The sequence below is a fragment of the Loxodonta africana genome, chromosome 2, assembly GCF_030014295.1.
Source record: "Loxodonta africana isolate mLoxAfr1 chromosome 2, mLoxAfr1.hap2, whole genome shotgun sequence".
Taxonomy (NCBI): Eukaryota; Metazoa; Chordata; class Mammalia; order Proboscidea; family Elephantidae; genus Loxodonta; species Loxodonta africana.
The window spans coordinates 163304782-163448960 of record NC_087343.1 but is presented as its reverse complement, the minus strand read 5'-3'; the positions used below and the strand labels follow the sequence as shown (position 1 = coordinate 163448960).

At 42.8% G+C, this 144179-nt stretch overlaps 1 protein-coding gene across 6 annotated transcripts; it reads right to left on the bottom strand.

Moving 5' to 3' along the window:
- Positions 1–52565: 52565 nt before the first annotated feature.
- On the bottom strand, positions 52566–137905 carry ADRB2 (adrenoceptor beta 2). 6 transcript variants are annotated; one of them, XM_064277987.1, is made up of 3 exons: positions 133674–137905; positions 81859–83935; positions 52566–73329 (listed from the first exon to the last, which is right to left on the bottom strand). In XM_064277987.1, the coding sequence occupies exon 1, from the start codon at positions 137679–137681 to the stop codon at positions 136425–136427; it is 1257 nt and encodes a 418-aa protein (XP_064134057.1). In that variant the 5' UTR covers positions 137682–137905; the 3' UTR covers positions 52566–73329; positions 81859–83935; positions 133674–136424. The 6 variants fall into 6 exon arrangements, with proteins under 6 accessions (XP_064134057.1, XP_064134070.1, XP_064134055.1 ...); XM_064278000.1 differs by having other exon boundaries at positions 52566–83935; positions 133674–133758; positions 135812–137905; XM_064277985.1 differs by having other exon boundaries at positions 52566–83935.
- Positions 137906–144179: the final 6274 nt, after the last annotated feature.

Below are 144179 nucleotides of genomic sequence, written 5' to 3'. Positions count from 1 at the left end.
AAAGAACAACTTAAAATGGTTGGAATCAATCTTTCCCCCCTTTTAGCAAAGAAGGACAATACATTTATCTTCTCCCAGTCCCTAGGGATTTTGGGCCTCTTCTAGTTCCAAAAATAATGGCTAGTTGCTGTACAGATGCATATTCAAGTCCTAGAAGTACCCTAAAGTCAAGTCCCAGGTTGGCTCCTTTTGGCAAACCCTGGGCCTGGCAGCAGTTGAGTCCTGCCCTGGGCCTACGTCTGCCTTTGCAGTCTGCCAACGGGAGCTTTTGGGAGCCAGCGTAGAGTGAACTCCCATGACTCATGCCTGGGAGCTGTCAGGGTGAGGGGAGGTAGGGGCCAAGGCAGATGAGGGCAAGGGCAGAGAAAGAGTTGAAGGCAGAAGGAAAGGGGGAATGAGAGAGAAGGAGGAGAGGAAGTTTAGTGAGAGAATAGATAAGAAGGAAACAAGAGAGGGAGGGAATGGAAAGGAAAGAAGAAAGAAAGGGAGGGAGGGAGGAACGAAAGAAGGCAGGCAGGAAGGAAGGAAGGAAGAAGGAACAAAGAAAGGAAGGAAGGAAAGAAGGATGCAAGAAAGGAAATATGGGGTAATGGTAACAATACTGAATACTTTCTGAGCATTTACAAGTGCCTCAAATTGTACAAAGTTCTTAAAATGCATTATTGTTGCTAGTTGCCGTCAAGTTGATTCCAGCTCGGGGAGACCCCACGTGTGCAGAGTAGAATTGCACTCCATAGGGTTTTCAATGCTGTGACTTTTCAGAAGCAGAATACCAGGCCTATCTTCCAAGGCACCTTTGGGTGGATTCGAACCACCAGCCTTTCAGCTAATAGTCGAGTGCTTAACTCTTTGCACCACCCAGGGACTTCTTAAAAACACAGAATTACCTTTAATCCTGAAAACAATCCTATGGGATAGGGACTTTTATTATGGCCCTTTTTATCGATGAAACTGAGGCACAGAAATCTTAACCAACCTGAGGATACACAGGAAATAAGTGATAGACCCAGATGTGAAAAAAGGGAGAAAAGAGCTGGCATGGTACGTATGTGTGGTAGGGGAAAGTGAAGAAGGAGGGAACAATGGGCAGAAAGACAGAGCCGGGGTCTAAAGGAATAAATCCAAAAATACCCAGGTTTGTGGGGACAGACAGTAGGGTCCTGGAGGCTGGACTCTGCCTCAGAGTGACTCTCTTTAAGAAGGGGCATTTTGAGAAGGCTCTTTGTTTAAATGGACTTCACTGACAGATTGTATTGGGGATTCGCTGCTGACCACTGAGAGCCCCAAGAGAACTGTAAAGACGTTGTTAGGTATCTATCCTTCCTTCTTAAAACAAAACAAACAATAATAATAATAAAAAAGCCTATCATTTCATTATGCTTTTGGGGCAAGGAAAACAAAGAAACAAAGAGGGAAGTTGTTAAATACAAATGGCTTCTGTATGCTTCAATGTCACTTTCATATCCATTATCTCATGAGATAGTCCCGTTTTGTGATAGATGACACTCTCTGCATTTTACCAGAGAGGAAACGGGTTCACAGAGAGGAAGCTCACGCATTCAGTACGCACCTAGGATTAAACTCAAGACTTCTGATTGCAAAATGTCTAGCTCTTTGCTGTACATCATTGAAGGTCATGCTCAACCTCCCCTAAATGAAATTAATTTTCTTTAAATAACTTGCCAGAATGGAAAGTTCTGTGAAACAAGACTCAGACCTATTAATCATGAAGAGAAGATTAATGCCAGGATCAGTTTAAAATCATATTGCTTATGTCATATGTCCCTTCAATAATTGTTTATAAAAGAGCTTATTAAAAAAAAAAAAAAGTTGGTTCCCTAAAAAGTAGTATGTGTCCTCCTAGGAGCAAATTAATAGAAGCAAACAGCAGTGTCCTTGGAAATCCCTTGGATAAATAATTTTGTACACACTGTTCCCTTTAGAGCCTCCTCACCTGGGGTTACACCTTTGTTCTCTTGAATCCAATTCTGCGGAAGTCTTATATTCTCTGTGCTGTGGTCATCCTTCCTTCCCACACTCCTAGCTCCCATGGATTTTTCTTTCCGCGTAATTCCAGTAGCCCTTCCTATTAACATCCCTTAGAAGGCAAACACCATAGGACTAACCCATTGCCGTAGATTCTATTCCAACACATAAAACACAAAAAACCAAACCTGTTGCTGGTGAGTCAATTCCAACTCATAGTGACGCTACACGACAGAGTAGAACTGCCCCATTGGGTTTCCTAGGAGCACCTGGTAGATTCAAACTGCTGAACCTTTTAGTTAGCAGCTGTAGCTCTTAACCACTACACCACCAGGGTTTCTTCTGACTCATAGGGCCTAGTTTTTCTTGATTGCTGCTGCATCCTCAGCATACTGCCTGGCTCATAGTAGGTGCACATTCAGTGTCTGTTAGATAATGACAATATAGGTCGTCAGCCAGTAAACATAGACCAGCTGGCATTGCTACTGTGAGTGCTCTCTTCCTACTTGTGAATCTTCATTTTCTTTGTATGCCCAGCACCAACCCTGGCACACAGAATGGAAACTCTGTAAATGTTTGTCAAATGAAGCAAGGAATGAAAGAAATATCAAAATACTATTTTTTACAAAACATGTGTTTTCAGTAGAAACAGAACTTACCCATCTTGTGAAATAGCATCTCATCTCTGACTGTGTCCACCAAGACAAGGAGGTGGGATGGTGGGCGGTAGAGGTAATTTACAATCTCTACACATCTGCTCATTTTTACCCTGCCTCTGCCATGGCTGTGGATTCATAATGCTTCCGGTACGGTGATGACAGTAATGTCCAACAGTTACTGAGCACGTACTTCAGGCCAGACACTGTGACGTTGCTGTTGTTGTTAGGTGCTGTAGAGTAGATTTCAACTCACAGCCACCCCATGTGATAAAGTAGAACTGCCACAAAGGGTTTTCTAGGCTATAGTCTTTATGGGAGCAGATCATCAGGTCTTCTTCCTCAGAGCCTCTAAAAAAACTAGGTGGGCTCAAACTGTCAACCTTTTGGTTAACAGCTGAGTGCTTAAACATTAACTCATTTGATTCTTGTAACCAATCTTGTGAGGTAGGAATAGCTATTATCCTCACTCAACAGATGAAGAAACTGAAGCAGAGATAGATTAAGTAAGCAGAATTCTGCAAAGCCTTATGGGTATGTGTGGTGCTTCTCGATTGCTCTGGGGGTGAGGGGAAGGTGGAGGGCCAAATGAAGGTGAGGAAGGCTGAGCAGGCAAGAGTCTGTCCTCCCTCTCCAATATACGGACTAGTTATTCTGTTAAATATTTTATATATTGGGCTTCTGCAAAAGATTTCTTAGAGGGAAAAGGTTTTATTTAGTTATAAGAAAAACTTGCAAATAAAATATAGATGTTTTTGTTTTATAGCTAGAAAGACCAAGATTTCAGGAATGTTAAATCCTTTGGCAATTGTTATCATCAGCAAAAACGGGCCTAAAAATCCAGACTCCAAATAGCCCCAGCATCTATTTTTTATGCCACACTGCCCAGATGCCCGGGTGTCTGCACAATGGCCTTTGGATTCGGTGCACTCATTGACTAAGGAACTTCTTGGCCCAGAACTCTTGTTTCCAGAGGTATGATCTGAACAAGACAAAATAAGGTATAAGATAAATTTAGAAATATTGTCTCACAGAGTGTTAAGAGAGGGAGAAACATGAAGAATCAGGCAAAGGTTAGAAAAGATAGGAAGTGGAAAGAACTCAGAGAATTTGGAGAGGACCAGTGTGTGTGTGTGTGTGTGTGGTGTGTGTGGTGTGTGTGTGTGGTGTGTATGTGTGTGTGTGTGTGTGTGTTGGAGAAGGGGCTATGCCAAGGTAGGCAGGCTTCTGGTCCTGGAATAATAATGACAATAACAACACACTATCGTTTATAGAATGCTTAGCATGTGATACGTACATAATGCTTCATGTGCATCATCACTTTTAACATCGAGGTCGGTCATGCACTCCTGTTTTCTAGAAGAGGAAACAGGCTTACAGAGCTAGTAAATGGAAATGGCAGAAAGAAGCTCAGCTGAAGCCTGTCTGCCATCGAAGTGCATGCTCTGTACCCCTTAGCAACACTAGAACTTGAAAGTCCCAGGGCCCACAGGGAGCCAGGCTTGCTTTCACCCAGTAGCAGCTCTTGGACAAGGTCTGGCTGAGATCCGTCTTTACTGAAGCTGAGCCAGTCAAGGCGATTTAACCGCCTGCTTCTCTGATGCCTGAGATTCCTTTATTTGCATATCAAGCCTTCCATTCCTCAGTTACACATAAAATGCTGATTCTCTAGGTGGCTACCTGAGTAACCCTTGTTGTTGCGTCGAGTTGGTTCTGACTTATAGCAACCCTACAGAACAGAGTGGAACTACCCTATGGGGTTTCCATGGAGCAGTTGGTGAATTTGAACTGCCGAGCTCTTAACCACTATACCACCAGGGCTCCGTGAGGGGTGAGTTTTAGTCAGTGAACAAGTCAGAAACAATGGCCAAAAATAATTCTTACATTTGTATGGTCCTTTATAGTCTTCAAAATGTTTCTCCCTCTGGGTCTTAAAAACCTGTGAGCGGCTATCTAGGATACTCCACTGGTCTCACCCCTTCGGGAGCAAGAAGAATAAAGAAAACTAAAGATACAAGGGAAAGATTAGTCTAAAGGACTAAAGGACCACATCTACCACAGTCTCCACCAGACTGAGCCCAGTACAACCAGATAGTGCCCAGCTACCACCACTGACTACTCTGACAGAGGTCACAATAGAGGGTCCCAGAAAGAGCTGGAGAAAAATATAGGACAAAATTCTAACTCAAAAAGAAAGACCAGACTTGCTGGTCTCACAGAGTCTGGAGAAACTCTGAGAGTATGGCCCCCAGACACCCTTTCAGCTCAGTAATGAAGTCACTCCTGAGGCTCAACCTTCAGCCCAAGAGTGGACAGGCCCATAAAACTAAACCAGACTAAGGGGGCACACCAGCCCTGGGACAAGGACTAGAAGGCAGGAGGGGACAGGAAAGCTGGTAATAGGGAACCCAAGGTTGAGAATGGAGAGTTTTGACATGTTGTGGGTTGTTAACCAATGTCATAAAACAATACGTGTACTAACTGTTTAGTGAGAAATTAGTTTGTTCTATAAACCTTCATCTAAAGTACAATTAAAAAAAGAAAAAAAATGTTTCCCCTTCTGTGTTTTTTTAAAGAGTATTAAACCATTTGTTGTGGAGTTGATTCCAACTCATGGAGACCCTGTGTGTACAGAGTAGAACTGTACACCATAGAGTTTTCGTGGCTGTGACCTTTCGGAAGTAGATTGACAGGCTTTTCTTCCTAGGCACCTCTGGGTGGGTTTGAACCACCAACCTTTTGGTTAGTAGCTGAGTGCTTAACAATTTGTGCCATCTAGGGACTCTCAAAGACATTAGAGCAGATATCATAAGCTTAATGTGATGTAGTCAAAAACTCAGGCTCAGAAGGAAGGACAAATTAGTGAAGGGTTATACATATCTCAGGAGTGGCTATTTAGCACAAGTGGTTAAGTGCTTGACAATAAGCTGACAAATTGGTGGTTTAAATCCATCCAGAGTTGCTTCAGGCAGGCCTAACAAACAATTTGCTTCTAAAAGGTCTCAGCCTTGAAAACCCTACGGAGCAGTTCTACTCTGCACACATGGGGTCACCACGAGTCAGAATCAATTCGACGGCACCAGTCTTAGTCACCTAATACTGCCATAACAGAATACCACAATTAGATGGCTTTAACATGGAGAAGTTTATTCTCTCACAGTCCAGCAGGCTAGAAGTTCTAATTCAGGGTGCCAGCTCCAGAGGAACACTTTCTCTCTGTGTCAGCTCTGGAGGAATGTCCTTGTGATGCATCAGTCTTCCCTTGGTCTGGGAGCATCTCAGCACAGGAACCTCAGGTCCAAAGGACACGCTCTGCTCCCGGCACTGCTTTCTTGGTGATATGAGGTCCCCCATCTCTCTGCTCGCTTCTCTCTTTTATATCTTAAAAGAGATTAGTTTAAGGCACTATCTAATTTCTAGACCTCATCAATATAACTGCTGCTGATCATGTCGTTAACATCATAATGATAGGATTTACCACACAGCGAAATCACATCAGATGACAAAATGGTAGACAATCATACGATACTGGGAATCAGGACCTAGCCAAGCTGACATATTTTTGGGGGACACAATTCAATCCATGACAGCAACTAACACCACCACACACAACTCAAAAGTAGCTGAACTAGAACTCAATCTTTTGTCTTTTCAGGTGATTTCTTCTGTTTAAGGCACTAGATTGAGTTCTAGATTAGCCCTGGTGGTGCGGTGGTTAAGTGCTCGGATGCTAACTGAAAGGTCGGTGGTTTGAACGCAACAGCTCCTCCATGGGAGAAAGGTGTGGCAGTCTGCTTCTGTAAAGATTTACAGCTTTGAAACCCTGTGGGGCAGTTATACTCTGTTCTACAGGGTTGCTTTGAGTTGCAATCCACTCGATAGCAATGAGAGGGCACTAGATTATAGCCTAGGGGCAGAACCCAGGGGCCGTTCTACTCCATCACATTGGGTCGCTAAGAGTTGGAATCTACTCGATGACACTAACAACAACAACAGACACTAGAAAACTAGAAGGGACTAGTTGTTGTTGAACGCGTCAGGTCAATTTTGACTGACAGAGAACTCACATAACAGAGTAGAAACTGCCCTATAGGCTTTTTTTTTTTTTGGTCTGTGATCTTTATGGAAACAGATCTCCAGGTCTTTCTCCTGTGAAACTTCTGGGTGGGTTGGAGCTGCCAACCCAAGAGAAATTTGGCAACTGACTCCTCCGAGGTCACCGTGTGCTCAGCTGGGTGCTGGCTGGCCCTGGTTCTCTAAGGTTGGGTAAGGGCCCAGATGAGCTGTGCCTGGGGATATTTTTGTCTTGTTGCTTCAACCCAGGTGGCTCCACTCAGAATGATTTATGATGATTTCTTGGGTTTGTTTGTAAGCATAGCTCATATCATGGGAGAGAGTTACATTCCCAGGGTCTTCCTTAATGGAGGTATTGCACTTCAGGCTGAAGCTACAGACCAAGTTTTTCAAGATGTTGAACCTAGAACATTAAAAATGGTGAGAGACCTGGATGGTTATTCAGCTGTTCTGGTTTATTTTATAGTTGGTGAAATTGAGGTCTAGAGTTTGGGAGGGAGTTGCCTGAGACCCACAGCTAACGAGAGACGGAACCTAGGCTAGACCACCTACATCATCCTCAGAGATTTCTTCCATCATTACTCTAGCTCTGGGTAGAGAATGGTAAGGATGGCTGACGCTCTCTTCCTGGAGCTTAGACTCTGGCAGAGAAGATTGACTTTAGACAAATAATTAAAATTGTGCAATGAAGGAGTAGAGGTGCTTTGACAGCTTGTAACAAGGGGGTGTAACTGGGCGAAGACTGAGGGATGGCTTCCTTGGGAGTGTGAGGTTTAGGCAGAGGCTTGATGGAGGAGTAAGAGTTGGACCATGGGATAGTAAGAGAGAGTGTGTTCTAGTCAGAGGGACCAGCTGCACCTGAGGCAGCCTTGGGGGCCGAGGGGGTTGAGGCTCTGAAATTTGGTCAGTATAGGGACCAGGGGACAAGAGAGGCTGGACAAAAAGGTGAGCAGGAACCAGGTCTGCAGGGCGTGGTGGAAGTTTAGGTGTATTCTAAACACAGGAAAGAGCCCGGAGAGTTTCAAGCAGACTTGGATAGTGGTGACATTCTACTTGCTTTTTAAATAAGATGGCTCCTGCTGCACTGAAGAGAGTCTGGAAAACACAGGTGTCCTGAATATAGAGACTGCCTCTTTACCCTAGCGAATGTGACCTCCATGACTGAGTGTCCCCTGTTAGCATATAACACTTGAAATATTGGATTCTAGCTTTGATTTCTTTTAGGGTAGGGGTCAAACAGAAAGCTGGGCACAAGACACATACCCTGTAAAGCCCTTGTGGCCAGAATTGGAGCATAAGCTAGACAATGGTGTCCTTGCTAGTGTTTAAGGGACACAGTGGTAGCTGACAGGGCCTGGAAAAGATGTCTGGGTTGGAGGTCGAGATGCCAAGGAGCCAGGATACCACCTGATGGACTTTGTGACTGGGTCTCTTGACTTGGATGGGGCAAAACTGGGCTTGCCAAACTGAAGTAGAGAAAGAGGTGAGTATCTTCATGTGCCTGTGAAGGCACAGAGCATCCACGTTATGAAAACTCAACCCCAAATCAGTCTCTGCACACCAAGTGACACCAAGTGACATCAGCATCTGGACTTTTACCCCGAGTCCTGGTTTAGAAGGCCTGGGCATGGCTGGTCTGGAGAGGGCCCTTCTTCCCCACGGGGCACAATACTCCTTTAACAGAAGGCCTTACAGTTCACAGAGTTATTTTACATGCTCTCTTTCCTGTCTTCTTGTCTGTCTTTTGCTCTGCCTCCCTGTCTGTCTTTTCTTTTTTTTCCTTGGGAGGTAGTATGACACAGTTAAAAGCATGGGGCTTTAGAGATAGGCAGGTCTGGGTTTGAATCATGGCTATTCCACTTTGGGCACATTTCCTAACTTTGGATTCTCAGCTTTCTCATCTGTAAAATGGGCATATTAATACTTTAATCATGGAGTTGTAAGGATTGAATAATATGTGTAATGCACTTAGCTTCCTGAGTGGTGCAAACAGTTACATGGTTGGCTGTAAACTGAAAGGTTGGTGGATGAAGTTGACCCAGAGCTGCCTCCGAAGAAAGGCCTGAGCATCTACTTTAAAAAAAAAAACAAATCAGCCACGGAAACTCTATAGAACATAGTCCTACTTGGACACACAAGGGGCCTCCGTTAGTCAGAATCCACCTGATAGCAACCAATTTGGTATTACGGTTTTGGCAATGCGCTTAAGAAGCTGGGACATAGTAGGTACACAATGAGCTACTATTGTTCATTTATTTATTCAATGTTTATCTTGTAACTACAGTGGGCCAGGCCCTGGACGAGGCACTGTGTCATAATGGTGATCCCAAGACATTCATTTCAAGACTTGGGTAGAGATCAGAGTTCCCACACCCCAGCTGTAGTATGTGGGGACAATGGGTCTTCCCAACAGATCCAAAGCCTCATCTAAGCCATGCCGTCAAGGGCCAAGGCTCTCACCTTTTGCCATATTTTCCTCTTGCAATTTCCTTATTCAGTTTAATTCAAATAATCATGCTATGCCAACACTGTACTGGAAGTGATGTGTCAGGCCGAGGGTGAGTAACTTGGGGGACTTGCCCAGTCTGATAATGCTGATAGGACAGTGACCAAGATGGCATTGGGACAAAACCTGCCCTGTGAGCAATGTCTGCAGGAGCCAGTCTATTCAGCTTGGAGGTAACACATTCAGTGAGTCTTCTAATTTCTGGAGGCTTGGCATAGTGGTTAAGAGCTTGGCTGCTAACCAAAAGGTCGGCAGTTTGAATCTACCAGCTGCTCCTTAGAAACTCACTGGGGCAGTTCTAGCCTGTCCTATAGGGTTGCAATGAGTCGGAATCAAATCAGTGGGTTACAGGTCATAGGGAAGAAGCTGGAATCAGAACCAGGATTTACGGTAGAAATCACCCCAAGGCATATTTTGTCTTCTTAAAGGAACAAAGCTTTCTAATCTGCTTGGGTGTCCAGCAATAGAACAGTATGTCTGAGAAGCAAAGGAAGCTTCTTCTTTGGGCATGCTCAGGCCAAGGCTGGATAAACACCCACCAGGGTGTTATAGAGGGAGTGCCTGCTTTTGGTGGTAAACTTGATGGGATGACCTCTAGATTTTCTAGTAACTTGGAGTCTCTAGGATTCTAAGTTTCCATTGTTCGGCTCACACCACCTTTCCCTGGATGCCTGCCAGCTTCCTCCCTCTGGGGCTCACCCTGCAGCTTACCTCACTCCTTCCTGAACCCAGCTCTGGATCCTTGACGTGGCAGCTTACCAGCCCTGGACCAGCATGTCAGGTGGCTAGGGCATGCGTGAAATAGATTCCAGTTCTCCTCCTGGCTGGACAATTTAGTTTTCTTATTGCATCAGCCCCTTTTAGAAATCTTCCCTCTTTAGGGATTTGTATTTTCTGTCTTAGATTTGTATTTCATGTACATTTCATATCTTCAAATGGTGCACATGCCAGCATCTGGTACTAAACTTTTAAGGTTGGTATTTTGGAAAACTAACAGCATAGTGGCTTTGGAGTCAGACTACAGGATGCAAATCCCAGTCCCACCACTTACTATAAATGTTGCCCTGGACAAGCCACTTAATCTCTCTAAACTGCAGTATCTTTATTTATAAAACAAGATAATAATAACTACCTCATAGGGCTGTTGTTAAGACTAAATGAGATAATGCATGTAAAGAGCATAGAACAATGGCACATTATTATGTTTCTAATAAATGTTAATAATTATTTTGTCCACAATCCTTCATTTAATTTTTGTATTATTAATTTTTATTTAGAACTATTTCTTGCATTCTTTTGAAATCAGAAAAATATTGGCATCGAAAGCGTTCTAGAAACAAACCCTTTGACATCAAGTCAATTCTGACTCATGGTGAACCCATGTGTTACAGGGTAGAATTGCTCCCTAGGGTTCTCTTGGCTATAATCTTTACAGAAGTAGATCACCAGGTCTTTCTTCTGTGGTGTCATCGGGTAGGTTCAAACTACCAACCTTTGGGTTAGTAGTTGAGTGCAAACCATTTGCGTCACGCAGGGACCTCAAAGATTCTGTCATTGTTAGGTGCTGTTGAGTTGATGTTGACTCATAGCAACGCCGTGTTTGCAGAGTAGAACCGCCCCATAGGGTTGTCTAGGCTGAAGTCTTTACAGGTGCAGGTTGCCAAGTCTTTCTCCCATGGAACTGCTGGGTGGGTTCCAGCAGTTAGCAGCTGAAAATTTAACCATTGCACCATTGGGGTTCTAAACCAAAAACCAAACCTGTTGCCATCAAGTCAATTCTAAGTCTTAGAGATCCTATAGGACAGAACAGAACTGCTCTGTAGGGTTTCCAAGGCTGTAAATCTTTATGGAGGCAGACTGCTGCATCTTTCTCCTGAGGAGCAGCTGGCGGGTTTGAACTGTCAGCCTTTCAGTTAGCAGCCAAGCAATTAACCACTGTGCCACCAGGGATCCTTACTAGGGCTCTAAAAAATCACACCAAACTCGTTGCCATCAAGTTGATTTCAACTCATAGCATCTGCCCCGTAGAGTTTCCAAGGAGCAGTTCATGGATTCGAACTGTTGACCTTTTGGTTAGCAGCCTTAGCTCTTAACCACTGTGCCACCAGGGATCCTTACCAGGGTTCTAGAGGTTACCAAACCCAACTCATATTTCTACTGCTAAGGAAAGTGAGGCTCAGAGAGGTGAGGTGCCTTAGTCATCTATTAGTAGAGCTGAGAGGAAGATCCAGGAGCCTTTTTTCTTGCCTCATGCCCTTCCATTCATCAAGATTTTCCTGATGAGTATTAAGAGTTACCTTATTTTTCCTGGTAAGTTGCTTTAAAAAAAAAAAAAACAACAACAGATTATAAGCATTCAATTAAATACAATTTATCCTCTTTCAATGACATTTATTGTTAAAATAATGGAAAACTGGAAAACGGGATTTTCTAATCTCTGTGTTGTGGAGGACTTTGGTTATTGGATCTAGGGGTCCAGTAGCTCCATATCCCTCCCCACTCGGACCTCTATCCTTCTTGAGAATCAAGGGTGATTCTGAGATGATCTCATAGTAATACCTCTTCTCAACTGGCCTCCTAGTTGACTTCCTGAAGTACCAATTCCAGGGCCAGTGCTCTCAACCTGTGTGGTTTAAATCATTTACAGATGTGCTGCCAATGGGTGAAAAATTTATTTTTGCTTCCACTGCAGATAACACAATTGCAATCAATGATGCCTACTGGACAGAACTCTGACCTGAGTGGATTGTATGACATTGTGCAGGGTGGGATCAACTTACAGCAAGAAGAGCTGTGTAACATTGAGGCATGATCAAGGGAGAGGAGATTTTTTCTGAAATATGTGGCTACTTGGTTTGGGGAGTTTATAAAAATGTATGTTCAGGGCAGAGCTAAGTTCAATTCAACATTCAACTCAGGACTGCAGGGCACTGAGTAAATTCTGCAGTTCTGATTGTCCCATTGAGTGACCTGGTTAAAAAGCAGTAGACCCAAGTGCACTGTATGTACTGCTGGATCTAATCACACTGCACATAGTGCTGATTTCAAGTGTGCTGCCCAGATTCCAGAATTTTAAAGTATACTGTGAACCAAAACATCTGAGAGCCATTGTGCTAAATGTTACATGGAACAAAGTGTTCCTTGGTGACATAATTTTGTGAAATACTGAGTTAAACAAAGTTCAACCTGTCTCCTCACTGCAGAATTTCTCAGGGCCTTTAAGATGCTAACATATGTGGTGACTCCCCCACAAGGGGTTTAGAATGTACACTTACCTATCTTTCTTGACCACAAAGCTCTTTTTTTTATTCCAAAAACATACCTGGGGGCTAGTGTTCTGAAGAAATGCTTTGGCGAATACTATTCTACAGGAATTTTGCCACATCTTTCTTTGTCTGAGGAAAGTTCTGAGGCTGTTAGAAAAAAAAAAAAAAAATTTTTTTTTTTTTTTTTAATTAATCCAAGGCTCACCATTCCTTGTCCCTGATACACAGCTCAGCTATTCAGTCTGACACCTAACCGTATTTAAAGTGCTTTCTGAACAGGTCTGAGAAGACTCAAAGGGCCATTTACTCCCCTTGGGGAAACAATGAAAGCACTTTTCAGTGCAAAAAGGAAAGATAGTAATCATATATTCTACTTTGGGATTAGAGCATCTTTTGGGGACTTGGCTTCCTTAGCTTACAAGAGTAGAGTATTTCCCAATGTAGCTGGCAGGCTGCCCCTGCACAGGAAACGCCGCATATTAGAACTGATTTCTCACCTTTTCACAGTGAACTATGGAAAGTCTTCATGTTTTGGCCTGAAGACTGCAGGCTTGAGCTAAACCTTTGGGCAGTGTATTGTAAGCCTCAACAGTTTAGTAGCTTGGGATGTCTCTTCCCATCTTTGGACTCATTTTTTTCTCTTTGGTGAAATGAGGGGTCAAACTTGACTCAACAAACATAAAAAATTTTACTGAACCTTCCCTGCGGTAGATGCTGTGCTCAGCATTGGCAATTCAACAATGGATAAAATGTGTTTTTTTTGTGATAGATGCCTGACAATAAATTATAACACAGCATGCTAAGTACAAAAGGTACTACATAGACAGGGAGGAGGGAGTGATGAATTCCACCCAGACCATCTGTAAGATTCTTCCAGCTATGTCATTCTTAAATATTAAGCTCTCAATGCTTTCTTCTTGTTGTGGTTGTCCAGAGCCCTCTGATTCTCAGACCAGCAATAGACAGAGTCCAGCATTGCTGTCATTGGGTGCTAGATGACTGTCAGCTAATGTCCTCTTGACTGGCCTTCATCTGTCGTAGGCCTCCTCTTTGTCCAGCCCAGCAGGGTTATCCTGTCCTAACCCCCCAATAGGAGTAGATGCTCCTCCTAAATACAAATCTACCTTAGAAGTTTCAACTAGAGTGGCATAGAAGTGTGTATATGTCAGTCAGCTTCCTGAGCCATGCCCCAAGGATGAAAGAAAGCAAATAGGTGCCTCCAGCAATAGAAGTCTTGGACTCCTACCACTTCTCATAGCCCTTCAGAGTCTAAAGAAAATAATTGAAGTTCTTCATTTAGTGTCCCAAGTTTTCCACTTTGGCTCCAGGGAGCACATTCTGCTTCCTCACCTACTCCCTTCACCTCCTAAGATTCAGACACTAGTACCGTCTCCTTTCCTGTTCTCATTTACTCTCCCCCTCTTCTTCCTCCTCCTTCTTCCTTCCAAGTACCATTTGTTGAGGATGATTTCAGTAGCAATGAAATCATCATTACTAATGAGTTGCTGGAGCCCTGGTGGCACAGTGGTTAAGAGCTCAGCTGCTAACCAAAAGTTCAGGAGTTGGAATCCAGCAGCTGTACCTTGAAAACTCTATGGGGCAGTTCTACTCTGTCCTGTAGGGTTGCTGTGAGTTGGCAGCAACTGGACAGTAATTTTTTTTTTTTAAATGAGTTGCTGGTTATAATTTCAGACAGAAAAATCAAGACACATGGTCTGATAATCTCCAGCCAACCCAGGATGTGAGGAAAGACTTTGGCTCTAAGGACAGTCAGGTTCTCCAGAGAACCTTGCCCATTGTCCCACCCTTAAAAAAAAAAAAAAAAATCCTATTCCACCAGGGACAAAATGCACGGAAGTAGCATTGTGAGTAGCTGCAACAACAGACCATCCACCCTCACACCCTTCCTCACCTTCACATCCCCAGGGGTGCTATAGAAAACAAAGGATTATGGTTGGAGACAGCCAAGTGTGGGCTGGTACAAGGAAGCCTGGAAACCTGGAGTGGGAAGTATAGGAATGGGAGGGCCTGCTTACTCTGCAAGCTGGAAGAGCCTTAGCTGGGGGTTAATAAATTGGAGGAACTCCTCCCAGCCTTTCTGAGTACAATCAGAAATCAGGCTTTCTAATCTCCTCTAGCCTCCAACCCAAGCTCACCACCACCCACTCCACCTTACCTAATCTCAGGAATCCACCTCCTGCCTACTTTCCTAAGTCTGAGGCCACCCACCGTTTTCTCAGAGCTCTCAGGATTGTCAGCCACGCACGATCTTCCCTCCCTCCCTCCTTCCTTCCTTCCTTATTTCCTCCTTCCCTCCCTCCCTCTCTCCTTCCTTCCTTATTTCCTTCCTCCTTCCCTCCTTCATTATTTCCTTCCCTGCTTCATTATTTCCTTTCTTCCTTCCCCCTTCCCCCTCCCTCCCTCCCTCCCTCCCTCCCTCCCTCCCTCCCTCCCTCCCTTCCTTCCTTCCTTCCTTCCTTCCTTCCTTCCTTCCTTCCTTCCTTCCTTCCTTCCTTCCTTCATTTTCCTTCTTTTCCCCACCAAATGTGTCTCTTCTACTGGACCAATCCTATTGTTCCCTTATCCCTACCTGGATCTTCCTTTAGGGTATCCCTGGAACCCCCAGTCTTCTCTGGCTCCTTCTCCTCCAAGGAACAAGCAGGCAAAGGAAAGCTTCCCCTTGCTGACTGCTCTTTTCACTTCACCCCTTTGCTTATTTTCTCTGAGCCATCCAAACCGCTTTCATATAGGTAACCAAGGCCTCCTAATAGCCTCCTCGTTTTTCATCCTATTCAACTTCTTCAGGGCATTAACATTTAATAAAAATGTTACTATAAAAATAATACCAAAAATACTTCTTCTTATAAATAAGGAAACCCTGGTGGAGTAGAGGTTAAGAGTTTTACATCTACTAGCCAAAAGGTCAGCAGTTTGAATCTACCAGGTGCTCGTTGGAAACCCTGTGAGGCAGTTCTACTCTGTCCTATAGAATCACTATGAGTTGGAATTGACTTGATGCAATGGGTTTTTTTTCTTTTTTTTAATTATAAGTAATTCATACCTCAAGGAAGTATATAGAGTAAAAAGTGAAACATGCCCCTGTCCCAAATCCACTCCCTAGAGTAACTTTTATAAACATTTTGGTGAAAATTCCTCTATACTGTTGCTTATGAATTTACAAATCTAGAATAATTTTAACATACCCTTTTGCAATTGGCTTTTTTATTGTTGCAGATGTCTTTTCATGTAAGTGCATATAGATCTGCTTCGTTATTTAAAAAATGTTCAAACCCTATTCCATAGTTTATTTAGCCAGTCTCCTTTGGATAAATACTGAGGTTGTTTCTATTATTTATTTATTTACGCAATTGTTCGTTGGTTCTTTTGTTAATTTATTCATTCATTTCCACTACAAACAATGCTGCAGTGAATTCATTGTATGTATGTTTTTGCATACTTCTGCTCAGGACTACTAGACTCTATTAATCACTCTTCTCTTTGACACTTCTTTCATCTCCAGCTTCTGCAATCCGGCCTGTCTTGGTTCTTCTCTGCCATAGCAATGCACACTTGTTACTGACCACAGATGCAATGAACTTTCACCCCTTCTTGCTTCTGTCCAAAGTCTCTCCTCCTGAAATGCCCTCTCAGCCTCCCCACGCAAGTCTTGTGTAAAGCCATCCCTGACTCCCCAGACAGGTCTTCCCTAATGGTTTCCATTTGCTATGTTCTAGATCAGGAACCCTGGTGACGTAACAGTTAAGTGCCTGGCTATTAACCAAAAAGTTAGTAGTTCGAACATACCCAGTGGCTCCGCAGAAGAAAGAACTGTCAATCTGCTCCTATAAAGATTACAACCTAGAAAACTCTATGGGGCAGTTCTACTCTATCACATGAGGTCACTATGAGTCAGAATTGACTTGGTGGCACCATGTGCTAGTCCAGGTACTGCAGCTCCCCTGGAAATATCCTTCTGAGAGTGGAGTGGGGTGTGGACTATATTGCTATCAGCACTGATAAAAACTGAAGCTCAGAAAGTTACCCATCTAGTTAAATGGAGGAGCCAGGATTCAGTCTCAGGCCTCTCTTACCATATAATAATGAACATAAATAACCACCCTGTAACACTGTCCCTTCTGCTTCAGTTCTCATAGGACCTTGAACATGCCTCTACTGTGGCACCTGTTAAGTAGAACATTGTGTTCTTGTTGCTGTGTGCTGTCCAGTCAATTCAGACTCAGCAGAAAGTCCCTGCAGGACAGAGTAGAACTGCCCTATAAGGTTCTAAGCTGTAATCGCTGCTGGAGCTGATTGCCACGTCTTTTCTCCTGTGGAGCACTGGTGGGTTTGAACCAACAACCTTTCAGTTAGCTGCTGAACACTTAACCACTGCGCCACCACGGCTATAGTGGTGACATGTTAACAAGTCTGTTTCCCTCTGCTATGGACAGACCCTGTGTCTTTTCTTTCCACATCCCCTATATTTAGCCAAGATTCTGGCATATTGTAGGTGCCAATATGGATTTGAATAAATGAATCTATGTTAAATGAAGAATCCAACACTCCCTGAACTAGATCAAGAGCCAGACCTCTCATCACTCAGTAACACATGCTGGGCTCATAGTTTATTTCCTGCTAATTCTTGAAAAAACAAAACAAAAACAAAAAACCTTCTCCCAGGGTCCTAATTAACTAAATTACAAGAGACTCTTTAGATTGCCAGGCAGTAGAACAAACATAATGGCTGAAGAAACACAGGCTCACAAGTCAGATGGCCTAAATTCTGATCCCAGCTCTGCCACTTATTGGGCAAGTCATTCAATTTCCATAATCCTTAGTTACCCCACCAGTAAAAAGATGCTAATGACAGTTACTAGCTCGTAGGGTTATTGTGAGCATTCAACGAGGTAGTCATTATGAAGTACCTAGCACAGTGCCTGGCACAAAGAAGGCACTCCGTCAATAACTGTTAGTTGAATCATTATCAATAGGGTCAGTATTAGCCACTTTGTTCCAAGCAAATTTAGATTAGGCATTCATTTCCCTTACTGCTCTCCAAAACTTTGACTAGAATGATTTTTTAGTTCCAATGTCCACAAAAAGTTCTCTTTAACGGTCTTATTTATAAGACAAACATTTATTGAATGCCTTCTGTGTACCAGGCCCTTTCCTGTCAGTACCCGGCTGGTCTCTCACCTGTGAGGAAGAGTCTACAAGAGGGAGAACAGCATTGCCAGGCTAGCAGCCCAGGGGAGGATAAAATTTTCTTACCTTTTGCAATTTAGAACATTACTTGATTCTTTGGGAAAATGTACCTCTCTTTTTCTTTTTAAACTTCAAGGATTTCTTTTAAAACATTTTCCCATGAGAGTCTGGAGGTTTTGCCTGAAGGAACAGCTGGGTAGATTCTAGAGTCTGATTCATAGAAGTGCCTGTCAGATTGCACTATCTTTGTCCTTTGAGACAAAAAGCTTTCCTCTATCAGTAGCTCCTGGAGGTTATGGGAGGAAATAACATTTGTTTTGTTATTCGGTGCACGGGTCTTACCCACATCTAACTTGGTGGTGTTTCTTGTTGTCTTGTGGAGTCCCCGGATGGTGCAAGTGGTTAAGTGCTTGGCTGCTAACCAAAAGGTTGGAGGTTCAAGTCCACCCAGAGGCACCTTGGAGGAAAGGCTTGGAGATCTACTTCCAAAAAATCAATCATTGAAAACCCTGTGGAGCACAGCTCTACCCTGACACATGCGGGGTTGCCTTGAGTCAGAATTGATTGGAAGGCAACTGGTTTTATTGTTGCTATTATTTTGTTTTTGCTGAACAGGTTCCTTCCAAGGACTATAGTAGGGTAGGACCCTACCCCTGAGAGCCAAAAGCAAAACAAACAAGTAAAAAAAAATCCCCCAACCCCAAACTCAAATCCTCACAAAAGTAAATCACTTAGTACAAGCAAGCTTTCAGGACTGAATCTATAGATTATTCAATTCCTGCTCTCAGAGAAGGAGCCCTGGTGGCACAGCAGTAAAGCACTCAGCTTCCAACTGAAAGGTTGGAGGTTTGAACCCACCTAGCAGTTCCACAGGAGGAAGACCTGGTGATCTTCTTCCATAAAGATTTTAGCCTAGAAAACCCTTTGGAGCACTTCAACTCTGTCATACAAGGTCGCTATGAATCATAATCAACTTGACAGAACCCAACAACAAAACAACAACATGTTCTCAGAAAGAACTATGCTTACCTCAGAGAACTGTGTCTACCATTTTTATTGTTGTTGTTGTTAGGTAACCGCCCAGTTGGTCCAGACTCATAGAGACCCTATGTACAAGAGATCGAAACACTGCCCAGTCTTGTACCGTCCTCACAATTGTTGTTATGCTTAAGCCCATTGTTGCAGCCACTGTGTCAATCCATCTCGTTGAGATTCTTCCCATTTTTCGCTGACCCTCTACTTTACCAAGCATGATGTCCTTCTCCAGGGACTGATCCATCCTGATAACACATCCAAACTTTGTGAGACCAAGTCTCGCCGTTCTTGCTTCTAAGGAGCATTCTGGCTATACTTCTTCCAAGACAGACTTGTTTGTTCTTCTGGAGTCCATGGTATATTCGATATTCTTTGCCAACGCCATAATTTAAAGGCATCAATTCTTTTTCAGTCTTCCTTATTCATCGCCTAGCTTTCACATGCATATGAGGCGATTGAAAACACCATGGCTTGGGTCAGGTGTTTTTATTAAATTACCTCAAAAGAGGAAGTTCTTTAGTATGCCTCTCAGCTGTAAACTTTGGGATTGTCTTTTCTTGCATCTGACTTATGTCTGTTATTGCAGTTTAAGCTGTTCTTTCTTCAGCTGTCATACTTGTTCAGGAAATCTAGCTTCAGGGATGTTGGGCGATATGAGGGAGAGAAAGGCTCGTGTTTCCTTTTGTTAAGTGTGCCTCTGAAATAGGCATGGCTTCATGTTGTACAAATACCTGGGTACATGCTCTAGGGTTGTTGATATTAGCTGCTGTTGAGTTAGCCTCCGATTCTTGGTGAACCCAAGAATCAAATCAAATAAAATGCTGCCCAGCCCTGTGCCATATTCTGATTGGTTGTGGAATGGACTGTAGTGATCCATAGGGTTTTCACTGGCTGATTTTTGGAAGTAGACGTTCAGGTATTTCTTCCTAGTCTCTCTTAGTCTGGACACACTGCTGAAACCTGCTCAGCACCAAAGCAACATGAAAACCTCCGCTGACAGATGGGTGGTGGCTATGTATGAGGTCATTGACTAGAAATTGAACCTGGGTCTCCTGCATGGAAGACAAGAATTCTACCACTGAATCACCATTGCATATGCACCAACATGAGGCAATGGAGGCTTCTGGGTTGCCAAGTGCTCCTAGAAGCTCGGTCACGAGGTGTCTGCTGAGTGCTGCTACTTCTCTCTCCTAGCTGCCCTAGAACCCTGGCTTCTTTGTTAGATGCTCTGTTGTCTGAACTGTTCAGGCCATAGCTCTAAAATCAAAGGAAGTTGAGAGCAAAACAGTCAAAAGTCTCGCCCTGAGCCTACACTATGATGCTGGACAAGTCCCTTCCCTTCCCGGGACTCAGGCTCCTCCGCAGAGAAATGAGAAGTTTCACAAGAGCATTCCTGAGCCACCACCCAGTTCTCACATCTTGGGGTTACAGAATCCGTTGCTCAGCCAGGTCAGTGACCCAGTTGTGAAGGACAGTGAGAACAGAGTCATTTGGAACCCATGGGTGGGATACCACCTAATAAGCTTGATTGAGAATTGGAGCAACCTGTTTCTCCAAACCTCTGCTGAGGGCTGATTGAGGCCTGCCACCCCCTTGGCATTACTGAAGAGGCATTTGAAATGCACTTATCAGGGAGAATCAGGCTCATAAGCTTGACATTTCCACCATCTGAATACCAAAAAAGATAAAAGTTGCACAAGAGGTGGAGCCTGGTTTATCAGCTCATCAAGTCAGGCTTTCAACTCTGTTGCTCTTAGAAGCTCCTGTTTGAGGGAACACACTCCTCTGCCATTTCAAAAGACTTTTTAATACATTTTTTCTCCGTGAGTGATATTTGTCCTCAAGAGGAACTGTGGGAGGGACACAGGCAGATTATAAAAGCTTAGTGCTGGACTAATTCTGTCAAAATCACCTTGACTGCAGTGGGTTTGGTTTGGTTTTAATGATTTTGAAAGCCTGTAATTAGTGAGGTGGTGGCAGAGAGCCTGGCCTAGAAGCCTGGAGACTTGGGTTCCAGTCCTGGCTTGGCCACTGTCTAGCTGTGCTGCCTTGAGCATGTTGCTTCATCTCTCTGGGCCTCAGTGTTCTCATAAGGCAGCATTTCTCTAAGGTCTCTTCCTGCCCTGGCACTCCATGACTTCAAGCCCTGAAGATAGAAATGTTCCATCTAGTTGTAGAATGGGTCAGATCCACCCACATTTTTTTTTTTTGTTGTTAGTCCACTTCCTTCCTCATGTGGAGGCATGACTCTGGTATGGTGGTTACGTTCCTTTCCTGAGTTCCTCCTCTTTGAAGGCCTTTGTGGTATATCCAAGAAAGAAGGTGAGTACATTGCCATGGGTTGAATTATGTCCCCCCAAAAGATACGTTGAAGTCCTAACCCCAATATCTGTGACCGTGACCTTGTTTGGAAACATAGTTTTTCTCTCATCAGTTAAGTTAAAAAAGGTCATACCAGTGTAGGCTGGGTCCTAATCCTAATCCCTTCTGAGTGGCAGTTTTGTAAAGGGGAGGACAGACATGGAAACAGTCACACACAGGGGTTAAAAAACAACAACAACAAAAAACCCAAACCAGTTGCCATCTAGTCAATTCCAACTCATAGTAACCCTATCGGACAGAGTAGAACTGCCCCATAGAGTTTCCAAGGAGTGCCTGGTGGATTTGAACAGCTGACCTTTAGGTTAGCAGGTGTAGCACTTAACCATTACGCCACCAGGGTTTCCCACGGGGGTAAGGTGCCATGTAAAAATGTATCTACAAGCAACAATGGAATGCCAAGGAGTGCCGGCAACCAGTAGAAGTCAGGAGAAAGCATGGAGTAGTTCCTCCCTCGGAACCCTTAGAAGGAATTGACATGGACAATACCCTTACTCGGACTTCTAGGCTCCAGGCCTGGGAAACAATAAATGCATTTCTGGTCTTTAAAGCCACCTACTTTGGGTATTTTGCAATGGCAGCCCTCGGAGACTAAGACAGGCATAAATACTTGGGGCTTGGAATGAACTCTGAGGAGAGCCATCCAGGTATTTCAAGAGCCTCTTATCTCATTCATCTAATGGGAGTGTTAGGCATGTCTGGGAGCCAATATTTTACAAATAGGTAAGAGCTCTGGCTTTGGAGTTAGTCAGATATTCATTTATATTCCAGCACCAACAGTCATTTCATTGATTTATTCAGCAAATATTTATCAAGTGTCTATTTCGTACCAGGCCCTGAAGTAAGCCTTTACATACATTGTCATATTGGATCCTTACAGTCCTATGAAGCGGGTACTAATTTTGTCCCCATTTCACAGATGAGAAATCTGAAACTCAAGGAGGTGATGTGACTTATCCAAGACCACATAACCACATAAGTGACAAACCTGGGGCTTGAATTCAGGTCTACCTGACTCCAAAGCTTCTGTTCTCAGCTACTACATTCTACCACCTCCTGTCTCCTCATTCAAATACCGGCAATGCAGGCATTAGTATCCTTATTTTATAAGTAGACACTGAGGCTCTGAGAGTTTATGCAGTATCTGTTGATGAAGGTCATCGATGGTAAAGCTAGATTTCAAACCGTTTGCCCAGCCTGGACGTCTGTGTCACTGACAACTCTATCGCAATGCCTCCATCTTGGCTTCTCAGAAAATCTGAGTATTTGTCAGGCCATGCTATGAGTGAACGAGCATATCCACTTCTGAAGGAGAAATGGAATAGACAGACATTGTATGGTATCGTGGGAAAAGCACTGAAGTATGATTCCAACAATTTGGCATCTAGTCCTCCCTGTCCCTCACCAGTCACATGACCTCGGGTATTTCTACTCTGAATATTATTAGCCTTGCTTTCCTCAAAAGGATTTTGTAAGAATCAGTTGAGAGTATGGCCATAAAAGGACTTTATATATTACAAAGTGGTGAAAGGAGGATGATTATTACTGGGTTCTTGTACTAGTTGCCGTCAACTCCATTCTGAGTCATGGTGACTCCATATGTGTCTGAGAAGCACTATGCTTCTTTGGGTTTTCCTTGGCTGATTTTTTCACACGCAGATCTCCAGGCCTTTCTTCTGAGGTGCCTCTGGGTGGACTGGAACTTCCAAACTTTGGTTAGCAAACCAGCACTTAAATATTTGCAGCACCCAGGGACTCCATTGCAGTCCTACTTCTCTGTTTTTGTCATTGACTAAACTGGGCATTAAATTGCATGTTGCTTTCAAGGATCTTGAAATACACCACCTAATGTTCCGAGTCCTATGATCCAATGATGAAGCAGTATGAGGCTGGTTTGGCTATTTAATACCCAGCTCTCCTACCTGACTTGTCCTGAGATGTCACCTTCCTAGATGTGCGATATTACAACGGCTGCCACCCTGACATGTGGTGGTCCCATAGAGGCTGGAACGTGACATTCCTAAACAGATTCAGACATGAGAAGAGAAAAACAGAACATGTGCAAACAGCTAACCTAGGCCTTAGGAGAGACGGGAAAAGGTGTTGCTCATTTTCTGTAAGGAGATGTAGCTATCTGTTTATCACCCCTATCTTATCGTCCCTCAGGAGGCTCACATTTCCACATGCGTGCAGACTACCTCACCCACTTGGTCCTCTAAGGAATAAGAAGAGATAAAAAGCTAAGGTGCCAACTTCAGGGGGATGGAGGCGCTCTGTACGATTTGTCACTGAATTTCCCCACTTGAGCATTTGTCCTCTCCCCTCTTGCCCAGTCCTTCTAAGGGTACACAGGAAGGCGATTTATTCCTCATGTGACTTTGTTTGGAGTCATTGAGTGGTGTAAACAGTTGGCTGCTAACTGAAAACCTGGAGGGTTGAGTCCATCCAGAGGCATCTCAGAAGAAAGGCCTGGAAATTTGTTTCTGAAAAATCAGTCATTGAAAATTCCATGGAGTACAGTTCTACTCTGACATGCATGGGGTCACCATGAGTTGGAGTTGACTTGATGGCAACTGGTGGTGGATGATGGTGATGATGGAACTTTTTTGGGGCTCAATGGGAAGAGAAAGGAGTAAACCCATAGGCCCAGGTTTGGGATGGGAGTACACCCACTCCTCACTTATCAACTGTCTTGTTATCCATCATTTTGGATTTATGACAATAGTAAAAAATCTACTATCCGACTATTTTGCTCATTGACAATGTATGTCTGGCAGTAACGAATGCGAGGTATGAGGTGAGAGTAATATTGGTTGTGATAGTTAAGTTTATGTGTCAACTTGGCTGGACCATGATTCTTAGCTGTTTGGAAGTCATGTAATAATGTAATTTGGCAGTTATGTAATGACGTAGTCACCCTCCATTTTGCAATCTGATGTAAGCAGCCAGTCAATTGAAAAGGGAGTTTCCTCAGGGGTGTGGCTTGCACCTTAATTTTCATGTAACTCTGATTTTTGCATAATGACCTTGTCTTTGGAACCTAACCATGTCGGTAAGTGAGGACTGGGTGTATTTCTTTACCTAAACAGACCACAAAGGCTGCTAAAGAGCAAATCAAAATGAGTTTCCAGAGGCACTGGAGGCACTGAGTCTTGGGCTGGGCAGAAGGGACCGTTGTGCAAATTAAGGCTCCCTTAGTGGTCTCCTCACCTTGACTCTTCTCCCGCCCATGCAAACCCAACTGTGTGGACATTGACATCTTACATGTCTAACAACTAGCAGTTAATTAACTGTTGGAGAATACCCTGTTTAGAGTGGTACCAAATAAGTAGCCATAGTCATAGAAAGGAGCCCCTGGGTGGTACAAACAATTAATGCACTCTATTGCTAACTTCACAAAAGATTGGAGGTTTGAATTCACCCAGAGCTACCTTGGAAGACAGGTCTGATGATCTACTTATGAAAAATCAGCCATTGAAAACCCTATGGAGGACAGTTCTACTCAGACACACCTGGGGTTGCCATGAGTCGGGTCAACGTGATGGCAACAGGTACTGGTACTAGTAGTCATAGAAACAAGGGCGGCACAGGTCCAGCGGACATGGAAAGAAAAGGCCATCAGGAGAAGCTCCACTCTGCAACACATGGGGCTGTGTCTTGGCCATCTAGTGCTGCTATAACAGAAATACCACAAGTGGATGGCTTTAACAAAGAGAAGTTTATTCTCTCACAGTCAAGTAGGCTACAAGTCGGAATTCAGGCACCAGCTCCAGGGGAAGGCTTTCTCTGTAGGCTCTGGAGGAAGGTCCTTGTCATCAGTCTTCCCTTGGTCTGGGAGCACCTCACACAGGAACCTCAGGTCCAAAAGACATATTCTGCTTCCAGCGCTGCTTTCTTGGTGGTGTGAAGTTCCCAACTCTCTGCTTACTTCCCTTTCCTTTTATCTCTTGAGAGATAAAAAGTGGTGCAGGCCACACACCAGGGAAACTCCCTTTATATCGGATTAGGGATATGACCTGGTAAGGGTATTACAATCCTACCCTAATCCTCTTCAACATAAAATTACAATTGCAAAATGGAGGACAACCACGGAATACTGGAAATCATGGCCTGACCAAGTTAATATACGCATTTTTTGGGGGGATATAATTCAATCCATGACAGGCTGCCATGAGTCAGAATTATTTTATTTTAGTATGGCAAGGGACCAACCCGTCAGAACAGACAGGACCATACACCTAAGACTGGGCAGGCTGACTACCCCCCATCCCAGGTGTGCAGAACCCCATATCAGAACTGGGCTTTTAGTCTCCAGGTGTCTGATTGTTCCACTTCTCTCTGTAGTAAGGCCAGTGACTTAATAAGCACCAGTAGATCTGAAGGATTATCTAGTATTATGGGTTGAATTGAGTCCCCCCAAAAGTTTTATGAAACTCCTAACCCCTATACCTGTGAACGTGACCCTATTTGGAAATAGGAGTTTTCTTTTATACAAGGCCATACCAGTGTAGGGTGGGTGCTAAACCTAATCACTCCTGAGTGGTGTCTTGTGAAAAGAGCAAAATAGACACAGACTCACACATCACATGAGGATCCATCTACAAGCAAAAGAATGCCAAGAATTGTCGGCAAACATCAGAATTTAGGAGAGAGGCCCACAAAAGGAATTGGCATGGCCTAAACCCTTAATGGGGCCCCGGTGTTGCAGTGGTTAAGTATTGCTTGCTAACCAAAAGGTTGGCGGTTTGAATCCACTAGCGTCTCCTTGGAAACCCTATGGGCCAGATCTACTCTGTCCTGTAGGGTTGCTATGAGTCAGAATCGACTCGACAGCAGCTAAAGACTCTTACTGGAGTCCTGGTGGTGCAGTGGTTAAGAGCTATGGCTGCTAACCAAAAGGTCAGCAGTTCTGATTTGTACTTTTAGCCTCCAAAACAGTAAGAAAATAAATTTCTATTCTTTAAGGACACCCACTTGTGGTATTTTTTTGTTACATCTGTACTAGGTTACTAAGACATCCAGCTTTTCCTCTGATTCGTGTTCTCACACCAAAGATGGTAACTCCTCAGTTCACTGGTCAGATCCAGCCTCCATCCAGCTTCCTACAGCCTTTAAGGTGTGACTGCTCTGCGCCCTGGTGATTAAACTGGGAGAATAATTTCTGCCATATGGGCTACCAATTATTATTATTATTTTGCATTCAGAGATAGAAAGAAAAATAGATAGATAGCTGCTGTTGAGTTGATTCTGACTCATGGCAACCATATGTACAACAGAACAAAATGTTGCCCAGTCCTGTATCATCTTCATGATCACCAGCATTTTCCAGTCCATCATTGTGCATATTGTAGCAATCCATCTCACCGAGGGTCTCCATTGTCCTCACTGGCCCACTACTTTACCACACATGCTCTCCTCTACCAACTGATCCCTCCTGATGACTGCAAAAGCAAGCTAGATGGATGATGTTCTGTTGAGATCTGTAAGGTTTTCATTCTCTAATTTTCAGCAGAAGATCACCAGACCTTTCTTCTCAGTCTGTGTTAGTCTGGAAGCTCCGATGAAACCTGTCCACCTTGGGTGATACTGCAGACATTTGAAATATTCACAGAAGGGCCCCTAAAATGCTTGGAATTGAAGGTATTTAAAAGTTTCAAATAATGATTAACCAATACATGTATCAAAGGGCAGAGGAAAGCAAAGCTCCTATGACCTCTGGGTCTCCTTTACTTCAACACCTGTCAAGCCCATTTCACATGAATTCTCTGCCTATCTCTGTTCCTCCAGCATGCTCTCTCCTAGTTTGTTTATGTTGCTTCCTGAGCACGGTGACCTGCATCAGGTTGGTGAAATAGAAATTGGGTACACCCGTACAGGACTCTGCAGTGTGGCAGGGCAGACCAACAAAAGCACGGCTGTCCTAGGATGGGCCTTGTGTGCTGTGACACATTTGGAGTGCCATGGCTGCATAAAGCAGTGGTGAATCATTCTGCCTGGGGTGACTTCTGGGCTGGGCTAGAAGGTGAGGAGAAGCTGCAGGTGGAGTATAGGTGGGAGGAAGCAAGTGTGCCAGGCACGGGAAATGGCACATACAAAGGCATGTGCTTTCTCCCGCCCCCTCTCTTTGTCTCCCTCCGTCACCTACTATGGGAGGTGCTGTGGGTGGCAGTGGGTCAGAGATTGCTGGGCAAGATCCAGGGCAGGTACAGTCAGCCCTCAGGAGGCTGCCAGGTGGAGGTACACGGACACACCCAAGAGCCTGCTTCCTACCTCCCAGAGCAGTTGGAGGCCCCAGACAGGAGCTTCCTCCCCATTCCTCCTGTTGCTCAGGCTACCTGTACCTCCCATCTCAAAGGATCAACTCTCACCTGTCCTCCTCCTTCAGTCCTCCCCTCCAATCCGTCAGCAGTCATTGTTGAGCCTTCCCTTTCTGTCCTCTGGCCTCCACTGCCTCTTTTCCATTTCCACAGCTACTGCCATTGTTCAAATCCCTGTTATCTCTCCCACCTGTTTGGTTGCAACAGCCTCCTCACCCATCTGCGTGATACGGGTCTCTTCGTTCCTCACCATCCTGTGCATGCTGCCAGGTGAATCTTTCCAAAACAGTGTCCTGATGACTTTGTGCAACTGTTCAGAAATCTTTATGAGCGCATTTCCTCAGACCTTACTGTTCACTGTATACAAACGGGGCCACATTTGTAGTCATAACCACATGTCTTTGCCTCTATCTGCTTACACAAGACAGGACCTCAGTTTCTTCCAAAGTGCAACCCCGAGTAGTTCCGGGAATCCTTTAGGTCAGTGCTGCTCAAAGTGTGCTATGTGCACCAGTGCCAACCCATAAGCATTTGCAAACAGTCTGCAATGAGGCAGTCTCCATCAGTTGTGTTTGAGTTGACCCCGTGTATGTCAGAATAAAAATGTGCTCCATAGAGTTTTCAATGTCTGATTTTTTTTGAAAATAGATCTCCAGGTCTTTCTTCCAAGGCTCCTCTGTGTGGACTCAAACCTCCAACCTTTTGGTTAGCAGCGGACTGTGTTAACCCTTTGCACCACCCAGGGACCCCCCCTGTGACTTCTAGCATGTGTGATTTTTTTTTTTAAAGAAAACAATCACAGCCACAACAGCAAGCACCCGGTCCTTCACCAATATCATTTGAGAACCACTGCCCTGGGGGATCTCTCATGCAAAGTCACAACTAAGTCTGGCCCCTCCATGCACAGCCTACTGGCTTCCTGGTCTCTACTGGCTGCCCTTGGGTTGGTTTTCCAGGAAATCAAGCCCTGCTGCTTCTCATCCTGGAGCACAGCTACCTAGAGTGCCCTTGTGAGAAGCCGCTATCTTTAAAAACTTTCCTGAAGTTCATAACACCTGCCCTTTGACATCAAATTTGGCACTTATTATTTGAAATTACTATTTGTGTTCTTTCTCTAAATTATTTTTTACTTCCTGTTTTGCATGGTAATTTCTTTTAACTCTTAAAATCCACTTTATTGAAGTGTAAATGAGATTTTTTTTTAAATGAGATTTTTTTTTTTTTAAATGAGATAACACATAAATGCACTCATTTTCAGTGTATAGGTCGATGAATTTGAGCATTTGCTAAATCACGACCACAGCTAAGATATAGAACAACTCTATCACCCTAGAGTGTTTCTTTGTGCCCCTTTGTAGTCAATCCCCACCTCTACCTGCAGCCTCAGGCAAAAACTGCTCTGTGTTCTGTTACCATACATTAGTTGGTAACAGATATAAATATGATATAAACGGGATCATCCAATATGTAGTATGTACTCTTTTGTGCCTGGCTACTTTTACTCACCATAATGTTTTTGAGATTCATCAATGATGTATGTATTAATAGTTGAATCTTTTTAATTGCTAAGAAGCACTCCACTGTATTGTTAAAAAAAAAAAAAAAAAGACATCTTACATTAATTTCAAAGGTTTCCTTTTACCCACAGGCCTAAAATTAAGAGTAAAAGCCTGACCCAAACCGCAAAACTATTGGCTTGTTTCCTTTTTAACCAGGAAATGATAACTACTCAAGCAACATTATCAATTTGCCTTTTTCAGTTCAAAAAGGGTAGTCAATAACAAACCTATTACTTCGTGATTTAATGAGAAAGACTGTGTTTTCATAATTTTAATTTCTAGAGGGCTCATAGCTTCAAATATTTAAAAGGCCAAATTTTCAAAAAAAGTCTTTTTTAATGCTAACTCAATAACCATGAAATACTTTGTCACCATGGAAACTTAAATACTATTCTTTAAGCTTCTGTGAAATCTCCAATCCTCAAGAGTACTTTTTCTTCTTTCAGGGAAACACGCAACCCCCAAACTGCAAATTATTTAGTCAATCATAGAGCAATAAAATACTGTTATTGTTTTGAGCTAATACAAAGGTTTTTTTTTTTTTTTTTTTGAACAATTGTAACTAGCCTACTCCGAGCCACTTGTTTTTAGAAACAAAAGGATCTTGCTTATAGATTAACTGATCAATATAAACCCTAGGTTTTAATTTCTTTGTGTTTTAATTAATTTTAACAGCATGTACCACGATTTAGTTATCTGTTCTCCTGTTGGTAGGCCTCTAGGCTGTTTCTAGTTTGGGGGGCTGCTTGATTAAAGCTTCTCTGCATGTTCAGGTACAAGTCTGCACAAACATTCTCATTTTCTGTGAGCAGATATCTAGGAGTGGAATTGCTGGGTCATATGGTGAAGATTATGCTTAACTTTATAAGAATCTGACATTAATCCACAGACCTTGTCTCATTTTGATGGGAATCACATGATTTCTAACTGGACCCCACTTCTGGCTGCTCTGGAGAATGACAGTTTGCCCCAGCTCCAGGGACGGACCAAACTGAACTTCATGTGGAGAGAGGTGTAGTGAGGGGGGTATTAGAGGGGAGCATTTACCTCTGGATGAGAGTCCAAGGGGGTTTCAGATGAGGCTGGCCGGTGAATAACACACTCCTCCTCATCTACAAGCCAGTGGGGGAGGAACAAACTTAGAGACAGCCTCTGGGTGCTCGCTACCCTTCCCACACCTCTCATGTGAAGTTTTCTACCTTAATGTCATAACACAAATAATGTGTTATGTTCTGTTGTGAGTTGTGTTATAAGTAACCTGTGATAATTAATATTTAAAAGTACTGATGTTTGTGAATAGAACATTTATTTTTGCCTTAACTTTTATATGTATAGTCTCTGGGTGATACAAATTGTTCATGCGCTTGGCTGCTAACTGAAAGATCGGGGGGTTGAGTCCATCTAGAGGCACCTCAGAAGAAAGTCCTAGTGACCTACTTTTGATAACTCAGCCATTGAAAAATGACTAAACAGCAACTCTCACCTGCATACAAATGGGTTCAAGGTTATCTTTATAATATGCACATTCTCCTTCGCTTGCGTTTTGATAGGCTTATCTTATCTATTGCCACAACGTGTAGTAAATGTCTGTATTAGTTAGCATCTAGCTTTTACTGAACTGACCAAGGGGACCTAAGTAAAAGTAGTAAATACTGAACGATGCAGGAAGCATCAAAGGGAGATGGAAAGAATACACAAAGTCACTATACCAAAAAGAATTGGTTAATGTTCAATCATTTCAGGAGGTAGCATACGATCAAGAACCGATGGTGTTGAAGGAAGAAGTCCAAGCTGTGCTGAAGGGAATGGTGAAAAACAAGATTCCAGGAATCGATGGAATACCAGTTGAGATACTTCAACAAACAGATTCAGTGCTGGAAGTACTCAGTCGTCTATGTCAAGAAATTTGAAAGCTACCTGGGCAACTGACTAGGAGAAATCTATATTTAGGCCTATTCCAAAGACAGGTGATTCAACCGAATGTGGAAATTATCCAACAATATCATTAGTATCACAGACAAGTAAAATTTTGCTGAAGATCATTCAAAAGAACTACCAGAAATTTAAGCCGAATTCAAAAGAGGACATGGAACAAGGGATATTACGGTGTCAGATGGATCGTGGCTGAAAGCAGAGAATAACAGAAAGATGTTTACCTGTGTTTTATTGACTATGTAAAGGCATTTGACTGTGTGGATCATGACAAATTATAGAAAATATTGTGAAGAATGAGAACTCCAGAACACTTAATTGTGCTCACGAAGAACCTGTACATAGATCAAAAGGCAGTTGTTCAAACAGAACAAGCAGATACTGCATGGTTTAAGACAGGAAGGGTGTGCATCAGGGTTGTATCCTTTCACCATACTTATTCAATCTGTATACTGAGCAAATAATCCGAGATCCTGGACTATAGAAGAACATGGCATCATTATTGGAGGAAGACTCATTAACAACCTGCGTTATGCAGATGACACAACCTGAAAGTGAAGAGGACTTGGAACACTTACTGAAGAAGATAAAGACTATAGCTCTCAGTATAGATCACACCTCATAGTAAAGAAAAGGGAAATCCTTACAATTGAACCAATAAGTAACAGCATGATAAATGAAAAAAAGATTGAGGTTGTCAAGGATTTTATCTCACTTGGATCCACAATCAATGCCCGTGGAAGCAGCAGTCAAGAAATCAAAAGACACATTCCATTGGGCAAATGTGCTGTAAGACCTCTTCAAAGTGTTAAAAAGCAAAGATGTCACTTTAAGGACTAAGGTGCACCTGACCCATGCCATGGTATTCCCAGTTACCTCATATGCATGCGAAAGCTGGACAATGAATAAGGAAGACTGAAGAATTGATGCCTTTGAATTACAGTCTTGGCAAAGAATGTTGAGTATACCATGAATTATCAGAAGAATGAACAAATTCATCTTGGAAGAAGTACAGCCAGGGTGCCCCTTAGAAGCCAGGTTGGTGAGACTTCATCTCACATACTTTGTACATGTTATCAGGTGGGATCAGTCCCTGAAGAACATCGTGCTTGGCAAAGTACAGGGTCAGAGAAAAAGAGGAAGACCCTCAATGAGATGGATTGACACAATGACTGCGACAATGGGTTCAAGCATAACAAGGATCATGAGGATGGCACAGGACTGGGCAGCGTTTCGTTCTGTTGTACGTAGGGTTGCTGAGTTGGAACTGACTTGACCTAACAACAACAACTTTACTGTGTATAACAAAGACTCAAAAAAAGAGTGGTTTAAACAAGAGAGAAGTCTATTTCTCCATCATAGGGGCAGTTTATGGTTGGTGTAGAGCCTTCATGGTCATCTGGGACCCAGGCTTCTTCCAGGATTTTGCCCATCATCCCTAAGAGTTGTCCCTATCTTCACAATCCCAGATGATCGACCATCATATCCAAAATCTAGACAGCGTGGTGGAGGGAGAGGGGAAGAAAGGACACACTCTCTCCCTTTAAGGACCCATCCCAGAACTTGACTTTACTACTTTTACTTAGATCCCATTGGCCCGTATCTAGCTATAAGGAATCCTGGAAAAAGATGTCATGTTCCTACCTAAAATGTAGCAATCTGATTACAGAGAAAGAAGTGGAGAATGGGTCTTGGGGAACAGAAGTGATTTCTGTCATATTAGCTATGATTGAATTGCTATCAATAGTTGTCTTGTTCACAATTATTGTAGTTTCTTACCCCTTACAACATTTTGGTGAGTAATAGTGAAAGCCTGGGTGTGCCAGGAGGAGTGTGTCGTGCATGGACAGAGTCTTACATGTAGCAGTGAAAATATGTTGGAAAATAGTCTCAACTCCTTACTCTGACATTCACGGTCCTCTACAATGTGGCCACAGCCTAAGTTTTCGAACATTTCACCCTCTGCTTCCATACTTGAGGAGTCTATTTAGGCCAAAGGATGCCTTAAACAAATCTGGACTTTCTCCCCTCCACATCTTGCTTATGTTTCTCTTCTCCCTTAGGATACTTTTGTTAGGCTCCTTGGACATGCAGCTTCCTCTCTCTGGGACGCACTTTTACCAGGCAACTTTTCATGCAGCCCTGTCCTTTCTATCATTCAGATCTCAGAGAGGCCTTCCCTGATCTTTTCCAGTACTCCCTCTTCCTCACCTCCCTACGCCTTTTTCTATTCCATTACCTTGTTTTATTTTCTTTGTAGCATTGCTTACTACCTGAAGTTACCTCATGCCTTGTTTATGTGTCTTCCATGCCTTCCCAGTATAACGTTCTAGGGAAGCTGAGATGCTGTTGGTTCGCTGTTGCAGCCCTAACTCCATAGCTCGTGGTTAAATGCTCAGTACCGTCCTGATTAAATTAGTGACTGACCACCCTTCTCTCTGTCTCTAAACACCTGCTCATACTTTAACGCCCAACCCAGACTTGCCACTTGGAGTATGTCTGACCCTTTCCCTCTATTCACACCATTCTGCCCTCTTATCTTTCAAGTTGAAGCTTAAGTGCCCCTTCCCTGGAAAAGCCTCCCTGCTCACTCCAGCTCTAGCAGTTGCCCCAATACTTTAGAGAAAATCCAGTTCATTCCCTTCAGGGTGCTTCTCACACCTTATAATTCTGTGTGTACTTATATGCACACTTACTTGTTGTCTTTCTCTTCCTACTAGAAGTTAAGCTCTGGGACTGTAGGGGTTATGCCTGGCTTGCTTACCAATTTGCCCCCAGGGCCCAGCATGGTGTCTGGCATGCTGTGTGCACTTAGAAACTTGTGGATAAACAGTGAGCATCCTACACGTTCTGTCTCTACCACTTACCTGGAGAGTAATGATCCTCTTCCATTACCTTCCAACTGTTTTTAAATCTTGTATCTAAGATTTATTCTTAAATGCTTACTTAAGAATAAATTTATTTATTCTTCTATCTTTATTAAGCAAAAATACTGCATGTAGGCAAGGTTTACCCCCCTAGTTTGTAAGCTCCTTGACAATAGGGACCACTTACCCCTTTATGCTCTCCACCCAACAGGGTGTGTTTCTTTAAGTCAGTTTTTCTCTAACTCTCTAACGAACCTCGTGGAGCCCTGGTGGCACAGTGGTTAAGAACTGAGATGCTAACCAAAATGTCAGCCATTCGAATCCACCAGCCACTCCTTGGAAACCATATAGGGCAGTTCTACACTGTCCTACAGGGTCACTACGAGTTGAAATTGTCTTGATGGCAGCATGTCTGTTTTTTAATGCACCTCCTATGCAGCCACTGCCCACCTGTCAGTAGAGGCTTGTGACTTTACTTAGATCCCGTTGGTCAGTATGTAATCACATGACGAAGCCTAGCTATAAGGAATCCTGGAAAATGATGTCATGTTCCTACCTAAAATGTAGCAATCTGATTATAGAGAAAGAAGTGGAGAATGGGTCTTGGGGAACAGAAGTGATTTCTGTCATATTAGCTATGAGTGAATTGCTATCAATAGTTGTCTTGTTCACAATTATTGTAGTTTCTTACCTCCTACAACATTTTGGTGAGTAATAGTGAAAGTCTGGGTGTGCCAAATAGGCTTCAGCAGAGCTTCGAGACTAAGGCAGACTAGGAAGAAAGGTCTGGCAATCTACCTCTGAAAATCAGCCCACGAAAACCCTATGGATCACAAGGATCTGATCTGCACCCAATCATGGGGATGGCATGGAACTGGGAAGTATTTTGTTCCATTGTGCACATGATCACCATGAGTCAGGGGCTGACTCAACAGCAGCTAACAAGAAGAAGTGTATTCTATGGATGTTAATAAATATCGTGAGAAAACTGGATTACATGATCAAAAAGTTTGGATAGGACTAGGTTAAACGAATAGTTTTTTAAATTACAAAACTTTACAAGGAATTTACTATGTTATTGTAGACTATAAATCTCCCAGAGGAAAGATGAAGTAGTCAACGTTGCTCAAATTTGTTTGGGCATCAAACCTTCTATTCTTCCTATTCAAGGACTCATTTTGTGTAGTCAGCATTCCATGGTGCACGCTCTCTTGCCCTTTAGTTTTTCCTTTCTCACTCTTCTACCTCCATACTTCCTTGCCTCCATTTTCTCCATCAGTCTCCCTTCTTTACAATTCCCCTGTAAGTGGCCTGGATGCTGCACCCTCATTTGCAGAGCTCAGAGCTCAGAAGCCATCACTCAGCCTCACTTGTCAGGAGTGTGCGGCTCAGGCCTGTGAACTTCAGACTCTGGCGGGCTCAACCTCACAGAAGCCCACCTGCCTCTGGGGTCTACTCGTATGGTTTAGGAAGCTGAACAATAAACAGTGATCTTCCTGATGAGGATTTGAGGGAATGCCATTGAAATCTCAGACTATCTGAGGTAGATGGAAGGAAGCATCTTGTTTGGAAGATGAAACTCACAACTAGTCAGGAGGCCCAAGCAGAATGTTAAACCTGCTCTCTGACCTCAGGGTAGAACGATGGGCTCATATCACTCTGTGAGCCTTCCTCAGCATTGGGCTTATGGTGGCTTATTGTCTGCATGTAGTATTGAGTGCAATGGTGGTCGCAGGATAAGCAAACAAAACAAAACAAACAAACAAGCAAACAAAAACCCCTCAAATCTACCAGCGAAAGCCCCACACAGCTTTGGGAAGACCTGCTCTACATAACAGAATTGCAGAATAGCACAGCCCGTAAGAACTTAGAGACTCCATTGTGCAGATGGCAAAACTGAGGTCACGTTGAGGAGCGGCCTACCCAAGGCCACGTGATTGAGACTGTGACAGAGCAGGGACCAGGGTCAGGCTTCCTGATTTTTAAATTGGTGCCCTTTGCAAGTCACCAAGCTGCCTCAATAAAGGATATTTTTAGTACGTTATAGTTATTAAATAAAGCTTTATGTTCTCTGACCATGTTTCAAAAGCTTGCCAGCCGAATATTTTATATTCCTGTAAAAAAAACCCATTGCTGTAGAGTCTATTCCGACTCACAGTGACACGTTAGGACACAGTAGAACTGCTCCGTAGGGTTTCCAAGAAGCAGCTGGTGAATTCAAACTGCCAACCCTCAGGCTTTGTTTTGAGCCTATAGCAGGGACCACCTTCAAAGCTCTCAGAGAATCCTAGAATGTTAGAGTCGGAGGGTTAATGGAGAACAACCTCATTTCATAGATAAGGAAACTGAGGCCCAGAGACGGGCAGGACATTCTCAGGTCTCATTATGAGTTAGTTGCAGAGGCAGGTATAAAACTAGGGTTTTGTGTCTTCCAGAGGGTTGCCCTACCCAAAACCAAAAAACCAAACCCATTGCCATCGAGTCGACTCCAACTCATAGCGACCCTACATCCACCATTTTAAAGTTTTGGGCCTGGAGGCATGGAGTTTATTCTAAATTTCTTTTGGCCACTATGGGACCAAACACAGATGAAATAAAATCCTGTAGTGGTTAAGGAATGTCGTGCTTGGAGCCAGTGGTTGTGCTTTGAAGTCATTAGGCCTCTCCTTAGCAAAGACGGGGTCCATAGGCCCAGAGAACTGAGGCCTTATTTATTTGGGACTTGGCTCCAGGCATCACCCCAAACCTCCTTCTCGCAAGCTCCCTGTGGCTGGAGAGTGAAGTTTGCATTTCTTCAGAATATTCTTGCAAGTTACCAGCAAGTCTTATAGCTGTTGCTGACAGCAGACCCACAGAGAGAGGCTGGCAACCGGCAGCTGGGTTTGCCCATGCTGCCAACACAGCATAGTGGCACAGGGTACTGGGTTTTCTCATCCTTGCTTCAAGGGCCTAGCTGATACCTGTGCAGGAGTACAGAAAGGAAAGCTGCAAGGGCCTTTCAGCAGCTAGCCCAATGCCCTCTCTTTACAGACACGAGAAACTGACCCAGGAAAGGGAGGTGACACTCTTGTTGGCGGTTATCCCAGGGGTGATGACAGAACTGGGAGTAGTCCCAGAGCTCTGTACTCCTAGTTCTGTGCTCAAATAAAAAAAAAAATAATCTATGAGTGCCTACTCTGCACCACCAGTCTGTAGGTGGAGGCTTGCATGTTGCTCTGATGCTGAACAGGTTTCAGCAGAGCTTGCAGACTAAGACAGACTAGGAAGAAAGGCCTGGCAATCTACTTCCAAAAATCAGCCAATGAAAGCCCTATGGATCACAATGATCTGATCTGCAACTGGTCATGGGAGTGATGCAGGACTGAACAGCACTTCATTCCCTTGTGCAAGGTATCACCATGAGTTGGGGCTGGTTTGACAGCAGCTAACAGCAACAATGACGTGACAAATGCTGTGCTAAGTGCTTCAAATTTCATTCATTCACGTTTATTAAGGACCCTGTCAGGCTCTATGCCTATGATGAACAATACAGGCAGTGATTCCTGCCTACACATATAGACCAACAGGCGATTGGACAGTTACAACCCAGAGTGGTAATTGTCAGGATGGGGGAGATAAAGGGTGCTGTTGAAAACATAGGAGAAGCATTTAATCTAAATTGGGGTCAAGGGAATCACAAAAAGCTTGCCCCCAAAAATAGCATTCAAGCCAGGACCAAAGATGAAACAGGAATTATGAGAGGCAGCGATGCGTGGGAAAGCAGAGTTCTGGATGGAAACATGGCATGCACAAGGACTTGGAGACAAGAAAGAACCTGGCACAACAAGGACCTGGATGAGATTTTGTTTTAGCTGGAATGAGGAGTCTGAGGAGTCTAAGGAGTGAGGAGAGATGAGGCTGGAGAGATAGGCAGGACCAGATGAGGAACAGCCACAGGAGCTGTGGAAGGGGTTTGGACACTCGAGGACAAGTCTTCTGGAAAGGTGTTAAGCAAGGGCATCTCCTCTAATTTAGGAGGCACTTACTTGCCCTAGAAGCCCTGGTGTCACAGTGGTTAAGAGCTCAGGCTGTTAATCCAATGGTGAGTAGTTTGAATCCACCAGCCACTCAGAGATTCTATGGGGCAGTTCTACTCTGCCCTATAGGGCTGCTATGAGTCGGAATCTACCGGCAGCAAAGGGTTTGGTTTTGGTACTTGCCCTATAATCCCTGGGTGGTGCAAACAGATAAGAGCTGGGCTGCTAACTGAAAGGCTGGCAGTTCGAGTCTACCCAGAGGTGCCTCAGAAGAAATGCCTGGTGATCTACTTCCAAAAAATCAGCCATTGAAAACCCTATGGAGCACAGTTCTATTCTGACACACATGGGGTCGCTATGAGTGAGAATTGACTCCATGACAACTAGTTTTTGGTTTTACTTGTCTTCTAACTAGTAGGTGGCATCTAGGAAAAAGAAAAATGGGCTGCCTCATATATTGGTGAGCTGTCTAGCCCAAGGGTACTCCAGGCAAGGCTGTATGATCACTTCTTGAATGAGTTATAAAGATTTGAATGTCGGATGTAAATGAACTAGAAGAAATTACGGCAGGGCAGCTCATGTCAGCCAGGTAGGAGGAAGTAAGCCCTCAAAGCTCTTGTCTCCCTCAGTGGCTCCTGGTTCCTGTCCATGAAGTCCTAAGATTCTCTTTTTGAACACTAATTTGAGAACCACTGCTCAAGGTAACTCATGGCCTGATGACCAGGGCTCCAATCCAATACTGGAGGGCAGAGGAGAAAACTGGGATTTGGAGCCTTTTGGGAACCTGGGCTAAGTTTTCTTTTTCTCCTACCAGGAGCGGATATCCTTGCCAAAGCAGAGATATTGATGGGATGTATTTACGGGACAGAGAGAGTCCTTTCTGTTATTGAACTTTTCAATTCTAGAATATACTTTTGATTTCATTTTGTAGATCCCATTTCACCAGTGAAATTTATCTTGTCTTCTATTTTTTTGAGCATATTAATTACAGATATGTGAATGTCTGTGTCTGATAACTCCAAATATCTGGCTCACCTGTGGGTTGGTTTCTGTTTTGTGTGTATATATATATATATATTTTTTTAGTAATATTTTACTATGTTTTTGGTGAAAGCTTACAGAGAAAATTAGGTTCCTGTTTAACAATTGCTACACAAATTGAAGAGGAATGGCAGTGCATTCATTGTCAAAAAGAACATTTCAAGATCTGTCCTGAAGCATGCCACTGTCAGTGATAGATAATATCCATACACCTATGAGGAAGACCAGTTAATATAAATATTATTCAAATTTACACACCAACCACTGATGTCGAAGATGAAGAAACTGCAGATTTTTACCAAGTTCTGCAGTCTGAAATCGATCAAACATGCAATCAAGATGCATTGATAATTAATGACGATTGGAATGCAAAAGCTGGAAACAAAGAAGGATCAGTAGTTGGAAAATATGACTTTGGTGATAGAAATGGCGCCAGAGATCGTATGACAGAATTTTGCAAGATCGATGACCTATTCATTGGAAATACCTTTTTTAAACAGCATAAATGGCAACTACACACATGAACCTTGCCAGATGGAACACACAGGAATAAAATCGACTACATTTGTGGAAAGTTACAATGGAGAAGCTTAATATCATCAATCAGAAAAAGGCCAGTGGCTGACTTCGGAAAAGACCATCAATTACTCATATGCAAGTTCAAATTGAAGCAGAAGAAAATTAAACTGAGCCAAAGTACCACCTTGAGTATATGCTAGCTAAATTTAGAGACCACCTGAAGAATAGATTTGACACAATGAACACTAATGACTGAAGACCAGAGGAGTTGTGGGATGACATCAAGGGCATTATACATGAAGAAAGAAAAAGATCATTAAAAAGACAGGAAAGAAAGAAAACACCAAAATGGATGTGAGAAGAGACTGTGAAACTTTCTCTTGAACATAGAGTAGCTAAAGAAAACAGGAGAAATGATGAAGTAAAAGAACTGAATGCAAGATTTCAAAGAGCAGCTCAAGAAGACAAAATTAAGTATTATAATGAAATGTGTAAATAACTGGAATTAGAAAACCAAAAAGGGAGACCACACTTGGCATTTTTCAAGCTGAAAGAACTGAAGGAAAAATTCAAGCTTCAAGTTGCAATATTGAAGCATTCTACAGGGAAAATATTGAACGAGTTAAGGAGCATCAAAAGAAGATGGAAGGAATGCACAGAGTCACTGTACCAAAAATAATTGGTCAATATTCAGCCATTTAAGGAGGTCACATATGGTCAGGAACCAATGGTACTGATGGAAGAGGTCCAAACAGCACTGAAGGCATTGATGGAAAAACAAGGCTACAGGAGTTGATGGAATACCAACATAGATGTTTCAATAAATGGATCCAATGCTGGAAGTGCTCACTCATTTATGCCAAGAAATTTGGAAAAGTGGTACGTGACGAACTGACTGGAAGAGATCCATATTTGTGCCCATTCCAAAGAAAGGTGATCCAACAGAGTGCAGAAATTGTTGAACAGTATCATTAATATCATACACAAGTAAAATTTTGCTGAAGATCATTCAAAAGCAGCTGCAGCAGTACATCAACTGGGAACTGCCAGAAATTTAAGCCAGATTCAGAAGAGGAACCAGGAATATGGTTGCTGATATCAGATGGATCTTGGCCGAAAGCAGAGAATACCAGAAAGATGTTTACCTGTGTTTTATTGACTATGAAAAGGCATTCGACTGTGTGGATCATAACAAACTATGGATAACATTGTGAAGAATGGGAATTCCAGTACACTTAATTGTGCTCATGGGGAACCTGTACTTAGACCAAGAAGCAGTTGTTTGAACAGCATAAGGGGATACTGCATGGTTTACAGTCAGGAAAGGTGTGTGTCAGGGTTGTATCTTTTCACCATACATAATCAATCTGTATGCTGAGCAAATAATCTGAGATGCTGGTCTATATGAAGAAGAACATGGCATCAGGACTGGAGGAAGGCTCATTAACAACCTCCGATATGCAGGTGACACAACCTTGTTTGCTGAAAGTGAAGAGGATTTGAAGCACTTACTGATGAAGATCAAAGACCACACAGCCTTCAGTATGGATTACACCTCAGCATAAAGAAAATAAAAATCCTCACAACTAGACCAGTAAGCAGCATCATGATAAATGGAGACAATATTAAAGTTGTCAAAGATTTTGTTTTTCTTGAATCCACAATCAATGCCCATGGAAGCAGCAATCAAGAAATCAAATGATGTATCACATTGAACAAATCTGCTGCAAAAGACCTCTTTAAGGTGTTGAGAAGCAAAGAGGTCACTTTGAGCACTAAGGTGCACCTGACCCAAACCATGGTATTTTCAGTCACCTCATATGCATGCGAAAGCTGGACAATGAATAAGGAAGTCCAGAGTAGAATTGATGCCTTTGAATGATGGTGTTGGCAAAGAACACTGAATATACCATGGACTGCCAGAAGAATGAACAAATTTATCTTGGAAGAGGTACAGCCAGAGGTCTTGGGGAACATCCAGTTCAGTTGCCATAACATAGTTTATAAAGAAAATGTTTTACCTCATACTTTGGTGAGTAGCATCTGGCGTCTTAAAAGCTTGTGAGTGGCCATCTAAGATACTCCACTGATCCCATCCCTTTGGGGGCAAGGGAGATTGGAGAAAACCAAAGACACAAGGAAAAGATTAGTCCAAAGGACTAATGGACCACAAGCACCACAGCCTTCACCATGCTGAGTCCAGCACACCTAGATGGTGCCTGGCTACTATCACAGACTGCTCTGACAGGGATCAAAATAGAGGGTCCCAGACAGAGCTAGAGAAAAACATAGAACAAAATTCAAACTCAGGAAAAAAAAAAAACAGACTTACCGGTCTGATAGGGGCTTGGGAAACCCCAAGAATATGGGCCCCAGATGCCCTTTTAACTCAGTACTAAGTCACTCCTGAGGTTCACCCTTCAGCCAAAGATTAGACAGGCCTATAAACAAAACGAGACTAAATGGGCATACCAGCCTTGGGGCAAGGACAAAGACAGGAAGGCAGGAGGAGACAGGAAAGATGTTAATAGGCAGCCCAAGGTTTAGAAAGGGGGAGTGTTGACATGTTGTGGGGTTGGCAACCAATGTCACAAAACAATATGTGTATTAATTGTTTAATGAGAAGATAATTTGCTCTGTAAACCTTCATCTAAGAGTACAATTAAAAAAAAAAAAAGAGATACAGCCAGAAAGCACCTTAGAAAAAAGCAACAACAGTACTCACGGGTGATACTCTTTATTTTATGAGCCAGTTTCTTATTTAGCTAAAAGGTGACCTCAGGGGATAGTTTTGGTGGATTTATTTCTTTTGTTTGTTTTTCCTCTTGATCCCGTTTCTTTATATACAGGTCACTGTGCATGAAATATTATAGATTCACTCTATATTCTGGCAGTCAGCGTGAGGAAGAGTAGATGAACTCAATCCAGTTAGGGACTCAGCTGACTCGAGTCTGGATTTCAGCCCTTGTTAGGTCTGCTTTACCTCTGCCTCACCTCTGTTCCTGGGATATGGCCTTCCAGGTGGTCTACCTGAGGGCTCGAGATGTTCATCAGGACCCTTTCTGTCTTGGCTGCTCCTGGACTCCAATTTTTGTTTTCCTAGCACCTTGAAACTGCTGAAGTTTATCTGTTCAGCTTTTCAAACACTTCCTGTTTGGCTTTTTATCCTATTTCTCTAACAATTTAAGACTCAGCAAATGTCTTAAGGCATAAAAAAGAAGGTGGTTATCTGTTCTTTCTAGGATCTTGGCTTCTCAATTCCTAGGTGTCTATTAACTCTTTGATGCCTTCAGACAGATTTTTTTTTTTTGTATTTTTTTTTTTTTAGATCTGTAGTTGTTCTCGTAGAAGCTATGAGCTACTCCATCATAGACAGAAGCAGAGCAATGGCCCTTAAAATCGTAAAAACTGGTGGCAGTGGGAGAAGGCTGTGGCTACTCCAACTGGAAAGTTCTAACAGTTCTCAGGTAGCCTTCAGAGTAGTTTAACTACCGAGCTTTGCTGGCTGCTGGTTCTAATGCTAAGTTCCCCAAGCCTTGCTGCATCACCCTCCCCCAGACTCCTTGGTTCCTTCCTCAGTTTAAGAGCCTTATATTTTACCCTGAGACTTGGATCCTTAGTGTCAGGGATGAGCAGGGAAGAGACATCAGGCCGGAAATCGTTAGTTGGTTCTCAATGGAGAGTTATTGTGACCCACCACAGGGTGTTTGAAAATGTGGAACGATTTTTTAATTTTTTTTAATTGCCACAATGACTAGGGAAACTACCAGGGCCATGGATGCTTGGGACAGTCTGGTGTAATGTAAAGTTTTCTTACCCAAAACTTTATTTTTCCATTGAGGAAAACTGAGCCCCTTCTACTTTCACTCTGGATTCCAAGGAGGTGGTTCTCAAAATTATCCTCTCTCCCTTCTGCATCTCCATTTTTTTCTGCTTAAGTGGCTCAATCTCATAAGTATAAAAGGAAGCTCAAGTGTCTCCAATTAAAAACAATACAAAACAGAAATACAAACTTCCTTGATTTTACGTCTTCCTCTAGCTAAACACCTGATTGCTCTCTTCCAAAGAAAAATCTCTTGAAAGGGTCATCTGTAGTCTCTCTGTAATTTCCCATCTCACATTCTTTCTTCCACCCATGCAGTAAAGCTTCTGTCCCCACGTTCCACTGACCGTGCTCTTGCCAAGGTCACCAATGCCTTCCAAATCACTTCTCTCTTCTCATCTTACTGGACTCGGTATTTCTTATGGTTCATTAAGCCCATCTTCTGGAGAACCTTTCTTCTCTTAGTTGCTATGAAATCATGCTCTACTTGTTCCCTTCTCTTTCTCAGGCCATTCCTTCTTAGGCTCCTCTCCTGGCTCCTTACCTATTTTTTTTCTCTCCATGTTTGAATGCCACACATCTCTGCCCAGCCCCCCTTCTCTTTTCTATCGCCTCCCTTAGTCCAGGTGGCCTCATCTGTTCCCATAACTTTAATGCTCATCCATATGTTGACAATTCCTAAAATTAATCCCAGCCTAACCTCTCCCCTGAATGCCAGACACTTATATTAAATTGAACCCTTGGGACTTCTCCTCCTAGATGTTCAATGGTCATCATACATTGGACCTGCTATTTCCCCACCCCAAACGTGCTTCTTCCTAGTGTTCCAAATACCCTAGTTGTTCAGGTCAAAATCTTGGAATCATCATGGGATTCCCTTTCTCTTATCCTTCCATATCTGATCTACAAGAAAATCCTGTCAATTCTTGCTCCTTCCAAGTTATATTTTGAGTATGCCCAGTTTTTCCACATCTACCACTGCTACCATGGTTTGCGCCACTGTTATCTCTTGCCTGAATTTAGGCAATAGTTTTTTAACAGGTCTTTTTGCTTCGATGCTTGCTCTGCTATCTGGGATGGATTACCCAATAAGCAAGATGTGCACAGGCTTACTTGTGCTTATTTACTAATCTGCAGTGCACTATTTCACCTGTTTTTCACCACTGTCAAAGATGTGATGAAACCCATGTGAAATTGTTCACTACAGATGCACATATTTACAGTAAGTAAGTACAATTTAAGCTTGTGTGTGCCTTGCTTACAGGTTAATCCACCCCTGTCTGCTATAATCCATTCTCTTCAATAGCCACCAGGGTGATCTCAAAACATAATCAGGTCATGTCACCATTTGTCTTAGTCCTCTAGTGCTGCTATAACAGAAATACCACAAGTGGATGGCTTTAACAAAGAGAAATTTATTTCTTCACAGTAAAGTAGGCTAAAAGTGCAAATTCAGGGTGTCAGCTCCAGAGGAAGGCTTTCTCTCTCTGTTGGTCTTCTCATCAGTCTTCCCCTGGGACCAGGAGTATCTCTAAGCAGGGACCCTGGGTCCAAAGGATGCACTCTGCTCCCAGCACTGCTTTCTTGGTGGTATGAGGTCCCCATGTTTCTCTGCTAGCTTCTCTCTTTTATATCTCAAAAAAGATTGGCTTAAGACACTATCTAATCTTGTAGACCTCATCAATATAACTGCCACTAATCCATCTTATTAAACCATAGTGATAGGATTTACAACACACAGGGAAATCACAATCATACAAGGGAATCATGACCTAGCCACTTGACAGATATTTTTGGGGACACAATTCAATCCATGACACCATTCCACCTGCTTAAAATCCTCTAATGGCTTTCCTACTCATATTAGAAGAAAAAATCCATGCTTCTTCCCCCAGCTTAGAAAGCTGTACATGTTCTGACTCATGTCTACCACTATGACTTCAATACATACCAATCTGCCGCCTAGCCCACTCTGCTCCACTCCATTGACCACATGCTGTTCCTCAAACGTAACAAGTTCTTCTCACCTTAGGACCTTGGAGCTTCTTTCCTTCTGCCTGGAATACCTCCTATATTTTACATGGCTGGCCACTTCTTGTGTCAGCTTAAAGGTCATCTGTACAGAGAAGCCTTTTCTGACTACCCAACCTGAAATAGCCACCCAGTCATGCATTATCCATCAACCTATCTAAATTCTCTACATATCTCTTATCACTGATACTTTTTTCATCCATTCATTCATGAATGAATGTTTGTCCATTTAATGTCAGTGTCTTCTAATTAGAATATAGGCATAGGACTTATCTGTGTGGCCTGCTGTTGTATCCTTAGTGTCTAGAAGAGCGCCTGGCAATAGTAGGTTTTCAATAAATACTTCTTGAGTAAATTAGATATTTGTAAAAATGCTCTAAGAGATGAAAGTTTTGAATTCCACTTGGCTATAAATCAGATGCCAAGTCATTTCCTTTATCTAGACCTTGACTTTCTTACTTTTAAAATGAGTAGTGGTCCCAAAGCTAATCTCTCTTGTGTCCTCTATCACCATAGATTGATTTTGTCTGTTTCTGATTGCTGTAAATGAAAACAAATGTTAGCTACTCTTCTATATTTAGCTTTTTTACTCAATGTTACGTCTGTGAAGTTTATATCATTTCGTGTAGCAATAGTACATTTTATTTTTTTATGTACTACTATTGTTGGAATCTGTCAAAATAATCAGAGAAATTGGACTATATGAAGAAGAATGGGGAATCAGGGTTGGAGGAAGACTCATTAACAACACTTGATATGCATGTGTCGCAACCTTGCTTGCCAAAAGTGAAGAGGACTTGAAGCATTTACTGATGAAGATCAAAGACTACAGCCTTCAGTATGGGTTACACCTCAACATAAAGAAGACAAAAATCCTTACAACTGAACCAATAAGTAACATCACGATAAGTGGAGAAAAGATTGATGTAAAAGATTTCATTTTACTTGGATCCACAATCAATGCCCATAGAAGGCAGCAGTCAAGAGATCAAACAATACATTGCATTGGGCAAATCTGCTGCAAAAGATCTCTTTAAAGTGTTAAAAAGCAAATATATCACTTTAAGGACTAAGGTGCACCTGACCCAAGCCATGGTGTCTTCAGTTGCCTCATATGCATGTAAAACCTGGACAATGACTAAGGAAGACTGAAGGATAATTGATGCCTTTGAATAATGATGTTGGCAAAAAATATTGAATATGCCATAGACTGCCAGAAGAATGAACAAATCTGTCTTGGAAGAAGTACAGCCAGAATGCTCCTTAGAAGCAAGGATGATGAGACTACATCTCATATACCTTGGACATGTTACCAGGAGGGAACAGTCCCTGGGGAAGGACATCGTGCTTGGTAAAATAGAGGGTCGGTGAAAAAGAGGAAGACCCTAATGAGATGGATTGACACAGTGACTGCAACAATGGGCTGAAGCACAGCAATGGTTGTCAGGATGGCCCAGGATGGGACAGTTTTTCGTTCTGTTATACATAGGGTCACTATGAGTCGGAACCAACTCAATAGCACCTAACAACAATAACGACATTTTCAAAGAAATAAATAGATCATGAGGGGTGGTAGTGGTGATAGGCCAGTGGCTTACAAAGTATGTTCCGTAGAAGCATCCCCTGACCAGAGGGTAGCCTGGATGAGGGGCCAGGAGAGTGAGGCTTTAGTCACCTTTCCTCTTGCCATCCCCCTCCACCCAGACTAGATTCTGGTTTTGTCTGTTTTCATAGGCTGGCATCTAGGCATCCAGGTACTGGGTCAGATCGCAATTGGAAAAAATGTTTCTGCTGTTTAAAAAAATATTCTTAAACCCAATTTTGATTTCAGATGTCAGTTTTGAGCTCCACTATCTTTCAGCTATGTGACTTAGGTTAAGTGATTAATCATCTGTCCCTCTATTTCCTCAGGTATATAAATGTGATAAAAATAATATTAGGTTAGGTTATGTGAGCTAATGAATGTAAATAGTTATCACAGCGCCTAGCACGCAGTCAAGATTCCATAAGCGTTGTCGCTACTGCTACTATTATTTTCTTTGTCATCATCTTAACTTCATCGTCCTTGCTGAGAGTTCATTCAGCTCTGATGACCTATGTTTGCTCTAGGCTCTGTTCCAGTCACTCCGCCTGAGCTCAGTGGGAGCCTGAACACTTCCTAATTCTACTCTTAGCAGCAGGATATGGCATCCTCCTAGTTGGGTGTTCTGCTCTGTCCCATCCTCAGCACCAGAAATAAATCAGCCCAAGCCTGAATGCCTGGTGCTCCAACCCTAGCCAGGCCACATTCCTCAAAGACAGGAGTGAAGGAAAAGTGAAGACTCTGTCTCTGCTAAACTCCTCAAGCACTTCATGAATCTGATGCCCCTGAGGCTTCCAAGTCATGTTCTGAACTCACTGGGGTCCTCCCGACATGCCAGTAGACAGACAGCAAGCTTGAGTTCCATTTTGAGTTCTATCACTGGGTGACCTTGGCCAAGCTCCTGTTCCATCATCACAGGAACTCTGGACTCACTAAAGTCCTCTTCCCTTCTTAAGAATTTCCTGGGTAGAGTAATGCATATTTGCCAATAGGCATTTGGGACATGGGGAAGCTGTGTCTTGTTTTGTGTAGCTCCTGGGGGACTGGGAGCCCAGCGGGTCTAAGGGCACAGGAAAAAAAAAAAAAAAAAGTGCGTTAGGACATGGAGAGTGATGACCCAGGACCTGCTGCGGGGCCACTGGAGAAGCAGGTTGACAGAGCCCACTTTCAGCTGCCCTGGTGCTTGGTTGGCTGCCAGCCTTGGAAGATCTCTTCCCCTTCCCTGTCTTCTTTCATTTGCTGGCTTCAAATAAACAGTTCGGTGAGGAGGTGCCATCAGAAGGCAAGGCTCCCTGGTTTCCTGTGCTTTTCGTTTGAGACTTTTAAACAGTGATGTGCTGGCTGTCTGATGACTTTGGGCCCCTTGCCATGATGGAAGTGGTGGCGGGGGCAGCGGCGGTGAAGCATTGTGCTTTGTTTATAAGAACACTTTCTCGTTGGTACTGGGAGGCATGAACATCCTTCAGAAATGCAGGATCCCAGAGGCATCATGTTTCATTTGCCCCAGGCTGGGAGGGCTATTACAGGGTTTGGACTAGACAGTAGAACAATGTGTCACTTGTCTCTAAGTGGAGAACAATACTGTTGTATAGCCCTCCTAATAAACTACAAAGTTTACATTGAATTCAGACCTACCTTTGACTTCACCCTGCTTATTCTGGGAGACCGTGCATGGGTTACGATTGAATCCCAGCTCCATCACTTGGAGCTCTGTGACTGTGAGGAAATTGTTTCACCTTAGTTTCCTTATTATAAATCAGGGATAATAGTACCTATCTCCTAGAGTTGTTATGAGTACTAAGTGAGATAACGCAGTAAAATGCTTAGCACAGTGCCTGACACAGAGCATGCACTCAGTGAGGGTGAACTATTACTGCTGCCTCTACTAGTAATTGGGAAACAGGAATAGGAAAAATGGGGAGGGGGGAATTGACTGTGGCATGAAATCCAGTCAGAGAAATGTCACTAAACTATAAAACACGCACCCTGCCATTTGGCTGGCAGACCACACTGCCTTCCTTGCTCAAGTGCTGGAATACACACACACATATAGACATATGTTTATATATCATTTTGGAGTCCTGGTGGTGCAGTGGTTAAAAGCTTGGCTGCTAACCAAAAGGTCAGCATTTCGAATCTACCAGCCACTCCTTGGAAACCCTGTGGGGCAGTTCTATTCTCTCCTATAGGATCATGAGTTATGAGTTGAAATTGACTCAATGGCAACGAGTTTGTTTTATATATATAGGTATACACACACACACACACACACACACAGTAGTATACTATTAAACCTGTTGGTATTGAGTCAGTTCCCACTCGTGGCAACCCCATGTATTACAGAGTAGAACTGCTTTATGGGGTTTTCTTGGCTATAATCTTTACAGATGTAGATTGCCAGGCCTTTCTTCTGTGGTAGAGCTGGATGGGTTCAAACTGCCAACCTTTACGTTATTAGTCGAGTGCAAACTCTTAGTGCCGTCCAGTGACCTGTTGTTATTAGTTGCTGTTGAGTTGATTCTGACGCCTGGTGACCTCATATTGTCAGAGCTGAACAGTACTCCAGAGGGTTTTCAAGGCTATGGTCTTTTGGATGCAGCTCACCAGACCTGTCTTTCAAGGAGCCTTTGTGTGGCTTTGAACTGCCAACCTTTTGGCTAGTAGTTGAGCGCTTAACCGTTTGTGCCACCCGGGGACTCCTACTATACTGTATAAAACATAAAATACAAATTTTAAAAAGCTGAGACAAGAATAAGAGTACTCTAATAAAGACTTCTATGCTGCTTTGTGGATAGGGCTGGGGCTTGACAGAGTCCATTTTACCAGGATCCATGGTTGCAAGGATTAAATGAGATAGCAACCTTCATAGACCAGTTATAGGATTTGAGCCATACTTATCATTGCTGTTGGTTTTATCATGTATACACATAAAGGATAATAATGATAAGAAAGTCTCCTGAAAGTTATGGTTCAATGATAATACATGGGGCTCTATTTTGAAGGTTCTATTCATCAAAACTTTATTGAGAACCTACCAAATGCCATGGTTAAAAATTGGGGATAGAGGTGAATAAGGTACAATCGCAGTTCATTGAACAACAGAACTTTTAATTGGGAAGGCACAAATATGTGAAAAAGTTTAGAACCATGCAACATACACAATGAAAGAAAGTACAAAATCAGAACAAAAAGAAGGAATGTGGGGCTCTCAGGGAAGGCTTCCCAGGAGAAGTGATGCCTGGGTAAGGTTTTAGAAGAGAAATAGGCATTCAACAGCTGGACAAGGAAGGAAGGGTGTTTGGGTAAAAAGGCACAGAGGGTGAACAGGCATCGACGTGCAGCCCCTACAAGTTGTCAGGGATGTTTGGCATGGCTGGTATGGCTGAAATGTGAGGAGGGCTAGGAGACTAGAGATAAGATTGGACAAGGTGGTCAGGTGCCAGGGGCACTGCGGCCTCATGCTCCTTAATGATGTTTGGACTAAAACTCAAGACAGGGACCAATGTACAGGAATGTTCATAGCAGCTCTATTTGTAATAGCCACCATCTGGAGATTACCGAAATTCCCTTTAACCATAGTCAAGGTAATAAGCAGGTGAGAAAGTCCTTAGATGGCACAAATGGTTTACGGTCAGCTAGTAACTGAAAGATTGGCAGTTCAAACCCACCCAGCAGTACCATGGAAGAAAAGGCCTGATGGTCTGCTTCTATAAAGATTGCAGCCAAGAAAATGCTATGGAACCGTTTTACTCTGTAACACATGGGGTTGCCATGAATCAGATCGACTCGATGGCAGAAGACAACAACAGGCAGGAGAATGACATGGTCAGGTTTACACATTAGAAAGATCCCTCTGACTGCTCTGTGGAAAGAAAGGTGTTATGCATGAGGCTGGGAGGCTGGTTGGGAACTATCGTGGGACTGTAGGAGAGAGCTGAAGTGAGCTTGAACTGACACTAGAAGGGCTGAAAAGGATCCTAAGAAATTGGATCTTTGAAATCCATCCTTGGAATATGAATGGCCCTCTCAGTTTACCTCAGTCTATTCAATTCTATGGGAGATTAAGGGAATTTCCTTGCTCTTGAGAGGCACTGGGTTTTTTCTGGGACAGGCAGTGAGAACATGACTCGAAAGCTTCCAACCCCCAGGTCTGAAGGCTGTAATGCCTCTCTGTCTTTTTCCCAGTAAGACTCTTCTAAGTTCACTGAAGAAATCAGCAAAAGGCAATCTCAAATCCTAACAGGGTTCCTAGCCTATCAGATCATCAAGGATGAAGTGACATCACAGGTGCTCCTAAATTTCCCAACTATACGATAAAGTTCTGACCTCAGAGATGGCAGAGGGCAGCTCCTTTGGATTGGTCTTGCTTTACCTAATCAAGGAAAACTCAGCTTTGAGCTCCCAACTCCCAGGACTGGTAGCTCTTGATAAGTGAAGGCCATCCCTTTGTAGGTCAGTTTGGACCTTCCACTTTCTGGATTCTAAGATTTGGCTTGGGTCAGGCGCACCTTAGTCCTTAAAGTGACATCTTTGCTTTTTGACACTTTAAAGAGGTCTTTTGCAGCAGGTTTGCCCAAGGCAGTGCGTCATTTGATTTCTTGACTGCTGCTTCCATGGGTGTTGATTGTGGATCCAAGTTAAAAGGAATCCTTGACAACTTCAATCTTTTCTCTATTTATCATGATATTGCTTATTGGTCCAGTTGTGAGGATTTTTGTTTTCTTTATGTTGAGGTGTAATCCATACTGAAGGCTGTGGTCTTTGATCTTCATCAGTAAGTGCTTCAAGCCCTCTTTGCTTTCAGCAAGCAAAGTTGTGTCATTTGCATATGGCAGGTTGTTAATGAGTCTTCCTCCAATCCTGATGCCACATTCTTCTTCATATAGTCCAGCTTCTTGGATTATTTGCTCAGCATACAGATTAAATAAGTGTGGTGAAGGGATACAACCCTGAGGCATACCTTTCTTGACTTTAAACCACACAGTATCCACTTGTTCCATTGGAATCACTGACTCTTGGTCTATGTATAGGTTTCTCATTAGCACAACTAAGTGTTCTGGAATTCTTATTCTTTGCAGTTTCATCCGTAATTTATTATGATCCACACAGTCGAATGCCTTTGCATAGTCAATAAAACACAGGTAAACATCCTTCTGGTGTTCTCTGCTTTCAGCTAGGATCCATCTGGCATCAGCAATGATATCCCTTGTTCCATGTCCTCTTCTGAATCTGCCTTGAATTTCTGGAAATTCCCTGTCAACGTACTGCTGCTACCACTTTTGAATGATCTTTGGCAAAATTTTACTTGCATGATATTAATGATTTTTGTTCAATAATTTCCACATTCTGTTGGATTGCCTTTCTTAGGAATGGGTACAAATATGGATCTCTTCTAGTTGGTTTACCAGGCTGCTGTCTTCCAAATTTCTTGGCATAGATGAGTGAGCACTTCCAACATTGCATCCATTTGTTGAAACAGCTCAACTGGTTTTCTGTAAATTCCTGGAGCATTATTTTTCGCCAAAGCCTTCAATGCAGCTTGCAGTTCTTCCTTCATTTCCACTGGTTCTTGATCATATGCTACCTCCTGAAATGGTTGAATGTCGACCACTTCTTTTTGGAATAATGACTCTATGTATTCCTTCCGTTTTCTTTTGATGCTTCCTGCTTCATTCAGTATTTTGCCCATGAAATCCTTCAATATTGCAACTCGAGTCACGAATTTTCTGTTCAGCTCTTTCAGCTTAAGAAATGCCAAGCATGTTCTTCACTTTAGTTTTTTTTTTTTTTTTTTATTGTGTCATTTTTTTTTTCCACCAATGCCTTCAGTGCAGCTTGGGCCTCTTCATGTCTGTCAGTTTGTTGTACTGTGGTGGCTTGAGTGTTGCTGTGATACTGGAAACTTTGCCACAGGTATTTCAAATACCAACAGGGTCCCCCTTGGTGGACAGATTTCAGTGGATCTTTCAGATTAAGACAGTTTACTTCTGAAAAAACTGGCCAGTGAAAACCTTATGAATAGCAGTGGAATTTCTTCTATTACCCAGTTTTTTTTTTCAGCAAAGTATTATTCAGCTTCCATGTATTTGATTTTTTCACTGCTGTTCTTCCTCTTATTGATTTCTAGTTTTATAGCATTGTGATCAGAGAAGATGGTTTTTATTATTTTGATCTTTTTGGATTTATTGAGGCTTGCTTTGTGGCCTAAAATATGGTCTGTTCTGGAGAATGATCCATGTACGTTGGAGAAGAATGTGTACTGTGCTACTGTTGGGTGGAATGTTTGGTATATGTCTACGTGGTCAAGTTTGTTTATTGTGTTATTTAGGTCTTCTATGTCTTTGTTTAGTTTCTTTCTACTTGTTCTGTCCTTCACCAAAAGTGGTGGTTACAATCTCCTACTATTATTATGGAACTGTGAATTTCTCTTTTTAATACCGTTAGAGTTTATTTTAGGTATTTTGGAGCTCTGTCATTGTATGCATAGGTATTTGTTATGGTTATGTCTTCTTGGTGAATTGTCCCTTTAATCATTGTACAGTGCCCCTCCTTGTCCCTTAAGATGGACTTTGATTTAAAGTCTGTTTTATCAGAGATTAATATTGCCACTCCTGCTCTTTTTTGTTACTGTTTGCATGATATGTATTTTTTCCATCCTTTTGTGTTTAACCTATTTATGTCTTTGTGTCTAAGGTGTGTCTTTTGTAGGCAACATATTGATGGATCATGTTTTTTTAATCCATTGTGCCACTTTCTGTCTCTTGACTGGTACATTGAAACCATTTACGTTCAGTGTGATTATTGATAGGTATGATTTACTGTTGTCATTTTATTATGCTTTTTGTTGTGATATTGCTCTTTTCTTCATTCCACTTAACTTTCTGTGCTGAGTTCCTTTTGTTTATGTATTTTCTTTACTGTAGTTGATTTTGTGTTCACTGAGTCTTCATGGTTTCCTTCTTCTTTATTTTGGTGAGTAGGTTTAACTTTCTTTGTAGTTAGTCCAACATTTACCTTCATTTTCCTAAGTCTTGATATCACAATGACTTCTTCTCCAAATGAAAATTCTATGTCTATACCGTTTATTCTTCAAGACTTTTTGTTTTAAAGTTGTCATTGCTTACAGATTAACAACTGGTTCCCTGTTTTCTATTCTGTAGCTGTATTTTACTTTTGAGATTTCTCTATCTGGGTTGGCATTGTGGTGATGCCATTGTGTGACTTACTTTCAGGTTGTTGTCTGATATCATTGGTTCTCTACCAGAAGGACTCCGTTTAATATTTCTTGTAAGGATGATCTGGTTTTTAAAATTCCCTTGATTTCTGTTTATCTGAAAATGTCTTAATTTTGCCATTATACTTGAGAGATAGTTTTTCTTGGTATATGATTCTTGGTTGGCAATTCTTTACTTCCAGGGTTTTGTATATGTCATACCATTGCCTTCTCTCTTGCATGGTTTCTGTTGATAAATTAGAGCTTAGTCTTATTGGAGTCACTTTGTAGGTTATGGAAACTCTGGTGGCGTAGTGGTTAAGTGCTATGGCTGCTAACCAAAGGGTCGGCAGTTCAAATCTGCCAGGCGCTCCTTGGAAACTCTATGGAGCAGTTCTACTCTGTCTTATAGGGTCGCTATGAGTCGGAATTGACTCAATGACACTGGGTTTGGTTTGGTTTTTTGGTTGTAGGTTATATTTAGTTTTTTTTCTGAGCTGCTCTCAGAATTCTCACTTTATCTTTGGGTTTGGAAAGTTTGATTATGATATGTGTTGGTAACTTTCTTTTGGGGTCTATCCTGTATGGGTTCACTGAACTTCTTGGGTGGAAATCTTGTTTTTCATGATATTGGGTTTTTTTTTTTTTTTTCCAGCAGATCTTAAAAAAATTGTCCATTTGCTTTTTTTTGTCTCCTCCTGTTCTGGGATTCCAATCACACATAAGTTATTCCTCTTCATACTGTCCCACATAACTTTTAAGCTTTTTTCATTATTATTATTTTTTTAATTCTTTTCTCTGATTGTTCCTCGAATAAATCGGTATCAAGGGATTCGTCCTTTATTTCGCTAACTCTTTCTTTCTTTGTTTCAATTCTACTTTTAGGCCTTTGATTGAGTTATCTATTTCTGATATTTTATCGTTAATCTTCTGAATTTCTAGTTGCTGTTTTTTGTACGACTTCTAATTGTCTATTTAATTTGTCGTTTCGTTTTTGTATTCTTTTTCTGAATTCTTCTAGGGTGTTGTCTTTGTTTTCCCTGATCTCTTTGAGGACCGTGTATATAAGCTTTTTGAACTCCTTATCAGGCAGTTCCATTATCATATCTTCCTCAGGAAAGTTTTCTGCCCCTTTATTTTGGTCGCTTTGTTGAACCATCTTGTCTTGTTTCTTTACATGATTTGATATTGTCTGCTGTCTCTGAGGCACGAGGTAGTCATTTAATTAATTAATTATGTTATTTTGTTTTGTTTTCATGTATTAGAGTAGGCCCTCCCTCCAGCAGGGCAGGGGCCAGGTGGGAGGCTGGGAGGCACACAGATGCTCTCTCCAGTGAGGTAGGGGTGGTGCAGGTGGCCGGGGAGGTGGGGAGAGAAAAAAAAGAAAGAAAAGGGTGGGCTCGTCTATAGCTTCATGTTTACCACCTGCCCTACCAATCAGGTACTGCCACGGAAAGTCTTCATGTCTCTGGGTTCTGATTTCTTCTCTGCCCTGTGTACCCTGGGATCCCTGAAGCTCTAGTCCTATTTCCTGTACTTTCCCTCCTTAGCTCCAGTTCATGTCCTGCTCACATTGCTTCACCCCAGGTATGTCTTTGCAGTTTCTCTGTCTCCTATTGGGAGTTCCATCTTAACTTGTCCACAAATATTGCTTTCTCTAAAGTCACCCATGTTCCAGTTACCTGCGGTACAACACTTGTCCTCTTCCAGTGTTCTTTAGCATCAATAATACAACAGTTTGGGCACCTTCAGATAAAACTGTCTATAAACCCAAATCAAAATGACTTCTGTGAAGCAAACAAGCAAACAAACAAAAACGATTTTATGGCTCACATAACTGAAAGGTTTTGTGGTATGTCACAGGTATAACTTGACTCAGAGCTCAAACATTGCTTTCTGGTTTCTCTCTTTCCAGTTCCTGGCTCTGCCACACCCTGTGTTAGCTCCATGTTCAGATGCAAGATGGCTGCAATGGTTCCAGTCCTATATACTTATAGGTTCAGTTTCCAAAGTAAAGAGAAAGACCCCTTTTACAAACTCAAACTCAAATGCTGGGCCTAAAATTGAGTCTTCTTGGCTCTGGTTGGCCTGTGTGGGTTATGAATCAATCCTGGAACTACTCACCTGGGAAATGGCAGTGATTGGCTTAGGCCTAGGTAATATGTCTAACCTGGAGCAGGAGGTGGGATGGGCCAGCCCTGTTCAAACCAAATAAATTAAGAATGGAGGTAGCTGACAGACCGAATTGCTGGGCTGTGGGAACCATGGTCTTGGGGAACATCTAGCTCAATTGGCATAACATCGTTTATAAAGAAAATGTTCTACATTCTACTTTGGTGAGTGGCATCTGGGGTTTTAAAAGCCTGAGAGCAGCCATCTGAGATACTCCACTGGTCTCACCCCTTTAGGAGCAAGAAAGAATGAAGAAAACTAAAAATACAAGGGAAAGATTAGTCCAGAAGACTAATGGACCATATCTACCATGGCCTCCACTAGACTGAGTCCAGTGCAGCTAGATGGTGCCTGCCTACCACCACTGATTGCTCTGACAAAGATAGCAATAGAGGGTCCTGAATGGAAGTGGAGAAAAATGTAGAACAAAATTCTAATTTACAAAAAAGACCAGACTTCCTGCCCTGACAGAGACTGAAGAAACCCTGAGAGTATGGCCCCGGACACCCTTTCAGCTCAATAACGGAGTCACTCTTGATGTTTACCCCTCAGCCAAAGACTAGACAGGCTAATAAAACAAAACGAGACTAAAGGGGCACACCAGCCCAGGGGTAAGAACTAGACGGCAGGAGGGGACAGGAAAGCTGGTAAAAGGGAACCCAAGTTTGAGAAGGGAGAATGTTGACATCTCATGGGGTTGTTAGCCAGTGTCATAAAATAATATGTGTACTAACTGTTTAAGGAGAAACTACTTTGTTCTGTGAACCTTCATCTAAAGTACAACTGAAAAAAACAAACAAACAAACAAACAAAATGGCTGTAGGTTGATTCCTGAAAGAGAAATTGGAGTAAAATTATCTGGGTAGTGAAAAGATGCTGGAAAAAAAATTCCACACTTGTCTGCCACACTGTTGACTTAGTTTCCCAGGCCAGAAACCTTGGAGTTGTTCTTGACTTTTTCTTCCCCCTCATCCTCCATCCATCAATCTTGACTACCCATAAATTCTATATCCTAAATAGCTCCCCAATTTATCTATTTGATGACTACTGCACCATTCTAGTCCAAGTGATCGTTAACTCATCCTTTTGACTCCTGAAATAGTTTTCTTACATTCTCTTCCTCCTCTCTAAACTCTAAAAACAATAACAATAACTAATATTTTGAAGGGTTTATTAAATACCCAACGCTGTGCAAAGTACTTTACTGTCATGATCTCATTCAGTTCTCAGATATTCCCCATTATATAGATAACTATGATTAGAAGCAAAACTTCTTAATACTCAAAATTCTTCAACAACTTTCCATTTACCTGCATTCCTGATAGCTGCTTCTGTATAACAAACCACTCCAAATTGTATTGGCTTGAAAAAAAAAATAACAATAATTTATTTGCATTGCTAATCTTCAATTTGGGCACGGTTCAGCTTGAAAGGCTCATCTCTGCTCCTTGAAGTGACTCAACTAGGAGATGAGAAGCCCACTTCCCAAATGGCTCACTCATGTGGTTGACAAGTTAATGTTAGCTATTAGTCCTTTTTTTTTTTTTTTCTTTTTATTAGTCTGCAAGCTCAGCTGGAACTGAGAGCCAGGGACCTGAATTCCTATCCATGTGGTCCTATCCATGGTCTGCTTGGGCTTCCTCACAGTATGGTGGCTGTGGTTCAAAAGTATCTCAAAAGACAAGAAGTAGAAACTGCCATTTCTTAAGACCTGGGTATAGAATCTGGCACAGCATCACAGAACTGAGATTCAAGGGGAGTGACATAGAGTTCTTAATGGGAGGTTTGTCAAAGAAATTTTGGGTTATATTTTAAAACGGGAATGCCCTAACTATATAAATTTTAAAGATTTAAAACCTAAAAGGCTTTCCGTAATTTAGCACCTGTTAATTAATCCAGTGTCATTTCATGATTAAACCTTCCTATTACAATGGCCTTCTTTCAGTTCCTCCATTGTACTCTGCTTTTTCTCGCCTCAGAGCCTTTGCAACTACTATTTGCATCTGTCTGGAATGTTCTCCCTGTCTTTACTCAATCTCCTAGCTTCATATCTCAGTAGAAAAGTCCTTTCCCAACACCAGTTTAAGTTAAGCTCTTTCATTTTAGCTCTCAAGCAATGCCTGGCTCACAGTTGTTGTGCCATACATATGTTTTAAAAGAAGAAGTGATTGAATGAATAATAAAATTCACTGCCTCTTCAGTCTGAAATCCCCTTCCTAACTTCATGTCTTCTCATGCCCCAACCAGCTTCCAGTTTCTGTGTGGATGGGCTTCATCTATTGCAGCATTTAAGTTTCTCTTGAAATTTCATCTCCTCTAGGAAGGTGATAATTCTCCCTAGAATCCAAAGAAGATACACATGCAGCTTTCAGGACTAGGTGGCTCCACTGTGTGTATGAATGGAAAGTCTTCAGTGCTTGTTTTCACAGAATCTTTGTCTAGCAGTCAGTTTTGTCCTGGAAGGTAGGCATGATGTCTCTCTGACTCACTTTTCTCTATATTCTTAGAAAACAGGAAACAGATGGTTTCAGGAGCAGGAGAATGAAGTTGAATTTTAATAGGCAGAGAGTACAGTATTAGCAAAGACTGAGTGAGCGGGAGTGCTCCCTGATACCTAGTGGGGGTGCTTGGCTGTCACACCAAGGTCTAGGATCAATTTATGGTCAAGGAAAGAGACAGATCTTAAAATGGAAAGCACAATAAATAGCAAGCAAGAGTCCTGAGTTACCACCACCACCGGAGGCTGTCACTTTGCCTCCCTGAGCATTGCTTTCTTTGTCCATTAAATGAAGGCACTAATGAGATGTAAATAGTTCCAGCAATTGGTGATTCTGACTAGCATAGTGATTACTTGCTCCAGCACTGGAGGCAGACAGATCAGGGTTAGGGTCCCAGTTTTGCATCTTTTTAACTGTGTGACCTAGAGTGGGTTACTTGACCTCTTTGAATCTCATTTTTATCTTCTGTTATCTGGAAATAACTACAGTTCTTTCCTCATAATGCTGCTTTGAGAATTCAAATGAGGTAAGTTATATAAAATATTAGGCTACAGGAAGCACCTAATTAATTCATTCATTTAATAAACAGTTATTAAGAACCTCTTACAGGAGGATGTGGTACAGTGGAGTAGTATAAGCTTTGACTCTGCAGTTGGATAAGACGTATTTAAATACTGGTTTCATCATTTACTAGCTATGTGACCACAGTGACTTACCCTTTCTGAACTTCATTTTTGTCACCTCCAAAATGAGGGTAAGAGGCGAAGTACCTCGTAAGTTTTTTGTGATAACTCGATAAGATGAAATTTATAAAATAAGATGAAGTTTATAAAATAAGCTTATAAAACCACTGTGTCTAGCAGATAATATATGCTCAACAAATAAGAACTATTTTTTGAAAGTATTATTACTAATAATTACTCTTCTTCACAAACTAATTTGGTTGAAGTGTATGGGATACATGTAGAGGAATATTGACAGACATTTAGAAAATGTAGGCTGGGACTATACGTAGTGGTTCTTGAATACTCAGATGAGGATTCTGGATTTTATCCCACTGGCAGTGACAAGCTGCTGAAGAAGTTCAGGCTTTCAGAAAGATAATTTCAATGTAGAATATAGAATAAGTTGGATCGAGGCTTATTATTTGCTCATTCATTCATCTAATAATTATTGAGCTCCTATGTTTTATGTACCACGCTCTAGTTGGTGAGGATGGAGAGGAAGGCAGATAATTAAATAATACAGAAGTTGTAATAAATGCTAGAATCGAAAAGCACACCAGTAAGACACCTAAATCAGATTTTTGGAGAGATCCTAAACTCTTCCAGGAGAAAGTGATGTTTAAACTGAAATATAAAGGAAGGGAAGAGCATTCCAGGCAGAAGAAATGGCAAGTGCAAAGGATGCATAGGCCAGAAAGAGCAAAGTGAGTGGTGGACCTGAAAGATGTTCAATTTTCAAGACAGCAGTAGGGGAACCTAAACTAGGGCGAAGACCATGGAGATAGAGAGGAAGGGATAAATGAGAGCATGAGAGCATCATTGTGGAGAGAAAAGCTATAAAATTTGATGACAAACTGGGGATATGGGTGGTATAAGAAGAGTCAAAGGCAACTCTAATTTGCCACCCCTTCCCGTGCCACCCCTTCTCAACATTTACTTTAGTTCATCTTTTACTTTTCAAGGGCATGTACTGGATTGTGCTGTGCCAGTTGTATTACTTGGGAAGTACAAGTGGTTCCTTTTATGGTCCTGGGTCAGAGTTACCCAAAAGAGAAATTTGCACAAGATCTGGAAGGCAGAAGTCCAGCAGACCATACATGGTGACAGACGCAGAGGTACTTGTTAAGTTCTAGCTCATCCAGCTCTTCCTCTTGACTATAGCAGCTTCAGGCCCACCATCTTGTCTGTGAACCCCAGAGGCAGTAACCTCTGAGAAGTGACAACTTCTCACAAATCTCTCCATGCACTCATCCTTTGTGAGCCCCGTTTAATGGCTGGATTTGCTTGGTTTTTCACATTGACCGTGACTCCTTTTCTGATCCTTCACATATTCCTTCTAGACTTTCACTTACCAACCTTCTTCCATAATTGTGTAACATCTAATTCTTACAATAATTCTTTTATTCCATAACACACAGAATTAATCTTTGTTTCCCACTCCCTCAGCCCTAAACTTAACCTTGATTGATACAAGGCTCATAAACTTCTAAGTAGCATGGATTTCTCTTAACTTTGAATATTTCCGGTTACCCAGGCAGTCAAGGATGGGCCAATATTGTTGTTTCTTCCCCTCTAAATACAGATGTAGATCATCATCTCATTTATTCCAGAGCTGAATAAAAATATTTATTGGAGACTCTGACTGCTCTCCTCCTCTTTAACCCAGTAGACCGAAACACAGGAAATGATAAGACGACTAAGCAATAACATAAGAAAAGGGGAGAGGAGGGGAATGTTCCAAGAAGAAATAACAGGATGTAAAATGAGGCAACAATTACTTCTTGCCCACCTCAGGCTTGTCGTGGAGATTAAATTAGATGATGAATATGAAGGCACTTAGCAAATGGTATAAAGCTCTGCAAGTATAGAATCAAATTGGCAGGGTCGTGTATAAGAAAGATGTTTTTGCTTTCTGCTTTTCAGTAGTTCCCTGGGATCTTAACAGTTTACTTCTGTACTCCAGCCTTCAGACAACTGGAATTTCAAAGAACATATTTATGTGGTTGGTGCCAGTAGTGCTTAGAGCATTTGGCTCAGGGTATGCCATTGTCTGCTCCTGACCTACTAGGGAAAAGGAACTGAGAGTACCTTACAGACCAGTTTGTTCTCCTTACATGCCAGGACATTTCTAAAACGAAAGTGTCCTGGCAATCTCAGAATTACCTCACCCTTCCTGCCCCAGACCCTTTCAACTTGCTTTTTATCCTCAGCCTCTGGGATAAGTCAGGGAGAGACACCAATAAGAATCCTGACTCCAACTTGCTGTATGACTGTGGACAAGTTAGTTCAACTCACTGAATCTCAGTTTCTATACATGTAAAATGGTCATAAGGATTTATCTTGTGGGGTTATTGTAAGTATTAAATGAGTTATACGTGAAAATTCTTTAGAATGGTGCATGACACATAGTGAGTGATCAGCAAATATTAACTGATATTATTTTCAAAATAATAATAGTATTTATTATTACTATGGAATAAAAAAGTCTATTGCAACCACCTTGGAGTCTAAGTCAAATGTACTGCGGTTCTCAGTAATGTTTATTTCTGAGCTTCTTAGAGAAATCAGGTGACTTTTTTAGAAGCTCTGTATTTCTCGATTAACAGTAACGTCACTTACTGATACTAGTCAATGTGAGGAGAAATTGGTCTAGTTCAGCTCTTCAAAATGCAATAACTGTGATATAGGAGGGAACTAGTATATGGTCGCAGTTATCCACCAGCTACCACTCCAACTTTCTCCTTGCCTTACAGCCACCGGTCCATGTGTCTCTACTTCTTCCCCTTGTACTCATCTGTCGACCAAACCAAAAAAACCAAACCCAGTGCCGTCAAGTCGATTCCAACTCATAACAACCCTACAGGACAGAGTAGAACTGCCCCATAGAGCAAGAAGCGCCTGGCAGATTCGAACTGCTGACCCTTTGGTTAGCAGCCGTACCACTTAACCACCACACCACCAGGGTTTCTATCTGTTGACCAGCTACCCTATAATCTGGCTCCTGACCCCATCTTAACACTGAAGCTGGCTTCCAAAAAGTAACCAACAGCTTCCTTGTTTCTAAATTCAGTTAATACTTCTTTGCCTATTACCCCACTTCCACCTTCTGGAATCATTCTCTTTGTGGCTTCTGTGACACCATGCTTCCCCTCTGTAGGCATTTTTTCTTCTATGTTTTTAACTATTGTTCATTCCCCAATCTTTTTTTTCTTTTTCTTCCAATCTTCTTTTGCCCAACTCCTACCTGTTGGTATTTTTCAGATTCTGTCCTGAGCCCTCTTGTCTTTTTGATACGCACCTCTTCCAAGAGAATCTCATCCTTTCCTAAGCCTTAATCATCAGATCTGTTGACCCCCAACCCCACTCCTCCTGAGATTTAGATTCTTTCAACTACCTTCTTGTTGGTCATTGTCACCTGACTGTCACATAAGCACTTCAGACCAAACTTGTCCTAACTGTTGTTTAAGGATGTCTCGATGGCACTGGTTAATGCGACTATCTCTTCCCACAAAATGACACCCCTCCCATGTTCCCTCTTTCAATGGCTGATACTTCAATGGGCACAATACTTGAGAATTGTTGTAGCATCCTACTTCTGCCTCTGCCTTACCTCTTCATATTCAATCTCCACATCTGTCAACTTTACTTCTGAAATATTTTTTTTCTACCTGTTGCTTCTATCCTGGTTCTGGCCACATCATCTTTCTACTGGTCGACTTCTATGGCCTTGTAATTGGCCTCTCTGGTTCCAGTCTTTACTCATCCAAATACAATTCTTGCCAGAATTGTATTTTGTAAATGGTAAACTGACCCTAATGCTTTCCTATTTAAAATACTTCAGTGATCCCCAATATTTTTCAGGATAAAGCTGAAATTTCTTAACCTAGCTTTCAAGACTGTGTACTATCAGTTCCCTGCTTACCCTTCTGACCTTATTTCTACCTCCTTCCCACCCCGTGCAGTATTACACATGCCAATCTTACTAATCTTTCTATTTCCAGAATGTGTCCGCAGGCCCTTGTCTGGAACATTCTTCTCAGATAACCACTGCTTATTCTTTAGGTCTCAGATTAGAGGTCACTTCTTTCAAGGAGGTTTCCCTTATGCTCAGGTCTGGTCTAGGTCCTCACCCTGGTAGAGCCTTAGGTGATTCCTCTCATAGCTAAGTCCTTTAAAAAAAAAAAAAAGTCCTTTGCTGGTGGTTTATTTAGAGCTTCAACTTTGGAGTCAGGCCATGGGGGTTTGAATTGCAGCTCTTCTACTTACTTGCTGTTACTTAACCTCAGTGAGCCTCAGTTTCCTCATTTGTAAAATGGGGCTAATTGCAGAATTATTTTACATATATTTACAGTGAAGAATAAATGAGATGAGGCACATGAAGTATGTGCTTAACTTGATGCCTAGTACCTGTTGCCCTGTTTAACTATCTGTACCTATCACCAAACTTTAAGCTCCTTGAGAACAGGGACAGTCAGTCTTGTAGCCTGTTGCATATCTGGCACCTCAAATTTTCTCTGTTCAGCATTATTTGTAGGAAGGCCTCTTCTTATTTTATTCTTCTTAGGTAGGTCATAGACTCAGAAGGCATCACTGGTGTTTAATAATGGAAAGGAGAAAGGAAGGAATGGTAAGAGTTAGAAATTAACAACTTTTGGTCTCTACTCATCTGAAGCAAAAGAGAAAGAAGGAAACCAAAGACTCAGAGAAGAAACTAGTCTACAGGACTAACAGTCTATATGATCCATGGCCTCATCTACCCTGAGACCAGAAGAACTAGATGGTACCTGGCTACCACTACTGACCATTATGATCAGGGCTCCAATAGATGCATCCTGATAGAGCAGGAGAAAAATGTGGAACAGAACTTAAAAAGTCTAGACTTACTGGATCAGTTGAGACTGGAATACTCCCTGAGAGTATTGCCCTGAGATATACTTTAAAACTTGAACCAAAACTATTCCCAGAGATTTCCTTTTAGCTAAATAACAGAGTGGTTCATAAAATAAAGAACAGAACCTGTGAGTACCGTGCTCCTTTAAAAAACAATTTATTTGAGACCAAATGGTCAACAATTATCCACAAACAAAGATGGTGGGACCAGGCAATGTTTCGTTCTATTGTACATAGGGCTGCTGTGAGTTGGAATTGACTCGACGACACCTAACGACAACAACAACAAAAATGAATAGATAAGAGGGCAGGGAAACTAGATTGCTGGAAATGGAACAACCAGAACGGAATTAATGAGAATGTTGACAAAAACCCCAAAACCAAACCCACTGCCTTCGAGTCGTTTCTGACTCATAGCTACCCTATAGGACAGAGTAGACCCTATAGGAACCCCATAGGGTTTCTAAGGAGCACCTGGTGGATTCCAACTGCGAACCTTTTTTTTAGCAGCTGTAGCTCTTAACCACTACCCAACCAGGGTTTCCAGAATGTTGACATATTGTGTAAAATGTAACTAGTGTCACTAAATAATTTGTGTAGAAATTGTTAAATAGAAACCTAATTTTCTGTGAAACTTTTACCAAAAACACAATAAAATATTATTATTATTTAATTTTTTTATTGTGCTTTAAGTGAAAGTTTACAAATCAAGTCAGTCTCTCATACAAAAATTTTATATACACCTTGCTATATACTCCTAATTGCTCTCGCCCTAATGAGACAGCACACTTCTTCCCTCCAGTCTCTCTTTTTGTGTCCATTTCACCAGCTTCTGGCCCCCTCTGCCCCCTCATCTCCCCACCAGACAGGAGATGCCGCCATAGTCTCATGTGTCTACTTGATCCAAGAAGCTTATTCTTCACTAGTATCATTTTCTATCCCATTGTCCAGTCCAATCCCTGTCTGAAGAGTTGGATTTGGGAATGGTTCCTGTCTTGTGCTAACAGAAGGTCTGGGGACCATGACTACCAGGGTGCTTCTAGGCTCAGTCAGACCATTAAGTCCGGTTTTTTAATGAGAATTTGGGGTCTGCATCCCACTGTTCTCCTGCTGCCTCAGGGGTTCTCCATTGAAAAACACAATAAAATATTATTTTAAAAAAAGAGTTCAAAATTAATTAGAAGAGTGGGTTCCCTAGAAATGTTTTTTTCTCAAATGTTTATCATAAAAATTGTTTTTAAGAGTAATATATTCTTATTCTAGAAAAATTGGAAAATACAAAAATTTTAAAGAATATAGAAATCACCCACAGTTTTATCATCACTGAATAACAGTCATTAATATTTTATATTCCCTTCTAGCCTTTTGTAAGCTTATGTTTCTTTCTCTACATATGGATTAAACTGCATGTAATTGATTATTTGTATAATTAATTGTTTACTATCTCTCTCATTTAAACGTAAGCTGTTTAAGGACAGGGACTATGTCCGCTACTGACTGGTCAGTGTCTGCTATAATGTAGGGAGCAGTTCAACAAAAAGATACTGAACAAATTATTAAACATGATTTGGTATTGTGATTACTTTTTACTTTAACATTATATTTCCCCATGCCAATTAAATATTTCCCAGTTAATAGTTTTTATTGGTTGCTTAATAGTATATTGCATAAATGTCCCAGAATTGATTTAATTATTCATTTATTGTTGGACATTTAAGATATTTAAATTCTTCATTATTTTAAATACTATTTTAACAAACATCCTTGTGCGTATTTTTTATGCCTGTATCTCTGATTACGTCCTTGAAGTCCTTTCCTAGAAGAGGAATGTACTTGTTACAAGCCTTTTTAAAAAAATGTTCCAGAACTCTCTGTCCTATTTCCCTGGCATTGCCTGCAAAACATTTATACTTTCTGTTTTTTGACTTGTTCTTTCTCTCTGATGGCCTTGGAGGGTAAATAATAAATAGAGCCTATGGCTTGGCCTTACTCACCCCTCCTGTTTACTACACTTGGAGTAGGTGCTCTTACTCCTATGCTGGGAGCCACCAACATCTAAACCTTTATCTTATTAAATACACCAGGTTACAAAGGGAGAATAAAAACATTATTATTTCTTCCTCTTCTTCCTTCTTTCCCCCTGCCTCCCTTCTTCCTCTTCTTCTTCACACACTTAACTTTTTAAGGAAGGAAAGTGTTTCAAACATAAAACTATTTGAAATAAATGACAAAAGTACATTTGTTACATACTTTGGATAATTAATAGAAAATAATGAAAGGGAGAGAGAGAAACAGGGAGAGTGAGAGAAAGAAAAAAACTAGAAAGAGAAAAACAGAAGAGAAGGATACATAGCCAAAACATTTTCAGATATAAAGAATAATTAGAGAATGAGAGAACAGAAAATAGAAAAAAAAATTCTGATGTAGCAAAATGCACATTAGGTCTCATTCTTATACATCCTGTGGGTTTAAACGTTATCTGATAACCCTGCAGCAAGCTGAAGAAGCCGTTGTAATTTCCAAAGATTTTGTTTTTATTTTCAGTTTTGCTTCTCTCTGGGGTAAATTTGTCTCATTATTTCTACTGCCCCTCTAGGGACATAGTTTTCACATTCCTCAATAGTCCTTTTTTGTGTAGTGTTCAGTTTGTCAGTATCCCTATTAAAGTGTGGTGCTCAGAGTTGGACAGCATATTCCAGAGTGTTCCTGGTCTGGGCTGACAAGCAGAAAGCCCAACAGGACTGGTACTTCCTGTGCTTGGCACATGGCACTTCTCTTCACTCTTTTTTTGCTCCCTGTCTGTCTCTGTCTTAAACATTTACAAAAGTGGTTCTTAAACATTTTGGTCTCAGACCTTTTACTCTATTAAAAAATATGACTGAGGACTACAATTAGATTGATTATACAGATTATGTCTACTAATATTTACCATATAGAAAGTAAAAGAGAAAAGTTAAAAATATTAATTCATTTAAAAAATAACCCATACAAATCCATTAAATGTTATCATAATTAACACATTTTTATTTAGAAATTCTAAAACAAAAAATAATAGTGAGAAATGTGGCAATACTTTACATTTTTGCACATCTCTTTAGTGTCTGCGTTAATAGAAGACAGCTTCTCATTCCAATTCTGCATTTAATCTGTTGCAATGTGTTGTTCTCTTGAAGTACATAAAGAAAACCCAACCTCGCTTAGAGATATAGTTGGAAAAGGGAGGAATATTTTAATGGGCTTTTGAGATAATTGTGGGTATGCTTTTTTACCACGTTAAAACTTGATAAGTAGAAGTTTCTGAAAGGTTAGTTGCAATGTGGAATCTGAAACCATGGCAATGAACATTTGGTGCTTTATCACATATAATCCTTTGGTCTATCTTACACTTTGAATGTATCTTTTATCAATGCATGATTTGGTAACATTTTGCCTTAGTCATTTGAAAAATACTGGTTCACTGAGTTCTGCAGATTTTCCAAATATTGACAAATTTCCTTCTACTCTCTCTCTCTCTATGTGTAAATCACTTTTACTAATATTACCACTAATATTATTCAAAGAATCTTTAAGTATTGGGAAGCTGTCAAGCTCATGGGTGCAGATTTGTTTTCCAAAATTTGCTTGAAAGCTTGAATCTTATCATTTGCCACAAGCATTGGTAGTTACTTTCCTTGAAGTGATAGGCTCACTTCATTCACTTGTGAGAAGATGTATGCCAAATGCCCACACCTGAATAGCTATAGTGTGTCAGTCAGCCATTCTTCCAAGTAAAAAAATTTTTTCATGACAATGCTACTAATTTATATTGCCAATCGAACATGCATGAGTTGCTTTCCCATGGGACAAATACCCTCCCACAGGGTCCAGCAGAAGTTCTTTGTGCCCACCTCCCGTTTATTACATGGAATAGTAACAAGAAGTACACTCTTGTTAACATTCCTTGTGAGGTTGGCACTAAAGATCTTCTGTTGGGCCCTGTGAGAGATAGTTGTCCTAATGAAAAGCAACTCACGCAGTTGCTTGACTTGCAATATAAATTAGCAGCTTTGTTATGAAAACAAACAAAACAAAACAAAAACAGTCAGTAATAGGATAATTAGACACCTACAAGGAAGAGCAGTTAATACGACTATTATTCAAATTTACACACCAAACACTAATGACAAAGATGAAGAAATTAAAGATTTTTACTAACTTCTGCAGTCTGAAATTGATTAAGCGTGCAATCAAGATGCATTGATAATTACTGGTGATTGGAATGTGAATGTTGGAAACAAAGAAGGATCTGTTGTTGGAAAACATGGCCTTAGTGGTAGAGAGAAAGCCAGATATCATATGATAGAATTTTGCAAGACAAATGACTTATTCATTGGAAATACCTTTTTCCAACAACATAAACGATGACTACTCACGTGAGACTCAGTGAACGGAATACACAAGAATCAAATCCACTGCATCTGTTTGAAGAGACGATGGAAAAGCTCAATATTATCAGTCAGAAAAAGACCAGGGGCCAACTGTGGAAAAGACCATCAATTGCTCATATGCAAGCACAAGTTGCAGATGAAGAAAATTAAACCAAGTCCACAAAACCCAAAGCACCAACTTGTGTTTATACCATCTGAATTTAGAGACCATCTCAAGAATAGATTGATTCATTAAACACTAATGAACAGATGAGTTGTGGAATGACACCAAGAACATCATACATGAAGAAAGCAAAAAGTCATTAAGAAGACAGGAAAGAAAGAAAAGACCAAAATGGAGGTCAGAAGAGACTCTGAAACTTGCTCTTGAACGTTGAGTAGCTAAAGTGAATGTAAGAAATGATGAAGTGAAAGAGTTGAACAGAAGACTTCAAAGGGCAGCTCGAGAAGACAAAATAAAGTACTATAATGAAATGTGCAAAGACGTGGAGTGTGAAAACCAAAAGGGAAGATTATGCTCAGCATTTTTCAAGCTGAAAGAACTGAACAAAAAAAAAAAAACAAGCCTCGAGTTGCAATATTGAAGGATTCTGTGGCTAAAATATTGAATGACGCAGGAAAGAAGAAAAGAAGATGGAAGAAATTACACAGTCATTATACCAAAAAGAATTGATTGATGTGCAACCATTTCAGGAGGTAGCATATGATCAGGAACCAATGGTACTGAAGAAAGAAGTCCAAACTGCATTGAAGGCATTGGCAAAAAACAAGGCTCCAGGAATTGGTGGAATATCAACTGGGATGTTTCAACAAGCGGATATAACAATGGAAGAGTTTATTCATCTGTGCCAAGAAACTTGGTAGATAGTACCTGGCCAACTGACTGGAAGAGATCCATATTGGTGCCCATTCCAAAGAAACGTGATCCAAAAAATACGGAAATTATCAAACGATATTATTAATATCACACACAAGTACAATTTTGCTGAAGATCATTCGAAAGTGGTTGCAGCAGTACATTGACAGGGAACTGCCGGAAATTCAAGCTGAATTCAGAAGAGGACGTGGAATGAGGTGGAATGAGGGATACCATTGCTGATGTCAGATGTATCATGGCTGAAAGCAGAGAATACCAGAAAGATGTTTACCTGTGTTTTATTGACTATGCAAAGGCATTTGACTGTGTGGGTCATAACAAATTATAGATAACATTATGAAGAATGGGAATTCCAGAATAATTAATTGTCCTCAAGAGGAACCTGTACATAGATCAAGAGGCAGTTGTTTGAAAAGAACAAGGAAATACTACATGGTATAAAGTCAGGAAAGGTGTGTGTCAGGGTTGTATTCTTTCATCATGCTCAATCTGTACGCTGGGCAAATAATCAGAGAAGCTGGACTATATGAAGAAGAATGCAGCATCAGGATTGGAGGAAGACTCATTAACAACCTGCCATATGCAAATGACACAACCTTGCTTGCTGAAAGTGAAAAGGGATTAAAGCACTTACTGATGAAGACCAGAGTACAGCCTTCAGTATGGATTACACCTCAATGTAAAGAAAACAAAAATCCTCATAACTACACCAATAAGCAACATCATGACAAATAAAGAAAATACTGAAGTTGTCAAGGATTTCATTTTACTTGGATCCGCAGTCAACATCCATGGAAGCTGCCGTTGTTGGTGTTAGGTGCTGTCGAGTCAGTTCCGGCTCATAGCGACCCTATGCACAACAGAACGAAACACTGCCCGGTCCTGAACCATCCTTACAATCATTGTTGTGCTTCAGCTCGTTGTTGCGGCCACTGTGTCAATCCACCTCGTTGAGGGTCTTTCTCTTTCCTGCTAACCCTGTACAATGCCAAGCATGATGTCCTTCTCCAGGGACTGATCCCTCCTGACGACATATCCTAAGTATGTAAGACGCAGTCTCGCCATCCTTGCTTCTAAGGAACATTCTGGTTTTACTTCTTCTAAGACAGATTTGTTCATTCTTCTGGCAGTCCATAGTATATTCAATATTCTTCGCCAACACCACAATTCAAAGGCGTCAATTCCTCTTTGGTCTTCCTTATTCATTGTCCAGCTTTCACATGCATATGATACGATTGAAAATACCATGGCTTGGGTCAGGCACACCTTAGTCTTCAGGGTGACATCTTTGCTCTTCAACACTTTAAAGAGGTCCTTGGCAGCAGATTTGCCCAATGCAATGTGTCTTTTGATTTCTTGACTGCTGCTTCCATGGCTGTTGATTGTGTATCCAAGTAAAATGAAATCCTTGACAACTTCAATCTTTTCTCCATTTATCATAACGTTCCTCATTAGTCCCGTTGTGAGGACTTTTGTTTTCTTTATGTTGAGGTGCAATCCATACTGAAGGCTGTGGTCTTTGATCTTCGTTAGTAAGTGTTTCAAGTCCTCTTCACTTTCAGCCAGCAAGGTTGTGTTATCTGTATTATACCGGTTGTTAATGAGTCTTCCTCCAATCCTGATGCCCCGTTCTTCTTCATATAGTCCAGCTTCTCATATTATTTGCTCAGCATATAGATTGAACAGGTATGGTGAAAGAATACAACCCTGACACACACCTTTCCTGACTTTAAACCAATCAGTATCCCCTTGTTCTGTCCGAACAACTGCCTCTTGATCTATGTAAAGGTTCCTCATGAGCACAATTAAGTGTTCTGGAATTCCCATTCTTTACAATGTTATCTTTACAATGTTCGTTATGATCCACACAGTCGAATGCCTTTGCATAGTCAATAAAACACAGGTAAACATCCTCCTGATATTCTCTGCTTTCAGCCAGGATCCATCTGACATCAGCAGTGATATCCCTGGTTCCATGTCCTCTTCTGGAACTGGCCTGTATTTCTGGCAGTTCCCTGTCAATATATTGCTGCAGCCATTTTTGAATGATCTTCAGCAAAATTTTACTTGCGTGTGATATTAATGATATTGTTCTATAATTTCCACATTCCGTTGGATCACCTTTCTTGGGAATAGGCATAAATATGGATTTCTTCCAGTCACTTGGCCAGGAAGCTGTCTTCCATATTTCTTGGCATAGATGAGTGAACACCTCCAGCACTGCATCTGTTTGTTGAAACATCTCAGTTGATATTCCATCAATTCCTGGAGCTTTGTTTTTCGCCAACGCCTTCAGAGCAGCTTGGGCTTCTTCCTTTAGTACTATCGATTCCTGATCATATGCCACCTCTTGAAATGGTAGGACATCAACTAATTTTTTCTGGTATAATGACTCTTTGTATTCTTTCCATCTTCTTTTGATGCTTCTTGCATCGTTTAATATTTTCACCATAGAATCCTTCACTAGTGCAACTCAAGGCTTGAATTTTTTTCTTCAGTTCTTTCAGCTTGAGAAATGCCAAGCGTATTCTTGCCTTTTGGTTTTCCATCTCCAGCTCTTGGCACATGTCATTATAATACTTTACCTTTTCTCGAGATGCCCTTTGAAATCTTCTGTTCAGTTCTTTTACTTCATCTTCCTTTTGCTTTAGCTGCTCGACGTTCGAAAGCAAGTTTCAGAGTATCCTCTGACATCTATCTTGGTCTTTTCTTTCTTTGCTGTCTTTTCAATGACCTCTTGCTTTCTTCATGTATAATGTCCTTCATGTCATTCCACAACTCATCTGGTCTTCGGTCACTAGTGTTCAATGTGTCAAATCTGTTCTTCAGATGGTCTCTAAATTCAGGTGGGATGTACTCAAGGTCATATTTTGGCTCTCATGGACTTGCTCTGATTTTCTTCAGTTTCAGCTTGAACTTACTTATGAGCAATTGATGGTCTGTTCCACAGTTGGCCCCTGGCCTTGTTCTGACTGATGATATTGAGGTTCTCCATCATCTCTTTCTGCAGATGTATTCAGTATGATTTCTCTGTGTTCCATCTGGCGAGGTCTGTGTGTATAGTCGCCATTTATGTTGGTGAAAGAAGGTATTTGCAATGAAGAAGTCGTTGGTCTTGCAAAATTCTATCATTTGATCTCTGGCATCGTTTCTATCACCAAGGTCATAGTTTCCAACTACTGGTCCTTCTTCTATGTTTCCAACTTTCTCATTCCAATCGCTAGTAATTATCAATGCATCTTGATTGCATTTTGATCAATTTCAGACTGCAGAAGCTGATAAAAATCTTCTGTTCCTTCATCTTTGGCCCTAGTGGTTAGTACTTAAATTTGAATAGTAGTTGTATTAACTGGTCTTTCCTTGTAGGCATATGGATATTATCCTATTACTGACAGCTTTGTACTGCAGGATAGATCTTGAAACGTTCTTTTTGACGATGAATGCAACAGCATTCCTCTTCAAATTGTCATTCCCAGCATAGTAGACTATATGATTGTCCAATTCAAAATGGCCAATACCAGTCCATTTCAGCTCACTAATGCCTAGGATATCGATGTTTATGTGTTCCATTTCATTTTTGACGATTTCCAATATTCTTAGATTCATACTTCGTACATTCCAGGGTCTGGTTATTAATGGATGTTTGCAGCTGTTTCTTCTCATTTTGAGTCGTGCCACATCAGCAAATGAAGGTCCCGAAAGCTTTACTCCACCCATGTCATTAAGGTTGACTCTAAGGAAGCAGCAGTCAAGAAATCAAATGACACATTGCATTGGGCAAATCTGCTGCAAAAGACCTATTTAAAGCGTTAAAAAGCAAAGAAGTCACTTTGAGGACTAAGGTGTGCCTGACCCAAGCCATGATATTTTCTGTCACCTCATATGCATGTGACAGCTTGACAATGAAAAAGTGAAACCAAAAAGAATTGATACCTTTGAGTTATGGTGTTGGTGAAGTATACTGAATACACTATGGACTTCCAGAAGAATGAACAAATCTATCTTGGAAGAAGAAAAGCCAGAAAGCTCCTTAGAAGGGAGGATGGTGAGAATTTGTCTCATGTACTTTGGACATGTTATCAGGAGGGACCAGCCTCTGGAAAAGGATATCATGCTTAGTAAAGTAAAGGGTCAGTGAAAAAGAGGAAGACCCTCAAGGAGAAGGATTTATACAGTGCCTGCAACAACGAGTGCAAATAGCAAAGATTGTGAGGCTGGTACAGGATAGGGCAGTGTTTCAATGTTCTGTTCTGTTGTACATAGGGTCACTATGAGTCAGAACCAACTCAATGGCACCTAACAACAATATACTCAAGGGGCAAGATTCAATAAAATTAACAATATTCACTGCTTAATAAAAGAAATTCTTAAGTAAAACTGGCTGTTTTTTCCTACAAATGTGTTGCAGTGAGGAATATAATGACAACTTGAGCAGTTGGGTGGTACTGTCTTCGTTGACGCTAAGGTACCAGCAATTTTACCAGCCATTGATTTTGCACAATTAGTGTAAATGTCAGTACAGTGAAAATGACAAGACAGTAATTTTCTAAAAATAATTTTGACTTTGAGAACTCTTTGAAAGAATCTCAGGAACCCCCAAAGTTCTGTGGATCACACCTTGAGAACTGTGTTTTTAGAGTGTCTACTAGTTACACGGAGTCTTCTACTGATCCTATCAGTGATGGCTGAACTGCCACCAGAAGGTTGTGGGTCTTGAAAGGAGATAACATTAACAGCAACATGAGTTGTTGTTGCTGTTGGGTGCCGTTGATTCTGACTCATAGTGACCCCATGTTACAGTGTAGAATTGCCCTGTAGCGTTTCCTAGGCTGTAATCTTTATGGGAGCAGATTGCAAGGTCTTTCTCCCATGGAGCTGCTGGGTGGTTCGAACCACCAATCTTTTGGCTAGTAGCTGAGCGCTTAACCATTGCACCACCAATGTGCCTCAAATGATTGCCAGGTGCTCTTCATATATTATCTCACAGCAACCCATGATGTAGGTTTTGTTTTATACCTACTTTATAGATGAGGAAACTGAGGATCAGAGAGGTGAGTTAACTTGCTCAAGAACACACAGCTGGTGAGTAGCAGAGCCAGTATGAAACCCCAGGCAGTGAAATTCCAGATTCCATGCTCTCAACTGCTCTGTTTTTGCTGGCAAGGCTAACAAGATGAATGAAGTGAAGAAACAGCTTGTCAGAGGGGCAGCAGATCAAAGCTGTGGTTGAGTCTTGGACCCAAGGGTGTAAGTAGCAAATCAAAGACTTCCCCCAAATCTATTTTCCTGTCTTGTTCTTCCAAAGGACCTCTTAGATGACTGGTCAGAGATCTTATTTCCATTTCATAGATAAGGAAATTAAGGCTACTTAGCAGAGAAGAATCCCCATGTAGCCTCAGAGGCAGACACTGGGAGAGCTCCACCTTCTCACCCAGCACCCAGGACTCAGGGCTCTTGTTGGCAGCTTTTCCCCCTTGGGGTGTCACCCTGTCACAAGCCACAGAAGGGAACTTGGCAAAACAAGCAGTGGTGCTGAGAGAGGAGAGGAAGGGCGGGTCCATCAGCCCTGTGGCCATGGACAGAAAGCAACCAGAGAGCCCGGCACTGGTTCAACCTGTGGTAAGAGTCCTCCTTACCCTGGTGTCTGTGACTGAGACTCAGAGCTGTTCCCCATTTTGGAGGTGCAATTCCACACCAAGCCAGAAACAGTTTATCTGCCAACAGAAGGAGCGGGGGTGGGTAGAGAACAGGGCCAGAAAAGTAGACTGAAGCCTTTGAGGCTGATAACAATGAGGTTTGAAAGAACAGAGAAAAGGGAACTCAAATGAAAAGCAAATTTCTCTCCCTACAGAGGGAGAAACTGAGTTCTGGAGAGGGGAAGGAAGTTACCAAAGTGATACAGCCAGTAAGGTAGAGATGAGGGGCCAGGCCCCAGGTCCCCTGGTGCTAGGTTCACATTTCTTTTTAGCTCAGCACTCTCAGCAAAGAGGCCATACTTAGATAAACAGACGTGTGCTTGCCTGGAGCTTCCCTTCTGCTCACTCTTAGAGCAGACAAAAGGTGCCACTGGCAGCGAAAGCCACTTCACAAGGAGAAGCTCAAAGCTCTGAAGAAACATGCCTTCTTCCATGAAATTCTTGTGAACATGGACTAAGAACCAGGATGGAATTTCCTTGTTTACTAGGACCCCTTCCCCAGGTTTGTAGTCATGTTCCTTCTCCATATGGCTCCAGGTGTTTCAATTCTAAGTGGATTTTACGTTCAGCTCAATCTGAGATTCTTTCCCTTCCAATTAGTAGATTTTGCCTTTGTTCTTTTGTTTCCATTCCCTAGACAATTGACTGTTCCTGAACATTATAGGCCTTTCGGATGCAGAAGGGGGAAAATTTTAGGACAGTTCCTGAATGCTCAAGCCTTCAAAGCCTAATGCAAGGCCAGCAACCAGGCTCCAGAATCAAGCAGGAAATCCTTCACAAGTCAAGGTCTGCTCCAGATGAAGTGCCTTTCCTCAGCTCAGCATCCTCACATGGCCTCCGTCCCCAGGGCAGTGCCCTCACTGGCTGTTCACGTGGGGCACTGTCCAGGGAACATTTTCAGGAATAAGGGGAAGGATCGTCTGCTTGCCTAGTCCTTTCCTCATCAGTAGCCTGAGTTCTGAATTTCAACAGTTAGGAATAAATTCCTTAACTTAAGGCTTTGCTCACCAGGACAAAAAGGCAGAAGTATATCATAGGATTGTCTTTTTTTTCTGGGCATAAATATTATGAGTTATGTTCACATAAAGGCAATGGTGATTTAATGGTAGAATTCTCACCTTCCATGTGGGACACCCAGGTTTTATTCCTGGCCAATACACCTCATGTGCAGCCACCACCCATCTGTCATTGGTAAATCGCATGTTGGTATGTGAATGGAGCCCCTGGGTGGTGCACATGGTTATGCACTTAACTATTAGCCAAAAGGTTAGTGGTTGGAACCCACCCAGAGGTGCCTAGGAAGACAGGCCTGGCGATCTGCTTCTGAAAAATCACAGCCTTGAAAACCCCATGGAGCAGTTTTAGTCTGCGCACATGGGTTCACCATGCGTCAGAATCTACTCCACGACAACTAACAACATGACACTGAATAGGTTCAGAGCTTCCAGACTAAGACTAGGAAGAAAGTCTTGGTAGTCTGCTTCTGAAAATCAGCCAGTGGAAATCCTCTGGATCACAACGGAACATTGTCAGATCTGCAACTGATTGTGTGGCTAGCACGGGACCAGGCAGTGTTTCCTTCCACTGTGCATGGAGCTGGCTCAACAGCAGCTAACAATAACGCCAGCAGCTATGTTCAAGGCCCTGTTTTAAGAGCTGGGGATCTGGCAGTGAGTAAAGCAAACCAATTTCCTGCCCTCATGGAGCTGAAGTGATGTTCTTGTGGGGGACTCAGACAATATATTATGTGGTGTCAGGTTTTGTGTGAAGTGAAGGACAAGGTAAAGTTCTTCTTAAACAGTGACAGGAGTGGATTCCAACTACACCTTCTTCTCCCAGCAAACCTGACTGTTATTTCAGACTAAAGATACCTTTCAGGGAAGCTTTACATTAAAAACAACAACAGCAAAATAGTCCTTCTAGAATCTGGGATCAGTTGACTAAGTCTTTGTTTCTTCTTCGTTTGCCATTCCTGATACTCAAAAGATCCCAGAGCTTCAGAGTTGGAAGTGCCCTCTGAGATCAGTTGGCCCAACCCCCATGTTTCAAAAATGTCATAAGCCAAGATCAGGCATAGGAAGGGCCTAGTTTCTGGCTGGTCACAAGTCGAGTTACAAAAAGGGCAGAGTGGGGACTTGTATCCAGGTGTCCTCACTACTGATTCAGTGCTCTTTCTGCTTGCACCCCCACCCATACCACATGCTACTTTTAGTCCACGTGTCTTTTATACACTTGGAGAATAACACTAATAGGTCATGTTTCCCCAGAACTTCGGTTTCCTCTTGCAATGTTGTTCTGTTCTTCAGTGAGGACGTTTTCTGAGAAGGGAAAGTCTCTGTAGGTTTCTTAAGTTAACTAAATATTGTCTTTTGCTTTAGGCCAGGCTCTGTGCTAAAGGCTTAACACACAGTATTTTATTTAACCCTCACAAGCCCTTTGTGAAGTTATTATTAAAGTCATTTGTATTGAAAGACTGGGAAGTGCAAATGAAGAGGGGTCAGGTAACTTGCCCAAGGCCACATACAGTGGTAGAGCTGGGATAAGAACACAAGTGGTGTGACTCCAGAGCCTGTATCCTTACCTACTATGCTACTCTGCTCTCTGCATCTAGTTTCTGTCACCAGGCAGGCTAGGGTGTTCCCGTTGGAGCACCTGTCCCTTCAGACTTATGGAGCTTTTATCCTTTTGGTCATTTTGGTTATCTTTCCTTATCTCCCATTCTTTCCTCACCTACTATAAGGAGCCCTGGTGGCACAGTGGTTAAAGTGCTCAGCTGCTAACTGAAAGGTTGGTAATTCGAACCCACCAGCCACTCTGTGGGAGAAAGATGTGGCAGTCTGCTTCCATAAAGATTTATAGCCTTGGAAGCCCTATACGTTTGCTACGAGTTGGAATCGACTCAGTGGCAGTGGGTTTGGTGTTTTGGATTACCATGTCCGTAGCCTTTCTCTGGGAGGTTCCTGACACACAGGTTGGCATGCTTAGCATCACTTGACCATGGCAGCCTAGCCACAGGTGGTATGACATGGAATGGTGGCTTGACCCAAAGACCACTAGCTATTGCCTGGCCAGCAGCCCATGGTGGCTGTGGGAACACTCTGTCTAATGGGAGCACTATGCCCTGGCTGGTAGAAGTGGAACCAATCAGACCTTTTCCCTTGGGGAGCAATGAGATAGGGTCTGAGCATAGAGCACAGAAGAGTGCTCATAATTAGAGAAGCAGCAACAGATGCCCACTCTTTATGGGAGGATGAGATAATCCAGTCACTTAGAGTGAAAAACATTGCCGAACAATATTCTGCCCTCCATGGGGTTTGGCTGTGCAGTTCAGATCATCTCTTATCTTCCTTACTTCTCTGTGAATTCTTAAAATAAACCACTAGTAACTGAGTAACATGAGTGGGTCTCTGTTCCATGCTCCCTGGAATAGACAAATCAACTCCCCTCAGTCTGTGTCTCCTGAGGTACAGCAATTGGCTCAGCTAATCACCCTCCAGTGCTCTCAGCAGGCTCGTTGGCAGAACTTCCATAGCAGTCCATTTTGCTGACCCCGGGCTAGACCTGAGCTCAGTTTCCCAAAGGGAGGCCTAGGAACCATCTGGGGTGCTTATGAAAGGGCAGGTTCCTGATGCCCAAATTAGACCAGCTGAATCAAAATTTCTGTGGGTAGGGCCTGGCGGGGGCGGGGGGAAGAATCTTGCTCAAACTCCTCAAGTGATTTTAATCCCAAGTAATTTTTATCAGCCCTGAAGTTTGAAACTAACGGCCACGAAGTGCTGCTTTTGGTCCTATTAAACATGTACAATGTGGAGAGTGAAGAGCCAGTGTTCTTTGTGGTCTTAGGGCTCCTATGGTGAATCCTCCTTTATTGGGAGGTAGAGATGGGGACAGCCGACACCTGCTGATATATTTGAGAAACTGGTTACACCTGAATTGTAAAATCCCCTCAGTGAGCTTTCTCTGACTTGGAGAAGTGTTGTTTTTTAAAAAAAGATTTTGAATTATTTGCCAACTCATAAAGGTCAGAAAATTCCACACATACGCATGCCTACAAAATCTGGATTTCCAACTTTTAATAACCTGGAAGATCTAGAAGCACTGGGCCTTTTATTCTGCTTGGCAACAATACACCATTGCTGGCTAGTGGATGTCCCTGTTAGATGCATTTGAGGGCTCCACATACTTCAGGGCCCCTGTTATGGATTGAATTGTGTACCCCCCAAATATGTGTTGTAATCCTAATCTCTATGCCTGTGGTTATAATCCCATTTGGGAATGAGTTGTCTTTGTTATGTTAATGAGGCAGGATTAGTGTAAGGTGTACCTTGAGTCAATCTTTCACATAAAATATAAAAGTGGCAGATTAAGCAAGCAGAGATGGGGGAAGACAGATGCCAATCCACATGGAGATCTCCAGGGAACCAGGAAACAGAAGCTGAAGAGACAAGGACCTTCCTCCAGAGCCGACAGTGAGAAAGGCTTCCCCTAGAGCCAGCATCTTGAATTCAGACTTCTGGCCTCTTAAACTATGAGAAACTAGATGTCTGTTTGTTAAAACCATCCATTTGTGGTATTTCTATTGTTGCAGCACTAGATAGCTGGATAACCCACTAGTCTTTCCAAATTTGAAGCTGTCTGTGGTTCAATAAAAATCAGAGCACATTTCCCTGTGGATATAAAGATTATTCCTTCATGTTTAATAGGTTGATTTTGTGACTGTCTTGAAAAAATACAACTCAAGATGGCTCACTTTACTCGCCTGATGAGTTTGATCCTAAAGGCATTTGGGTTGGGATATTGAACAACCCAGGTCCCCCTATAAGGCTGATTTGAAACCAGAGAATATTAGAATCCAGTTACACAGAGTGTAATATCTTCCTTGTTCAGACAGAAAGAACTGTGGTGCAGAAAGAGGAAAAGTCTTTCTGGAGAGCACCCAGGAAGTGGGCACAGCTGGGTGCCAGCCTGATCTTGACTCTGGCCTAGCTCTTCCCAGTAGCTCATACAACCATCCTCACTCATCACCTACAACTGGCACGATTTCCCCCGAAGGCATTTCCTTACACTTGCCCACATCACTTTTTTCAGGATGTTGACAATATTGCAAGTATTGCTTTACAAACATTTCTGACTTCATCAATATCCCTACTTGACAAATGAAAACACTGAGGTTTGTAGAGTCACTTTCCTTTTTACTGGAAGAGAGTGAATTTGAATCTAGGTCTGGGTGCTTCCCCACCGTGCTGATTAATACTGACTAACCCAGCAATACTGAGAGGGAGGTACTAGGCTATTCCCATTGTACAGATGGGAAAACAAGATGGTGAGAGGCTTGCCCAGGCTCACTCAGTCAGTAATTGATACAGCCAGGATGGAAATGTAGGTCTGGCTCCAGGGCCAGCACTTGTAAGGATGGCCTCATTTGCCGCTCTTCTGCACTTCATGGAGTCAACTGAGCCCTTCCAACAGTTCATTTCCATTGCTTGGTACGTAATCACCCTATAGAACTTAGTACCAATGTGCAAATTTGGGTGCAGAGGGGGCTAGGTGTCACTTTATGAACACAGAGTATACCTGGACTGTTCTTGAGATGGTGCAGCCTTCCATGCTAAACCCACTGACAGCAGCAGATCCCAGACTCTTGGATGAAGGGACCTTCACAAATGGGGACTCAGTCTGCAGACAGGAATGGACTTCTCCAGTGTCACACAGTGAGTGCTAACTCTAAAGCCTAGAGCCAAAACCCAATTGCAGGGCCCTGATTTTTGCAGCACCATGCTTTATCTTTCTAACACATGACACTAGCTACCTCCTATTCAAATTCAGTGAGTGAAACGCTGTGATTCCCTTCTGTTATCTTCTTCTTACTTTGTGAGAGATGATGGCAGTGACTTTGTGCCTTTATCTCACTTTGTGATAGACAGTGTAGTGGCCTCTTACCACTCAGAACCCCAACACCCCAGAACGGGAGGACTCTGTCACTGGTTTGCACACCATGCTCCAAAGAATCCCAAAATGTCCTGTAGACACTGCTGAGATTTGGAAAATATCAGTTGTTACCACGAAAGAATAAATAATTTAAATTGCCTAAGGAACATGCTAGTCACTCATTTGAAAATACATTTTATATGTTGGGGTTCAGTGCAAGATTTTTTTTCATTTTTCTAATTGTGGTATGTATCTATATGTATATACATAAAAGGTTAAAATGACATTTTTGTTGTATATTATATATAACAAAAAATTGTTATTTTAACATCTTTTAGCGTGTACAATTCAGTGACGTTAATTACTTTCATCATGTCACGCAACCATCACTGCTCCCATTTCCAAATTTTTCCATCACCCTTAACAGAAGCTCAGTGCTCCCCAAGGAGTGAGTCCCTCTTTCCCCCTCCCTCTCACCCCTACTAACCACTAGTAGATTTTGGTCTCTAGGCAAATGTATAATGATATCATTTTAAAGAAAGAGTTCTGCTGCTAAAAATATTTGAAAACCTCTAAGGTCTCTTTTTCTAAAATGTCACAAAGCTACAGGATACATCTGCTCAGAGGTAGAAACTCACCATGAATTGAAAGTTGAATAACCCAGGAATGGAGGAAACCCAATCTTCTCCTTGGGCTCACCAAGTTCCTTGCAGAAAGGTGATCTTGCCTTCCCGGCAACCCCACCTCAATCAGCTGGGACAACAGCAGCGTTTCTTCTGTTCCTGCTGGGCGTACATTGACCTGCCCTGTCTTTGAGATGCAGGTGGTGGAATGCCCAGCTATTCCTTGGCAGGTGGGTTTGAGCTCGCTGGCGGCTCTAACATACATGCTTGCCTGTAGGATCCTCTACGTGTCCACTCTGGGTTCTAGAACCCCGGGGGCCTGGCTGCAAATCTTGAGCCCTGGGATCTGGGCCCAATGATTTGCTGAGTTGGGGGGTATGTTGTGAAAGTTTTTGGAAACAGAACCACAGCTGAAAATTCCTTTTCTGTGAGCACAAGGATTAGAAAGGCCCTTTCATATAGGAACAAACCTGAGAGAAGCAAACAGACGAAGCAGATATACAGCCAGGCTTGTTCTGTCTCTCTGACTCCCTTCCTCGGGTGAGGGCACACACCCACCCACACACACACACACAAACACAGATTCAGACTTGGTTCAGTTCAGCTAGAGTTCTTAGTAAAGTAGTTTAACTAGTCAGGTCAGTTATCCTGATTCTCTGCCTGTCTAGCCAGCCTTGCCACCTCTCTTGCTTTTTTTTTTTTTCTAAAATCAAAAAGAAAAAACTAAACCAATTGCTAATGAGTCAATTCCTACTCATGGAGACTCCATGCGTGATAGAGTAGAACTGAGATCCATAGAGTTTTCTTGGCTATAATCTTTATGGAAGAGGACTACCAGGCCTTTTTTCCACAGAGCCACTAGGTGGGTTTGAACTGCCAACCTTTAGGTTAGTAACCTATTGCAAACTGCTCGCACCACCCAGGGACCTCTTGTCTTTCTTCACCACAGGCCGAATAACCATGGGTTTCTCCCCACTGCAGCTCAGCAGTCAGGCCTGGCCTCCCTGGCCAACTCCTCCAGCCCTGGGTCTCACTGGGTTCACCTCCTCAATGCCAGCAGTCAGACACTAGAGATCATGGAACTTCAGCCCAGAACGAGATCAGGCCATCCTGGGCAAGCCCCTCTTCTTACACATGGGAGAACTTACAGCCTAACATCTCAGGAGGAGGACGTGGCAGCTCAGTGTTCCAAAAGGGCACCCAGGATCTCTGCATCATTGCTGGGAACCTCAGGTCTCAACAAATGGCTGTGTGAGCTAAACATGTTCTGTGTAGCTCACACATGGTTGGCAGACATAATATTGTTTTGTAATTTAAATTTAGAGTCAACATTATAAAGTAGACAGTTTTATCCCCAAAAAGTTTAGATTCTTGGCTTCTTTTGAAAAATTTCAAGGTCTGGCAATCCAGACCCTCCTTTCCATGTGGCGGTAATCAGCTGAAGGCGAACAGCGGCTGTTCCTTTTAGATGGACACTTGGCTTAATTCATTCCTGTCTCTAGTTGGGTGCCTGTAGGCATTTATATTTGCAACTTCTGTCTTAAATAAAAGTACAAAAATAACGTTAATAATTGTGGATGTATATTGAGGGCTCACTCCACACCAATAGTAGCCACCGTGCTAAGGACTTCACATGCGTGTTGTTGGAATTAGGTGCCGTCTAGTCAGTTCCGACTCATAACGACCCTATGTACAACAGAACAAAACACTGCCCGGTCCTGTGGCATCCTCACAATCATTGCTATGTGTGAATCCATTGTTGCAGCCACTTTGTCAATTCATCTCATTAATGGTCTTTCTCTTTTTCGCTGACCATCTACTAAGCGTGATGTCCTTCTTCAGGGACTGGTCCCTCCTGATGACATGTCCAAAGTATGTGAGACAAATTCTTTCCATTCTTGCTTTTAAGGAGCATTCTGGTTGTACTTCTTCCGAGACAGATTTGTTTGTTCTTCTGGCAGTCCATGGTATATTCAATATTTTTCACCAACACCATAATTCAAAGGTGTCGATTCTTCTTCGGTCTTCCTTATTCGTTGTCCACCTTTCGCGTGCATATGAAGCAATTGCGTACATGCATAAAATTGGAGCCCTATGAAGGAGATTTATTATCATTACCATTTTATAGATGGAAAAGCAGAGGCTTAGATGAGTTAAGAAATTTGCGCAAGGTTACATTTATAAGAAAAGGCAGAGCCAGGATTAAGCTAGATTTGGTAGGCTCTAGAAACTATGCTGTAACCCCAAGGCTGTCATGGATTTATGCCCCCTGCCCTCACCCCCGCAAATGTATGTATCGACTTGGTTAGGCCATGATTCCCAGTATTGTGTGGTTGTCCTCTATTTTGTGACTGTAATTTTATGTTAAAGAGGATTGGGGTGGGATTGTAACACCCTTACCAGGTCACATGCCTGATCCAATGTAAAGGAATTTTTCCCTGGGTTGTGGCCTGCACCACCTTTTACCTCTCAAGCGGTAGAAGGAAGGGAAGCAAGCAGACAGTTGGCGACCTATACCACCAAGAAAGCAGCACCAGATGTAGAGTGTGTCCTTTAGACCTGGAGTCCCTGCTCCTGAGAAGCTCCTCGACCAGGGGAAGATTGAAGACAAGGACCTTCTTCCAGAGCCAACAGAGAGAAAAAGCCTTCCCCTGGAGCTGACGCCTTGAGTTTGGACTTGTAGCCTACTTTACTGTGAGGAAATAAATTTCTCTTTGTTAAAGCCATCCACTTGTGGTATTTCTGTTACAGCAGCACTAGATGACTAAGACAGAATTTGGTAACTGGTAATGAGAGGGTGGGGTGCTGTTCTAAGAGATACCTAAAATGTGGAAGCAATTTTGAAACTGAACAGATAGAGTTTTGACAGCAGCAGAGGACCAGGGCAGCAGAGAACCTGCAGCCGCAGAAAAGTGGCAACAGTAGAGAACCAGCTGCAGTAGAACCAGGAGGCCAGCAAGAGACAGCACTGGAGCCGACCCACAGAGTGAGAAAGCTGAGTGCCTGTGTGCAGGAGGCTTCCTGGCAGAGTGGGCTGCCTCCTGGCACTTACTGGTAGAGCTACAGAGTTTTGGAACACTTGCCCCAGCAGGGCAGATGCGGGCATGAGGCCTGAGGAGCCCAGAAGCCAAGAAACCAGGAAACAGAAGCTGAAGAGACAACACAAGAAGCTGAGCTGCCTCAGTCTCAAAAGCTATGGCCATGACTTCAGGAGTTTCAAAGGGTGGAGCCATGGCCTCTGGTGTTTCTAAGGGTGGAGCTGCCACTCAGATGGTCTAGGAGAATGGTGCATCTAAAGCTGAGGGAGCAGAGTGCTGTCCCAGTGGGCCTGGAAGGCAGAGTTGAAGCCCAGGGCCAAGGGGCCTCCACTCAGAATCTGGACTGTGTGGCCAATGCCCAGAGGCTGGAGGGCTGGGTTATTGTGTAAATTGTCTCAGAGAACAGAGGATTATTTTGAAGGCTTTGAGGGCTAATGTAATATGTTCTGCTGACTTGCTTGGTGCCTGTTATGCCTTCTTTGCCTCCAGTTTCTCCCACTTGTAATGGAAATGGCTGGCTTGTACCTGTTCTGCCATTGTGCCTTTAGAAGCAAATAACTTGTGTTATAGATTTCACAGATGAAGAGGAATTTTTGGATTTTGGACTTGGAGTTAAGACTTTTGTTATGATATGATGGGGTAAATATGTTTTGCATTTTGCAAGGATGTGATTTTGGTGGGCGGGGGGAGCCAAAGGGTGGAATGTCATAGATTATGTCCTCCCCCAAAATGTATGTATCAACTTGGTTAGGTCATGATTCTCTGTATTGTGTGGTTGTCCTCCATTTTGTGATTGTAATTTTATGTTAAAGAGGATTAGGGTGGGATTGTAACACCCTTACCAGGTCCCATTCCTGATCCAAAGGGATTTTTCCCTGGGGTATGGCCTGCACCACATTTTATCTCTCAACAGGTGAAAGGAAAGAGAAGCAAGCAGACAATTGGAGTCATACCATCAAGAAAGCAGCACCAGGAGCAGAGGATGTCCTTTGGACCCAGGGTCCCTGCACCTGAGAAGCTCCTTGACCTTGGGAAGATTGAGGACAAGGACCTTCTTTCAGAGCCGACAGAGAGAGAAAGCCTTCCCGTGGAGCTGATACCCTAAATTTGGACTTGTAGCCAACTTTACTGTAAGGAAATAAATTTCTCTTAGTTAAATCCATCCACTTGTGGTATTTCTGTTATGGCAGCATTAGATGACTAAGACAAAGGCCTCAGCAGACTCTGTCCATGGAGGAGGCTTCCATGAAGGTGACTCAGATTTTTCAAGCCTTATCTGCATTTGGAGTTCCAGTTTCTGTTTCCACAGCCAGTGGGACTTTGCTGTGTGTGTGTCCCACAAGTGTCCTGATTCATCAAATGGGGAGTCTGAGACCAGACTGCCTTATTCTCCTTTCTATACTCCCAAATCCTACTGCTCCCCCTTCTGACCTCTTTGGTTGTGCTGCAATGTCATTATCCCTCTTTCAATCACCCATGTAGGCACTTGAACCTCATCTTTGACTCCACCTTCCCTACTTAGTGTTTTAAATCAACTTCCAATGAGACACTGAGCCCTGTGAATCCTTCCCCAAGTTTTTCCGCTTCATATCTTTGTAATCTGTCTCCCTCCCACCTCAGATCTACTCTGCAAGGCATTGCCATAATAATCTTCTTAAAGCAAGGTCACATCACGTTACTCCCTCTTTAAAGGCCATCATGGATGGTGGCATGCTTTTTGGCCTGGTATTCATGGCCCTTTCTAACACTGGGGAAACTTTCTCAGGCATCCCAGTTGCCATCGAGTCAATTCTGATTCATGGAAACCCCACACGTGTCAGAGTAGAACTGTTGTCCACAGGGTTTTCAATGGCTAATTTATCTAAAGTAGATCAGCAGACCTTTCTCTGGAGGTGCCTCTAGGTGGACTCAAACCTTCAATCTTTTGGTTAGCAATTTAACTGTTTTTACCATCCAGGGACTCCTCTTCAGGCATAACTTCCTGTGATTTCTCTTTACATTTCCAGCCCATCAGCCAAACCAAACTATTCCTAATTTCTCAAACATTCCCAATACTTTCCACATCTAAACACTTGTCCTTTCTGTTTGAAATGCTCTGCTGCTCAACCTTCCTCGTGGAATTTCACTCCATCTTTCAAGGTCTAGCCTAAATACCACCTCCATGAAGCCTTCTCTGAACAAAATCCTCCTTCTCCCATTCTGCTCTTATCCTTGTTCTCTGGCCAGGGAGGCAGGCTCTCACCATTCAACAACTATGTACAGAACATCTACTATGTGCCAGGCACTGTGGGTACTCATTCACTTATTCTTCCAACTTCCAGCAAATACTTATTGAGTGCTTACTAAGAGCCTGGCAAGATACAACAATCACTGCTATCATGTATCAGGTAGTGATAAGTGTAATAAAAAAATAAAACAGCTGAGTCTGACTCACAGAGGGTGATAATAAAAACAGGAGCAATGAACAGAGCCCACCAGGACCTATCCTGCTCCAGAGATGTGGAAGGTTACTTGGACCTGCCCAGGAGCAGAAGTTCGGCAACAGCCTCTGACAACTCTGTAGCTGCTCCTGCATCCTGACTCCTTCTTTCATGTCAATTGACACCCTGGCCTGCAGGCTGCTCTCAGATGCCAACCAAAAGGTTGACGGTTCGAATCCACCTAGCAGCAATGTGGGAGAAATGCCCGATGATCTGCTTCCGTTGAGTTGATTCCAACACACAATGACCCATTCATTAGGAGAGAGTAGAACTTCCCCATAGTGTTTCCAAGGCTGTAATCTTTAATGGAGTACACTGCCACATCTTTCTCCCATGGAGCGGCTGGTGAGTTTGAATCGCTTATTTTTGGGTTAGCAGCCTAGTGCATAAGCACTGCACCACCGTTGCTCCTTCCATAAAGATTAAAGCCAAGAAAATGCTATGGAGCAGTTCTACTCTGTAACACGTGGGGTCCATATGAGTCAGAATTGACTCTAAGGCACCTAACAACAACAACAAAGGGAAATGCAACCTGAGAAGGATCTGCTTGCAGGTCCTACAGATGCAGGAGCTCCACGTAGCTGGACCCTGAGCCTCATTCTGGTGCCAAGTCCACCCACCTTCGGACGAGGAAACGCAGAGCATTTCTGCTGTGCAGTCTGCAGTTGAGGGCCAGAGGGGAGAACTTCCCTTCCACAACACCACTCTGAAGTCTGTTAGCAGGATGGGAACCTTTAGCTGAGAACAGCGCAGGTCAGGGATCATTTGGTGGAAGTCATAGACAAACCAGGCGGCTGGGTACTAGCCTGCCTCTGTGCTTCCAGTCACTCAGGCTCCTCCCTGTGACATGTCCTACCACTTTCCTTGATGATGATAATGACAACTAACTGCTTTATGTTTTTGTTTTTTTCTTATTTAATTTTCACAAGCAGTCCTTGAGGTAGGTGTGATCATTATCCCTGAACTGTAGGTGAGAACTCTTAGGCTTAGGAAAAAAAAAAAAAACATTTCTTTTTTTGCTTAGAGGGGTTTAGAAATGTGTGCAAGGGCAGACTTAGCAAATGCAAGTGTCAGGTTTCAAACCTGATCAGATGCCAGACTCCAGAGCCCCTGTGTTTAACCACATCATAACTATAGCCTATTATACTAACCACATCACAGCTCTGCTCTTAAAATTATACCCAACCCCAAGGCTTAGTGCAAACAGCAATTCTACTATGGCACTCTTCTCGATTGCCTTTTTTATTCCCTGTTTGTGGCAGTCATAAGGACCCTGGGTAGCACAAGCAGGTTGGCAGTTCGAACCCACTCAGTGGCTCTGAAGAAGAAAGGCCTGGCGATTGGCTTCCATAAAGAGTACAGCCAAGAAACTCATATAGAGCAGTTCTACCCTGTCTTGTAGGGTCCCTGTTAGTCGGAATCAACTCCACAGCAATGGGTTTAGTTTTTTTTTTTTCCCCTATCGACCTGAGCTATAGTTGTCATCCATTCATTCATTCATTCAGCAAACATTTATTGTGTGTTGGCTATTTGCTATTCGAGCCCTTCCCTGGGCTGAGCTCTGAGAAGAATAAAACTCTGCCTCTCCTTTCAGGAAGCTCACTATCTGACTATAAGAGGGTAAGATCAAGGGTGCTATGTGGTCTGTCAAGTGCATTCACAATCGTGTCTGCTTGAAGCAGTAGCCACACCATCACTTCTGGGGACAGAGAAAGTCCTATCATCAGACCATCCAAGCCACTTAACAATTCAGGTCAAACATATGGAAATTCAGCAAGCTACACAACAAACAGGTGGAGAAATAGCAGGGAGTTCCTCCAGGCAAAGCAGTGCTGGAGGGAGATAGGACATTCTTGCTCTCCTCCCTGACCACTCCCGCAGAGCCCAACTTCTGAGCCTTCAGAAGAGAAAGGAATGGATCTGCATAAATGCATGCTCAGATCTGATTCTAGGGTGCGAGGCCTTTGCCAAGTGTTTACAAAGTCACTTTAAGTCAAATCCTGCTCCTTTCCCCTGGGCACTGGCATTCTAGACCTCTGAGACCAACCTGCTCAGGAGATTAGGCTGTGCCCTGTCCAGTTCCCAGGCTCAGGTACAAGAGAAGCCCTCCCCACTCCCACATTCCTTAGTCAATTAGAAGACTTTTAAAAGGGGCTGGGAGAAGACTTGCCAAGAAGAGCCTGGGCAGGCTATATGGACTCCAGTCCTTTTGTTCTGTTCCATTCCCAGAAAAGTCTGATATTCTTAAAGATCCCGCTGGAGGCAATGGGTCTCAGCTCCCTTACGGAAGAGACAGACCTTTGAGAATAGCAGGAAAGTTATAAAATCTCTCCCCACAAAAATGCACATACACAATTTTAAGGCATACAATGACCTCCTGAAGTCCATCATGAACCCAGTTTGGTGTTTCCAAAGTGTGTGTGCAAGCAAGATAATTTTAGGTGGTACGTGGTGCCTCAGAAGAGAGGCTTGGCAATCTACTTCTGAAAAATCAGGCATCGAAAACCTTATGGAGCACAGTTCTACTCTGATACACGTGGGGTTGCCATGAGTTGGGGTCGACTCAACAGCAACTTGTATATATAATATAACCTAACCTAACATGACACAGTGGTTAAGAGCTATGGCATGCTACAGCTGCTAACCAAAAGGTCGGCAGTTTGAATCCACCAGCTGCTCCTTTGAAACCCTGTGGAGCAGATTTACTCCATCCTATAGGGTCGCTATGGGTCGGAATTGACTTACCAGCAACAGGTTTTTTTTTTGATTTAACCTAACCTGACCTGACCTGACCTAACTTAACCTAACCTAAAATAATATAACGTTGTTGTTTGTTGTTAGGTGTTGTCGAGTCGGTTCCGACTCATAGCGACTCTTTGCAGAACAGAACAAAACACTGCCCAGTCCTGAGCCATCCTTACAATCATTGTTATGCTTGAGCTCATTGTCACAGCCACTGTGTCAATCCACCTCGTTGAGGGTCTTCGTCTTTTCTGGTGACCCTGTACTCCCCCAAGCATGATGTCCTTCTCCAGGGACTGATCCCTCCTGACAACATGTCCAAAGTATGTGAGATGCAGCCTTACCATCCTTGCTTCTAAGGAGCATTCTGGTTGTACTTCTTCCAAGACAGGTTTGTTCGTTCTTTTGGCAGTCCACCGTATATTCAATATTCTTCGCCAACACCACAATTCAAAGGTGTCAATTCTTCAGTCTTCTTTATTCATTGCCCAGCTCTCACATGCATATGATGAGATTGAAAATACCATGGCTTGGGTCAGGAGCACCTTAGTCTTCAGGGTGACATCTTTGCTCTTCAACACTTTAAAGAGGTCCTTTGCAACAGATTTACCTAATGTAATGCATCTTTTGATTTCTTGACTGCTGCTTCCATGGCTGTTGATTGTGGATCCAAGCAAAATGAAATCCTTGACAATTTCAATCTTTTCTCCGTTTATCATGATGTTGCTCATTGGTCCAGTCATGAGGATTTTTGTTCTCTTTATGTTGAGGTGTAATCCATACTGAAGGCTGTGGTCTTTGATCTTCATTAGTAAGTGCTTCAAGTCCTCTTCACTTTCAGCAAGCAAGGTTGTGTCATCTGCATTATACAGGTTGTTAATGAGTCTTCCTCCAATTTCTTCTTCATATAGTCCAGCTTCTCGGATTATTTGTTCAGCATACAGATTAAACTGGTATGGTGAAAGAATACAACCCTTACACACACCTTTCCTGACTTTAAACCAATCAGTATCCCCTTGTTCTGTCCAAACAACTGCCTCTTGATCCATGTAAAGGTTCCTCATGAGCACAATTAAGCGTTCTGGAATTCCCATTCTTAGCAATGTTATCCATAATTTATTATGATCCACAAAGTCAAATGCCTTTGCATAGTCAATAAAACACAGGTAAACATCCTTCTGATATTCTCTGCTTTCAGCCAGGATCCATCTGACATCAGCAGTGACATCGCTGGCTCCACGTCCTCTTCTGAAACCAGCCTGAATTTCTGGCAGTTCCCTGTCAATCTACTGCTGCAGCCATTTTTGAATGATCTTCAGCAAAATTTTGCTTGTGTGTGATATTAATGATATTGTTTTATAATTTCCACATTCAGTTGGATCACCTTTCTTGGGAATAGGCATAAATATGGATTTCTTCCAGTCACTTGGCCAGGAAGCCGTCTTCCATATTTCTTGGCATAGATGAGTGAACACCTCCAGCACTGCATCTGTTTGTTGAAACATCTCAATTGATATTCCATCAGTTCCTGTAGCCTTGTTTTTCGCCAATGCCTTCAGAGCAGCTTCGACTTCTTCCTTCAGTGCCATCGGTTCCTGATCATATGCCACCTCTTGAAATGGTTGAACATCGACTAATTCTTTGTGGTATAATGACTCTGTGTATTCCTTCCATCTTCTTTTGATGCTTCCTGCATCGTTTAATATTTTCCCCATAGAATCCTTCACTATTGCAACTCGAGGCTTCAATTTTTTCTTCAGTTCTTTCTGCTTGAGAAACACCAAGCGTGTTCTTCCCTTTTGGTTTTCCATCTCCAGCTCTTTGCACATGTCATCATAATACTGTACTTTGTCTTCTCGAGACACCCGTTGAAATCTTCTGTTCCGTTCTTTTACTTCATCAATTCTTGTTAGCTGCCATCTATTCTGACTCATGGCGACCCCATGTGTGCAGAGTAGAACTGCTCCACAGGATTTTCAAGGCTATGCAATTTGTGGCGCAGTCATTAAGGGCTATGGAGGCAAACCAAAAGGTTAGCAGTTCAAATCCACCAGCCTGGAAACCCTATGGGGCAGTTCTACTCTGTCCTATAGAGTATCTATGAGTTGGAATTGACTCAATGGCAACGAGTTTGTTTGTTGTTATTGGTTTTTGACCTTTCAGAAGAAAATCACCAGGCCTTACTCCTGTGGTGCCTCTGGGTGGGTTTGAACTACGAAACTTTCCATTAGGAAGTCCAGTGCTTAACCATTTCTACTACCTAGGAACTTTCATATAATATAAATACCAATAAAATCCATAATGCACATATCGAATTTGTGATGCACAGATGTTTTTGTTGGAGATGAGGCTGAACTATACAGTTATCACTGGAGCTGAGGTCGACTTTAAGGAACGCAGTAAGTAAAGGACAACAGGCCAGGGGATCTGTGGCTATAGAGAAGATTGGCAGAGGGCACACAGTGATGGAGGCTTCGCATGCACTGCTAGTTTGTGGAATCTCTAGTCTGATTCAGCAATCCCTTTGCACAAATGAGGAAACTGCGGCCCGGAATGTTACATGACCTACCTAAGAGCTCCCAATACACAGTGGCAGACTGGGGAAAAAAGTCCCCAGGGTACTAAATTTTCAGGCCAGGGTTTTTTTTTTTTTTTTTAATTATAGCTCTCTTGCTTTCTACCTTTGCACTTTTAACCTCAGAGAGCCAAAAAAAATCAAGAGTCCACCTGGGTTCATTTTGGGAGCAGAGAGAACCAGCAGCACTTTCACATGGCCAGTTAAATCTCTGTCATTTTACAAGGGCTTTTACAAGTATTTTCCTTAGGCTTCTCTTCCTGCTTGCACTTAAAAACAAAAAAATTTTCCAAGATGCTTGTCATTCCTCCTATATTGAAGAGGTCTGCCTGTGTATAGGCTCAGGAAATGATTTTATGTTGTTCCCCGCAGGGGTTTATTCTATTTAGCAAGAATCACAAGAGGGAATCAACTTTGCATGTTAGGAGACTTATTTCAGACGAAGCTGATAACAAGCTCTGGCTGGTCTGGTCACCAGACCAGGTAGAAGACATGTGGCAGAGTCTAAGGAATTTCTTTAAATCCCCTGCATGGGCAGCCCACTCGGGAGTGGGAGCATCGTACTCAGCTTACTGAGCCCTTTAAGAGGGACACAGACCAAGAGGACTGTGGCTAGAAAAAAGGTGACAGAACAGGGAGGAGATGGCAGGCCAAAACAGAGGAGAAACAGCTGAAGGAACTGGTATTGGCCAGCCTGGAGCCCAAAGACTCAAAGGGCCATTCCAAGGTCACTGTCTGCAAATCTTTGAAAGGCTCTTGCAGGGCCGGGCAGAGCAGGGCGGCTGTGTGCACACTGCAGAGCCCCAAGCTGTGGACGCTACCTCTGGGCTGGAGGACAGAGTGGGTGGGATGGGGACCTGGAGAAAGTGAGCAGATGAAGGCAATGGCCATGCAGGGATCCAGGCTAGAGCACTGAATTTTTATATGAAATCTTCTGATTTTTAAAAGGTGGTAATACATTTCAAAAACATTTAAAAACACTGTGTGACCAGACCAAACCCATCTACAGGTCAGTTCTGGCTTGCAATGATCATTCTTAACTTTGGCTTCCATTGGGCAGGAGTGTTCTCAGTTGCTGATCCCGTTCTGAAGTCCAACCATGGATTCCCCTTTTTCCTGGGGGGCAGCTCCTGGGGCATAGTCCTCTGCTCAGGATTCCAGGTATACATGGGCTTACAGAGCATTTTCCACTACTCTGAAGTGGTGGAAGTGTGAGACTCAGGGCAAGAACTCTGATGCTCCAAGGGTTGGGGACTTCTTCTAGATGAAGAGAAGGCAATACCAGGGCACAGAGAGGATGTCCTCTAATGATGGGGGTGGTGTGATGCCTGGAATTAGCACTGATACAAAGGCAGAGATCTGAGGTATCACATCATCTCTGAGACTCCCTAGCTAGGTGCTGAACAAGTAACTTCTCTGGGCCTGTTTCCTCCTCTATAGAAGCAATAGGCTGGATGGGGTTCTGTGATTTATTACAGTTACCCCTCCACCCCAACTCTTCAAAGCTGCCAAGCCCACATATCCAGTGTTCCCTTCTGTAACGAGTTTCCACTAACCATGAGAGCTCACTCTGCAGAGCCAGTCTGGCTCAAGTTGCTACCCTTCTCGCCATCACAGGACTCCCTGTGCTTGGAATTCCTTTCTATTTTCTCCACCTCTTAACCCCTTACCCATCCACTCCTTCAGCAAGCCTCTCCTGACACCAGGCCAGGTCTCTTCCCCCAGTAATATACACTTTTTCATCAGAGTAGTTGCACTACTCATTTATTTGTATGATTATCAAATTAATGTTCTGGGTTAGATTACCCTAATGGTATTTGGTGATTCTGGGATAGCCAAGGAGAGGCAATGCTTCTCAAACTTTTTTTCTGCCCCACACACCCAAACGATTACAACATATGCCCAGCATGAGCTGAACCCAAGCCTGGGCTTGACATTGCCTCCTGCCTCTTCCTAGCTGTGGAAGTCTTTGGGTGAGCCACATGGAACCTCAGTTTTCACATCAGCAACATGGGAACAATACTACTACCCCACAGGGTTCTTGCGAAGAATAAGTTAAATTACATAGCTATTGCCAGGAACATAGAAACCTGCACTACATGGAAACCATAAGAATGTTTTCAAATCTAAGCTTGGAGCTTCCTTAGGGTATAGACCCTAGCTTAGGTTCTGGATATTTGCGCTCCCACCAATTAATATCCCTCCACCAAGTAATATGCCCCTCTGCACCGATGCACTGAGGGAGACAGTAGACTGAATCAATGGTTCTCAACCAGAGGTGATTTCCCGCCCCCGTACCACCCCAGGGGAAATTTAGCAGTATCTGGTGGCACAGTGGTTAAGAGCTCAGGCACTAACCAAAAGGTTGGCAGTTTAAATCCACCAGTCACTCCTTGAAAACCCTATGGGTCAGTTCTACTCTGTCCTATAAGGGTCGCTGTGAACCGGAATTGACTCGAAGGCAATGGGCTTGGTTTTTTTTGGTTCGGGAGACTTTTTGGTTGTCACAACTGGGAGGGGAGTGCTATTGATATCTAGTAGGTAGCAGGCAGAGATGTTGTTAAACATCTTTCAATGCATGGGGTAGCCCTCACAACAGAGAATTACCTGATTGCAAATGTCAAACGTGGGCTAAACAGTAACCAAAGGACAGAGAGTACAATTAAAGAAAGTGATTTAATGAGAATACATACACACACATGCGTGCATATACACACCTGTATGTATATTATATACATCAGAATACTTACATGTACATATATGTGTAGTTTATGTAAGTATACACATATATGCACACACATATGTATATATAATATGTTGCTGTGTGCCATCGAGTCAATTTTGACTCATAGTGACCCTATATGATGGTAAAACTGCCCCACAGGATTTCCTAGGCTGTAATCTTTACGGAAGCAGATCACCAGGTCTTTTCTCACACGGACCACCTGGTAGGTTTGAACCACCAACATTTCAGTTAGCAGCTGAGCACTTAACCACTGTGCCACCAGGGCTTCTTATACTTATATATACATAGAGATAAATGTAATATACGTGTGTGTGGTGTGTGCATGTGTATATACACAATTATACCAAATCCCACTGCTGTCGAGTCAGTTCCAACTCATAGCCACCCTATAGGACAGAGTAGAGCTGCCCCATAGGGTTTCCCAGGAGCGGCTAGTAGATTTGAACTGCCGACCTTTTGGTTATCAGTGGAGCTCTTTAACTCCTATGCCACCAGGGCCCCCTAAGGATATTATATATGTACGTATATATGTACACACACGCACACATTACACTTATCTCTATATAAAATCTCATATGCATACAATCACACAACCAACACAAAGACAAATTCATGACACAGATGCCCAGCCATGAGCCAAACTGACTTACTGGAATAGGAAAGCAAACGTTTGATCTACGCAAAACGTTTCAGGAAAGTAATGCTTCAGGAAAGCTGGGGTGTCCCTGGTGTCCTATACAGTGTGGCTATGGAACATGATATACCTTTGTGCCCACACCCTCTTCCTGCCTGAGCTTTCCAACACCAAGCAATGCCTATTCTGAGGAAACACTGTAGGAAAGTGAGAGGCTGAAGGCAGCCAGGACAATAGCATGGGGCTGGGTGTTATGCTGTACCACCAACCTGTCAGGGAGCCTAGGTTGATTCACTTTCTCCTTTTGGCTTTAGTTTCTTCAATGTTGAAATGGGAGAGAGGGATGAAATGACCTTGTAAATGTTCTTTCTGCTCAGAAGGAGCTAAATATTAGTAAGGCAAGACAGGAATTCCTTATGGAGGACCTATTGTCCCAGGCACTGTGCTAGGCAGGATATCACAGATGTCGGGAGAACCCTTGCGGAAATTAGGAACTCGGATAAACCTGGGTGGAAATCTGAGGCTCAGAGAGGCTGAGACTTGTCCAGGGTTACACAGCCAACAGTCACAAAGTTGGGATTCAACACCATCTCTATCACTCACCAGAGGTCATGGTAGAAAAGTAGTGTAGAAATTCTTGCCCCCTGAAAATGATGACCATTCTCATTGTTCTGCAAGACACTTAGAGTTACTTAAATTGGACTAGTAAATAGTTTGAATATAACTTACTTCAAAAGGCTGATGAAAGATTGAATATATTGCTTGAACAGTTTCTGACATGCGGTGAACATTTAATAAATAAAAGCTGCTATTATTATTGGTCCTCGGGTGGCCAAGGAACCCTGGTTGCCTAATAGTTAAGACCTTGGCTGGTAACCAAAATGTTGGCAGTTTGAATCCACCAGCTTCTCCTTGGAAACCCTATGGGGCAGTTCTACGCCGTCCTCTAGGGTAGCTATGAGTCAGAATTGACTTGATGACAGTGGTTTTGGGTGGGTGGCCCAAACAGTTTGCATTTAACTACTAACCTAAAGGTTGGCAGTTCAAATACACACAGTGGCACCAAAGAAGATAGGTCTGGCAATCTGCTTCTGTAAAGATTACAGCCAAGAAAAACCCACAGAGCAGTTCTACTCTGTGACACATGACTCCATGAATTGGAATTGACTTGATGGCAATGGGCTTGGGTTTTTTTTTTTTTGGTTATTAGTATTAGATATGAGTTGGTGGGATTAAGAGATGGTCTTTACAATCTACCAAGAAAGCCAGGTCAGTGACACAGAGAATGATGAAGTGCTCAATAGCAGATGACCACTGAGGTGCATTTAGGAAGGAGAAATTGATTCCAACTGGAGAGACCAGAGAAGACTTTCATTGGTGGAAAAGGTGAGGGTGTATTCCAGGATATCCTGGGAAATAATCTCCCCTGAAATATTTTCTGGATTCTAAATGTCTCACTCTCTACTTTCCCAACTGAAAGATAAATGGGATAAGCAAGTTCTCTCTGTGGTCCACATTGAGTCTAGACTTCGGTCGAACTGATAGATTCCTCAAATACTCTGTGTTCTACCTGACCCTTCTGGTGAAACAACTGGAAAGAAACAACACCCAATAATACATTTGCGCCCAAAAGTAGTACTTGGTGGCAGTACACAAGTGCACAAAGAAAGGCAAAAAAACAAAGCAAAACAAAACAGAGAAGACAGGAAAATTCAGACGCCTTTTCTAACCGGGAATTCAAAGGGGGAGTTTAAAGACTGGATGCCTTCTAATTAATCCTTCGGTTTGTCTGTGAAACTCACACATGACCTGTGTACAGCCTGAGTCACCCAAGAACTCTCAGGGGGCAAAGCTACTTCCAGAGAGTGAGGGAGAGGAGTGAGGACAAGCAGCCCAAGGGAACAAAACAGATTGTACACTGCAAAACAGAACCAAGGACTTCATGCTACAACCCAGCCTCCTCATTTCAATGAAATGGACAGCTAACGGGTAGGGCAAACTGAGACCTGGACTTGGAGCTAGCGGACCTGGGCTATAGTTCTGGCTCTGCAGTTTACCTGTGTGGAATCCCCCGTTTCGTGGCTGCAATGGGAACTAAAAAGGAAGTCACAGGTAAAGGGACTATTGTAAAATGTGACGTGTTCCTCATGAGACAAAGGTGCTATTATTGTTGTCATTTTCCAAGATGAAGCTGAGGTGCCAAAGAGAAGGCTTTCCCTGGGACCCACATGTGAATTAATGGAAGAGTTGGGAGGCAGGTTGTGTCTCCTCAGGCCAGTTGGGCAGGTAGCTCTCAGGGATGGGGTGGAGGCAGGCTGGGGCCACCTGAACAGCAGCCTCAGCCCATTGCTTCAGTCACAGGAACCTAGGCTGGGGCTGATAAACACAGCCAAAGGCATATCCGGTGTGTATTTCAGCAGCCCCCTGCCTGCTCGAACACCAAAGCACACAGGTTTGTCGTGGGAAGCCCTGGGGAGCCCAGAGGAACAGCTTGGAAGAACACGTGGGAAATGGCGTCCGCCAAGAGAAATGAAAAACACATGAGCTGGTGTGAAGGGAACAAGATGCAGAGGCACAATCCATAGCTTTAAGTGTTTCCGTCATCAGCAGCAGAAAGGTGAAAGCTACTTTCTGCGGGGCAAGCCCAGGCTGCTTAAGCAGCCTGTGGACTTCTTTTGTCAAAACTTTTTCACAGACAGTGACTGCGACAAAGTCCCTCTGATCCGAGCACGCAGGATTTGCACAGCTCAGCTTCTAGGCTGGCTGCGGAAACCGACTTGCATGCTCTTTGGGGGAATGAGGCAGCTGTGATCTAGTGACGCCAAGTGTCTGCGGTTCCCAGACCAAACTAACAGCACTCCCCTGAGACCTGGAGTCCCCAGCCAGACAGCCAGGTGGGAAGAGCTTCGAGGTGCTTTCTAGGTCTAAAATCTGAGACCCAGAAAGGTTGAGACTTGCCCAAGGTCACACAGCCAGTAGTCACAAAGTTGGGATTCAATGTCATGTCTATCACTCTCCAAAGATCATGGTACAAAAGCAGTGTTGATATTCTTGCCCCCAATAAGGATGCTGTTATAGAACATGCACTCCCTGTTTGCCTCCTAAGTCTGTCCTGTGTCACAACTCTGGATGTTTTAGGGAAAAGAGCCCCAACGTTTAAAATGGGACACAAAAATGTGTGCTGGAGCTGGTTTATAAAATCTCTCAAGATTCCATCATGCAAATCTCTTCTCAACTTCACATTCGGTGATATCACGTTGGTAGCTTGAAATCACCATGGCAGCAGTATTTACACTGTGAAAATAGACCAAAACCAAAAAAACAACCATCGCTATCAAGTTGGTTCTGACTCATAGTAACCCTATTGGACAGACTGCACCAGAGGGTTCCCACGGGTGTAACCTTTATGAAAGCAGACATCTTTCTACTTGGCCACCTTTCAGTTAGCAGCCGAGCACTTAACCACCAGGCAATCAGGCCCCTTATGGAAATAGGCAAACACTCCAAATCAGGGCTTCCCCCTCCCCTAACTGAGAGCTTGCTTACCAGCACACCACTGCATGTTGTATTTTCTCCATCATTGCCTGAAAGAATAACCTGTTGCCATCAAGTTGATTCCGACTCATAGCAACCCTATAGGACAGAGTAGAACTGCCCCATAGGGTTTCCAAGGAGTGGCTGATGGATTAGAACTACTGACCTTTTAATTAGCAGCTGAGCTCTTAACCACTATGCCACCAGGGCTCCCCTGAAGGAATGGGCATTTAGAAATGTATGTGGTAATTTGACATTGCCACCACACCTGAGCACAGAGAAAAGTGGGCTTGTCTTGTTGACCAGTGTTAGACCAGTTGGGATGTTGGTAGGTATCAGAATCGCCCGGACTGTGCGTAGAGAGCGCTGAGACCCAGCTACCTTGTAGCAGGAAAGGGCCTGGGCCTTTGTATTTTTATCAAGTTCCCCAGGTCATTTTGATACCCAGCAAAGCTTAAGGACCTCTGGCCTAAACTACAACTTGAGGAAAGGACTCCTTCCCTTGAACTTCTTCCTGAGGATGAGCAAAGTAAGCAGAAAAAAAACAAAATCAGATCTTGAAAATACAAAAAAGATGCCACAAAAACAACTTCGCTGAAGCCTTGTTTTTTTTGCCTATAAAATCAGGACAATTCTGCTTTTGCCTATCGGTTATTTGAGGTCATTAAGACGGTGACTTTGTGGTAAGGCCTTTGTAAGCCGTCAAATTATACAATGTGTGGCATTGTGATGACAAAAATAGGAGAATGATCCCTCCGTTGGCTCTATTTTCCTTGGAGTGCTGGGGAACACCCTCCTTTTACCTTCTGCCCCCACATCCTATTTTTGAGCCTGGCATATCTCGGCCCAGGGATTAAATGACCAACAGGGGCCAAGGAAACTGCAACTGCCCTGACTCCAGCATTTCCCAGCACCTCTGCTCCTTCTAGTGGTGCATCTGGCTCCTCCCGGTACCAATCAGCGGCCCCCCACACCAGGCCGGAGAGACTCCACAGCCCCCATCTCCTTACCCAGAGCGGCTTCTCACAAAAAACACTTAGCTTTTCATGTACTGTCTACCCCATCTCGGGATATTATTTAGCTTCAATTTTAAAATATCCCTTTTGCCCCTGTGTTTTGGAGCAGTGCCAGCCCAGCCCTGGCCAGCGGCCTCTCCTTACAGGTACAGATGGAAGCCTCCAAGCCTGTGGGACAGAGGCCGAAGTTCTAGTGTATACTTCCTGTGAGGCTGCCGGCTGATGTCCCCTCTCTGGTTTTCCGACTTCTCACCTGGTGTTTCCCAGTGAGAGGTATTGACATTTTCGGTGGAATGAGTATTATATGGGAGTGTTCTGGACATTGCAGGAAGTTTAGGATTCTTGACCTCCAGCCACTAAATGGCAATAGTGCCCCTCTGTCACTGTGACAACTTCAAATATCCCCACACATTTCCAAATGGCCCTGTGGGGTGCGTTCTTCTCGTGAGCTGTGTTCTGAAGAGCTTTGCTTTCCTCATCTGTTCAATGGACCATGGAGGTTCTTTAGAACCAGAGGGGCCTTAGGAGCAGTCTTAAGAACTGGCTTCTGGGTAGAAAAAAATGCTGAGTGTGTATCTGCCCTGTCCCCACCAAAGCTCTGTTTAACCAACCAACCAGTTGCTGTCGAGTTGGCTCTGACTCATGGCAACCCCATGTGTGTCAGAGTAGGACTGTGCTCCGTAGGATTTTCAGTGGCTGAATTCTCAGAAGTAGATTGCCAAGCCTTTCTTCTGAGGTGCCTATGTGTACTCGAACTCCCAGCCTTTAGGTCAGCAGCCTAGTATGTTAACTGTTTGCGGCAGCCAGGGACTACAAGTTCCGCTTAGGTTTATTTATTCTCCAATTCTGTAGTGATTCCACAAAATAACGTGTTTGGAGGAAACCTCCTGTGGCTGAAAAAAAGTGTGAAAACCACTGGACTGGATCAGAGATTGCTAGATGACAGCCCAAGGGCCAAATGCGTGCTGAAGACATGTTTTGTTTGGCATGGGATTTTAAAATATTTGGAGCTAGCTTTCAAAATCTGGATTTTAGGCTTCTCTTGAAAAAATAAAAACAAAAAACAGAAGATCTGGCTACACTGAGCCCAGATTTCTACCAGGCAACAGTGGGCTACAGGCGATCAGAGGCTGCCCATGTCAGGTGGGGCTACCTGTCATTTACAGGGTCTGGACCCTCAGGGAGGCCCTGGTGGTGCAGTGGTTAAAGAGCTTGGCTGCTAACAAAGAGGTCAGCAGTTCGAATCCATCGGCTGCTCCTTGGAAGCCGTGTGGGGCAGTTCTACTCTGTCCTATAGGGTTGCTATGAGTCAAAGGGTTTTGTTTTGGTTTGCGGGCCCCTTAGGTCAGCAAAAAAGAGAAAGACCACAATGAGATGGATCGATACAGTGGCTCCAACTATGGGCTGAAGCATAGCGACAATCATGGGGATGGCGCAGGACTGGGCAGGGTTTTGTTGTGTTGTATACAGGGTTGCTGTGAGTTGGAACTGACTCGACGGCACCTAACAACAACAACAGGCAACTGAGTGTGTAACCACAGGATTAGATAAGTGGTTCTCAACCCAGAATACCTGGGCAGTTTTTGTAATTCCAGTGTTGTTAGTTGCCGTTGAGTCAGTTTTGACTTATGGTGACCCCATGTGTGTACGGTGACTCTACTCCAGAGAGTTTTCAAAGCTGTGACCTTTCTGAAGCAGATCGCCAGGCCCATCTTCCAAGGTGACTCCGGCCAACCTTTTGGCTAGTAGTCTAGCACTTAACCATTTGAGCCATCCAGGGACTCATTGCTGGGGCCCTAAACCAGAATAATTTAATCTCTGTCTCGTCTCCGAGGGTGGACCTAGATATTAGTAGTTTTAAAATCTCCCCAGGTGATTTTACTGTGTTAACAAGGTGAGAACCCGCAGACTGTAGATGAGTGCTAGCTTGGAAACTTGCTCCAGGAGGCCCAGGTCTGTAGCGGGGTTCTTGCTCCCTCCCTCCATGCCCCTCAGGCCCCCCAGGCTCCTTCTCTCCCTCCGAAACCCATGACTCTCCCCAGACTTATCCCTATCAATCCTCTTCTTCAGTTAGTGAGTTTACTCTGTGGCAGTGCATACACCTGGCCTCCCACTGGGCTCAACAGTTTCTAATTGGATCCATTCAGCGTTCTATTCTCACCAAGGCCCCATAGAGCTCAGGCCCCTCTTCTGGGGTCCTGCCCCACCCACGGGAACACTCTGCAAGCCTCATACTTGCCAGCTTCTCTGCCACAGGGGAATGGCCAGGTTCCTTCCTCTCTAAAGCACCACCAGCAGTGACATCTTCCAGGACCCTCCTCTGTGGGCTCTCATTTGCATAAACACCTAAAAGCAACCTGTAACGCAGGGTTTCTCAATCACTTTGACATTTTCGGCTGGACGCTTCCTGGTTTTAAGGGGCTGTTCTGTGACTTGAAGAATGTCTGGCAGCATCCCTGGCCTCTACCCTCTCAATGGCAGTAGTCATCTAGTGCCAGTACCCACTAGATTACCCTGTCCCAAGTCATAACAACCAAAAACGTCTCCAGATATTCCCAAATGAAGAACCACTGGCAAAATTGCTTTCATTGAGAACCACTGCAATAAAGTAATTCAAAGTCTCGCCTTCTTTTAAGGCATAAAGGACATTTGCTAATAATTCAATTCTTATGACTTTTACATACTTGTGTGCCCTCAACTTATGTACCCTGGGGTCCCATTTCCCTATTTTTCTAATCTCACCTCTGATGTTTATTACCACATCAATAATGGCACATCCATCCAGCCAGTTGCTCAAAAGCCTAACAGTCTTCCTCAATTCCTCTGGTTCTCAGTTTATATATCCAAGCAGTTGGTAAGTCTCATAGGCTGTCCCTCTTCAACACATCCCAAAGCCCTCCATCTCTTTCCATCTCCACTGCTACCAGTTTTTCATCTTTTGTCTGGACTTTTGCAATAGCCTCATTGTCCCTTCTACAATCTATTCTCCTTACTGCAGTCAGAGGGATCTTAAATAAATATAAATAGTTCGTGTCATTTATCTGCTTAAGAGCCTTTAAAGATTTCCCATTCTTAAAATAAAGCCTGAGCTCCTTACTAGGGCCCATGAGGCTGATCTGGCCCCAGCCCACCCTTCCAGCTACCCCTCATATTTCTTTTCTCTTGTCACATTCCAGCGAAACGGGCTTCCTTTCCAGTCTTTAAACATACTAAACAGTTTCTTGCCTCAGGGCCTTTGGACATACTATTCCTTCTGCCTATAATTTTTCACACCTGATTTCCACAATTGGCTTTTTCTCAAGCTTTAGATCTCAAACGCTACTTCTGCAGACAGTCACCTTCCACGTTGGTCAATATTCATTGAATAAAGTGAATGAGTCCATTACATTATTTATTTCCTTCTATCTTAGTTTCCTAGTGCTGCTACAACAGAAATACCACAAGTGGATGGCTTTAACAAACAGAAATTTATTTTCTCACAGACTAGGAGGTTAGAAGTTTAAATTCAGGGCACCAGCTCCAGGGGAAGACTTTCTCTCTTTATTGGCTCTAGAGGAAGGTCCTTGTCATCAATCTTCCCTGAGTCTAGGAGCTTCTCAGCACAGGGACACTGAGTCTAAAAGATGTGCCCCATTCCTGGCTCTTCTTGCTTGATGGTAATGAGATCCTTCTCGTCTCTGCTCGATTCTCTCTTTTATATCTCAATAGAGACTTGACTCAAGATACAACCTGATCCTGTAGATTGAGTCCTGCCTCATTAACATAACTGCTTCTAATCTTGCCTCATTAACATCATAGAGATTAGGATTTACAACACATAGGATAATCACATTAGATCATAAAATGGTGGACAACCACACACTACTGGGAATCATGGCCTAGTCAAGTAGATACACATTTTGGGGGGACACAATTCAATCCATAACGCCTTCCAAGCAATTATTACAAGGCGTCATCACCTTGTTTATTTATCAGTTTACTTCATACCTTGCATCTTGCTCTACTAAAAAAACAAAACTAGTATATGTAAAGGCAGGTACCTGATCTGTCTTAGTCACTACTCTATCCCCAGGACCCAGTGCAGTGCTTGGTCCATGGCAAAAGCACAATAAATATCTGTTGATGGAATCAGTAAATGGATATCCCTAAGCTTCAGATCCCAGACCCCTCAATGCACTCTCTGCAGATGATGGCTGATGCCTTTCCAGCTCTGACATTTTAAGATGCCACAGTCTCCACACCAAAATGTCAATTCCCAGTGGGACATTGGAATTCCATGAGTCACTTGGGGGATTATTACTATCTTAATTCTTCTTTGACCATAATATGCCTTCTTTAGTGCAATGGTACTGAGCTCTTGAATGTCAGAGCTAGAAGGGAACTTACAGGCAATCAAAGTATGATCTTTCCATTTGCGAATGAGGAATATATCCTTTTAAGTTTGTAATTCACTTTTGCATTGCTGCCGAAACACCTTAAAAGTTAGGCATGGTAGGACCACTCTTGCCAAGTAGATCAAACTACCTTGTGTCGTTAATAAAAATACTGCCAACCCTTATGGGCCAGGTTTGAGCATGCTCATGCTTAGTCAAAACTTCTGGCCATGGCTGGACTTTCTGCTGATAGAAAGGAAGGGGTGGTTCATACCATACCTTATGATTTTCACCATAAGCTCTGAAGTTGTCAGAAAAGCCAGTTTCAAAGAGTTTGTGATGATATTTTCTTATACCTGACATCAAAGTGGAATTGGATTATCTGGAAAATCTCTACACCCTCTCAACTTAAAACAGCACATGGTTGAATGCTAAGCTCTCATTGTCCATTGCATAGAATAGAGGGAAATCAGTTAAAAACTAGTTGCCACTGAGTTGGTTCCAACTCATGGCTACTCTGTGTATGTCAGAGTACAACTGTGCTTCTTAGGGTTTTCAATGGCTGACTTATCAGAAGTAGGTCTCCAGGCCTTTCTCCCGAGGTGCCTCTGGGTAGACTTGAACCTCCGACATTTTGGTTAGCAGCCAAGGGTGTTAACTGTTTGTACCCTCCAGGGACTCAAGTGTGGAGGAAAGAGTTTGTAAAATTGAGTTGCCGGTTATTAGAAAAAGGAGATAAAACTAAAAGAGAAGGAAGGAGTCATAAAGATGAATGAAAAAGGAGCAAGGAAAAACTGAAAGTACAAACTGTTACATGAGACTGAGTTCAAGCCCCAAGGTCCAAGGAAAAGAGGACTGGTCAAGGAGTAAATTTCTCCTAGGTTCTATGTCCCTCTCTGCCAAGAATTTGACACATGACCTCTTGCAATCCCTTCCCCTCTTTTGTTCTCTGTTAACTATAAACTGAAAAGGTGAAATAAGCTGTCTTAAAGCAAGCTCTAGAATCCTATTTTCTTGTTACTTTTTGATTCAAAACGACAGACACAGCCCAAAATAGAATCCAGAGCACGTGCTGACATCCTTTCAGTTAGGTGCTGAGTCATTCAAAATCAGTCAGAGATTTTCAAAGCCTGATGGACCAGAGAGACAGAATGAACACACAGTGAAACTGGAAGACACTTCCCTTCACCTAGGTGCATAACTAGTGAAGCATTAGAAAATTCCCAATGACACCTGAACGCTACCCTGCGTTTTTCTCTAGAACAAGAAGTCCAAAACATGTTGGATAAAAACCAATAATAAAAGGCCCTTACATGTGTATGGAAACCCCGGTGGGGAAGTGGTTAAAAGCTACAGCTGCTAACCAAAAGGTCGGCAGTTCAAATCCACCAGATGCTCCTTGGAAACCCTAAGGGGCAGTTCTACTCTGTCCTTTAGGGTCGCTATGAGTTGGAATCAACTCGATGGCAACGGGTTTTTTTTTTTTGGTACATTTGTATACGTGCTTTAGGAAGCTTACAAAGTGCTTTCACATTCTTTATTTTATGTAAGTTTCACAACAAAACCTGAGAGGTCTTATTCTTCTCAAATTACCAACAAGGAAACTAAGACTCTGAGAGGCAAAGTGATTTCCCCGAGATCACCCAGGTGCCAGTCAACTGCCAGTTTCCTCTCTGCTACTCTGCTCACGCTCACCATGCTTGGCTCAGTATCATAGGGACCTGCGTGCCCAGGCTCCCTTATTCTGTTGCTTCAAAGCAGGTTTGGCTAATGGGAGACAATGACAGAAGATTGGAGGAGAAGTGATGAAAAGCCAGAATGTCTCTCCCCTTCTCTCTCTGCCTCCAGTGGCAGCTCCAGCAGTGACTTCATCTCTTTGGTGGCTCCAGCTTCTGCCAAAAGGCCCTAGCTTCTGAGCTCACTACCTTCTCCTGTGTCTCTCCAGGCCCAGAGGCAGTAGCAGCTCTCTTCTGTTACTAATCTCCATGGTACCTCACCATCCCCTTTTGGCTTGTCAGGTCTTCCATCTCACCTGTGTATCCAATTTCACATATTAAATGTTTTATGTTGAAAGACCCAGAGTAGTTTCTGTTTTCCTGGTTGGGCCCACTCTAAATCACCTGGCTGGGGGAGAAACTGTTATGAGGAGCCATAACATGGCAGAAACTGACTGAGACAACAAGCGACAAGTGTGTGTGCATGTATGTGTATGTACATTTCTCTATTAAATGATGAGTGCCTCTTCACTGGGAATGGAGCTTATATATCTCTGGATCTCTAGGCTGTAGTACAGTACCTACTTGGCATACAGCAAGTACCGGTAGATGTTTGCTGATCTATTATATTTGTTTGTTAAAACAAACCCAGCTAAAGTAGCTGTTTAGTTTATATCTCTAAGCGTCTCTAAGACTTAGACATAAGAAATACAGGTCCTTCTAGTCTATAAAATGTACCAGTGAGCTTTTCTGCCACATTCCACAGAGCCACAGAGGGAAACTGCATCATTAGTGTCTTCTATAAGATCATTCTGGCTTGGAAACATAGTAGTTATTTTAATAGGAAGCCAGTAATTAGTTGAAACTTGGGAGAAAGAACAAATCCTTAAAAAAAAAAAAAAAAAAGTGGGAGAAAAGACATGGGAAAACACTGATAGAAGCATTCTTTCCAAATGCTTATGCAGGTGAAGTTTAATAGTAGAAAGAATCCTGGACTGGGTTTGAGAACGTTGAAGGCAGTCTCAACTCTGCCACCAGCTTGCTGTGTGGTCTTGGGCAAGTCACTTCTCCTCTCTAGGCCTCAGTTACCTCACTGGGGAAATGGAGAGGTGAGATTAAATGAACTCTCGCTAAAATATCAAATAGTTCGCCACTGTCTGGAGAATCAAGCTCAACTTTCTTATTTTAGATCCTCATTGTTCTGATCCCACCTTACCCTTGTAGCTCACCTTATTCATCAGTCCTCTAGGCTTCCTGCTCAGCCAGGTCCTTCCAACCTGGGTCTTTGCAATCCTGTTTTTTCTATTGGTAATTCTCTTCTCTGTTCTGTTCGCCTCACTTCATGGCTGAGCTTAAATTTCCCTCCTCTCTGAAGTGGTCTCAGATTCCCCCTCTTGTTGCACTGAAAGCAATAAGAAGCCTTGTCATGCAGAGGCATTAGGTGGTACTGGTTAAGGGTGTGGGCTTTGGAGCCAGAATGAGTCGGTTCAAGCCCTGGGCTTGCAATTTATTAGCAGTGTGACACAGGGCAAATGATTTACTGGCTTTTCCTCAGCTTTTTCATCCACAAAGTATTAATAGTACCTACATTAAATTCCTTATGTTGAAAGACCTAGAGTAATTTCCATTTTCCTGATTAACTCAGACTGGGGAATAACTATTACGAGAGTCATAAGATAAACATGGCACAAACTAACTGAGACAGCATGCCCGAAATGTACGTGTATGTGTATGTGTGTGTGTTTATTTGCATTTTCCTAGTCAGTGGTGAGTGTCTTTCCACCTGAGCTCTAGCTTATATATTTTTGGATCTGTAGGTTCTAGTACGGTGATTGACATGGCAGGCAGTGGTAGATGCTTGCTGAAATTTAATCATTGCTATTTTGTGCAAGGATACATTCTGTGCCTGGAAAAATACATGGCCCATGGAGATGCTCAGTGTGTACCTGTTATGGTTATTAACCATTATCTGTGTTCCACAAGGCTTTGTACTTTCCTACATTACAGCTGTTATTACATTATGTTACCATTATAATTTTGTGTATATACCACTTTCATTAGACTTTGAGCTACTCACAGGTAAGAGACTATGTTTTTATTTATTCATTCATTGGACAAATATTTATTAAGGATATGTTATGTGCCAGGCACTGATTTGTGTGATAGGGTATTGTTATGAATTGAATTGTATACACAAAAATATATGTGGAAGTCCTAAACTCTGTACCTGTGAAAGTGATCCTGTTTGGAAATAGGGATTTTCTTTTGTTATGTTAACAAGGTCATTCCAGAGTAGGGTGGGTCCAAAACCTAATCACTTCTGAGTGTTGTTTTATAAAAGAATAGAATATACACAGAAACACATACACAAAGGGGAAAGACACGCTATATAAGGAGAAGCCTACAAGTAAAGGAACACTAAGGATTTCTGGCAGATACCAGAAACTAGGAGAGATGATTCCAGAAGAAATTGACACGGCTAACACTCTGATTTGTTCTTTAGCCTCCAGAACTGTGAGAAAATAAATTCCTATTCTTTAAAGCCACCTACTTTTGGTGTTTTTTGTTACAGCAGCACTAGGTAACTAAGACAGGTACTGTTGTTGTTGTTGGGTGCCATTGAATTTATTCTGGCTCGTAGCATCCTGATGTGACAGAGAAGAACTGCCCCATAGTTTTTTCGTGGCTGGAACCTTTATGGAAACAGTTTGCCAGCTCCTTCTCATGTGGAGCCACTGGGTGGGTTTGAACCACCAACCTTTCAGTTAGCTGCCAAATACCATAAAGTGCTGAAAAAAACAAAGGAAATTAAAAGGGCCTCTGCTCTTAGGAAGCATGCAGTCTATTGGAAGACAGACAATAAATCACACAAGTCTCTGTGGCGAGAGTGAGGACAGAGAAGTACATGTGCTGTGAGGGTGCGTGGTACAGGATGGGGGTTGGATAAGGAAGGGATGTTTCGTTGTATGCATCGTTTTATACCAGCACTATCACAATGCTTTGCTCTTGGTCATTACTCTGGAAATAAGAGGTGACAATGCTCTTCATGGAATCAAATGACTTCTTAGCACCCAAGGAAAGAGAGCCAAAGGGCAGACTCTGATAAGCATCAACTGTTTATAGAGCTCCTCAAAGCTGGGGCAGTAGAAACACTGAAGGACGAGAAGGAAAAGGAAGTGGGCTCTCACTTCATATCTGCCGCTATCTGGTGGTGGGGTGACCTGGTAAAACGCCCTTCCTCTGTCTGGACCTCCATTTCCTTGTCTTCAGAAATGAAGACATTGGAGTAATTCGTCTTTAAGATTCCTTCCAACTCTGGGAAATCGTTTCTGAAATCTAGTTCACGAAAGACTACTACAAAAGGGGGAAGGAAGGAACAGAGGGACTAAGAGAGGAGAAAGAGATAGGTGCAAAGAGGAAAGCTGGCACACAAAAAAAAAAATAAGGAAGGAGGAGTGAGTTAACTAACTTGACTGACAGACAGGACCCGATTGTGGACTTAGACCTTCCTCAGTTCACCTTTTCATTTACTTGAACAGCAATTCTCATGTGGTGGTTTAGTGGTGGCCTGTGTGATCAGATTGCTTACATTCTGTCTTCACTAAGCTACAAAAAATAGGCAAGTTTCTTAACCTATCTATGCCCCAGATCACCAGCATAATGAAGATAATGCTATCTGTATCACAGGGATGTTGTGTGGATTAAACGAGATAATGGCTGAAAAGGTTTTAGCACAGAGCCCGGTACAAACATGTTTGCTAGCGTTATTGTCAGTAGCAGTGCAGTGGAGGTGCTGGATGAATTGGATCTCCAAGAGCTCTTCCAATATTCTCTATGATTCTTGATAGATTATGATTTCCTTGTAGCCCAGAGCTGGATCAGGAATCTCAGCATGAAAATGGGATGTGCGTGTGGGAGTGGGAGGCAATGTCTGGGAGAGGACTTGGGGAGCCAAAGGGTGTGCTTCTAGGCCTCTCTCCTAATTCCTTATCAGGCCATGCTGACTTAGCTGTAGGTTAGAGAAGACAATGATTTTCTTTAGTGCATGGAGTTCTTTCAAGGGATGAGAAGACCCTGGGGAGCTCATAGAAAAGGCAACATTGCAGAGGGCAGCCGAAAGGGAGGGAGGATGGATTTGAAAATGTGGAGAAGGGATAATAATGACCATTCATGTTGCTCTAGATTCTGGTCATGGGGATTCAGAGCAAAGTATGGAAATATCTGCCAGTTTGGATGAAGTTCAGGGTCTGCAAAGGGTAGTGGGAGAGGTTTGGGCTAGAAAGTTGGTTAGGATCCATACTAGAGGGTCTCAGGCTCAAGACCAAGGAGTCTGAGCTCCATCTTGCAGACAATAGGGAGCCATAGAGGGTTTTTGAACACAGAGCAGATTATTGTTTCACTTTAGATGAATAAAGGTTAGCCACGCTGGTGACAGCCAAGCATTTTGAAGATGGCTGGTAAGGTTAGAGATTATGGAGGTAGTATGGGAATGGTTCACACAAACATCAAACTGCTGAGTAGTATGGATGAATATTTTACAACCACCCAGCATGTCACCTCCCCATCCAAATCACACGAACACTCATTGACACAAATAATAGGAAAAGCGCTCCAGTGAACAGTAGTTAACCTTCATTGCCTGCAACTACTGTGTTATTTTCTATCTCTTATAAAATATTTCATTTAAAATATGGTATCTGTAACCTACTAATTTGATGTCATACCCGATTGTTGAGTCATAACCCTTCTTGTAAAAAATAATGATCTTGGGTAATGGCTTCTCGAATGGGTTGCAGGCACCCCAGGGAATGCAAAAGATGGTTTACTGGAGGAAAGGAAGAAAATAATAGAACGACTATTTGTATTGTCTTTATCTCATTCTTTTTTTTTCTCTTTAATACTTTAAAAAAAATTTTTCGTTGCGCTTTAAGTGGAAGTTAACAAATCAGGTCAGTCTCTCAAACAAAAATTTATATACACCTTGCTATATAGTCCTAATTGCTCTCCTAATTAGACAGCACATTCCTTCCCTCCACTATTTTCATGTCCATTTGGCCAGCTTCTGACCCCCTCTGCCCTCTCATCTCCCCTCCAGACAGGAGATGCCAATATAGTCTCATGTGTCTACTTGATCCAAGAAGTTCATTCTTCACCAGTATCATTTGCAATCCCTGTCTGAAGAGTTGGCTTTGGGAATGGTTCCTGTCTTGGGCTAACAGAAGGTCTGGGGACCTCTGAGGTCTTTCTAGTCTCAGTCGGACCATTAAGTTTGGTCTTTTTACAAGAATTTGGGGTCTGCATGAGGGATATAGGTCTGTAATTTTCTTTTTTTGTGGCGTCTGTACCTGGTTTTGGTGTCAGGGATATACTGGCTTCATAAAATGAGTTTGGGAGTATTCCATCCTTTTCTACGCTCTGAAATACCTTTAGTAGTAATGGTGTTAACTCTTTTCTCAATGTTTGGTAGAACTCTGCAGTGAAGCCGTCCAGGCCAGGGCATTTTTTTGGTTGGGAGTTTTTTGATTATCTTTCCAATCTCTTCTTTTGTAATGGGTCTATTTAGTTGTTCTACCTCTGTTTGTGTTAGTTTAGATAGGTAGTGTGTTTCTAGGAATTCATCCATTTCTTCTAGGTTTTCAAATTTGTTACAGTACAATTTTTCATAGTAAGCTGACATAATTCTTTTAATTTCAGTTGGGTCTGTTGTAATATTGCCATCTCATTTCTTATTCGGGTTATTTGCTTCCTCTCCTATTTTTCTTTTGTCAGTTTGGCCAGTGGCTTGTCAATTTTTTCAAAGAACAAGCTTTTGGTCTTGTTAATTTTTCCAATTGTTTTTCTGTTTTCTGTTTCACTTAATTCTCCTCTAATTTTTTATTATTTGCTTTCTTCTGGTGCCTAAGGATTTCTTTTGTTGCTCTCTATTTGTTCAAGTTGTAGGGATAATTCTTTGATTTTGGACCTTTCTTGTTTTTGTATATGTGCATTTATTGATGTAAATTGACCTCTGAGTACTGCTTTCGCTGTGTCCCAAAGGTTCTGATAGGAAGTGTTTTCATTGTCATTGGATTCTATGAATTTCTTTATTCCATCCTTAATGTCTTCTATAATCCAGTCTTTTTTGAGCAGGATATTGTTCAGTTTCCAAGTGTTTGATTTCTTTTCCCTGCTTTTTTTTTTGTTATTCATTTCTACTTTTATAGCCTTAGGGTCAGTGAAGGTGCTTTGTAATATTTCGATATTTTGGATTTTGCTAAGGCTTGCTTTATGACCTAATATGTGGTCTATTCTAGACAATGTTCCATGTGCACTAGAAAAGAAAGTATACTTGGCTGCTGTTGGGTGGAGTGTTCTGTATATGTCTATGAGGTCAAGTTGGTAGATTTTGACATTTAGATCTGCCGTGTCTTTATTGAGCTTCCTTCTGGATGCCGCATCCTTCACTGAAAGTGGTGCGTTGAAGTCTCCTACTATTATTGTAGAGCTGCCTATCTCACTTTTCAGTGCTGTTAGAGTTTGTTTTATGTATCTTGCAGCCCTGTCATTGGGTGCATAAATATTTAATATGGTTATATCCTCCTGGTATATTGTCCCTTTAATCATTATATAGTGTCCTTCCCTATCCTTTGTGGTGGGTTTAACTTTAAAGTCTATTTTGTCAGACTATATTTTATTTATATTTAATTTGTCAGACTAATATTGCTTCTCCTGCTCTTTTTTGATTGTTGTTTGCTTGGTATATATTTTTCCATCCTTTGAGTTTTAGTTTGTTTGTGTCTCTAAGTCTAAGGTGTGTCTCTTGTAGGCAGCATATAGATGGATCTTTTTTTTATCCATTCTGCCACTCTCTGTCTCTTTATTAGTGCATTTAGTCCATCTACATTCAGTGTAATTATGGGTCCACCCACTAACCCACTGCTGTCGAGTTCATTCCGACTCATAGCGACCCTATAGAACAGAGTATGGGTAGGTATTTTGATGTCTTTTTTGTGTGTGTTGACAGTTTCTTTTTCCCACTTAATTTTTCGTGCTGAGTAGTTTATATATTGTCTTTTTCTCTTATTCGTTGTTGTTGATTTTGTTTCTGCTGAGTCTCTGCTTTTTTCTTGTATTTTATTTTGATGAGTAGGATAGTTTTTCTCCTTTATGGTTGCCTTAATATTTACCCCTGTTTTTCTACGTGTAAACCTAACTTTCATTTCTTTATATCGCTTTGTCTTCCTCTCCATATGAAAGATCTATGACTATATTACTTAGCCCCTCTTTATTGTTTTAATGTTGTCTTCTTTTACATAACGACATTGCTGTTTCCCTGTTTTGAGCGTTTTTTTAAAAATCTTGATTTGTTTTTGTGATTTCCCTGTGTGGATTGATATCTGATGGCTCTGCCCAGTGATCTAGTCTTGGGCTGATACCCGATATTATTGATTTTCTAACCAAAGAACTCCCTTTAGTATTTCTTGTAGTTTTGGTTTGGTTTTTACAAATTCCTTAAACTTCTGTTTATCTGGAAATGTCCTAATTTCACCTTCATTTTTGAGAGACAGTTTTGCTGGATATATGATTCTTGGCTTGCAATTTTTTTCTTTCAATGCTTCATATAAATCATCCCACTGCCATCTGGCCTGCATGGTTTCTGCTGAGTAGTCCAAGTTTATTCTTGTTGACTCTTCTTTGTAGGTGACTTTTTGTTTATCCCTAGCTGCTCTTAAAATCCTCTCTTTATCTTTGCTTTTGGCAAGTTTGATTACATATCTTGGTGACTTTCTTTTAAAATCTGCCTTATGTGGAGCTCGATGAACATTTTAGATAGATATCTTCTCATCTTCCATGGTATTGGGGGATTTTTCTGTCAACAAATCTTCAACAATTCTCTCTGTAGTTCCCGTTATCTCTCCCTGTTTTGGTACTTCAATCACTCGTAGGGTATTTCTTTTGATAGAGTCCCACATGATTCTTAAGATTTCTTCATTTTTTAAAAAATTCTTTTATCTAATTTTCTTCAAATATATTGCTGCCAAGTGCTTTATCTTCAAGCTCACCAGTTCTGCCTTCCACTTGCTCAATTCTGCTCCTCTGACTTTCTATTGAGTTGTCTAATTCTGTAACTTTATTGTTAATCTTCTGAATTTCTTATTGCTGTCTCTCTGTGGATTCTTGCAGTTTATTAAATTTTTCATTATGTTCTTGAATAACCTTTTTAATTTCTTCAACTGCTTTATCTGTGTGTTCCTTGGCTTGTTCTGTGTATTGCCTGATCTCTTTCCTGATGCCTTGAAGACTTCTGTATCTTAATCTTTTTACTTCTCCTTCTGGTAATTCCAGGAAGGCACCTTCATCCAGAAGATTCCTGGATTCTTTGTTTTGAGAGCTTGTTGAAGTGATCATGGTCTGCTTCTTTATGTGATTTGATATTGACTGTTGTCTCCGTGCCATCTATAAGTTATTGTATTAGTTTATGTTTTTTTACTATATCCTAGCTTCTTGCTTTGTTTTGTTTTGATATGTCCAAATAGGTTGCTTGAGTGAGCTAACTTTATTTTTTTTGCCTTTGAAGCTCTAATGCCTTGTCACCTGATGGCTACAGCTGTTACCAGGTATATGAGCCTAGTGATCCGTTCACTTTTCTTGTATGGATTCAGCTCAGGTGTCCAGGTAGTTGGTCATCATGTGTGTGTTACAGGTTCTGTCCTACAGTCTTAGAGGGGCAGGAGCAATTGGCGTAGGTATCAGTATCTGGTTGTAGCAGGGGGTCATGCTCTGAACAAGGCAGGGGCTGACAACCGTCCCCCGAGTGTCTGTGAGGAAAGCGTGTCCCTGTTTCCTAGAGGACACAGGTGGGTGAGTTCTGCAGATGGACCTTGGGCACCCAATGCTTTTGTTTTTAAGGACTGGGAGGTACCAGTTAGTCTTGTATCTCTGTCATGGGTGGATGGGTGACCTGAGTGGAGCCAGCAGTCCTTAGTTCCCTGATGTGGGTAGGTGGGGGCCCTGTTTAATAAGCAAAGTGGTGTCAAACATCAAACACCCACCTCTCCACTGCACAGCTGAAACAGTTGCAGTCTGCCAACAAGGACCTATTCTCCTGAAATAGGCCCACACAGGTCCATACAGAGGGGAAATGTATTCAAAGTCCATGGGCCATTTATGTCTATACAGGAGCCACGTCCGTCCAGAGCTCCCCAGGTTAGTGGAGCTGGCAGATTATCTTTTTCCCAATTGTGAATTTATTCCTTCCCAAGGCCGAGACAGTGGCTCAGGGCATGGCCCAGGGAAATTGACAGCCACTGAAGCTGGCTTCAGGGCTGGGAGTGTGGTAAAATATACTCAAGCTTTTGCCAAGTGTGTGGTTCTTCTCTGTTTCCAGAGGTGTGAGTAGACTGTGCAGCTGACTGTTTCTCCCTCAAGAAACTGCGGCCAAACAGTACTACCAGCTGCTGCAACTGCTCCCAGGAGAGGTGCCTGAGGGATTCCAACAATTCAGGCCAGGTAACTCCTCTCTGTTTCTGACCAGTCTCTCCCTCCCCCTGCCACTCAGTCCATTTTCTGACTTTGCCTTTGATGTTCAGGGCTTCTAGCTTGTCAGATATGTAATCGTTTCACTTGTTTTTTCGGGTCTTTGTTGTAAGAGGGTTCGCTGGAAGTGTCTGACTACTTTGCTGTCTTGGCCCCGCATCTTTATCTCATTCTTGTAAAATTTTTTTTGTATGTATGTTTTATAATTTACAGTGTATATTTTTGTAGTGATACATGCACATATTGGGAAAAATAAATACGCACATCTTAAGGGTTTGCTTACAAATTTTTCCTGATAAAGGTGGCTCTTCAAAATGTTTGAAGGCCAGGATCTGGGGGACTCCAACCAAGTGTGCTTATAATGGGGCAATCAACCATAAAGTTTCCTTATTGGATTTCTTTAAAATATCATAATTCAAATCTCTTTTAACTTGTTCACCACTAGCCTGAAAGTCATCATGCTACAGGATCTCATTTGATCTGCGTGGAAACTGCCCTGGTCAGAGGTGAGAAGAGCTGTGTTTTTTTTGTGTGTGTGTGCTGGCGCCACCGTTATTTGCTATTCGATCCTGAGTGAGACAGTGCCCCTCACTATGTTCCAATTTCCTGCTCTTAACGTGCCGGAGTTAGTTATCTCTACTATTCTTTTCAGCTTGCTAAGATTTTATGAGGTGATGAGCATTTGGAAACTCTTCAATCTTCCGTCCCTGAGTATTAATGAATTTCAACAGGAAAACACCCCTGGGTTAAGCGTCTGCATTAGCAGGAAACACAGACCTGCCTCTTTTTCCCCATTTGCTCATGAATACTTTTATTGGTTTATTTTGAAGTCAGGAATTTTTAAAAACACAGCTCTTTACAAACCACAAATTTTTAACTTAATAAACTAGATGATCAACTAAGTCACTACCTACAGACAAAATTAAGGATGGGTCTGTTGACATTTCTTGGAAAGAAAATCATGCCTTTTACCCAACTAGTCACAGATATAAACAGCACGGATATTTTAAAAGTCAAGCCCTGTTAGAAGAGGTTGGACAGAGGACAGGTCAATTAGAAAAAATATTATCAGAGCTCAAGAATAGTAGAATGCTAAAATTAATTTTGATACATTCATGTGAAATATTATGCAGCTCTTAAAATAGCATTTGAAAAGATTTTATCACCTGTGAAAATATACTATAATGATAAATGAACAAAGAGCAGGATGCAAGCCATAATTCAGCATATCCTCAATTTTATTAAGTGTATACTATACATCATATAGGTCCCTGGGTGGCGCAAATGGTTTGCTCTCGGCTACTAACAGTTGGCAATTCGAATAGCCCAGCAGCACCACGGAAGAAAGGCCTGGAGATCTACTTTTGTAAGATGGCTGTTGTTATGTGCCATCGAGTCAATTCCGACTCATAGTGACCCTATGCACAACAGAACAAAACACTGCCCAGTCCTGTGCAATCCTCACAATTGTTGCTATTTTTGAGCCCACTGTTGTAGCCACTGTGTCAGTCCATCTCATTGAGGATGACCCTCTACTTTACCAAGCGTGATATCCTTCTCTAGGGATGGGCCTCTCCTGATGACATGTCCAAAGTACATGAGACAAAGTCTTGCCATTTTTGCTTCTAAGAAGCACTCTGGCTGTACTTCTTCCAAGAGAGATTTATTTGTTCTTTGTAAGATTACAGCCATTAAAAACCCTATGGAGCATATTTCCACTCTGAAACACGTGGGGTTGCCATGTGTTGGAATTGACTCGACTGCAATGGGTTTTTTTGTTTGTTTTTTTTGTTTGTTTGTTTTATATTATGTATATGTAAATATTTAAAAGAAATACTCTAACATGTTAGCAGTAGTACTCTCTGGTAGGAGGAACTATGGGTGATTTTTATTTAGCCATGCTACTACTCACAGATACAAACAGCACAAATATCTTAAAAGCCAAGTCCTATTAGAATGGTTTGGACAAAGGAAGATTAATTAAAAATATATATATATTATCAGAGTCCAATAATAGAAGAATGCTTAAATTAATTTTGATACGTTCATATGAAATATTACGCAGCTCTTAACAGCATTTTAAAAGGCTTTTATCACATGTGGAAACACAATATATCCATGCTTCAATTTATTTACAAATGCTCTAATACCTTAATTTAGCTTATCCTGCATTTTCAAATCTCCTCCAATTCTGTATTAATTTATTTGTTCAGTCATTCAGCAAATATTTCTCATGTACCAACCAGGAGCCAACTGTGGGATAGAGTAGGCACTGGGCATAGCAGCAAATCCCATGCAACTTACCCCCTAGTGAGTGGACACCACAATAAACAAGAAAAACGAGTAAACAAGCTAGATGATGTAGATGGCAGCTCGTGCTATGAAAGCATCCAAGCAGGGCAAAGGGAAAGAGTGACCGGGGCTGTGCCTCCCTGTCAGATCTGTGGTCAGGGAGGATGGCCCTGAGGAGGTGCTGTTGCAGTTGATACAGACTGACACGAAGAAGCCTGAAGATCTAGGGGAAGAGCATTGACGGCAGAGGGAACCAAGGCTGAGAGCTTATGAGCTCCTGGAGCAGAGGGGCCAGGAGAGCTAAAGCACAGTGAGTGGGGGATACTAGCCCAGGGGTCTGAGCTGAGGTTGCAGAGACCTGACCGCAGGGGGGCATTTCAGGCCTGTGAAGAAGTCTGTTTCTATTTTGAGTGCAGTGAGGTGTGGGTGGGGGCATAGAAATGTTTTCCTCAGGGAGTGACAAGGTTGCATGTCTCTCGGGAAGATAACTGGCTACAGGGCAGAGAGAGGCTCAGGTAGAGGAGCAGGGTAGAATCAGGGAGACCAGTTAGGAGACATGTTTTCTTTATAATTTGTTGTCTGTACAATGCTGGGACCTCAGAGTCCACAACTATAAAATGAGGCATTTGGGTAAGGTCAGTGATTTCTAAGGACACTTCTAGTTCTTTTTTTTTTTTAAGTTATTATTTTCGTGCACTTGTTTACCTCTTCTGAAAGCATGTAAGCTTCTTAAATACAGGGGCCAAGTTTTATTCCTCTCTTTGTACCCAGTACACTGCCTTACACCCTAAAGATCTGAATAAATGAGTGAATAAAAAGATAGAAAGTGGAATACATTCTTGTAGCTGTCTGTATGCAAACACATATTTAGGCTCTCAGAGTGAGTTAGAACTCTGCTGCCTTGCAAACTCGCCTGCTGAGGACTTTATCTTGAAGATAATAGGGAGTCAGTGAAGGCTTTTTTAGTAAAGGGTGACTTCTGAGTTTTAGAACACTCCTTCTGACAGTAATTAAGGGGTTCTGGAGAGGGCTGAGACTGGAAGAAAGAAGACAGAGAGATGGATTGTTTTATCAGAGAATTCCTGGGCCGTGATATTCCAGACAGCCCACCTATAGAAGCAGAGATTTGCCAGCGAGGAAAGAAATACTCCGTCTGCACAAAACCAGCTCCATGAAACCAAACCAAACCAAATCCATTGCCCTTGAGTAGATGCAAACTCATTGCAACTCTACAGGACAGAGTAGAACTGCCCCATAGGGTTTCCAAGGCTGTAAATCTTTATGGAAGCAGACTGCCATACCTTTCTCCCATGGAGTGGCTGGTGGGTTTGAACTGCTGACCTTTTGGTCAGCAACCAAGTGCTTTAATGACTGAGCTACCATGGCTCCTCCCAGCTCCATGAGGGGCCCACAGACACTGGGAGCCGAGAAAGTACAAGACTCCGCCTATTTATAGTTGGGGGAAATGAGGCACAAAGAGACAAAGTGATTCATGTGCCAAGGATTTCTGACTCCAGGGCCTCCTCTCGGCTAATGTGAAAAGCAGACTCCACTCAGCGTGTCATCTAGGGACGGGGAGAGCTTTTTGCCTGTGCCAGAATGGAAAGGAGCGCCAGGGGGTGGGGCAGAGTGGGGAGGGGAAGAGGCAAGTATCCTCTGCAGAAACCGTGACGAATGCTCCAATACCTTAATTTTGACACTCCCAAAATCCAGGAAGGTCTAAAATTGGCTTTAGAGCTTGTGTTATGAAACCAGAGCAGATAAAACAAAAGAAATAAACAAAACTTGAGTCAGCCAGATGATAATCTGTATGGAGTGCGTGCATATTCAGGCGAAAATAGATCAGAGACACTTTCCCAAGAGACACAGAGCTTGGTTCTGTTGAGATCCTGGAACCAAACTCCTCGTGTGAAAGATGGAAAGACAGAGGCAGGAGGGAGGTGAGTGCCACACCCTGGAGACACCACATGCTTTGCCAGCAGAGTAAGGAATGAGACTTGAACCTGGCTTTCCCAATTCCAAGGCTGGCACTCAATTTACAACTCATTCTAACTCTTGCTGAACCTACAGATAGACACAAGAATGGGGGGCAAAGTGACTTCAAAGCACATTGTGTGTGCTTCGTGTTGCCATGCGTGTACACACACACACACACACTCACATTTGTGTGCATATTATGCATTGTTTTAGGTTTGACAAAGTCTTTCATTAAATACCCTGAACCAATAAAAAACCAAGCTTGTTGCCATAAAGTCTATTCTGACTCATGGCAACCCCATGTGTGACAGAGTAGAACTGCTCCACAGGGTTTTCTTGGCTGTGATCTTTATAGATAGGGTTTCTATGAGTCTAAATCGACTCGACAGTACACAACAGTCTTTATGGAAGGCCTTTGTTCAGGGAACCACTGGGTGGATTCGAACCACCAAACTTTAGGTTAGTAGTCTAGTGCAAACGATTAAATATCTGTATTCGCTGCCCCAATTCAAAGGCACAACTCATTGAAGCTGGAAGCATTAGTCCAACCCTTTTATTTTACAGATGAGGACTGGAGTCCAGGAAGGACAAGGTTGCAGAGGTAGTTAAGCCAAGGACCCAGGCAACCTGTCCTCAAGTCCAGTGCTCTATCTAGACTACAGGAAGGAAAACTGTGTTCTTTAATACTCGAGTGTTAGTTTCTCTTTTCAAGTACGGTATTCCCAAAAGAAAGATATTAGAGATCTAGACAATTTCCAACTTCCAGTCTATTTCATTGTAGGAGGCTTGGAATCTTGGCACAACGATCAGTGAATTTCTAAAGAAGTCTTTTAACTTCTTTGGAAGTTTGCTACAATAACAGTAATAATCACAAACAGTTATCCATTAAATAAACATTAACTAAATGTGCACTGTGGACCAGGCACTCTTTTGGGCCCTTTTTATACTTTTAATCTTCACAATCCTATAGTGCAGGCATCATCATCCTCGTTTTTTCATCAGAGGGAAATAAAACTCAGAGAATCTAAGCAACTTTCTCCAGATCACAGACTCAGGGACTAGTCCCCAGCTGTCAGTTTGTGCTGAAAACTGTGTTGGATCCTGTTACGCCATGCACCTCAGACACATGGTGGTATGAACTATCACATTGGCTCTGTGTGGGGAGGTCTTACAGTCCTAGGGGAGTGTGGGGCCCGAGTCTCTCTGGATCCAGTCCTCTCTGCGGGCTGTAGGTGGTATCTGAGATTCATAAGCCCCTCCCAGAAGCTGAGGGTGTGGTCACTGACAGGCAAGACCAAAGGTAGCGGGGGTAGGCTATGAAGAGACCCAGATAAGCCTAGAAATCATTGACTTGTGAGGACTAATCTCTTGGGGGAATTTAAAAGACATGTGATTGGCCCATAGATGTGAAGAGAACTATATTAAGAGTGGACCCAGGAGAGATGGACTTACACTTCTGAAAGGATATAGAACATGAGACAAGGTTGTAAAGAAAGTTTGCGGGTGGAGGCCGCTTCCATGTTTCTTGTGAACAGGCCTTACATGGCAGACCCTGAGAACTTCCTACACAGAGCAAGAACTTCCTCCAGTGTCCCCGGTGACATTCTATTTCTGCTTTAACATCTCCTTTCAGACTATTCTAATTGTTGGAAACTTCTATTTTTCAGGCTGGACCAAAATTGCCCCCCAATGTGTCCATGCCTTGGTCTCAGATCTGCCCTTAGGTTTACAAAGACTGGCTTGGTAGACTTCCTCTGTACACAGCAGTGCTTTGAATATCCGAAGATGTGATTTTCATTTTTTATACCTGTGTTCCCCAAAGTGTGCTGAGCAGAATGCTAAGTTTGCATAATGTTAATAGGTGTCCTGTGTAAAGCAAACATACCAAAACAAACAGACAAATCCCATAAATAGTAAACGAGAGTTATGTGGGCATGCGAGGTTAAAGCAGGTCAACCAGGTTCATTTTCCACAGGATTTCTCAGAACTTTTCCTATGCTACTTCAGAGTGTAAGCTCCCAAAAGGAAACATCTTATGCAATGGTTTCCAAATTTTGACCTTCCCAAACTTTTGACCTCAAATCGTCTTTTTTTTTTTCCTCCCAGAGTATCTTTTACACTTTTCCATGTATACTATTAGAAACACAGTTTGGAAAATTCTTCCCTACACAAATCTAAATTCTTAACCATCATTGTCTGCAAACTAAAAAGCCAGGCTCCTCAAACTCTTCCTTTTGAGACATAGTGCTGAGGTTTCTCATTATCTTAGCTCTTACTCTCTGCTAGGGTTGCTATACTAAAATACAGGATGCGCAGTAAAATTTGAATTTCAGAGATAAGCAGTGAATATTTTTTTTCATATAAGTATGTCCCAAATATTGCATGGGATATATTTTTACTAAAAAATTATTCATGGTGTATTGGAAGCTCAAATTTAACCAGCTGTCCTATATTTCTATTTGTTCCTTGGTGGCACAGCGGTTAAGCTTGCAGCTGCTAACCAAAAGATTGGCAGTTCGAATCTACCAGCCGCTTCTTGGAAACCTTATGGGGCAGTTCTGCTCTGTCCAGTTGGGTCACTATGAGTAGGGAATCAACTCAACGGCAATAGGTTTGGTTTGGTTTTGGTTGGTAACACAAGTGGGGCCCCCAAGTGCCCCCCTTCGCTTGAAAAATGTGGCCCTCAAAACAGGACACAATATTGCAGGGGCAGACCGAGACTGAGGCAGTTTATCACCTCCGAAGCCACCTTCAACACTGCTTTTCCCTGAGACGTTTTGAAAGGTAACAATCATTTTATATGGATGATTAGAGGCCAGTGTGAGATTGGCAGATACGAGATCACTTTCTGAATCTACTGGCAAAATCCAGAAGTCCATATACTGACCTTCACTGCTACTCATAAGTATATTTCAGTTTCCTTGAGTATTAGTGAACTAGATCCAAATATCATTTATAATTCCCTTTTCACTGTTTGTCTTTCCCATTAGGATGAAAGAAACGGAAAGGCAGGGACCACGTCTGTCCTGGTCACTGCTGTATCCCTGGTAGTTAGCACAGGTGCTGGCATATACAGGTGTTCAATTTTTGAACAAACGAATGAATCACAGCATTGCTTGGAAAGCTAAGTAAGCCTGATAAACTGACACTCGGAGAGGAGAGGCTGCTGGAAAATGAATGGGCAAAACAAGAACACTAATTGCGATGACTGAAATAAAACATTTCGACCAAACACAAGCTGTTTTCAAGAAGTTGAAGTACTTCCTGGAGCCTGCTGAGGTGTGGAACTTGGCCCGTAAAAGTAGGCTGGGCTGTCTCCAGTGGGTACACGGTTAGGGCTAATCATAGCGGGTTTTCATGTGGAAATATCCTGATCCAGGAGGAAATTAGGCAAAGTGAACAGAACAGCCTCAGAGGAGACCCAAGCTGTCAGAAGGTCAGGTGTGGGAAGAAGGACACATGATTCCATAGCTCTGGAGTGGTTAGTGTCTGTGCTCTAAGTCATAGTTGATAGAGCTCCCATTGACCTCCCCACGCCCCCAATCCTGGCCAACATCATTTGACCCAAGTTTGGGGCTTGTCAACATATAAAGCATCCTGAGGACTGCCCCTGGGGCAGGCAATCACTTACCAACTGCATGGCAGCTGTGATTTTAGTCCTGGGGAGTGTTAACCTTAACTTTAGAAGATGCAACACAGCAGAAAGACAGAAATACAGTGAGATGAGCCCCAAGTCCCAGGAGGGTAGCCAAACCAAAACCAAACTCATAGTGACCCTGTAGGACAGAGTAGAACCTCCCCATAGAGTTTCCAAAGAGCTGCAGGTAGATTCCAATTCCCAACCTTTTGGTTAGCAGCCAAACGCTTAACCACTATGACACCAGGGCTCCAAGAAGGGTAGCAGGGCGTAGTAAAACCTGTGTTGTTTTCCAAGTATGAAAAGCTGAGTTCAAGTTCTGAACCTACCATGTGTTAGCTCCCTGCCCATGGGCAAGTCATTTAGCCTCAGTCTTTTTATCTGTCAAATGGGAACAATCATGCTGACCTCAGGGTTGTTGGGAAGATTAAATAAGATGGCAGCTATAAAAGCCCTTTGTAACCTGCCAAATGCTGGTCAGTATGAGAAACTGTTATTACACACAGGGTCTCCTTGAGCACATGTTTTGGTCTTCAGCAGCTTGAAGGATCTGGTAGCTTACTGCAGGATAGCATAGAAGAGCTACCATTGGGAGAAAAGAAAGATGTATTCTACAAAACCTGAAGCCAAAAGAAAAGAACTTGGAATTACATCATACGTTGTTGTTGTGTGCCGTTGAATCCATTCCAACTCATAGTGACCCACAGGACAGAGTAGAACTGCCCCCTAGGGTTTTCCAGGCTGAAATCCTTATTGGGAGCAGATTGTCAGATCTTTTCTCCTGAGGAGTGGCTGGTGGGTTCAAACCACTGACCTTGTGGTTACCAGCCAAGCGCACTTAACCATTGCACCACCAAGGAGCCCTGGTAGCTCAGTGGTTAAATCCTTGGCTGCTAACCAGAAGGTCAGTGGTTTGAACCCACCAGCCACTCTGCAGGAGAAAGAAAGATGTCGCAGACTGTTTCTGTAAAGATTACAGTCTTGGAAACCCTATGGAGCAATTCTACTCTGTCCTATAGGGTCGCTATGAGTCAGAATCGACTCGACACAATGGGTATATCATATAACCCCTTTTAATTATGGAGAAAACATTTTCCAAGCTCACATTTGAAAACATGAAATCTCAATCCCTGGGTGGCACAAACGATGTGTGCTTGGCTGCTGACCTAAATGTTGGTAGTTTGAATCCACCCAGTGGCACCAAAGAAGAAAAGCCTAGAGATCTGCTCCCATATAGATCACAGCCAAGAAAACCCTATGGAGTAGTTCTATTCTGTGGAGTCATCCAGAGCCAGAAGCGACTCAGTGGCAACTAACGACAACAACAACGGGGTCTTTAGAATACGAAAAATCAGTTAGGAACGTCTTCATGACCATAAGACTGAAAGCTCCGGGTAAGCCTGTAATTTTGCATGAATGTTTCTATCGAATACCCTGGAACCTGTTGACTGGCTCTGGCCAAGGTGCTTGCTGGCTTTGCTGGTAACAGAAACAAAATGTGCACACGTGTAATTCTCTTTCACTGGAGGGAAAATAATGCAGGGTGTTGTGGCTGATAAATTACTTGATACTTCCTCTGCTGTGAGATGCTACACCCAGTCCAGGAAAATTTGTTAATGTGTAAATATGTTTGTACACGTACTTACTGTGCCAAAGCAATGAGGAACACAGATGGACCGCGTGCCTTGAAAGGGTTTTCCTACCGGGCTTCATCTGTTTCTTCCTCCAGTGTCATATTTCGTGCAGCGGTTGCTTACGGGACACAATAACTACTTCTAGTCTCACTGCAGTCCCATCAGGATCTGCCGTCTTCTGGTTTCCCTATATTTACCTGTGTTTATTTCTCTGCATTGCTGACTCTACGCAAAGCATACTTCAGGCTTGGAGCTGGGCAGAGGCTCTGCTTACAACTCTGGGAGGGCACAAGGCAATCTTTATGCAACCTGACCTGCCCATCTTGCCCTCCTTGCCTGGGCCAAGAATCGTCAATGATTGCGTTCTGGAAGAAACCCCACCTCGTCACTGGATCCCCTGAGCCAACAGGAGGGGGAACAGAGCCTCTCTGGCTGAAGGCACATGCATGAGGTCAAACAGCATAACCCAGAGGAAGCTCCAAAGACAGAAGGCTCGGGTCTGATACACCCCTTCCCTTGTCCCCAGCCCCAAGGACCAGCTGAAGCCGGATGGTACCCAGTGAGTAGGGTATTTCCCAGCCTTCCAGCACCCAGTGGATTTATATATATTTCTCACATAAATACATAGGGATGTGTGCCGAGAGGCAGAGTTTGTAAGTGAATACTTACATGTAAATTTGCACTTATAAGAAGACACACACAAGTGCACATATGAACTCATATGCTTGCATTTATCTATGTGAGAATGCTCTTACATGAACAGGTGTAAAGTTCAGAAAGATTCCTTCAAAATACACTTGTGATCTCTGCTGCAAACACATCGATGCTTTCTAAACGCTCTTAGGATAAAGGCCAAATCCTTAATGTGGCTGAAAATGCCCTTCATGTTGTGGCCCTTGCCTGCCTCTTCTAGGCTTATCCTGCACCCCACTACTTGCCCCCACCTTCTCTGCACATCAGCCACACTGGACTTCACTCGGTGTTTCTCAGGTACTGGGTTTCCTTTCGCCACAGGGCATTTGCACCTGCTGTTCTCTCTGAGTGGCGTGTTCTTCCCTTTTCTCTTTTTCTAGAAATTATCTAGTCATCCATCAGCTGTCAGCTGAAGCCTTACTGCCTTGGAGGAGCTGTTGGTAACCTCTCAGAATTAGTCAGATTTCCTCACAATACTTTATCTCTCCTTCATAGCATCTGCCACAGTGGCAATTTTTCATACCTTTGTAAGAAATTGTCTCCCCTATTACAGACAAACCCAATAAGGGCAAAGAGAAATTCTTTTTTGTTCACTCCCCTTATCTTCAGCCCTAACAGTTCCTGGCACATAATAAGAAAGAACTCACTAAGCGTGTATTAATCAAATGTGTGTATTCTTACACAGAAAGAGGGTTCAGCATATGTAACTGTGTGCTCCTAGTTGTCAGTGTGACCATGATTACATGACAATGTATGTTTGCTAATTTGAAGCACATAAAAGTGTGCTTAGAAATTTAGGTCTGAATATGCCTTGAATAATGTATACATACAGTCATATGGGAGAACCTAAGGAAAAAAAGAACCTAAAAATAATAACCATTGCCATCAAGTTGATTCTGACTCATAGTGACCCTATAGGACAGAGCAGAACTGCCCCATAGGGTTTTCAAGGAATACCTGGTGGATTTGAACTGCTCACCTTTTGGTTAGCAGCCAAGCTCTTAGCCACTGTGCTACCAGGGGCTCCACAAAAGAATGTAGACCTGTATACATATCTAGTGAGAATGCACGTGTGTGTGTTTGTGTCAGTGTGGGTATAGGCATCAATACAAAAGTCTCTCTCTCTGTGTGTATTTACTTGGGTATGTGCATCTTTGGAGGTGTGTATGTGTGTATATGTATATGAATCATATTATTTTCTACAGCTGGGTGGGTCTGCCATTCAGATTTCTAAGTGGGAGTGTTTATGTACATTAGGCAAATTGATTCATACAGACCTTAGCATGACTTGACTTAACCCAAGGCCGGGTGGTATGGAAGAAGAAGCACTGGACTAGGAGTCTATCACTAGAGCAAAATCCCTTTTTCTTCCCATGCTGCTAACTCCCCATCTGTATGCAGAGGGTGTGGGATTAGGCAGCAGTGATGCTATTGGGCAGTATAACTGTGTAGGTGCGTGTTGTCGCAAAACGCATTTTTAATTAAATGCCTAATTGACTACTTAAGGCACTATACTATCGCCTTCCTCTTTTGTAGTCATGTTTATCATTGATAAATTGTTTTCATTTACATGGTTTGATTTGATAACGAGGTAAATTAGGGTTCCATTTATCTGACAACATCGTTGTTTTTGTGAATGCATGCAGCTGTACAGGGTCATTCTTACATGCCTGCATTTTGAACTCTCGAGTGCGAAGGGTGAGGAGGAAAGACAGTGTGATCTCTGGGTCCCCAGACTGTGATCCTCAGACCACCTGCTTCACAGTCCTCTGGGGAAGTTGTGGCAAATGCAGATTTCTGGGCCCCAAACACAGACCTGTTAGATCAGAGCTTTGGGAATGGGGGTCAGGTGTGTTCATTTTTCTCAGAAGATGCCCAAATCATGTGTGTCCTCTGTAAACTTTGGGACATACTGCAATAAAATAAAATTGTTACAAGAAACTCAGACCTAAATGGATGCCAATAAGCTTTCCACTAGCCCATAACAAGAGATTTCGAAGGCTGGCAACCTTGTGTCCTTGAGGTTGACCCTTTGCTTGTTTGGGCTGAGAGTGCTAGGTGAGCATGGATTACAGAGAAATGTAGCAGGAGAATGAAACAAGAAAAAAAAAGAAAAGGCTGCAGGTTTGAGAACAAAACAAGCATGCTTGTCCCGTAATATATCATGAGAATGTTGTACACCCGATAAAATAAGTAAACATATAAATAAAACCCACCCACAGGAGTCTCAGGATTGTATTTGCAATATTTAGAAACACCTACTGGGTTTTCATAAAAAGAGAAAATAGGCATTAGAATGAGACAGAACTGGGATAACGAAGGACAATCCCCAGACAAAGGCAGTTGTGGCTTGTGGGCACAATGCCTTAGGCTGCCAAACCAACATGGCGTGGCTGAAAAGAAAGCAGGGCTCTGATGGACTCCACTTTTGCTTTGTCATGGGCGTTGCTACTGTGATTTTAAAAATGGTTTTCCTTTCCTAGATAAATTAACACAGTCAGAAACCCCAGCCTTCCCCCAATAGTACAGGAAAACACAATAATAAAACGGGCCAGGGGAGATTGTAATCTCTCGGGCTCAGGACTACTTTGCTTGGTAACCCCAGCCTCTTTGAACCTGGTTTCCCGGTCAGTGCTATAAGACAGCTATGGGTTGTTTCAGCACCCGTCCTGCCCTGGTATTCTGAGATGTGAAACCTCTGGTCTGATACAGACCCGGTCAGAATAAAAAAGGACTTCCTGCCCCAAAGTGCTGATTTGACTCAGTGTAAACCAATGTACTCTTACTGGGCACCTCCCTCTGCCTTCCTTGAGCAGGGCCAGCTCACTCAAACCGTGCCTGCAACATGACGAAAGACTAAGTACAGCCTGGCTTTCTAGTTTATACTTAGTCACAAGCTACCTAGGTAGCATGGGCTTGCCCCTACTTCTAAGGGTCAGAAATGAATCGGGCTGCTCCGAACACACTCCTTGGAGAATTAAATGAAATGTATGCACCAAAAAATTCCTCTCATAACCTTCTCCCTCCTTCTCTCTTACCTGGTCGCAAACAGGGGAAAGATGAGTAGCCTATCCTAGTGGTGAAGCACATGGGCTCTGGTTCAGACTTCTGGGTTCTATTCCAACGAGTTGGGTGTCCTTGGGCAACTTAGTTGACCCCTTTGAGCCTCCATTTCCTTAGTTATAAAACAGGGACAAATAGACCTATCTCGTAGGGTTGCTGTGAGTAATAAATGAGATTGTGCACGTAAATGGCCCAGTCCAGGGCCTGGCTCATAGCATGTACCTCGGTGCTATTAGCTTTCTATTATCACAAGAAGTGCTCTGTCAGAATAGAAATCTACTGTTGTGCTTTTCAAATAGCAGGTATTGGCCATTACATGGCTTGAATCTACTTATTTTAATACAAATCAACAGGCTGGGTCAGAAGCATTTAATAATGTAGAAAGAACCCTGTCTTGAGTGTTCAGTGGTTAGTTTCCAATGCTCTGAAAGCGGAAAAGCCCAGGTGCAGAAGCATGCATTCAGAAAAACAGGTAAAGGAAGCGTTTTGTTTTTTTTTTCCATCCACTAACAAAAGGGGCCCATTCTGTTTAACTTGCAGTGTGTGTACCTCTATAGCTGTATTTCTCAGAATGTGGGCCACGGACCACCTGAGTGGGAAACACTTTGGAATTTGCTAAAATGCAGATTCCTGGGCCCCAGCTTAGACTTCCTGATTCAGACTCTGGGGGTGCTGTTCCTTTTGCACCCTCAAATATGAGGACAACTGAACACTCTGTATTGCTCGGCCAATAAACCAGAAGGAATGACAATATCTGGATCATATGATGCATAAAATGTATTCAAGGGGCCTAAAAGTATTATCAGCAGATCTTAAATAACATGATTAATCCAAGTGTATTTTTATTTAAAATTAGATTTATACAAATCGACATAGACATGCTTAGAGCATAGGCTGGAAACATATAAATCAAGCCGATCCATAGTCATCTCCAGCTGGTAACATTATGTATGATTTATCTCTTTTTGTCATTTTACATATTTTAAATGTTTTATAATGAGAACCTACAATCTTTTTAATAATAATAAAAAAAATGTGCTTTAAAATAAAAGTAATGAAGCCAGACATGTAGCACTGAAGACTTCCTGAAATCTTACAAAATTTTGGAGAAAGAAGGAAACACAGGACTCATGCAAACCAAATGGTTTTTTTTTAGAGATGATGAAATGGAGGTCCAGAGAAGGGAAGTGACCCGCTCAGTGTTACCTAGCCCATTGGTGGCTGAGCTAAGAGAGATCCCAGGTCTCCAGGCTCTTGGGCCAGGGGGCTTTGAGGTGCTCTGTGCTGGCCAGGGACCCGCCTCCCTTCCTTCCCATCCTGTGAGGGTGACGGAAAGACCACAGGAAGTGCTATGAATCCGAGGGTGGAGAAGGACTTTGCAGCTGTCATTATTCTCTCTCTGGGAGTTAGTAGGTCATTTGCAAAAGGCATGGGAAGAGCAGCTGATAAAAAGGTCTAATGGTTTGGAAAACTGCTTAACCTTATTGCTCTATTTCTGGATTTCCCTCCACAGCCATGGTCTGTTGAGATCCTGATTTCCCCGGGAGGTTTCCAGTTTGGGAATGCAACGAAACCTCTGCAATCCAGAGGAATTGGGGGGAAGGCCAGCCGAATCAGGCAACGGTCTGAATACCTTTTAAGAACATTCAAGTCTATTGTTTGCAAGGACATAGAGTCACAGATTTAGAAGGAGCTTAGTCCAGCCTTCTCCTCCATGCAGGAAATTCCTGGGCTTCAGCCCTCGCAGACCTTCATTTTGGCTTCTGTCGAATGCTTCCAATGACAAGAGGCTTACTATTCTGAAAGACAACCAATCCCATTCTTAGACAAGTCTTCCCTTGCCTGAGCTGGACTCAACCTCCCTGTAAGGGTCAGTTTGCCCTCCGATATTCATATAGAATTCCTGTGCTCCTTTTCCCTGGTGGTCCTCAAAATATTTGAAGGCAGTTATCATGCATCAAGGAGCCCTGGTGGTTCGAACGGTTAAACACTCAGTTGCTAACTGACAGGTTGGCAGTTCAAACCTACCCAGGAGAAAGATCTGGTTATCTGCTTCCAAAAGATTACAGCCATGAAGACCCCATGGGGGCTAATCTGCTCTATCACATGGGGTCGCTGTGAGTCGGAATCGGCTCAACGGCACCTAACAACAACAGTCATGCACCAAATAGTCCTTCTTCCCAACGTCCTCTTCTGCAGGCTGAGCACCCCCACCATATTCAGTCATTACATGTGCAACAAATGTCACCAACTCAAATCAGAAATACAAACTGCTGTCTCTAATTAGCCTCCAAATTCATAGCCAGATCCAGAGGTAAGGAAAGCTTAGAGACCACCAGAACTGGCCTCATCATTTTACAGATAAGCTAACTGAGGTCCACAGAGGAAAACTGCCTTATCTAACTTCATAGAGAGAGAGAGAGAGTGGCCAAGGTGAGATCTGAACCCTAGTCGCATGAACCCCAGTCTAGTGTTCATTTCACCTTAGCCTGCCTTCTGTTATTCATAAGACACCAGTATCTCTCAATTTCTTGAAAGTCCTTGGGAAGTTTATTCTCTTAGTTATTTAAAAAATTCCACCTCCAAATTATATTTGCCCCATCAGTGAAGTAGGGATTAACACAGAGCTGAATTTAGTAGAGGTTATATTGTCAAGGAAAAGTGTCATTCAAAGCATGTTAACCCTCCTTGCTCTCTGCTGTCAGAAAATCATCTCCCTTGCCCTAGAAGGCTGCCTCAAAACACAGAGCACACCCACAGAACCACCAAGGGCGGCCAAATTTCCCATAAGGTCCAGTTACCTGCTCAATTTAGGAGACCCTTCCAACTTTGGAACCCAGAATGGGTTTGTCAGGGCGTAAGGCCGCCTGTGTTCCTGCTCTGCTTGTTTTAGAGTTTCATATCCTCTTTTTTTAAGTTAGCCTGACTCTCTGATAAAAAGACAAAGCAGAGACTCAGAGAAGCAAAGGAGGCACTTCAGTGCCTGGTTTCCTGTCCCAGTCCCCGGCAACCCTACAGTCACATGCTTTGGCAGGAACATTCCAGCCTGCCCCGACCCATAGCAATCTCCCTCTTCTCTCAACAAGGTATTGTGTTTCCAGATCTTACACTTGTCCTGGCACAAACTGTCAGTGGCCCCATGCTGCTTCCTGGTCTGTGTATGTGCTAGGCTCCATGGGCACTGGTGTCACACAGACCTGGGTTCCAGTTCTGACTCTGCAGCTAGCTTGTGTTCAGCAACTTAACCTTCCTGAACCTCAGTTTCCTCATTTGTTAAATGGGGCTCCTTTTGCTACCAGCATCATAAGGTTGCCAAGACGATGTAATGCCTAAAACGTGCCTAGCACAGTCCCTAACGTTTTATAAGCATTTTATAAAAGGTATCTGTTTGTTATTATTAATGTCATGCTCCAAAAGACAGACTGAAGCCTACACCTTTCTTATGCTGTGCACAGTAGGTGCTCCAAAAATATCCCCTGACTGAACCTGGTCCAGGTTCCATCCGGCAGTAGGTTTATCACCAGAAACATCCTACGTGTTGTGCAAGGACGGCCCCTACTCCCAGGCTCCCTTTCCACCAGATCCCTCCTCACCAACAATGCTCTCCACCACCAGGAGACCCACCCTGTGCCACCTACTGCACACACCTGTCAGCTTGCATCTCAGGATATGTTCTTGTTTGACAGACTCTGAGAACTTGCTGTCCAGGCAAAGAAAACTTCGTGATGACGAATCCAACACTAATCTTATGTAACCAACCAGTCAGCAAACAGAGGGACAGATGGACACAGACAATAGTCCCCCAGAGAAACATAGCAAAACTAAAAAAGGTAGAAACCGAGGGATTGACGTATGCCTACAATGCCCTGGCTGGACGAGACCTTTAGAGTTGATCGAAGTTCTTACATTGAAAGTATTTTTAAAGGGACCAGAATATGGCTAAAATCCCCTTTTAGCTGGGATTCTGAACTAATATTTATAGTTGAATTTTTTAACTGAAATTATACTAGATGCTCCTCTGTAAAAAATGAAGGCCTCTCGTAACTAAGAGTATTTATACAATATTGTCATTGTTTATTAATAACATTTAATGTGCATGGAACTTACAAATACTGACAGAAAAATTCCCAACTCTTTTTGAATCAAGACAATGGGAAATTTCTACCTGGAGTGTCTTGAAATTCCTGGCAGGTCATAAAGAGTCAAGAATCTCCCAGCTTCCCTAAATGGAGAAGACGTCCTAGTGGATTCTGCAAGTGAAATGAACAATTCTTTTACTTGTCCCTATTTCAGGTTATTTGTTTATTCCCTGAATTTTGTGTTAAGGACCCCAAAGAAGTAAAAACATCCTCTGAAATGAATACGTTCTGTTACAGCCCTAGGGAAAAGCTTCCACACTGGAGGGTGAGGGCAGATCTCAATGAAAATTTGGTCAAGAGAATACACAGTCTTCTGGAACGGCAGATGGGCTCCCTGGCTTTAGCCCTGACCCTGACACCCTTGGCTTTTTACCTTGGACAGGTCATTCCCCCTCTCTGGCTTTTGTTCTCTTCAGATGTCAAATGCTTTCTACCACCTCTTCCCAGTCTGAGATCTTGTGAGGCTACTGGGTATGTGAAGATTAGCTGAAGAAGCTGCCCACACCTCTGAAGGTGGGGCTCAAGGCAGAAGAAGGAGAACATGGTAATAGGTGTGAAAGCCCTCTGGGGGGGGAAAAAAAGTGCTAAATGGCACCCTTTCTAATTTGTCGTGGCACATTTCAAAACCACAGGCGCCTAACATTTTCCTGAAAGCTCAGAGTTCACTCACCCAGACATCTCATCACCAAGCTGAGAGGAAGCAGGGAAGCCCAATGCTTTTCTGGTTGGGGACCTTGGCTGGGACAGAAGGGAACACAGAAGTGGAGTCAGCTTTATGGGTGAGTGAAATGACAATGAACCCTGCAGGCTGATCCTCTCCAACCTGGCATTGCCAAGGAGGATGATCCACTCCATCAAACCTGGGCCAAGCTTTGGCTCAGACACACAGGCAAAAATAGAAGAGAGGTGGTGGCGAGGTGAGGGGGGAGGGCGAATGTGTTTACTTTTGTGATTTTTCCTCCTTTGCCTTTTAACTGTAGTACTATAATCTCTCCACAAACAGGTGGTAAGGGCCCACAGCCCTCTCCTCCCTTGATAAACCCTCCCAAACAATCCTGTACAGACCTAAGCCTTCTGAACATCTCCTGGTCAGTATCCAGGCTGCTGGAAAGTTCAGAAGTCAGCATGATAGAGTGGAAAGAACTCTGGCCTATGGTCTGTCACTGACTGGGTAAACTGAAAAATGCCTTTCTCAGGCTCTGTAAAATAAAGTCATTGCACTAGACAGAACCTAAAAATCTGTTTAGATTTTAAAAGTTTATACCAGTGGTTCTCAACTAGGAGCAATATCGCCATAGCTCTCAGAGGCTCTGCAAGGTAAAACTGTTGCATTAGACAGAATCTAAAATCTCTTTAGATTTTAAAAGTTTGTACCAGAGATTTTCAACCAAGGGCAATTTCACCCCTAGGAGGCATTTGACAGTGTCTGGAGACATTTTTCATTGTCACAACTGGGTGGGTGGTGTTACTGGCATCTAGTGGGTAGAAGCCAGAGATGCTATTAAGTATTCAACAACGCACAGGGCAGTCCCCCACAACAAAGAGTTATTTGGTCCAAAATGCTAATAATGCTGACACTGAGAAACACTGGTTTATATTGAAGTAAGACGGGTCAAAAGAAAAGGAAAAAGGCGACAGAAGGAAGAAGGGCTAAAACCCTGTTTCACGGTCTTGAGGTGTTCATAGCTACATGTTTCCCAGCTTTTCTCTCGGTGACCAGTGCCCTGTTTGCCTTCCCTTGGAATGCTGGGCTCTGTTTGAATAGATTTTTCATAAGAACATCTTCCTTATTTCCTGAAAATGTCAAGCCCTGATGCAGTACAAGGCTCTCCACTATAAGACATGGCAAAGACATAAATATAAGCAGTTCTCAAACAAGCAGAACTGAAAGGGGGGGGGTGGGGGGTGTGTGGAGGGACAAAACATATGCCCACAGCTCCATTTCTATGAGTCAGTGTTTCTGATGTAACAACACAGAATCATAACTGGAGGCTGAGCTGAGCTATGCTGAGAGCAGGTAGAACGGATTTGGAACACAAGTGTTAGGAGAGATACAGGTTTGTAGCAGCCGATTTCAAGGCAGGCGAAAGCGTTAAGCAATCAGCACATGTCATTCCTGGATCATTCAGCATTAAGTCACTGAGCAGTTGTTACAAATAGTTACCTGTGGTTTCCAGTGGGGGAGGCAACAACACTCCAATCAAGGGGTTTTGGAGAAACAGGTGCAATGAAGTCATGGTCAAACAATTTATTTACTGTAAACTTTAGACTTTGCTCAGGAAAACAACTGAAGCTGCCCCTCAAATCGCTGCCTACAACACCCTGTTTGAGCAAATAAGAGGAGCAGGGAGAGTCCATGTTCACAGCTGAAAGGTCCGAGATACACAAGATCCTCAAGTCCAAGGGTGCAGGAAGGAACATCTCCTTCAGACGTAAATTACCAGCAGCAAAACGCTACCCCTAACACTTGACCAGTGAGGTAGATACACGGAGGAGTCATCAAAACAGCAGACCCAGGTCCTCTGGGACAAAAGCCCTTCAGACATAAACTTAAAAGTTCCATGCAAAGAGGAACTGAACTGTACAAGAAACAAATAATCACTCAAATACGCTTTCTCTTTTTTTTACAGCTTAAAAAAATAAAAAAAAGGGGCAGAAGGATTTCCTTCCTCCTGCACATCTCTATACAATTTTATTCTAAATTTATTACACTCAAGTTAACAAGTCTGTTTAGTGTTCCTTGGGGAGGGAGAAGTCTTAAAAAGTAGAAATACTGCTTACAGCAGTGAGTCATTTGTACTACAATTCCTCCCTTGGGAATCAATGCTATCGTTATGCACAGTACCTTGACAGTTCACAAAGCCTTGAGTGCCTGGAGGGTCCTCACACAGCAGTTCACTTTCTTTCTCCTGCCCCAGGTGATATTCACTCTGCTCCCCTGTGCAGTCACTTTTGGTGTGGCCGTTGTTGGAGCAGCCGTTCCCATAGGCCTTCAGAGAAGACCTACGCAGGCACAGAAGTTCCTGGAAGGCAATCCTAAAATCTGGGCTCCTGCAGTAGATAAGGGGATTGAAAGCAGAATTGGCATAGCCCACCCAGTTAAGGAGGGTGTAAACTTGCTTGGAGATGAGGTTGTCCTGGATCACATGCACAATGTTGACAATGAAGAAGGGCAGCCAGCAGAGGGTGAACGTGCCCATGATGATGCCTAAAGTCTTGAGGGCTTTGTGTTCCTTCAAGCAGAACTTGGACGACCTGCGATGTCCATGCCCACTCCGCCCATCCTGCTCCACCTGGCTGAGGTTTTGAGCATGGAAGCGGCCCTCACATTTGTCAATCTTCTGGAGCTGCCTTTTGGCTACTTGGAAGACCCTGGAGTAGACAAAGACCATGACCACCAGGGGCAAGTAGAAGGACACAACAGAGGAGGCAATGGCATAGGCTTGGTTCGTGAAGAAGTCACAGCAGGTCTCTTCGGCATAGCAGTTGATAGCTTCCGCATGGGTGGCCCGGTACCAGTGCATTTGGATGGGCAAGAAGGAGGTAAGGCCTGACACGATCCACACCATCAAAATGACCACCCGGGCTTTATTCTTGGTCAGCAGGCTCTGGTACTTGAAGGGTGATGTGATGGCAAAATAACGATCCACTGCGATCACACACAGGGTCTCGATGCTGGCAGTGACGCACAACACGTCAATGGAAGTCCAAAACTCGCACCAGAAATTGCCAAAACTCCACATTTTCATGAGGATGTGGCTGGCCCCAAAGGGCACCACCGCCAGGCCCATGACCAAGTCCGCACAGGCCAGCGAGGTGATAAAGTAGTTGGTGACCGTCTGCAGACGCTCAAACTTGGCGATGGCCGTGATGACCAGCACGTTACCAAACACAATGGCCAGGACGATAAGCGACATGACGATGCCCATGCCCACCACCCACGCCTCGTCCCGTTCTTGCGTGACGTTGTGGTGCGGCTCGTGGCTTCCGTTGGGCGCAGGCAAAAAGACGCTGCTGTTCCCGGGTTGCCCCATGGCGCGTAGGCTGGCAGGTGAGCGCACTTGCTGCAGGCGCACTGGTCGCGCCTCAGCTGGCGGACCCCCGGCGGGGCGCTGCGGGCCGCGAGCGGACGCCTGGAAGCCTCATTCAGCGGCCGTGGGGTGGATGCAGTGGGGTGCGTCCCTCACATTCAGCTTTGCGGGGTGCCCTGGGCTCGCTGTGCCCGTCAGTCGCAGCCAGCGCCCTGCAGGAGCCGCCTCTGAGTCCGCCCAGCCCGTTATGTGCACAGGACTTTAGGGGAACTGCCCTCTCCGTGACGTGCGTCAACTTTCCGCCAATGGCGCGCGGGCAGCCCCGAAAGGGCGAGGCCCCCCTCCCTTCCCGCCCCTAGCTCTCCCCCTCCTGGCCTGGCTCGGGCGGGGCTCAGCTGCTACCCTTTAGGCGGGCGGGCCACCACTCCCTGCCGGCTACTCCGGGCTGCACCCAGAATGCTAAAGCTGGGTCCGGCGTGCTTAACAGCCAACCTAGGAGCTTTGGGCTCTCATATGGCTGCTACCTCTCTGTCCCGGGAGCCTGAACGCAATGAGGTCTTAGCGCAGCGGGCAGCACACCGGCAGTCCCCGACGTGCGGAAAAAGAGACTAGAGTGCCCACCGAGACACGCACGTACAGGCACAAATGCACCCCGACAGGCATGCTCAGACTTATACGGAATCACAGCCACAGACACGGAGACACACCCGTCTAGCGCACCAACATGCACACGCGCGCGCGCGCACACACAGAAGCAGACAGGCACAATGTCACCTCTGTCCAACACAGAGGCGAGGCCAAAAGCAAACACAGAAGTACAAAAGCGTGGTCGCACACAGAAAGAAATGAACCCACAGGAACACGCAATCAGAGACATGGAGAGCGACCCAGACACGGTCGTCCCTGTCCCTACTCACAACCCCCCCCACTCAGGCATTTATAAATGCAGCCCCCACCCCTACTTCCACGCTCCCCGCACACAGACACCCAGCATATTCCTTTTTCAAACATTTGGCAAGACCACAGGAGGTGACTTCAGCAGCTGCCGATTTCCTCAGTACACTCGCTGTCAAGTACTTTTGGTGCCCTCCTTGGGAATTTTGTGGGTATTGAGACATAATTTTACTCTTTGGATTTCATTAAAACTGGGGTCTTCACGTATGTACTTGGGGGTGGAAGGAGAGAGTTGTATGCTTTTGTTTTTAATTCTTGGGAATGTGGCATTATTCCCTCATTATCTGTTGGAATGAAAATGTATTGAAAATGGGACCATTTTCATTTCAACATGGACTACTTCAGTAACCTATTGCGAAGAAAAAAAAATCTTTCATTTGCTCTATAATCTATTTGTTTGAACCATATGAAATTGCCAATATTTGGATGTGTTTGACCCACAAAATGGCAATTTCGTATGGCTCAATCTATTTAGAATGTGCTGACATTAAGAACATTTTGAAAGTACAGAAAGCAAAAGATAATTCTTCCCTGTTACAAAAATAAAAATAAAAAGCAGACCAGTCTTAGAACCAAAGTCTTTGTCCACAAAATACTTTGCTTTGGCATCTGGCATATGACTTTACTGTTATGAAAAAATTAATGCCCAGTGTTTGATTTCATACGTATCAGTATGTCTTTAAAAAATGGAAAGTATTTCATGCAATGTAGTCAAACATACTTTGCAGATTACATAATAAAATAACAATGGATAACATTTATGGAACATTTCCTATGAACTATTCATACATTATTCCATTTAATCCTTCCTACAATCCCATGGTGGGGTACTATTTTTAACTTAATTCACACATGGGCCTTAAAGAGCGAAATAGCTTGCCTAGAGGCACATGGCCAGAGGCAGGATTTTAACCCCGCTTTGTCTGGCTCTAAAGCCATCCTTTATCTTTTCTGCATACCGTATCATTACAGGAACCCTGTGGCATAGTGGTTAAGAGCTGGGCTGCTAACCAAAAGGTCAGCAGTTCAAATCCACCACCCACTGCTTGGAATCCCTGTGGGGCAGTTGTACCCTGTCCTATAGGGTCACTATGAGTCGGAATCAACTCGATGGCAACAGATTTGGTATCATTACGTGCAGAAAGGAGTGCAAGATAGGGAAGAAGCATTGCAACTAGTATTAGAATACACAGATTCCAGGTCTACCTGTCTTGGAACTTTCTAGCTCAACTTTCCTTTGGATCTCAGCTGCTACCAAAGAGGTCAACAGCTTGAATCCACCAGTTGCCCCTTGGAAACCCTACAGGGCAGTTCTACTCTGTCCTATGGGGTCTCTATGAGTTGGAATCGACTCAACTGCAATGGGTTTGATTTTGATTTGGTTTTCCTTCGGCACATTACAAAGATGAAGCCTAATTTCATCTGCCTCTACAGAGGGAATAAAGTAACTTTTTTCTGTTGTTATTGGATTCAGTGAGAATCAAATGGGTTATAAGTAATATTTATATAAATTATTTCGTTTAGCATATACTGTTAGTCTCCTCTACCAGACAATAATTCAGGACGAAAGTAAGTTGAGTGTTTACTGTAGAAGCAAAGCTCAGAGACAGTATTCAACTTACAAGTTCCCTTTAACTTCTTTCAATAGCAGAAGCTGTTTCTCTAAGACAGATGCCTTTAAAAAAAAAAGCACATTTCCCATATAAGCCACAGATATTAATTAAGGATCTATTATGTTCCTATGGTTTTCAAAACATGCCCACCTCGTATTTATGTTTTCCACAATTGGCTCTGGTCTGATGCATTTCAGGAAGAGGTAGTGTCTGTTATGTAACAAAGTTTCCTTAAATATACATCTACTCCAAATTGTGGAACTAAACCATTTAAAACCTCCTTCCTGTTTGTGAAACTATGGAATAAATAAGCATATTGTTTAACTTTCACATACAAGAAAAGGAACAAAGAAAACCCTTTTAGAACAAACACTAATCGATCACTTAGATATACACGTAAGTCACTTAAAAATTTAACTGAGTATTTTGGGAAATACGTTTTAAAAACACCACAAACGCTAAATCGAGAAGGGGAAATTGCTTATGGCTACTAAGAAGTTCCAAGCCCTTGCCCACCAGCCTTGCCAACTGGATTATTTCTCTCTCTCTCTGCTGCATCACCAAGCTGGTAGGAATTTCGAGCTGTTGTCTTCTTGCCAAGAGTCTTTTCTTCTGACCTCCTTTTCAAATCATAGGATTAGAAGAAGGTTAGAATTAAAAAAGGGTTTAATAGATCATTTAGCTTATTGCCTTCAGTTTGCAAATAAGGAAACTGAAGGGCAGAAAAGTGAAGTGTCTGGTTCAAAGTGGCAGGGCAAATTAGGAGTCTAGGTCTGCCTCCTGGCCTGGTATGCAGTTACTGCCCGGCGCTACTGTTCCATTTCCCAGCAGAGGAGTCTGACAAGCACTGCTTATTGTTTGTGCTCATGGCCTTAGAGAGTTAATGCTGCAGTTGAGCTGGGAAGTTCTTAGTAGATTAAATGCACCTTTATCTGCTATAAGAAAAAGCAGGCTTTTTTATGGTGATTGATAGTGTCTAATTACATATTTTGTCAATCCCTTAAGAGACTGATTTGTAGCTTCCTGCCTGCCAAACAGGCAAACACATGAACACAGACACACATTTTGACTGACTTAATGAATTATTTAAGAGTAAGGCTCTGTGATGCCTAGTAGCTTTTCTTAATTGGGCTTCTGCTAGAGAATCAAACCTTAAAGAAAATTATTAGAGTGACTACATTTCTCAATTCTCCCAAGGATGATACATAGCTTCGTTGGAACAATGACCATCTAGGGACATGAGAGAAGTTAAATCATTACACGTAATGGGTATCTTAGGCCATAGTGCTTAATTATCTTGTTGAGAATGTCCTCCCACGAAAGGCTGAATGGATTAGGAAAACTTATCCTGTGTCTTGGTTTAGACAAGGTCCCTCCCATCTTTATGATTCTTTGAGCAGAGAGACGTCTGTAGATTTCTTTCTAAGTGATTATTTTAAAGGTCTGTTTTTAATATTACCTTCCTAAAGAGGTATCTATTAAATGAGATTAAATGCATGTAAAGTGCTTAGCACAGTGCCTTGGAAAAGAGATAGCTATTAGTGTTATCTTGTTTTTGAATCAAAAAATATGCATAGAAAGCATATTTGTCTTATGTGTTCATATGTGTGAAAGGACACTTTGAACATGGATAATGAGTAATTTGTTTTTAATTTGAATTGCCGGAAAAAATAATTGAAAAAAGGAGCATAACCCAGATCCTTAGAAAGGAAAGAAGAATGATTCTGAAAATTATCAATGTCATTGAGTTACATGGCTGGGTGCGATGTTAGTGATTTTTGAATGAAGCATCTCATAGTCTAGTCAGCTCCTTACCCAACGCATCCATTCAAACTCCCACAGAATCAACTCTGTGAGGACAAGCTGGTCAGCCCCTTTCTTTGGTGTATATTCTCTCGCTAGTTAAAAAACACCGGTGCCGCCAGTTACTGAGCTGAAATTCATCCTCTAATAGCTTCTATGGTGAACCTTAAGTCTGCCCCCTTGAGGCTACTCAAAACAAGCCTCCTCTGTCTTCTCTAAGAATGTCATTAAGCTTTTGGGAGATTCCCTGAGATTTGCCTGAGCCTCCTCCTATTTAGGTTACATATTTCTGGTTCCCTTGGGTCTAGAGTTCCCTTTGCCATCATGACAAATATCTTCTGTTCACGTTTGGGTCTGTCAATGTCTAAACTTAACAACAATACCTGGAATGATCCTAGAACAAGTCATCAAGCAATCAATTTACAATCACCTTGGCAACCCTAAAGTAGAGCAGAGCAACCAGGAAAGCTTTCCAAATAGCCGATTATACCAGATGAATTTAATTTCCTGCTGTGCTGGGGTTTTATAAGAGACATGTTAATAAATTCTCCACATCTCAGGGAGGCTGAACAAAGGAAGATGGCATTAAATTAAAGCAGGGGAGACTTCAGTTGGCCAGATGAGGGACTACTTGGCTTAAAGAGATCAATCATTCAGAGGGGCTAAGCTCTAGTAGAGTTTCTTAATTGGGCTTCTGCGAGAGAATCAAACCTTAAAGAAAATTATTTGAGTGACTACATTTCTCAATTCTCCTAAGGATGATACATAGCTTGGTTGGACCAACGACCTTCTAGGGACATAAAAGGGAAGTTAAATCATTACATATAATGGGTATCTTAGGCCATAGTGCTTAATTATCTTGTTGAACCTGAGTGAGACTGCTTGGCGTCTCCTTCAGCAGGGGAATGAATGGTATGCAATGGAGCTGACGGAAGCAGTTTGGTCTAGAGAAGAGAACACGGAAAGGGGATCAGGAGACCCAGATTCTAATCCTAGAACAGCTATAATGTGCAATGTAACATTAAACAAGAGGAGACTGATGGCTTAGTGGTAGAATCCTCCCCTCACATCTTGGAGACCTGGATTTGATTCCTGGCCAATGTACCTCATGTACAGTCACTGCCCGTCTGTCAGCAGAGGCTTGAGTTTTGCTGTGATGCCAAACAGTTTTCAGTAAAGTTTCCAGACTAAGACAGACAAAAAGAAAAGCCTGGTGATTTACTTCCAAAAAAAATCAGCTAATGAAAACCCTATGGATCACATGGCTTGTCCTATGGATTGCCACAACTGGTCGTGGGGATGGCTCAGGACCAGGCAGTGTTTTGTTCCATTGTGCGTGGAGTCACCATGTCAATGGCAGCAAGCAACAACCTTAATTAAACATGTCACTTTCTTTCTTTGAGCCTCGCTCCTCCTTCATGAGCTGGGAGACTGAGGTGACATCTAAGGGCCTTTCTATTCTAAACTGAACCAGCCTGTAGTGGAAGGAAGCATATTGAGGGCCACTGAAGAGATGAGTTCCTGACTCTGAAGAGCTATTGTGGAGTTGGGAAGCAACATTGACAACATCCACAAGATAACTTGACTATAGTTTCCCCCTGAATTTCAGCTAGTCACCTTTCACTGTTGTGATTTCTGTTTGGGCACCAGCTACACTATCATTTATTCAACATATTCTTTACTTTGATTTATTTTTAAAACTCAAATACATTCATTCTTTAAGAAAATTTTATATTACCACCATCATCACATGTGGAAAATCGGTGTCACTTGCCATAAACAGAAGGTAGCAATGAAAACAAAATAATGTTAATAAATTCTAACTAGATTTTGTTGCCTGCCAAATTTCTCAGCCTGAGGCTTGCATCCAGTTTATGGAAAAAGATTAACAAGTGGTTGGATATTCCAGCACTGAATAGGATTTTCTCTGTCTATTTAAAAAGATTGAAAGAAAATAAAAAAAGGGAAAAAAACTCTTAAGCACACTGTTATTTAATGCAGTGTTACTAAGTTCTTCAAAATAATTCCTCGTTACACCTAAAGGAATCTCACATAGCCCCAGCCTTGTGCTACGTTGCTGTGATAGAAAAGAGCGTGCATTTGGAGCCAAATGGATCTGGATTCCAGTCCT

Bases quoted from the DNA above. Each gene is read 5' to 3' on its own strand.
- ADRB2 (XM_064277985.1), bottom strand. From the start codon at position 137,681: ATGGGGCAACCCGGGAACAGCAGCGTCTTTTTGCCTGCGCCCAACGGA.